This window comes from Grampus griseus (assembly GCF_964374135.1).
Source record: "Grampus griseus genome assembly, chromosome: 4".
NCBI lineage: Eukaryota > Metazoa > Chordata > Mammalia > Artiodactyla > Delphinidae > Grampus > Grampus griseus.
In genome coordinates, this window is record NC_138997.1 from 133,140,736 (window position 1) to 133,284,914 (window position 144,179).

A 144,179-nucleotide genomic window follows, 5' to 3' on the forward strand; every position below is an offset into this window, starting at 1 on the left:
GATGATTTGTTACACTAAATGATTCTGCTTTTGCTATTTGGTCTGTGTGATGCAGCATTAAATTTAGGCAATAGTGGCTAAAAAGTAACTTGATTATACTAGAAATGGTGTTTATTAAACTGTTGCTCTTTATTACAATAATGCTGCTTTTTGATTACAAACTATTAAGTTCTGATTTACCTTTTACCCTTTAAGCAGTAACACTTACTTTAAACAACATTTTTGCCCCCAGGGACTACATCAGTTTTTATTCTAATAATCGTGTTTATCATTTTTTACTTGAGTGAAACATTATTTCTAAATGTATCTGGAAGAACACAACTCATATTACACACTTAATGCCAGACAATATGTCTATATAAGTGAGCTGCTTAAAATGCATCCCCTTGCTTAACTCAACCATATAAAGTCTATGATAAGTTCTAGTCATGGTAGTAATATTTCAGGGAAAAACAAAACCTATTCAGCCTGTACTTGACTTTAGGGATTGTACACAAGCATTCGTGTTCTATTTCTTTTTTTTAAAAAATAACATTTCCACTTTATTCTTATTCTGTGTGCTCCATCTCTCTAAAGAGATGTAGCTCTGAAAGTCTCTGTATCATCTCTCCCAGTATTTGGGGTCAGAATTGGTTTTAAAAAAAGAAAAGAAAAGAAAACTATAGTACATCAAATTATTAAACAGGATATAGAGAAGCCATTGCTATCGGTACCGGAAACTGCCCAAATTTTATACAATCAAACAAAACAAAACCCAGCAGCTTCCTTCACTGCCACAAAGTTAAAGGGAAAGTGATATTGTGACATAAGACGTTAAGATGATACAGCGCATTGGTTTGACCCAATTCAGCCATGGAGCCTCTGAATTATTGAACCCTCAGTCCCCTGTCAAAATGTAAAAGGCATCACATTAACCTTATACAAAGGTTAGATTGGAGATTCTTGTGAATTACAGTCTTATGACTTGTGGGATCTTAACTACAAACTTTTCCATTTATTACCCTGCCCTTATCAAGGTTTTTAGATCTCTGTACAAATATAGTAGTGCTCAGCAGGGCTAGCATGACTCAGAAGGAAATCTATTTACCAAGAAAGTGCAGTGGCTAAGTTCTAGGAGTTCAAAACATGTGTCTTTCTAACTGGGGGTGGGGGATGGAGGGGTGGGAGGTTACTTCCTCCATCATTACTGCTTTGGTTAAAAGACTAAACAAAATAGATTTGTCTTAAGCAGAAAGGAACATGTTGGTATTCCAGGAGGTGTCGAACTATAGCAGGAAAAAAAAAGAAATGAACCAAATCAGGTTAGTCGTGTTCTACTTCTGAATACATGGTAATACTGTATTTTCCTACCCCTTTGAAGTTAGGTGTAGGCATGTGGTATTTTTGGATAATGAGGAACTTGCAGAATTGGTGATTGTTACTTCAGAGCAAAACTTTAAAAGCCATTGTGCTATTTGCTGTTATGCCTTCTCCCTGCCAAGGTGGTAATATTAGGATGCAGGGGGACAGAGCCTCTACCACCCTAGATCTCTGAAGGACAACCACAAGCATTCTTCCCAAATCCATACTGGCCACATCGCATGGATAAGAAATAAACTTTTATTCATTTTATGACACAGTGATTTTGGAGTTGTTTATAACTGCAGCAAAATCTAGTCTACCTTTAGTTACATAGTACCAAAAGCTCCCACCCTTCCACTCCTAAAAGCATATAGATATTGATGATATAGGTATAAATGTAGACGTAGATGCAGTTATAGATTGGGAACTTCTCAACAGCTTTGTTTCATCTGACCACAATTTTTAAGTGCTTAGTTTATTTTGGGGGCTTAATTTACTCAAAATATGTGAGTAGGTTATAGAGAACTGAAATAATTTTCTATAACTTTCTCTCATTAGTTCCAAGCCATCCTAAACACAATGATGACTACTTCAAATAAGGAAAATGTAAATAAATTCTGCCAAAACTTTATACTTAATGGAGGCAGAACAAAAACACTAGTAGCCCAAACACATAAATAGTAGATAAATTGGGAGGAAGAAAGCCCAGATGAGCTCAAGAGCAAGAAGAATGACACAGGTGTCCGAAACAAGGCGGTAGCCTGAATCCAGAATAAGGAATAGTTGCAAATGTTCAGATTGCAAGCCTGTGAATGGCTGGGGAGCAGGAAGTTATTCTCTACATAAAGTAAAGAAAACTGTCAGGGTAAAGCCCTATCACTGATAAATTAAGACTAGAAAACTTCTACTCACTAGCCTTGAGATGAATTTTAGAAATAGGTTGCCCATTTTTGGATATAGGTTGAGTAACACACAAGATTTATGAAGTCCATTCTGAAGAAGTGGGGTAACAAAATTTGCAGTGTGCGTGTATACTGAAACTCCAGTCAATAAATAGACACAAATGATGGTCTTGAATCAGCAAATAATACAGAGCACAGACTGAAATAAATGCAAAATTACTCCATAGCGTTTCATCCACAAATCTCTGTGAAGGACTCCTACAAGTCAGGCTGATGGTCTCTTAAACACACACATTCACACACAGACCTTAGAAAATCCTCTAATATGTGATTTAGTCAGTAGATGAAATCACAAAAGAGAGTTGTACCAAAGTAAATTCAAATTATAGAAAAACCTAGAGAGGGGATCATAAAACTAAACTTTTTTTCTTAAGGAACGAATAGAATGCATAAAATAAGAATACATCTTTAATAGTGATGAAAAGTAGAAAAGGAATACTTAGAAATCGTCCAGATAGATAATCTAGAAAATTTTTAAAAATCATCAAAATAAAATAAGCACTCAATAAATAGGCAAAAATTGACTAATATGCCTCATAAAAGAAGCGGGGGATTAAAAGTTAGCTGTAAATCTGAGGTCTGTGTCTCTTGGCCAAAACTTATGTTTGACTTTTCATGCCCAACCAGAGGCAATTTCAAAAGCCATACCTGTCAGGCCTCACAGGAGACAGCTGCTCTCTCCACACCAGACTTGGGGCACAGCCAGTGCATTACTGTCTCTGAGGGGAGTTGCAGTCAAGGACTAAGGCCATGCTTTTACATACATTTGCATTCCTAGCTGGACACCTTCATTCCTAGGTCTCTTTACCTGAGGTCTTTTGCGAGGTGGTGTTCCAGGGATTCGGCCAAGGCTTTCTTGTGGGTGGAGGGTTGGGGAATGAGGGGAAACCTTGAAGACATTTTTCCCCAATCTGACTTAGGGCTCAGTCCTTTCCACTCGTAGCCCTCCCCCTATTTTTCTTGGCCCCTTCCCCCTTCTTATCCCCTTGCAGGAGCTGTCTGTCAGGGCTGCCTTGGCAGCGAGATGACCCTCACATCTTTACTGATCCACCTGATCTTGGACTGGGCTGATATGCCATTCCGTGGGGAAGGTAGACAAGAGGGAACTGGCATTTTCTCTGGTTTAGCCTCTTGCTTGTACTGTCATAGTAAGCAAGTACAGGCTTCATTGTTACTTTCATTTGCGGCTTGTTTTAATCTATAATTCTGACACCTGGCAGCTCAGCTGTTGTCTCCAGGTTGGCTGAACTCCTGACAAAGTCAACGGTGCGAGGTGCGACAGGATGATGTATTAAAATGGGAAAGACCAAAAACAAGTTAAGAATGGGAAGAATGAAATGAAAAAACTGCAAAATGCACCTAATGAGTCTCAGTAGTGGGGACTAGAGTGATAAGCAACAAGAAACACTGGCTCTTTGAAAAGGCAAATAAATATATCACTGGCAAAACTGAACAAAATTTGAAAAAGCAAAGAAGAAATAAACGATGCTAGGAATGAGGACATCAGTAGATTAGATCAGTAGAATTCAACAAAAATTAAGAAAAAACTAAGAGTAATTGAAACTAAAAATAATTTATGTCAGTAATTTTGACAATATAAATAAAAGGGATAGAGAAGATTTAAACTATTCAGAATATTCCAGGTGATAGAAACAGATGAACGCCATAGGCAGAATTTTAAGATGACCCCACATCCCTTGCTGTAGAAGCCCTAGATAAGCCTTCTAATTTGACCTAATCAGGTGAGTCCTTTTAAAAATTGTCTAATGGGTTAGAAGCAGAAGTCACAGGATTTGAAGCTGCAGCAGCTATCACCTGTTGACCTTGAAGACACAAACTACCGTGTTGTGGAGAGGAAGGCAGGACAGGGATCTGTGGGCAGCTTCTAGCAGCTGAAAATAGTCCCTGATTGACAGCCATCCAAAATATTACGACTCAGTTCTATAACCCCAAGATACTAAGTTCTGCCAAGAGCTCTAATAAGCTTGGGAGAGGAACTCAAACCTCTGGCGAGATTGCAGATTTGGCCAACAGCAGAATTCTAGGCAGGTGAGTGACCAAACTAACTCAAACCTGGACTCCTGAATCACAGAAACCATGACATAATAAATGGGAATTGTTTTCCAGCAATAACTTGGTGGTAATTTATTACAAATCAACAGAAATCCAATAAACTAAAGGCACCGATTTATTCCGTAAGGTCAGTAAAACCTCATTGCTGAAAAACAGGTATATATTCAAATATAAGGAAAAGAAAGATCAATTATACTTATAACAATGATTCAGAATAAAATCTTAGGAAAGCAGCAATATATTTGGACTTTTCTCATGAAATAAATTTTTGATAGTATAAAAAATGAGTTGTATATACATGAAATGTACATTACTAAAGCTTAAAAATATTTGCCTTATATGTAATATTTGATCATTTTTATTTTATGGTAAATAAGTTCTCAAAGTATAAATTACATTGATGTAGAAGAAAGATAATTTTGCCAATTATTTTTAATGTTAATGACATTTAAAATTTTTGAGTCAAAACTTCCAATAATATTTTATAAAACTTCCTTGAGGGCTTCCCTGGTGGCACAGTGGTTGAGAGTCCACCTGCCGATGCAGGGGACGCGGGTTCGTGCCCCGGTCTGGGAAGATCCCACACGCCGCGGAGCGGCTGGGCCCCTGGGCCATGGCCGCTGAGCCTGCGCGTCCGGAGCCTGTGCTCTGCAACGGGAGAGGCCACAGCAGTGAGAGGCCCGCGTACCGCAAAACAAAAACAAAAACAAAAACAAAACAAAACAAAAACTTCCTTGATAGACACTTCCATCACAGCTATGATTTTAATAGTGATAAGCTAAAAGTATTTAAATACGTAATATGTTTTTGGTATTGATTTTTGGCAAATAAAGATAAAATATCTAAGATAATAATTGATAAGTTAAATAATGGCTAAGGCATATAAAGAATTTATTGTATGCCAGTCACTGTCCTACACTTCTTTAAACAACATATTTTATCTTCACAACTACTTCAAATCATAGGGAGTGTTATTATCTCTACAAAGAGATTAGTATCTTGCCCAATATTACAGAGTTGCTAAGAGGGAGAGCTGGGTCTGAACTGAGGCACTCAGATTCTAAATCCACATCATTAACAATCATACTATTGCTAAATATGAAAAATAAAAGGATCAAGATGAAGGTAAAATCTAATCTATACCTATATCTATATATTAGTGGTGGGGATACCAGTCACTATGATAAAATGAATACATTTTGCAGTGTTGAAATTTATTTTTTAAAATCTGTATGGCAACAGTATACAAAAAGAATTAACAAATTCAAAATATAGGTTACAGGCTTGGAGAATGTATTACCAAAATGTAATATAAAAATATGCACAGAGATCCTAATAATTCATAAGACCAAGACAAGTAAATCAGGAAAAATACATCAGGGTGCAGAAATATAATTAAGCACTTCCCAGAAAAGGAAGTTTAGTGAAGTAGTAAATGTATAAAATTATTCTTAACCTTGCTGGAAGTCAATAAAATCTTATAATCATCATATTGTCAATAAAACAAAATTTTATGATATTCAGCATTGTTGAAGGCATAAACAATTATATTTTGTATACATGGCAGTGAATTAAATCAGTCTGTTTTTCAAGCAGAATTTGGCATTTTTAAACAACAATTAAAAATTTGAGCATCTTTTTACTTAAAAATGGATGCCCATGAAAACTAATGTGTTATCTTTAAGGCTAGTATGTTATTATCCTAAAATTACAAACTTGAAAAAAACTTTTAGAAGATTACTGAATAAAATACAGAATAATATGCAGTTATTTGAATTAAATAATAAATGCTGCAGAGGGTGTGGAGAAAATGGAACCCTCCTACACTGGTGATGGGAATGTAAACTGGTGCGGTCACTATGGAAAACCACATGGAGGTTCCTTAAAAAACTTAACATAGAGTTACCTGATGATTCAGCAATTCCACTCCTGGGCATATATCTGGAGAAAACTCTAATTTGAAAAGATGCATGCACCCCAGTATTCTTAGCAGCACTATGTACAACAGTCAAGAAATGGAAGCAACCTAAATGTCCATCAATGGATCAATGGATAAAGAAGATGTGGTATATATATATATATATATATGTATACACACACACACACACTGGAATACTACTCAGCCATTAAAAACAACACCTAAAACAAATACAGTATTATAGGGCTTCCCTGGTGGCGCAGTGGTTGAGAGTCCGCCTGCCCATGCAGGGGAAATGGGTTCGTGCCCCGGTCCAGGAAGATCCCACATGCCGCGGAGCGGCTGGGCCCGTGAGCCATGGCCGCTGAGCCTGCGTGTCCGGAGCCTGTGCTCCGCAACGGAAGGGGCCACAACAGTGACAGGCCCGCGTACCGCAAAAAAAAATAAATAAATAAAATACAGTATTATATATCAATTATATCTCAATTTTTTAAAAATGTCAGGAGAGAAGGTAATAAAAGACTAGAAAGGGAGGAGAAGAAAGGGGGAAGGGAGTGGAGAAAAGAAAAGGAGGAAGGTAAAATAGTAGACAAAAAGGATGAAGAAAGCAATTAAGGGAGAATTGAAGAGTGAATTAAGGAAGAAACGCAGAAAAGTGAGTAAACATTAGAAGAACTTTAATTGTCAGATTGCTAAAAAGAAAACATTAAAAAAATTGAGTTTTTATTAGTCTCATTAAAATTAATAATAGAATAATTATATAGGAAAATGAAAATGGCTGTATACACTGATAATAAATCAGAGAAAGCTTAGTGCACAGCATGATTGTTTTTCTTTCCTTTTATTGGGATGTAGCTCTTATAGTTTCATCCATTCAAAATAAAGTATAAAAAAGTTTACACAGATGTTATCCTTTCCCTCAGCAAAATTTCAGAACTTATACGTACTTAATTATCCAGTTAGGCATGAAGTGAATATAAGATTTTGGTTACAGTAAAATAGATCCTTCCAAAGTTATAGGTATGTGGAACAATAAAAGAGTATGGTCTCTTTCTCTGTGTATATTCACAATTTTGCTTTGTAGACTTTAAGGTATTCTATACAGAATATAAAGAGATTAACAATTCACTGGGCATAAAATTAATTACTCAGATTATTATGTCTGTCAGAAAATCAGCTTGCATAATAGAGAGGGACAAAAGTCACTTAAAATTGTTAGCCTATGGTGTCTAGACAAAACTTCTGTTCACCATTAAAGCAAATTAACAACAAAAAAAGGGAGAGTTGGGTGGAGGCTGAAATTAGGACTTGAGATCCGCAGAGCTCCAGTTATTTTGGGTCAACCTCCTTCCTCAATCCATACCCACACCACTCACCCATCAGATCACTGTCTCCTTCACTACTCAAAACTTTGAAAGAAACCAATCCCCAGCATAGATTGTCAGAATTAAAGTTTCCCTGAACCAATTGGTCACTTGGGCACCACCCGTAGGTAAAGCTCTCCAGGTTGTACATCACCACCAGGATTCCCCTCCATTAGTCTGGTCTTACTCAATAACCACCACCCAGACAAATGTTTCTGTTGTATCATCTGGAATCTTCAGTCTGACCTAAGCAAGTTTCTACAGTTTTCAATTTATTTTTTCAGAATATTTTTGTTTCAGTTGCATCTGATTGCTTTTATCTGTAAAGAGTATATTCCTGTCAAGTGGCTTAACAAATATGAATATTTTTTTATGGACATAAACTGAAGCCCAGATATAGACAGTTACTAGTTTGGGTTCAATTTCTGTACTTCTGCCCTGCCATTCTCAGCATACTGGTTTCCCGTCCTCATGTTTTGCCTTGCCTCTTAGTTGGAGGATGACTGACATAGGTCAAAGCATCTGGCTCTATTTGAAGGTACTAATAAAGAAAAAGAGAGTACAAACACCTGTGTCTGCCTGTTTGACCAGGAAAAGGAGAGCTCTCCAATAATTCACCCTTATGTCTTACTCTTCAAAGTGAGGTTACATGGCCTCCAATAGGTGTAAGGGATGCTGTTTCAATTAAGGAAAAAGGGCAAATTCCCTGAAGACATCACTTATCTTTCTCAAGTAATAGGTGTATTTCTCTCTCTCTCTCTCACATACTCTACAGAAGTTCTGGAGGTGAGGAAATTGTCCTTTTGCTTTTCCTTGCTATTTTCAGTTTATTTCTACTGGCTCCTTTTTCAAGAAACTCCAGCTCCTCTGAAGCATATGGCATCAGACCATACTATCCCAAACATGCATTTTTGCATCAATATACAAACTTCCTTGCCATTCTCATTCTTTTGAAGAATTCATCCAGCTCATTCTGTTCCTCCTCACAATGACTTCAGTAATCTTATTAAGTGACATCCATTCGCACAGCACACGGAGAAAGAGAAAGGCAACCTGTGTCATCCAGGAGTTAGCCTGCTACTGTCAGCTATGCCTCGGTGTTGCCAGAAGCTAGCCTGTCCCTCACCTCTTGGTCTTTGTGTTCTCTTATTGAACATAAATATCAAATCAGACAAGACATATCTGTGATCACATGGGAACAAGGAAATAATCAAGTCCACCTCATAATCATGTCTGATCACAAAACAAAACACGAATATTTTCCAAACCACAAAAGTGACCAAATGTCCCCCTATCTTCACTAGTATTAATGACTGCTGCTTTTTTATCACTTGCTATTTCAGCCTCGGTCTACTAAGAAGGATTGAGATATTCAATCTTGGAATTATTCCTGATACATGATAGCATCCAATCCACAGCAAAGCTCTACTACCCAAAACCCTTCCCAAAGTCACCTAACCAAAACCCAGACATTTCATAAGACTTTTCTAACACCCTCTAACTGAAATGCCCTGTGTTTTCCCATGGTATGTGTTCATCTAATTTAGTCAACTACAAGTGTGTTCCTGGTAGTTTTGGGCTGGAAAGCATTGGCATCTTAGATTTGATGAAATATCGTATACATTGTTATTTTGAATATATGAAATATTTTGTAATAGAACGAGTAGTGGGGAGAGTCAGAAGTAAGATAGTGAGACAGTAAGTAAAAACAATGATTCCAAGGGTATTTGCTCTAAAGAAGCAGTGAATGTTGGAGAAACAAATAAATGGCGTGTGGGATCAGGAAAATGTTTTGTTCTTCTCCTTTAAGAATGAGAGCTATTACAACATTGTTTTAACCTAATGGGAATGAGTTAATAAAGAGAGGATAATTAATGATACCAGACAGAGGAAGTGATTGTAGGAAGAAAGTCTTTGTGTAAGGAAGAAAGAATGGGGATCCAGAATACAGTTTTAAAGGGCTGGTTTCAGAAAGAAATAACAGTTACTTTGTGGCAACAGGAGGGTAGTCAGAAAGTATTGGTCAAGATACAGTCATATTGCTAAATTTGATGACTAGAAAATTAAACTTTTCTAAGTGCTTAAATTTGTCTCACTAAAAGAGGAAGGGAATTTTCTGCTGAGAATAGGAAGGTAGAAGAAGATTGGATGTTTCAAAAGAGACAAGGGCATACAAAAAGGTTTTCTGGAGAGTAAGAAAGTAAGAATCGCTTAAACTTTGTAGACACATATTCAAGTGAGATCAGTTATTCTTTGCATGTATGGATTGGTTATCCTTTATATATGTGCACATTCAGTGGCTCAGGGGAAGGTGAGGAACAGAGAGCTTAGGTTTGACCGGTATTAAAGTTTTACCAAATGTGTTTAACAGAGAAACTGGGGCAAGGACAGTGCATAAACGGCCAAAGGCAGTGAATACAAAGTGGACAAGCAGGAACTCTACCTGGTAAAGGACAGTGCAAAAATGGGTTAAGAGATAGGAAAAAGTGGTAAAGTCAATTAATTAGAGATTCTGAGGAAGTCAAAACATTGTTGGGAGTGTAAGTACTGGAAAGAGATAAAGCGGAAAGTAATTGGAAAGATAAGCGATAATTACAGTGTGATGCTTGAAATTGAGATTTTTATGGTTTTACAGCTATTAATAATCACAAAGCCTAGAATATAACAATAGGAGTTTATAACTGAGTGACTTGGACGAATGAGCTTCTGCTCGTAAAGAAGTCAAACAAATCGTAGTGGTGGTTGCCAGTGCTCTCCAGCCAAATATAATCCTTGTACATATATAATAAAAAGAAAGATTCCATTTCTGATGTTTGACTGCCCACAGATTTCAAGGCCCTACTCCTCCTCTTTCTCTATACCTCACAGCTTGACAACCTGATACAGAAGCTGGAAGGCACTTGCTGAACTGAAACAAATAGACCGCCAGATAATTCTCTAGCAAAGATGGGGTTTTTCAGGATCAGCAGAGAACTGTAATTCAGAGTCTGCAACCATGGTGAGCCGTATGCAAGTCCCCCAAGGGCCAGGGAAGAGCACTTTTACAGAGAGGAAAAGTCAGTTGGGAGGCTATAGGAAACAAAGAGCCCATGACTTTTTATTGGCTGAGTCCTTGCCAGGGAAGAAGAGGCCTCTTCTTCCTGTTGGGCTCTGTGATGGTGGCAGGGCATGACACCTCCCCTTCTGGTCTCCAGACTTTTTTTTTTTTTTCCGTACGCAAGCCTCTCACTGTTGTGGCCTCTCCCGTTGCGGAGCACAGGCTCCGGACGCGCAGGCTCAGCGGCCATGGCTCACGGGCCTAGCCGCTTCGCGGCATGTGGCATCTTCCCGGACCAGGGCACGAACCTGCGTCCCCTGCATCGGCAGGCGGACTCTCAACCACTGCGCCACCAGGGAACCCCAGACTCTGTTTAATTGAGGTTTCTGTGTATTTATTTTTTACACACTCTTGGCCCCCTTCAAACCACAGGAACTCTGGTTGTAGGGAACTGTTCCATCATGGCATCCTGGCAGCCTCGCACATACCCACAGGCCATGTCGGCAAAGGCTTGAACAGCCCCTAGTCTGAGTCCTGACAGAGGACTGTGTGATCCTCCCAGGACAGGAGGAGTTGCTCTGAGGCCATCTCTCACCTGCCTCTCTCTCTTCCTTGGGAGGCTGTTTTGAGATGAATTCTCTGGACTTAACAGTTTCTGAAAGCTTTTCCCTGTCTTCCCCAGCTCACAATAAAGCTGCAAACTATAAAACGCTTAGCAGTGGTCTAGAATTGGCTCTCAGCAATGAGGTATCCCACTACTCACGTTGCAGGCATCTGATCACTCTCTCACTTTTTTCCCACCCCCCCTCAGGAAATTATATATATACACATATATAAAACAATATATATAAGAAATTATATATGTGTGTGTATACACACATCCCATTTATTTTTCCTGCCAAATATATCAATAGGTAAATGGTCTTATAATTCTTAGTATAGTATAGAAGTATAGAAGTCCCCCCTTATCTGCAGTTTTGCTTTCCATGGTATTAGTTACACACAATCAATTGCAGTCTGAAAATATTAAGTGGAAAATTCCAGAAATAAGCATTTCAGAAGTTTTACACTGAATGCTGTTTGTACAAGCATAATGAAACCTTGCTGCATCCCATTCTGTCCAGCCCATGATATGAATCAGCCCTTTGCCTAGTATATCCCCCCCCATTAGTCACTCAGGAGCCATCTAGGTCATCAGATTGACTGCAGTGGTCCATAGTGCTTGTGTTCAAATAACCCTTATTTTACTCAATAATGGTCCCACAGCACAAAAGTAGTCATGTTGGCAATTTGGATAATCTCTAACTGTGCTTAATTTATAATTAGACTTTATCATAGATAAACTTTATAATATCTAGGTATGCAGAGAAAAAACACAGTCTATACAGTGGTTTCAGGCATCCACTGAGGCCTGGCGTGTACCCCCACAGACATGGGGGGATTACTCTTCGTTATCAGAAACGTGCTGTACAATATACGCTAAAGTGACTCTCATCTTCGTGAGTTAGACATGGATGGGTACATCCATTTACCTGCTGCACATTTAAGTCTCTCTAGAGATAGTGAAGGCAGACAGGATTCTTATATGACTCTTACTTTTTAAAAATTATCCATCAAATTAGTGTTTTATAATCATTTTGATGTCTCTTGATGTGTACTGCATTCATGCTGAAAGAAATCTTTATATTTCACTTGAGATTGTGATACTTGTTTGTAGTTAAGATTTACCATTAATCTTGGGGGCGTTATTTTTTTGTTGTGGAAGGCAAACACAATTTATCTCTTCGTTGGTGTAGTATGGCTGGGGGCTGATCTATTTCTAGTCACAGTGTCCCTGGGGTTGGTGATACTTCCATCTATACCATTACAAAGACTTTAAATCTTCACATTCAAAGTTCTAGAATTATGTAACAGATGTCTTTACCTCATTACATGGGTACTGGGGGATTGTTTCATCTGGTGTACTCTGATACCATGTGTACCTTAACAAGCAATCTGGCATAAGCCTTCTGTTTATAGCACAAAGCATAGCATTGTTCTATATCATGGGTACTGTTAATTACACTGCTGCTCTAGGCATCATTAAACCTCAAAATGCTCAAAGGCATGTCAGGAGGATTTGTTTTTACTTAAGCTAAACTGCTTTTAAGACTCATATTTAAATAAACAATATATGAGACAACTGTGTACAGTACAATTTATCATTTCTTTCCCAGCTTTGGTTGAGACTAAATTGTTGGCAAGTGTAATTGTTGACCAAATTTAACCCTTTCTTTCTAAACCTTTCCTCATAGTTTAAAAGGAATAGTCATTTTCTCTACCTCCTTGGGTTGTTCTAAGGGCTAAAAGGAAGCAACATATCATGTTAAGTGTTTAGCAAAAGCTTGGCACATAAGTAAGCACTCAATTGCTGGTCATCATTATTCTAATTCAACCTGCAGTAGTTGAATAACTACAACAGAATGTGTAATCTGATCAAGCCCCAAATATTGTAACGTCAATAAAAGAATTTCTTGGTTACTGAATGTGGTAATTGTTTCAACAAAATCTGGTAAGTACATTCAGATGTATCTTTCTATTGGTATATAACTAAAAGTGCATTTTACCTTTTTAGAAAATACCTATCTATAACTGTAATAAATTTATATTTGAGAACACAACCAAATTTAAATTGGATGAATTTGAAAGAATAAGAAATTTTTGAATATTGATTAACAATTCTATCTGATTTTTTAGGTGATACTGATTGTAATCAATATGATTTCCAAATGAGAGTTTGAAAATAAAATAAAAATTTTCATATTAATAGAAATAGAATTGGTAGGGGTTTAGAGAGATTCCTAGAGATAGACTCACTGAGTTTGAAACCAAGTTCTATCACTTACTAATTTGATGATCATTGACAAGTTGTAAGCTCATTGTGCCTTATTTTCTCATGTAGAAATGGGGATAAAAAAATAGTACTTCTGGGCTTCCCTGGTGGCGCAGTGGTTGAGAGTCCGCCTGCTGATGCAGGGGACACGAGTTCATGCCCTGGTCTGGGAAGATCCCACATGCCGTGGAGAAGCTGGGCCCGTGAGCCATGGCCGCTGAGCCTGCGCGTCCGGAGCCTGTGCTCCGCAACGGGAGAGGCCACAACAGTGAGAGGCCCGCGTACCACAAAAAAAAAAAAAAAAAAATAGTACTTCCACTGAAGGTTATTGTGAGGAGAAAATAAGTTGATATATGTAAGAGACTCAATCAACATTCTTTAGCATTTAATAAGAATCATGGTTTTGGTTGTCTATTGTAATATGACAAAGCGGCACAAAATTTAATATCTTAAGTCAGTAACAGTTTATTATTTTTCATGATCTGTGATCTGGTTCTTTGCTTTCTCTTCTAGTTTCTTCTCATGCAGCTGATTGGGTGGGTCAGAAGATCTGAGATGGCCTCATTCATAAGTCTGGCAGTTGGAGCTAGCTATACACTAAGACACATCAGACCTCCAGGTAGCCTGCCTTTTATCCTTCTTAAGAACTCTGTCTATACTAATTCAATCCAGTGTTTTCCAATAATGTTAGATGGCAAAACATTGTTTTTTGAAGTTTTTGCATAATGCCCATTAACACCTCACAAAACTATATAGCACATTTTTTTTTAACATGTTGGGAAACAATGATTTAGTCCAATGTATTTTTTTGTTTGTTTTGCACAAATAAGAGAAAAAAAAATGCAAAACCAAAGAAGTAAATAGACCATGCCAAATCTCATAGACATTGTTTGAGTCTGGCTTAGAAACTGTACTCCTAACATGCAATCAGATACCCCTTGCCCAGTCTGTATGTCATTAATGGCAGGTGAGTAATATGGGAGTATAATGCCCTATTTTTAGAAAGAATATTGGTGCACAAATGCTATCTTAGACTAATAATAGAAAGAACGATTTAATCATCACAAAACATATATTGTGCACATGCTATGCAACTAGTACCTCACTAGAAGTAGCAGATTCACAAAGAAGGGATTCAAAGTCAAATAGACACAGGGACGACTACAGAATTATGATACTTTAGTTGAATCTTATGTGACAGATAAGGCATTCAGGACACAGGAAGCATTTTGTGCAAATAAGTGGAGCCTTAATATTGTGAAGAGATTTTCCCAAAATATGTGGCATCTGAGATTTATTTAATAACAGTTCAGAATACATGGACCATAAATTTAGAGTAAATTTTAAAAGCCATACAACCTACAAAAAGAGTAAAACAAAATAATGTTATGACATCATAATAGCTTTATATTAAAAGAAATGGATAATATTATAAGCACTTTTGCATCAAAGTCTGGACCATGACTTGAATCAAGTTCCACTTTACTTGAATTTTTAAATTTTATTTTTGCTTACACAAAATTAGAAAATTCTAACAATTATAGGATTAATAGAGCAACAAAGTGTTTACTGTCTGTGTCATAGAGTTTTGTAAATTTAGTTTGTATAAATTTCAGAAATTAGCCTTCTAACTGGAAAAGCAAAACGAAGCAACAAAACAGCAAAGTACTTTCAGCCTTCCATAAGAAAATGTCATATACCACAATCAAAAGGTGCATGTTCTTTCTATTTCTTATAGAATCTCAAGATCCCTAGATTTAATTTATCCAATGCCACTATCCTAGCCTGGGGTCCCCAAATTCCTAATCTTTACATTCCTCTATTCCAACAGCTGCTACTCAATGTCTCACTCTCAAACTGCAGTGTATTTTATACTCTATAGCATATGGGGTCATACAGTCAATATTTAAATAATTTATCTACAGAGAGGAAGTCATAAGGTGAATTGAATAAGAGTTTTGCTATTATAAACACCATGGAAAAGGGGAGAGGGGTAGAAAATATCCTTAGGTGTAACAGTGACCCGATCTAGAAGGTAAAAGGAAATCTTGGAAAACTTATAAATATGGAGAATCACTTTTTCAGTTATATCTTGATTAACTGTATGTCAACCTGCAACTCAGTTTACCATTCATTCATCTAGTAATGCAATATTCATTTGATTAATATGTTGTATGTGCAGGCATAGTGCTAAATACAGAGGTTATTATTATCGCAATAAAATAGTTATAGTCTACCAGAAATTCCAAGGGAAGTTTTTAAATGAGGATATTAAATTATCAAACATTTTAGAGAAGTTATAAATAAGTTGAAAGAAGAAGCTCTTTTAAAATAAGTTCAGTATTGTTATTAAATGTAAGACATATTAGATAATACCTTCTCACACATTAGTAAACTAGTCACTTCATTAATGTTAATGACTGAGTAAAAAATTAGAATATCCATGGGGGAAAATATATTCTTCTGATTTTCAATTTGAAAATAAAAAATTGCATTGATGCCATCAAATTGGTATTTTTCCTCTGATTTCTAAATATATCATTGAGGAAAAAATTGAACTTACTTCTTATATGTGTGCTAGAATCCATTTTACACTTGAGGTGAGATGACTATGAATTCTACACCTGAACACACTTGTCTTTATAGAAAAAAACACAAAGTAATTTTACTTTGATTTGTGAATTTAACATTGGCAAAGTAATATCTTCATTGTGTGAAAACAAAATTACTGATGTTCAAGGGAATAAACATAAAAATAATTATATGACATTTTCACACCTATGGTACCCAATCTTTTACAAGGAAATGATATTACTAGAAAATGTACATCATTATGTAAAAATGGATTGTAGTATATACAAGTAGTTTAGATAGAAATGATAAAGCAGCTATTGAGGCCTATATGAAAACGTGTTGATTTTTTTTTTTAACATCTTTATTGGAGTATAATTGCTTTACAATGGTGTGTTAGTTTCTGCTTTACAACAAAGTGAATCAGCTATGCATATACATATATCCCCATATCTCCTCCCTCTTGTGTCTCCCTCCCACCCTCCCTATCCACCCCTCTAGGTGGTGATAAAGCACTGAGCTGATCGCCCTGAGCTATGTGGCTGCTTCCCACTACCTATTGATTTTACATTTGGTAGTGTATATATGTCCATGCCACTCTCTCACTTCGTCCCAGCTAACCCTTCCACCTCCCTGTGTCCTCAAGTCCATTCTCTACGTCTGCGTCTTTATTCCTGTCCTGGCCCTAGGTTCTTCAGAACCATTGTTTTTGTTTTTAGATTCCATATATATGTTTTAGCATACAGTATTTGTTTTTCACTTTCTGACTTACTTCACTCTGTATGACAGACTCTAGGTCCATCCACCTCACTGCAAGTAACTCGATTTCATTTCTTTTTATGGCTGAGTAATATTCCATTGTATACATGTGCCACATCTTCTTTATCCATTTCTCTGTCGATGGACACTTAGGTTGCTTCCATGTCCTGGCTATTGTAAACAGAGCTGCAATGAACATTGTGGTACATGACACTTTTTGAATTATGGTTTTCTCCGGGTATATGCCCAGTAGTGGGATTCCTGGGTCATATGGTAGTTCTATGTTTAGTTTTATAAGGAACCTCCATACTTTTCTCCATAGTGGCTGTATCAATTTACATTCCCACCAACAGTGCAAGAGGGTTCCCTTTCCTCCACACCCTCTCCAGCATTTATTGTTTGTAGATTTTTTGATGATGGCTATTGTGACTTGTGTGAGGTGATACCTCATTGTAGTTTTGATTTGAATTTCTCTAATGATTAGTGATGTTGAGCATTCTTTCATGTGTTTGTTGGCAATCTGTATATCTTCTTTGGAGAAATGTCAATTTAGGTCTTCTGCCCATTTTTGGATTGGGTTGTTTGTTTTTTTGATATTGAGCTGTATGAGCTGCTTGTAAATTTTGGAGCTTAATCCTTTAACAGTTGCTTCATTTGCAAATATTTTCTCCCATTCTGAGGGCTGTCTTTTCATCTTGTTTATGGTTTCCTTTGCTGTGCAAAAGATTTTAAGTTTCATTAAGTCCCATTTGTTTATTTTTGTTTTTATTTCCATTACTCTAGGAGGTGGGTCGAAAAGGATCTTGCTGTGATTTATGTCATAGAGTGTTCTGCCTATGTTTTCCTCTAAGAGTTTGATAGTGTCTGGCCTTACATTTAGGTCTCAAATCCATTTTGAGTTTATTTTTGTGTATGGTGTTAAGGAGTGTTCTAATTTCATTCTTTTACATGGATCTGTCCAGTTTTCCCAGCATCACTTGTTGAAGAGGCTGTCTTTTCTCCATTGTATATTCTTGCTTCCTTTATCAAACATAAGGTGACCATATGTGCGTGGGTTTATCTCTGGGCTTTCTATCTTGTTCCATTGATCTATATTTCTGTTTGTGTGCCAGTACCATACTGTCTTGATTACTGTAGCTTTGTAGTATAGTCTGAAGTCAGGGAGCTTGATTCCTGCAGCTCCGTTTTTCTTTCTCAGGATTGCTTTGGCTCTTCGGGGTCTTTTGTGTTTCCATACAAATTGTGAAATATTTTGTTCTAGTTCTGTGAAAAATGCCATTGGTAGTTTGATAGGGATTGCACTGAACTTGTAGATTGCTTTGGGTAGTATAGTCATTTTCACAATGTTGATTCTTCCAATCCAAGAACATGGTATATCTCTCCATCTGTTTGTATCATCTTTAGTTGCTTTCATCATTGTCTTATAGTTTTCTGCATAAGGTCTTTTGTTTCCTTAGGTAGGTTAATTCCTAGTTATTTTACGTGTTGATTTTAAAATCTTTCTCAAGCCTCCTCACTGGAAGAAAATATCTGCTTGCTAAAGTGTTTAGTCTTAAAGGAACATAAGGTCACCAAAGAAAAATTGGAGTTTGACCAAACCCAGGGTTGATATTTAGGGCATCTGATATCAGAACAGGAGCTACACTGAGATCCAGATTGACTACATTGTGTCTTAAGTTTCCCCAAATCTCAAACCACAGCCAACTGCAAGATTTTCTTGGGCTAGTTGGTAATCATTGAAACTGAATTCCCAATTTCTCTCTTATGGCCAAATCTCTGTATGTTTACTTACAATAACAACACTGACCCAGTGTTATGGGAAGAATAGTCTTCAGGCCTCAGAGGAGCTTTGATGAACCCACTCACTTGGGACATCCCAATTATCAGATTTTGTTTTCCCCTCATGTATATGAAAAGGAAGGGAATGCCCTTAAGGTACTCATGCAGAAACATGGGGAACACCATCATCCATAGGGTAACATCGCCAGAAACTGGATCCTGTGGCACAGGGATACCCCTCTTCCTTTAGAGCTGTTATGGAGACTGCCCTTTGGTTAAGGGTACCAAAAAAATCATTGTGGGATCCCTTTTAACCATTTTTTACAACTCATGCAGTAGAAGCCCTCCTGAATTCTCATCACAGTCAACATTTCTCAGTCAGCCATCTCACTTCCTATGAAGTCCTTTTGTTAACTGCTCCTCATGACTCTTTTATATGTTGTAATAATCTTAACCCTGCTACTCGTCTCCCCTCTGTCTATGACAAAGTTTCTCATGCTGCTAACACTGATGGATCACTTTCTGACTCCTAGTGATAATCTGCAGATAATTCTTTTGGGTAACACTGACTTCTCACGGTTCACTGATGGTTTCTATTCAAAAGAGACAATGATAAATATTGTGCTGGGTTTGCTATTGCAACTCCTTTTGATGTTGTTGAGGCAGCATCTTTACCCATGGCTACTTCAACCCAACAGGCTGAATATATGCCCTTACATGGGCTTTTACTGTATCCAAGGACAAAACTGCCAATATTTATACTGACATAAATATGCTTTTGGACTAGCTCATGATTTTGCAATGTTGTGGAAGCAATGAGGCATCCTTATTTCCAGCAGAAATCAAATTAAAAATGACCCCTATGTTTAGGAAGTTTTCGATGCAATACGTTTACCTGGTGCTTTAGCTATGATTAAGACTCTAGGGCATCATAAACTTTTTTGTTGGTTTGATAAAAAGGGGAATCTCTGTCTGAAACCAAATAATAACTCAGTCCTACCAGAGATTAAAATTCCCACCCCTCACCACTATGCATGCATTAAGCCATTGGTCTACTGATAAAATGATAGTATTCATGAATCAGTAGTGGTGGGGAAACATTAACAAGACCACAAAAAGTGCCTACCTCATTTTCCCACTTGTCCAAAATACAATCCAGGGAGGCCTATTTGTACTGTTTCTGGACATTTTAATTGCATAATGGACCATTTGAGGTCTGGCAATTTGATTTCATACAACTTTCTTCATCTTATGGATATAAATATGTTTTAGTTTTCTTCTGAATGTTTTCACGCTGGACTGAAGCCTTTCTTGCAGACAAACTACTGCCTTTTCTACAGCTGAAGTCCTTTTGGAAAAGATTATCTCTACATTAAGAACTCCCATCAAACTTCACAGTGATTGAGGAACCCGTTTTACTGGTCAGGCACTTCAACAAGTCTGAATTGTTTGGCCGGTTTTACAGTTTCACTGCACTTGCCACCCTCTATCCTCTGATTTAGTGGAACACACAAGTGCATTATTAAGGCACAAGTGGCAAAATTTTGTAGAGGCCTTCCTAATACCTTCGGCAGAAGCACTGCCTTTGGTTCTTCTGAATTTCATATCCGCCCCACTTGAAACACATAAACTTTCACCCAGGATGATATTGCACTTGACTCCTGCTTCCTTTGACCCACAACAGACAGAAACAGAGATACCCCAATATTACAAAGGCCTAATGGCTTCTATTAAAAATAACCGTATTTTGGTACAGCAACCTTTTCACAGTACATTCTTGGGACATGAAGACCTTAAACATCACACCTGGCAACCTGAAGATTTTGTCAGTTGAAAGAGTTAACTCCAACTTATTCAACTTTACTGGAAAGGTCTCTATTAGCTACTACTAACCAACCTTTGTGCACCAACCTCCAAGGAATAGACTCTTGGATTCACATGACACACATAAAGAAAGAACCAAACGCTGACTGGACCTGCATATCATCTGCTGACCCAAAAGTAAAGATTTCCCAGAATTAAAGCCTATGACATTTGATGAGACAGCCTTTCCAAGATATCTGGACCAGGCCTGTTGGAAGTTTGTCTGCCAAACCTTTCATGCTGACATAATGCTTTACATGATCCCCAATGTCTGTGATCTTGATAATATTTGAACTTTAGATAAAAAGTGTCTGAGGGATTCCCCCCCTCCTTGTTATTCAGATGTTACCTTAATAGGTTTCCAATCTGTGCACTTTCCCTCTGATATGGGACACTACAACCAGGAAAAGTCCTTCCCGGCATTAAGGACCAGAAAGCCACTGAAATCTGAAAACCTAACTACTGATCAGTGATTCTTTCAGAGAAAGATCTTGATCAAAAGGGGAAAGTGTAAAAAATAATAAACAGAATTCTTAATTTAAATTGAGTCAGGAGGCCGGAAGTGAGAGCTTAGAGATTTTAGGCCTCATGACAACAGCAGAGACCAATAGGAAAGAAAAAGACTTCCTCTTTTTGCCTGGCAAGAACTCAGCCAATGGGAGACTAGCACAGCTCAGCCAATGAAGAGCCACTATTTATCAAACTCTCAATTCCTCTAGTGTATTTCTTTTTTTTTTTTAAACCATAGCCCTCCCAACTTCTTTTTCCTCTCTTCAAAAGAGTTCCCCTCTCCATGCCCGGTGGGGACTTGCATGTGGCTTGCCATGGTTGAAGACTCTGAATTGTAATTCTGTAATGATCCTGAATACAACCATTTTTGTTGGAGAAATAACTAGTAGTCTATTTGCTTACAGCCTAAAAATATAATATATCTTCTAAAAATTTCCAAACATACTCTCAAGATAGTGAAATAATGAAGGAGTATGAATAATATTTGCTTTTGGAAGTTGTTATAATTGAAAGCTACCTGTCTATTAATTTTGTATAACTATAATTATTGTTAATAAAATAATTTTCTAAAATTCCCCATGTGAATTCTGATTTTTTTTAGGTGCAACAAATCAGTGTTTTTAAACTCAGTGTGTCTTGGTGACATTTTGAATATAATTAGTCCCAAAGAACCTGATAGTTCTAAAAGAATCTAGAAGAACTATGCCACTTTAATCACTGCTTAGTAGCTACTACCCTAGGATTTGTTATTTTATGCAATGACAAGTGGTCATTTAGTAACAAAAGCATGCATTGAAAGGCTATTCATTATTATACTGGCAGAAAAGTAAGTTAGTGTGTGTCATCAAATAGCTTGGCTATTCACATTTATCTTCATGTTCTAAGTTAAACATGATTCCATCAACAAATATATTATTAAGTTGACATATAAACATGGCAAATTTGAGGAAAGAGCTAGAGAAAAGTAGCTGGTAAGACCCTATTTCTAAGTCCATATCAGAAAGCCCATGGGTATTGACCAAGAACATCTCAAACTTCCCCTCAGCTTAACTAAACTTTAGACAGTCCTCTTCCTGACCTTTAGCACATCTCTTGCCTTTTTCTAGAGCACTTGCTTCAAGAAAACTTTGATCCTTTGAGATGTAAATCTTCTTAAAATCCTTTTGCAAGTTTTTACAACCCAGGAATATCTTTCTGAAGCACACAGGAACCATCGCATTGTAATGTCATCAACAAGACAGATAATGCCCCATCTCTCAATTTCTTCAGGAGGATAGAAGCCTAACTTTGGAGGGTGCTATGCTCCAAATTTTAAACCACCTCTGGTCATGAGATACACACAAGTTAAATTTTCCTTTGGGTAAAGTCAATTAGCAAACACAGATGGCCTAAGATTCTCCTTGTCCAGCTTTTAAAAACTTCTATCTTTCGAGAATCTCTAAGTAAATAATTAAAACAATAAAAATCAACATATCAGATTCCAAGGAATGAAACAGATTTGTTAAGTAGCCAAAATAACTTTTATTCATAAGTCACGAACTGCCTTTAAGATGTTTTTGGTCTACCAGAAAGTCCAAAGGTATAATAAAAATATGATACTAGATCTAAGGGTGCTCCATTGACAATTTGGAATTGTATTTTTGATAGCAACAATTAAGGCACTTCTCCCTCACAGAATGAACAAATTGGTTTTGCAATCAATTGTTTCTTTTTTCTTCCCTTCTCATCTACTACAGTTCATACACAGTCTTATATCAGCACAAATAAGTAAATATTGCAGGTATAAACTGTTGTGATACCTATACAAATAAATATTAACTTTAAACCTGGAATATAAAGAAGCCAAAATTTTTAGAAAGGCATTGGACTTTAGACTCTATTTAACTCAATACTTTTAGTAATATATGTGGAAACAGTGTAAATAATGTAACAAAGGTCAAAAACCATTGATTAATGGCAAGTTTAGGATTCCAATCTAGAATCTAGTTTACAGTTCAGTTCTATTTTCACTTCTATATGCTTAATGTAGTACTTTATAAATTTTTAACAACCCTTTTTGAAATGAATATATATATATATATATATTTTTTTTTTTTTTTTTTGCGGTACACAGGCCTCTCACTGTTGTGGCCTCTTCCGTTGTGGAGCACAGGCTCCGGACGCGCAGGCTCAGCAGCCATGGCTCACGGGCCCAGCCGCTCCGCAGCATGTGGGATCTTCCCGGGCCGGGGCACGAACCCGTGTCCCCTGCATCAGCAGGCAGACTCTCAACCACTGTGCCACCAGGGAAGCCCTGAAATGAATATATTTTATCTAGTATTATATATATGTAGAGTTAAATGGAAATAAATAAAAAACAGCAGACAACACTGCTGATGTCAGAAATTTCTTCATAAGTCAAAAATAAGACAGAGTGAATCATCATGGAAATGGTTTGGCATGCAGATGAACAATCCTATATTAGGGCTTCCCTGGTGGCATGGTGGTTAAGAATCCACCTGCCAATGCAGGGGACACGGGTTCTAGCCCCGGTCCGGGAAAATCCCACATGCCACAGAGCAACTAAGCCCATGCGCCACAACTACTGAGCCTGCACTCTAGAGACCGTGTGCCACAACTACTGAAGCCCATACGCCTAGAGCCCATGCTGCACAACAAGAGAAGACTGTGCACCGCAACGAAGAGTAGCCCCCACTCTTCGTATATAAAGGTAGTTATATAAAATATTCCACGTTTTGGATTATGAACCTAATTCCAAATATTCTGCTGTGTGGTAGATATGGAGAGAGACTGAGGATCACATGCCCAGTGGGAGAGCTGTATGGCTAAGCTTGGCAAAGAAATTCCCTTTTGTCTAGCACTCCAAGTGCAGTCCCATTAATTAAACATACTTAGTCAAATGTGAAGTGAGGAGGATAACCATTATACCATTCCTGTTATTCCCATAATACTTTGTATAGTCGTCTTTGGGCTCTTCTCTATCTCACAAATATACTGCAATTTCCAAAGGTCTGTGAACTATTTCATTACTTTATATTTATCAGTATAATCCCCAAATCTAGCTCAATGCTTGATACATATAATGTATGAAAAATGTTGGTTAAAAATGCAAAAACTTCTCCAGACAATTATCTGTCCATTAGTCTACTCAGATGGAATAGTGTGACAAAAGAAACAGCAAACATTCCTGGATGTCTGTGTATATGAATAAGTGAATGGTGCATTAAATATGATACACATTAATATGTATCTAATTAATTAAGTTCTTATGCCTGATAAAAGAATAACGAGAAACTCTAAAAGATATTGCTTTGAGAGATTTCCCTCTATACTCATTTACAAGGGAACAGAAGGATATAAATCTGGCAATCGGTAAAACCTGCACTTGTGAAAGAAAGATCTATAAGATGATAGAGCTCTAGAAACTTTGTTCTATTGATATTTTATAACTTCATGTCATGGGATGGTGAATCCATTTGGGAGAAAAAGTCCTCCTAGAAAATTTGAGGCTAAGCACACGGAAATATAATAATATTCAATGTGATAGATACACTGAAGCTGCGTATAAACTCCTTATTGTGAAAGCATCTCTTGACTTCAGTGTTGCATTTTTCTTTGCACATCACAAAGAGGTCTGCATATAGAAGTTCATGAGTAAATGAATATGGCAGTAGTGTCAATAAAATGCAAGAATATTTGAAGATCTCTAAAAACTAAAAGGACTACTTACCCTTAGATTATATGAGTAGCATTTGTTATCATGTATGTTTTAAAACTAAATATTTCAAAAAACAAGGAAAATCTTAAAAACATTTTTTGCTTCAGTTGAATAAAAGGAATTTCTCACTTGGTGACTATGTCTGGCAGTCAGGGTCTTGACTACATCCCCTCCATACTATAAGGAGAATAATGCATAAATGAGCACATGGACACTCTACAGAGGAAAGGCCATGATAAAATAGGATTTGTAAAAGAATCTTTGATAAAAAAATGATTAAGAAGCATAGTTTTACATAAAAGAATCAAGAACCTTGATTTCTGACAAGGTTAAAAAGACTCATAGATGTGCCATTTAATATTAATATTGGTGATATTTTCTTTTAAAAACTATTTGTAATGTTGTTTTTCAAATAAGAATCAGGCCTCTGTGCTTGCTACATATTCTATCTAAAAGATCAATCTTTACTAAGTTTACCATCTTACCACTTAAATGTACTTATCTATTATTTCATATCTCTGCTCAAATGTGTTCTCTGATCACTTTATCTAAACTAACTACTTTAGCCATCCTTCACTATCTCTTTACTCTGCTTTTAATTCCTTTCTGCACCTTACACATACACATATCATGAGGTTAGTGATATCATGTTATGTTCACTACTGTGTCTTCAGTTATCAAAACACTTCCTAAGGGATCAACAAATAATTAGCAACTGTTTCATACTGAGTGAATGACATGGGGAAAAATTCCCTATCCAACCTAGTATTGATATTAGACCAATATAAATATTCAACTTAGTCCAACATCTTTCATGCTATAGGTTCATAATATTTAATGAATGAAACATCAATCAATACATATTTTAAACTGAATATATATATGTGTGTATATATATGTGATAAGATATTTCTATAGGAAGTTAAAATAATAAAAGAAAAATAACATAGTTGAATATAATGAGTAGAACTTGAGATGGACAGAGAAGAAAAAATTAAAAAATTACCAAGACTAAAATTATATTTCAAAAAAAATTCAAAGAAAAATGTAAACTACAACAGGAGTTAGTGTTTTATGGTCAATAGTAAAATAGTGCAAATATTTTAAAATAGAAGTACTAGGCTATTTTTTTCCTAATTTCATCGCATATTTTAATGTTGGTTTTGGTCCCCAAAACAGAACAGAATAAATTCCCAAAGAACATTTTTGGTAGCTATAGAGATAAGGCAATAGATAAACAGCATATTTATGTCCTTTTAGAAAATGTTATTCTTAATAACAATAATATAAAATATTAATAATATAATTATTAATGTATTTATTAATAATAGGCTGATTTCTTTCATTTCACTGTCAGGAACTGTGTAAATAATGTAAGAATTTAGATGGCACTCTATACTCAAGAAAAAAATTAGTGCTTGTTCAACAAAAAATAGAAATATTATAAAAATAAAAATAAACAACTCAGACAACATAACACTGAAAAACTAAAATAATCTCACACATATATACGATATTGATAAATGCTTTGAAAACCGTAATTATTTTCTGCACTATGACTTTTCTGTTTGTTTAATATTTTATTACTAAGGGATGAAAAATTCCCTTGAAATTAGGTCCAAAGTTATTTACTCTTTAGAGAGCTAGATATGTGAAAGGTTTGCTGCTCTGATAATTTTTTAAATATTCCACTTGCTTTTGCTCATGTATTTCAAATAAAATAATTTTCATAACACTATGTTTATCTTTTTTTAAAGAAATTGGTATTTCTTCTATTAACTCAAAAATTAACTAATTATCTTAGAAAGAAGTGCATTTAAGACTCATTGGTGTGCCAGTAAAGTAATAAGAATTGAGTCCATACTCTATATTACATATTTTGCTTGGTTTCCGAAATTATGGCATGAACAACACAAACATATTTGATGTTTTTTAAAAATTTGTGGTCTGTCTGGGTAGAGAGATATTTTAAAATTCAACTAATTATTAAAAAGTGATGTTTTATGATAAAGGAATTAAAAAGGCTGTGAGAGATGAGTTATATTTCATTATATACACATATAATACAAATCATCTTACTATCCAAAATATTGTGTTCAAAGTGCTATTATTATCTTTTGTGTTTTTTTTTTTTTGCTCTCGAAATTTCTGGAACTGTTCCCAAAGTAAAAACTCTATTTCTAAAAAGCATCTTATAAATCTCTTCTTTTTCACCCCATGTAGGTGCTACCCACAGAAAACAATTTCTCCAAAGGGCCAAATAGTTTATTTCTATTAGTTATTTTCAAAAACAAGAAAGAATTCCCCTGATAATTTAATTAATTTCACTCCATTTAAAAAAATCCTTAAATTCAACTAATGTAAGAAAATTAAGTTTACATTTAACCTTGAAATTTTCAACCATATATCTATGTGGCCTTAAATTCTACAACTTGGCTTTACATTTTTACAATATATTTACATTTAGGAGATGACAAGAAATAGCGAAATATTAGGTCTTAAGAACAGCTGCAATGCGAAAATCTTACTCTTCTTCGAAACACAATCTCCTCTCTATGCCCCTGGATATCAAAAGTATCGACAGCAATATTTTATGATCAAGTTACTGTGTTCTGTATTTTTTTCCAGGCTACACACATACCTACTAAATAATCATTTCACAACTGCTCTTTAAACCATACTGTGGTCAATAAAACACACCGCATCTGAGATTTGACATCAGGTGAAGCACTAGGATTTATGGAGCTCAGATAAGCCTTCAACAATGCTAAAATGTGTCCTTTTTTGTATCAGCATCAACTGACTTCTATCTAGGGATTATGTTACAAGAGAAAATGATTTCCAGCACATGATTTCAAAAGAGAAAGGTAGGGGGATTGGCATCTTCATATACAGCACCTTAAGATTTCAGTGTGAAATGTCATAGTCCTCTCTCAACACTGTAGTTATCACTTTAACAATTTCTTTGAAAGTGTTCCTTTATTATTTTAGTGCAAAATAGTATACCAGACTATAATTACTTTTTGGTGAGATACTAAATTATACACATTGGGATGCAAAAATATTTTGGCAAGTCACAAAATAAGCGATAGTTTCACTATAAGAGACATGCCATTCTACATTATGAAAAACAATGGGTGTCTTTGTCACTTTTTTTTTTTTGCTAAGATGATACATATTTATCAAATTCCTAAAATATATTATTGTAAATTCTTCTTCTGGTTATTTAATTTTATGGAACATACATACTTTGAAAAGTAAATCATAAAAATTTAAAAAGTGATGAAATAAACTTCTAAAATTGCCATTCTTAAAATGTAGTAATATATATATTTAATATTGTTTCCAATATATTTAAACAGAGAAATGCTTTGTGTTTCCATGTACTTATAAACAATCACAGAATATTTTTATATTAAAGTTTGAGTGATATTATAAATTCTGTTGTTGTGTGTGTTTGTGTGTGTATTCTTTTTTTAACCTTGGCGAATTTTAAGATTTTAAACAATGATTTTTTGAGTTTGTCTTTTCCATCTCTCTTATTTTACAAGTAGAGAAGCTTACATTCATATTTTCCTGAAGTAATTTTTCTATTTTTATGCCTTTTTATGGCATGTTTCTAAGAATATGTTTAATAGCAAAATTAATTTTTTCAATCAGTGGGGTTTATTGTTGAGGATTATGCCTGTACCATAATTTGGGAGAGCAGCAAGCTTTTATTTTATTTATAAACACAGATTTTTTTTTTTAAATCACCACTAACACCAATTCACTTCAGATTAATTGCGTAAAAACAAACAAATGTATAGGTCTTATATACAAGTAATAATTAAATACTGTTAAATCATCATAAGTACAATTATATCCAAGAAACTAGATTAATGGAATACAATGGGTGAGATTTTAATTACACACAAGTCAGCATATTCCAAACAAAAATTATTTAGCTACAACCTTTTTCTAACCCCTTCTATAACTCATTAGGTTATCTCTTTCTCTCTGAACATTAATTTCAACATACAATTCAAGACTTCATTATTTAAGAAGACAGAATATAAAAGTCTCAGTTGAATATTGTTTTTTTAAAAATAGAACCAAACCACCTTTTGAAAAATCTGCCAAGATTTTTTAAATAACATAAATTTATCCTCAATTGTATATAAAAATAATTATCTTCCTGGAGTATGCAAATTAGCATACTCCAGTTTGGTCATGTGGTGAATTGAATTATTTTGATCTGGCATCCTGAATCATTTTTGGCAAACTGATTAAATAACTTCACTTACATGAATATAGAATTATTATAAAATATGTAGCTCTCAGGTCTTGTTTCAGAAATTAGCTCATTTGTCTGTGTGGCTGACTAACCCAACAATGGTACAGCTTACTTCTCACTTCTAGGAAGACAAAAGGTCTGTCTGGAAGTATGTTGCGCCATCGAGTGGGATTCATGTTTTCATTGATTCTTTCTCGGTATTTCACAATTTGGAGAAATAGGTTAAGGACAAAGGCAAAGTGCTTCAACACTACACAGAGAAAATGGTGGCTCTAGTGGTTACTCTGTCTGACCCAATAACTAGGCTTTAAGCTCCTTCAGGAAAGAAAACGTGTCTAATTTTAGTAGTCTCCAGTATAGCACATTGTTACTTCTGTTGAATGAAATTCATAGTTGAAAGGAGCAACTTGATGTTATTAGTATGTGAAAATGATTGAAAATTACTATTTGTAAGCAGTAGAACTTTCTAATTAATGTATTTAATATTTTGTTTTACTTATGAAAATAGACAGTGAAATCTCTTTAAATTGTAGGTCAATAACACAGCTTATTTTAAATAACTATAATTACCATAGTAAAGGTAAGACATGACATGAGTATCAAGATTCAAAGATGGGAGAGATAATATCAAGTTTGATGGGGTTAAGAATTGCTATATGGAATGTGTATTAGGTTGCTAGGGATGCCATAACAAAGTACCACAGATTGAGTAGCTTAAACAGCAGAAAGTTATGTTACCCAATAGAATTTTCTGTAATTCAATATAATGAGTCAAGAGGTGGTCCATCACATTAAACAAACATGAGGGACTTTGTCGGTGATGAAGGGGAGAAGAGTGGTTGGGTTCAAATTATTACAACTTGAAAGAGTTATGTGTGGCACAGTTAACAACAGGATTTCATAGGAGGTGAGGTGGTTGGCTGAGAAATGTTGAGTGTGATAAGGATTCAGGAGAGCTTCTACTGCAAGAGAAGCAAACATGGCTAAAGGAGTTCCACAATGTTCTTTTTGGTGGTCTTAACCAAAAGGGCAGTGGTAGTAATGGCTCTAAGGCAAGGGGGCATATCCCCATGCGACAGTGTCCAGTTGCTGGCTGTAACAACCTATGGGTCCATGGTGGTCTCCGTGTTTTTAGGTGACGACACCAATGGCATTCCCTTCTTTTTTATATACAAAAGAGAATCTGATAATTGGGATATCCAAATGCAATTGGGTTTATCAAACTCTCCTTTAAAGCCTTGAAGGCTATGTCGTTGGGTCCTCCCCATAAAATTGGATCAAGGCTGTTATTATTGAGTAAAACATACACAGGTTTTGGCCATAAGAGAAAATACTGGAATCCAATTTCAGCAATAACCAACTGGCCCAACAAAACCTTGTGTTCGGCCCTTAGTTTGGGATTTTGAGAAACTTCGGACACCATGAAGTCTACCTGGATCTTGGTTTAGACCTTGTTCTGATACCAGATGCCCTAAATATCAAACCTGGTTTTGGCAAACTGCATTTTTTTTTTTTTTTTGTGAACTTACGTTCTATTAAGGTAAAAACTTTAGAAAGAGGATGCTGCCTTCCTGTGAGGAGGCTTGAGAAGGAGAACAAAGAAGCAAATTATCCACAAACGGCCACAAAGTAGACCACAAGAAAACTTTATGTCATCTAGATCAGCTTTCAGGATTTGTGAGAAATAAAAACGACTCTCAATAAAGCCCTGAGCCCTGAGGCATTATATCCAGGTGAATTATTTCTCTTCCTGAGTGAAGGCAAAAGGTATTGGCTAGCTTCATCAACTGGAATACTAAAGAATGCACTGCATAAATCAATTACAGTAAAGAATTTACTTCCAGTGTGAATGAGTGTTAGTAACATATGAGGGTTAGGAACAACAGAAGGTCGAGGGACAATAATGTTGTTTACTGCTGGAATGCCCTGGACAAACCTCCACTGTTGGCTATTAGGTTTTCTCACAGGTAAAATGAGAGTCTTACAGGGACTAGTACAGGGGCTAATGAGACCTCAAGCCTTATAATCTATTATGGGTTTTACACCTTGAAGGGCTTGTTTTACTTATAGGGTATTGATCAATTCTGATAAGAGGTTTTGAGGAGTCTATCTGAATTTTGATGTGAGATGCATTGAGAATTTTGCCAACATCACTTGGAGATTTTGTCCATAAAGAAAGTGGTAGCTGATTCAACAGGGACAAATGATCAGTGTTTCTGGAATCAGCTCTAGTACCATCAGAGACAGACAAATAAAAGATGTCAAGGGTCACACGCCAGTCTAAAGCAAAATGATGCCTCACTTGATCTAATGCGATTTGCTTCCTTATTGGTTTCTGTTCTTGCCTGCATGGGCTCCTTCAGTGTATTTTTCGTTGGTCAGATGGACAGATCTTACAAAAATGTGAATCAGATAATATCACTCCACTGCTTAAAAATGACCAGGGGATTCTCTGCTGTTTAACATGTGCTATAAGGAGAACAAAGTAGTTTGATGGACTGAGAAGATCATCTCCAAGTTCTCAAGTAATAAAATATCTATATCCATAACTGAATATATTATATACGTATACTTAAATAAAATTCAAACAGCTAGAGAAAGAAATGGAGTCACACTAAATGTCTGCAAAACTATTTTATCTTGTTAACAATTATTTTTCTAGGAAAAATTATGAGTATTTAATCCTTCATTCTTACATATTTTTTTCTTAAATTTTCTAAAATTATACATCTATAATTAGAATATCATTAAATATATAATTATAAAATAGTTTACAAGACAAAAAATATCTTAAATGTGTGATGATGAATGAGATAAAACAAATGTAGATACCTAAAAGACTAAATGAAGTCAAAAGTATTTAGAAAGCATTTGTAACTATTGTCATTAGTTAATGATTTCCAATTAAAATAGATATATTTATATGTCAATAAATATACATTAAAATTATGTTTAATTTTAAAGAGTTTTCTATTAATATTTTCACCTGGAAATATAATTTGTATTATTTCCTAAATCTACTTAAATGTTTATAGGTAATATTAAGTAATATTTCTTAGAAAGATAGCTGGACCAAAAGAAAAAATTAACAAAATAAGCTCCTTTTTTGTCTTTTTCCCTGTTGCTAAGTCTTCTCCCCTTCTCCTTATTTCCACACAATATACTATTTTGTTTGTCAAATCTTTCATATGCTACATTATATAATTATGAATACATTTAAATAGTTTTGTAACATTTATTCAGTTTGGTCCATCAGATCAAAACATATCCAAAAATTGAATTCTTGGACCCATTTGTGCTTATAAACCAGCTATAATAATCATTTAAGAGAAATTAAAGTCTGCCAAATTATTCAGATATTTTCTCAGCTCCTCTATCTATCTATATACCTATCTATCAATCTACCCTGGAGAACATGATCAAAAATATATTACATTTTTCTAAGGTTCTTTCTAGAAAGTTGAAGACATAATGTTATTTTCATATTTTTAAAAGGAGGTCACTTGCGTATTTCTTCAGGAAATGCATACGAGTAGAGATAATGTAGACAGGAAAGTTGCTGTGTAATTTAGGGTTTTATTTGGATCAGAAATTATGAAAGCTATTCATAACATGTTTTTAATTGCTTTTTTTCTCGTTAAAATATAATTGTAGGATAGCCTCATCCATCAGAGGGCAGACAGCAGAAGCAAGAAGAACTACAATCCTGCAGACTGTGGAACAAAAAACACATTCACAGAAAGATAGACAAGATGAAAAGGCAGAGGGCTATGTAACACATGAAGGAACGAGATAAAACCCCAGAAAAACAACTAAATGAAGTGGAGATAGGCAACCTTCCAGAAAAACAATTCAGAATAATGATAGTGAAGATGACCCAGGACCTCGGAAAAATAATGGAGGCAAAGATCAAGAAGATGCAAGAAATGTTTAACAAAGACCTAGAAAAATTAAAGAACAAACAAACAGAGATGAACAATACAATAACTGAAATGAAAACTACACTAGAAGGAATCAATAGCAGAATAACTGAGGCAGAAGAATGGATAAGTGACCCAGAAGACAGAATGACAGGAATCCCCTGTTGCAGAACAGAATAAAGAAAAAAGAATGAGAAGAAATGAAGACAGCTTAAGAGACCTCTGGGACAACATTAAACGCAACAACATTCACATTATAGGGGTCCCATAAGGATAAGAGAGAGAGAAAGGACCCGAGAAAATATTTGAAGAGATTATAGTCGAAAACGTTTGTAACATGGGAAAGGAAATAGCCACCCAAGTCCAGGAAGCGCAGCAAGTCCCATACAGGATAAACCCAAGGAGAAACACATTGAGACATGTAGTAATCAAATTGGCAAAAATTAAAGACAAAGAAAAATTACTGAAAGCAGCAAGGGAAAAACGACAAATAACATACAAGGGAACTCCCATAAGGTTAACAGCTGATTTCTCAGCAGAAACTCTGCAAGCCAGAAGGGAGTGGCATGACATACTTAAGTGATGAAAGGAAAGAACCTACAACCAAGATTACTCTACCCAGCAAGGATCTCATTCAGATTTGATGGAGAAATCAAAAGCTTTACAGACAAGCAAAAGCTAAGAGAATTCAGCACCACTAAACCAGCTCTACAACAAATGCTAAAAGGACTTCTCTAACTGGGAAACACAAGAGAAGAAAAGGATCTACAAAAACAAACCCAAAACAATTAAGAAAATGGTCATAGGAACATACATATCGATAATTACCTTAAACGTGAATGGATTAAATGCTCCAACCAAAAGACACAGGCTTGCTGAATGGATAAAACAACAAGACCCATATATATGCTGTCTGCAAGAGACCCACTTCAGACCTAGGGACACATACAGATTGAAAGTGAGGGGATGGAAAAAAGATATTCCATGCAAATGGAAATCAAAAGAAAGCTGGAGTAGCAATACTCATAACAGATAAAATAGCTTTTAAAATAAAGAATGTTATAAGGGACAAGAAAGGACACCACATAATGATCAAGGGATCAATCCAAGAAGAAGATATAACAATTATAAATATATATGCACCCAACATAGGAGCACCTCAACACATAAGGTAACTGCTAACAGCTATAAAAGAGGAAATTGACAGTAACACAATAATAGTGGGGGAATTTAACACCTCACTTACAACAATAGACAGATCATCCAAAATGAAAATAAATAAGGAAACAGAAGCTTTAAATGACACAATAGACCAAATAGATTTAATTGATATTTATAGGACACTCCATCCAAAAACAGCAGATTACACTTTCTTCTCAAGTGCGCACGGAACATTCTCCAGGATAGATCACATCTTGGGTCACAAAGCAAGCCTCAGTGAATTTAAGAAAATTGAAATCATATCAAGCATCTTTTCTGACCACAATGCTATGAGATTAGAAATGAATTACAGGGGAAAAAATGTAAAAAACAGAAACACATGGACGCTAAACAATATGTTACTACATAACCAAGAGATCACTGAAGAAAACAGAAAATACCTAGAGACAAATGACAATGAAAACATGACGATCTAAAACCTATGGGATGCAGCAAAAGCAGTTCTAAGAGGGAAGCTTATAGCTATACAAGCCTACCTCAAGAAACAAGAAACATCTCAGATAAACAATCTAACCTTACACCTAAAGGAACTAGAGAAAGAACAAACAAAACCCAAAGTTAGCAGAAGGAAAGAAATGATAAAGATCAGAGCAGAAATAAATGAAATAGAAACAAAGAAAACAACAGCAAAGATCAATAAAACTAAAAGCTGTTTTTTTCAGGAGATAAACAAAATTGATAAACCTTTAGCTACACTCATCAAGAAAAAGAGGGAGAGGACTGAAATCAATAAAATTAGAAATGAAAAGGGAGTAGTTACAACAGACAACACAGAAATACAGAGCATCCTAAGAGACTACTACAAGCAACTCTATGCCAATAAATTGGACAACGTGGAAGAAATGGACAAATTCTTAGAAAAGTATAACCTTCCAAGACTGAACCAGGAAGAAATAGAAAATATGAACAGACCAATCACAAGTAATGAAATTGAAACTGTGATTAAAAATCTTCCAACAAACAAAAGTCCAGGACCAGCAGGCTTCACAGGTGAATTCTATCAAACATTAAGAAAAGAGCTAATACCCATTCTTCTCAAACTCTTCCAAAAAATTGCAGAGGAAGGAACACTCCCAAACTCATTCTATGAGGCCACAATCACCCTGATACCAAAACCAGACAAGATACTACAAAAAAAGAAAATTACAGACCAATATCACTCATGAATATAGATGCAAAAATCCTCAACAAAATACTAGCAAACAGAATCCAACAACACATTAAAAGGATCATACACCACGATCAAGTGGGATTTATCCCAGGGATGCAAGGATTCTTCAATATATGCAAATCAATCAGTGTGATATACCATATAACAAATTGAAGAATAAAAACCATATAATCATCTCAAGAGATGCAGAAAAAGCTTTTGATAAAATTCAACACCCGTTTATGATAAAAACTCTCCAGAAAGTGGGCATAGAGGGAATCTACCTCAACATAATAAAGGTCATATATGACAAACCCACAGCAAACATCATTCTCAATGGTGAAAAATTGAAAGCATTTCCTCTAAGATCAGGAACAAGACAAGGATGTCCACTCTCACCACTATTATTCAACATAGTTTTGGAAGTTCTAGCCATGGCAATCAGAGAAGAAAAGAAATAAAAGGAATACAAATTGGAAAAGAAGAAGTCACATTGTCACTCTTTGCAGATGACATGATAGTATACATAGAGAATCCTAAAAATGCCACCAGAAAACTACTAGAGCTAATCAATGAATTTGGTAAAGTTGCAGGATACAAAATTAATGCACAGAAATCTCGTGCATTCCTATACAGTAATGATGAAAAATCTGAAAGGGAAATTAAGGAAATAGTCCCATTTACCATTGCAACAAAAAGAATAAAATAGCTAGGAATAAAACTACCTAGAGAGACAAAAGACCTGTATGCAGAAAGCTATAAGACACTGATGAAAGTAATTAAAGATGATACGAACAGATGGAGAGATATACCATGTTCTTGGATTGGAAGAATCAATATTGTGAAAATGACTATACTACCCAAAGCAATCTACAGATTCAATGCAATCCCTATCAAATTACCAATGGTATTTTTTACAGAACTAGAACAAAAAAGCTTAAAATTTGTACGGAGACACAAAAGACACCAAATAGTCAAAGCAGTCTTGAGGGAAAAAAACGGAGCTGGAGGAATCAGACTCCCTAACTTCAGACTATACTACAAAGCTACAGTAATCAAGACAATATGGTACTGGCACAAAAACAGAAACATAGATCAATGGAACAAGATAGAAAGCCCAGAGATAAACCCATGCACCTAGTGTCAACTAATCTATGACAAAGGAGGCAAGGATATACAAGGGAGAAAAGACAGTTTCTTCAATAAGTGGTGCTTGGAAAACTGGACAGCTACATTTAAAGGAATGAAATTAGAACATTCCCTAACACCATACCCAAAAATAAACTCAAAATGGATTCGAGACCTAAATGTAAGACTGGACAGTATAAAACTCTTAGAGGAAAACATAAGAAGAACACTCTTTGACATAAATCACAGCAAAATCTATTTGATCTACCTCCTAGAAAAATGGAAATAAAAACAAAAATAAACAAATGGAACTTAATGAAACTTAAAAGCTTTTGCACAGCAAAAGAAACCATAAACAAGATGAAAAGACAACCCTCAGAATGGGAGAAAATATTTGCAAATGAATCAATGGACAAAGGATTAATCTCCAAAATATATAAATAGCTCATACACTTCAATATTAAAGAAACAAACAACCCAATCCAAAAACGGGCAGAAGACCTAAATATACATTTCTCCCAAGAAGATATACAGATGGCCAAGAAGCACATGAAAAGCTGCTCAACATCAGTAATTATTAGAGAAATGCAAATCAAAAGTACAATGAGGTATCACCTCACACCAGTTAGAATGGGCATCATCAGAAAATCTACAAACAACAACTGTTGGAGAGGGTGTGGAGAAAAGGGAGCCCTCTTGCACTGTTGGTGGGAATGTAAATTGATACAGCCACTATGGAGAACAGTATGGAGGTTCCTTAAAAAAACTAAAAATAGAATTACCATATGATCCAGCAATCCCACTGCTGGGCATATACCCAGAGAAAACCATAATTCAAAAAGACACATGCACTCCAATGTTCATTGTAGCACTATTTACAGTAGCCAGGTCATGGAAGCAACCTAAATGCCCATCGACAGATAAATGGATAAAGAAGATGTGGTACATATATACAATGGAATATTTCTCAGCCATAAAAAGGAACAAAATTGATTCATTTGTTGAGACGTGGATGGATCTAGAGACTGTCATACAGAGTGAAGTAAGTCAGAAAGAGAAAAACAAATATCGTATATTAATGCATGTATGTGGAACCTAGAAAAATGGTACAGCTGAACCGGTTTAAAGGGCAGAAGTTAAGACACAGATGTAGAGAACAAACGTATGGACACCAAGGGGGGAAAGCTGTGGGGGTGTGGGGATGGTGGTGTGTTGACTTGGCCGATTGGGATTGACATGTATACACTGATGTGTATAAAGTTGATGACTAATAAGAATATGCTGTGTAAAAAAATAACTAAAATTCAAAAAATATATATATAATTGTAAAATATATTTCTATGGAATTATTTATTTTCAATTTCCCACAAGTAGTTTGAAATCTTTTAGGTGTTTATATGATGTCATCAGTAATCAAAGTAATTGCATCAAAAGCAAAAGTATTATTTATGTCAGAAAGGTATATGTATATCAATAAATTAAAGGGGACTTTATTGCAGTTTTCATTTCAAAACAGGTGGATCTTTACCTTGCATTATTCTTCCTGTCAACTACATATAGAATTCTTAATTAATTGTTACAAAAAGAAGAAAACAGATTTTCAGCAATGGTCTAAAAATCATCAGTCTCTCCTTCTATACAGAACCTTATCTATGAATAAAAATAGTGCCTTGGCCAAATGGGAATGCTGAAATTTTCTATAAAATGCATTTACACATAAGCATGGGGTACAGTGCTTTTGTAATTTACAAAGACGTAAATGGTGTTCAGAGAGGTTAGTGGAATTGTTCCAACTCTGTGTCTAATAATTAGACACGTGGGCATTTTACTCAAGTCAGCCTTGAACAATAGCTTGAATTTCTTTCACTACTCCATATTTTGTACACTTCATTTGTTTTATGTCTTCTTTTCTTAGATGGAAAAGAAACACTATCCCATGTTTCATGAGGAAGAACTATAGGGATTGCTCAGAAATATAAGAATGTGTTGGTATTCTTTAATACCTTCTTCTAGCTGAAAGGAACAGAAGTGAGCCCTATTTCACTCCCAAACTTCTAAAAAGCGGTGACATTTTCTGCTACTTATAACATGATTATGAAAATTAGGAAAAGAAACATTATTATAATAAAGATCATTACTATTAGAGAAATGATTAATTGATTATAAATTTAATTTAGAAGTGATTACATATTAGAAATGCAGGTTCTTAGAAAAGTTTTAATTACTAAGTAGTCTGAGATTTAAGTGCATGATTAAATGCCTAAGTATAAACTCTATGGATGTGAGAAGCTGTCTATGTAATTTGAAGAAATAATTAGAGAAAAATATGATTGAAAAGCAAGCATTCATTATTTTGAGGTCATGTTTAAAGCAGAATAATTGTACATTTACCAGGAAGTCCATATTTTTAACAAATGTATTTACCCAGGTTACAAAAGAATTTGCAGAGTACATGAAAATAGTAGTTACTTACTTCAAGTGGGACCATTTGCTAAAATGTTTGGTATTAAATATATACACCAGGGGAGAAAGGAATTGGAGGAAAATAATAAGTGACACTTACATCTCATTGAGGTTTTATTCATCATTATTCCACTCTCTCTCCTCTAACAGCCTGTACAAAAGTCAAAATTTCACACTAAATTTAACAATAGGCACTAACTATAAGTTTTAAATATAAAAATATCTACAACTATAACTAGGTCTGTATGCTTTTGTTATTCTAATATAGATCGAAGATAGCCAGAATATTGTTACTTGAGTGGATTAACATTTAGTCAATTATTCAATAAATGTATATTAAGTACCTACATTATCTCAGTCAGTGTTCAATGTATTGGTGATGCATCAGTTTGCAAAATAGTTAAATATACTTGTTTTCAGCCATCCTATACTCTAAAGTGGGGAGACACACCGTACAGAAATAAACACATACAATTAAAGACTGTGATAGGTGTTATGAGGGAAGATAAACCTGAGGGTAGATGGTTTTAAATACATTGGTGAAGGAATGCCTTAAGGTGAAGGTATAATTTGGACACAGTGGGGAAGCCAGTAATAAAAGCATCCTAGATAACATAGGGCAGAGAGAATAAATGGAAAGATCCTGAAGGAGGAATGTGCATAGGCAAATTCCAAGAATAGTACAGAAATCATTCACTGAGATGTAACTCAAGGTAGCAACAGGAGAGGTAGAGGTAGAATGTTGAAAACGTGAGTGACAAGATTGTACTCATGCCTGGGAAGGATCTACTATTGCTAACGTTTTGACAGTGGAGTGTGAGAAGGTAAGAACAAAATAGGGAAGCCAGTTATGAGGCTCTTGCAATAATCCATGTTATCATGACAAATACCTGGACCAAGGTGGTGGTGGTAAAGGTAACAACGGAGGTGATAAAATCAGCAAGGTCTTCTCATGGAATGTATATGGGTTATGACAGAGAGGAATAAAAGAAGGTTTCCAGGACTCAGAGCCTGATCATACGTAAGGATGGAGATGCCATTTCAGGATGTGGGAAAGACTTAGGAGAAAAGCAGGTTGAAGTGAGGTGGGTAAAGATCAGACAATGTTTGGACAGTTGATTTTGAGAAGTTATTTAGAATTTTAAGCGGACTTGCTGAATAAATTGTTGATATAGGACTTCGGTTGCAGATGCAAAATGTAAAGAGGTTGGAAGTCATCACTCCAGTCCTTACTATAAAAAAAAAGTTGACTGAACTAAAAATAAATGACTTTTCTTGGATTCATCAGAGAATCGAGGTCACAGGGCAAAACCCCACCTCCAAATCTGGAAACACAGGCAAAGCCACACGGTCACAGCTAAGATCTGCTTACCTGGAGCAGAAGCTTTTGGAGCTATAAACTAATAGGAACACAAATGGTAATTTAATGGATCACTGAAGACTGAGTGGAATCCAGGGTGACAGTGAGAAATTCCTCTGGTCATATAGTTCCAGGCTATACACAAATTTGATGACTTTTACCTCCGGATACCCCACCAGATTCTCACAAGGGCCAAGAAAGGTCCCCCTCTGGCTTTAGCAGAGGGAGGAGAAAAGTAACCATTGTGAAATATGCCCAGAGCTTTCTCCACAACAAAAGCCTACTCTCCAGGAGAAAAGACTTTAGCAGAGTTTTCTTCCACTTGGGAGAAGGACGTTTATCCCCCTCTCTCCTTCCTGTCTTACATAGATGATGGTGAGAAATACTTATGAAGGTCACAAACCAGACACACAGGGACATTAAAGACTGAGACCTGGGAATAGGACTATAGAAAGCTTCTCCTCCCTGAAACCTCACTACCACATCATTAGGATTCCAGTATCCAGTATATTAACAGTGGATTGTGGCTCAAAGAGGTGCAAAGCATAAATTCTATTTAAGAAGGAATCCTTGGGGAAGTCAAAATACAACAAGGGGGAAGAAAACAAGACAAGAACATTAGAAGAAATTGAAGCCTCTGGCACTTACAGCTGCAGCAAGCATTAAGCACCGCCCGACCACCAGCCAGAATAACATAAAATCTCACATTAAAGGACTATATATCTCAGTTCCTATTACTGTACATATCATGCCTAGCTTTCAACAAATTTTTTAAGAAATTCTAAAAGTCAAGAAAAAAGTCTGATGAAATAACAACAAAAAAAAGCACCAGACCCAGACTCATATATGACATAGATTTTGGAATTATCAGACAGAGAATTTATATTGTGGGTACATTAATCTGGAGTTCAAGAAGAAGATTTCATTGAAGATGTTAATTTGTTTTCAGTGTATTTGGTGTTTTAGATTCATAAGACTGGAGTAGAACATTTAGAGAGTAAATGATAAAGAAGAGGTGTGAGAATTGAGCTCTGAGGCCCTCTAATGCTTAGAAATGCTCGAAGAACCACCAGTGGAGAGTGCAATTGATGTACGAGAAAACCAAGAGACCACAGGTTTTGGAATATAATAAGATGAAGTGTTTTAAGGAGAAAAAAAGGATCTCCTGTGGTAATTCATGAAGACAGATCAAGTAAGAGGAGAACTAATCAGTCATTGGATCATATTAAAGCACCAATGGGATCAAGGATGGATCAACAAGAGAAGATTTAGTAGATAATGGTGGTTAGGCAAATTTAAGTCTATAGAAGAATCGAGGAGAAGAATTAGAGACAGATAATACAGACCATTTGTTTTTACTAGTTTTATTGTAAAGAGAAAAAGAAAAATAAAGTTGTTATCAGTTGAGGAATGTGGGTTGCGAAGGCTTTATTTTTAACATAATATATAATATAACATAATATGATAAATATAATATATTTACTTTTTTGTGCATGATAAAATAGATGGGATGATTAATAATGCAAAAATTAAAGGAGATATTTTCTACAATATTATCCCTGAGAAGGCCAGGTGAGATGGGATGAAGTACACAGGAGGAGGGTTTGACAATAGAGAGATGCACAGAGTTTATTACTAACATCCATCAAGGTTTTGCAACAAGTCAACACATGTATTTTCATCTTCCTCTCTAATCCTTCCTTGAATTCCACATTAGACTATACTTTGTCCTTGGTTGCTTTGCTGGGTTCAGGGCATATGCTACCAGATTGAAGCTATAGATTGTTGGAAAGGTCTGTCTCCTCCTGTCTCCACAGAATGGTGAGGATCTATCCTGAGTGGGAATCTTCCTAGGACAAATGCAATCTATGCATTTGATTACACATTCCACATCATGAAAATATATAAGCAAAAAAGCAAGCCTACTAAAAAATGAATCACCATGAACACAACCTCAATTACAATGTTTAAATTTTAGATCTATGCTGTTTCCTGCAAACATTGTATTTTCTGTGTGTGTTTGTTTTTTGTTTCTGACTGCAGCTCTGACAATCTGTATTAGATATGCCAGGCCTGTTGAACTGATATCCCTTAAACAGGCCAAAGATTGCTGTGAGTAATGAAACACGGCAGTAACTAGGTTCTGTAACTATGGCACAGCAATTATCATATACCAGTATTCCAAATGTTAACTCCAATTGTACACCCAAAAAATCATCTCTGTTTCCATCTCATTGGAATTTAAAGTGTTATAAAGGGTGAGATCCTAAGATCCTGGGTTCTACAGGCAGGTCTCTCACTCCAAATAGAGACATTCAAAACACTGGATCAGGATTTGCCTCTGTGGAGAATTAGAGGAGCACCGTGGTGCTGCAGTCACGCACACCATGCTGTATCTTTGTAAACAGTCAAACTGGGTCTAGCATGTATGATTCTGGCCCTAGAATGAAGAAAATATTAGAAAGAGGAATGGTAATATTTTTAGAGAAATGTGTATAAATGGAACGTAAACATGAAATGAATTTTTTTGTCTTTAGATGGTCTTGCTCTAGAATATCTTTTCCCAAAGCTTCCTCCCCTGTTTCATCTACAGAGCATATATTTAGAAAGATGCACCATAAAAATAATTTTTTAAAAAACTTGCTCAAATAAAATGAGGAACTTCTGTATTCTCAAAGATTTACGATACACCTGAGAAACATGAAAGCTCCGAAAACCCCAATAATAGGGCTTATGAGAGTAGTAAGTAACCTCAAATTTGTTTTCCCAACAAATGTCTTTTTGGTAAAAAGTATAAGTATACCATAGAATTACTTTCCAGCTAAACATGGAGGAAAACACTGCCTTAATGTTTTTCTTTACAGGGTGAGCAGAAGACATTTTACTAATCTCCATGTATCTAGAAACTAATGGGGAAAATCTTAGACCTAGGACTATGGAGGAGCTGTTTGGGCCAGTTAAGAAGTTTTTTCCTGATTGGAAGATTACTTGTTATTGGATATGACTGAAATGTAGATTTCAGTTTAAATCAAATCTGTTTTATATTAAGAAAGGAAAGAATCAAAGGCAAAAAAGAAAAATTTGTGACTAAACAAAATTGTAAACGGATCTTGACATTTTGTTATTTTTTACTCTGTGTTCAGTGTGATATATTATACAATTCAACATTCTGGTTCAGAGAGCTATGGCAAATGATCGAATACATTTTGTAAATTTTAAAATGATAAATGTTTAAGAAACATAACTGAGAGTGTTGTATTTATACAAACTAGTGATTAGACCATTATGGATTTCAATCATGCAAGCTTTCACATTACCTACTTTGCCGAGTGACTGTGATTTTATGATGACTTGAACATGAGTAACAATAAAAGAAAACAGAATTGATTGATGGTGATGGTGCTATGAAATCATTAGGTATTTGAAAGACTTCAAATTGAGACTTAAATTCAAAATTCAGCCATCAGAGTCAATGGACTCTGGAACCCATGAAATGACAATAAAATGAATATACACTTTTAGATGAAACTATTTCTGAACTACATATAAAGATAAATGAATTATATGACTTTCATTCATCAGATAAAGAAGCCATTGTCCCCAAAGCTTGTTACTCTGATGCTAGTAAAATAAGAATACATATTTTGGGGTATAAAAAAGCACATATCCTACATTATAAAAGTAAAAAAGTAGTATGTGATTTTATGAAATGATTTCTAAATGTTAGTCTTCCAGAGAAATTGAACACTATAAAATAAAGTTTTAAATATTCTGTAACCATGATCCTTACTGAATGAATGTAAAGTTCTAAATATTCTGTAATCATGATCCTTACTGAATGAATACGTTCCTGTGACTTTATTTAAAATCAACTTAATGGAAACAGAAAATCTCTCTTTAAAATAAAATTTTAAAATGGCTTGCGTATTTATAGTAACATTAACCAAATTTTACTACATTTTCTCCTGAAAAATTCTTATGAAGTCTATAAAGATAAAAGGAAATTTTTAATCTTTGGGTTTATGAGTGTGGAATTATAATAATAGTTGTAAAATGCAAAAATCATTGCGAGGAACTCACGTTAGGAACTTAGAAGAGATTTTTTTCACTAGAATTCTGACGTCTCCAAAGAATGACCTTCTGCAAGCCATTTAAATCATAACAAAATCCCTGAATAGCAACAAAATCACAAATCATACTAATAAATACAGTAAAGCAATTTTATACAAATGCGCAAACCTGATAATCTATGCTGATGGGTTGGAAAATAATTACTTCCTTCTCTAAAGAAAGGCAGCTGTAAATTATTCAGGGGTTACTCCATCACTGATAGAAATATTTCCTTTGTTTTGTATTTCTAGCTTAAATAATTCTCTCTCAGTACTTAGGCAGTCTTATTATTTCTCTGTAATTATGGATTGCCTGGTTATCCTTTAGTTTTCACATCCACATTTATTTTCTTTCATGAATGTTCTTTTATTCCAAAGGTTTTTTTCCCTTTCTTTTTTTTTTTTAATTTATATTACTTAGGAAGACTGTTAAGCCTTTCCTTGAATAAAATGACCAATTTTTGAATAGTGAAAGAACTGATTGCTAGAGTGCTAGAGACCTAAACAGATGCACAGCGTGCGCGCGCACACACACACACACACACACCTTCTTTATCTATCATCCAGCTAGCTAGCTAGTTAAGCTGATGAAACATGACCTGGGCATATATACTGAAAACAGAGCGCTGGCAAAAAAAAACAACTGAGAGTGCTGAGGATGCTAGAGAATCCTGACCAAGGCATAGGCCAGTTAATACTTCAATACAAGAGTATTACTCCCCTGGAAGGTTCCATTGCTTAGTTCTCATAAAGCATTACTTTTTATGTACCTTCCATGTGCCAAATACTGTGGTAGACATTTTTCACATTTTCATTACCTCATATGTTGTTCTAAGTGTACAAACCAGTCAATAATCATCTCTATGGGTTTCTTTCCTTCTATCCTTCTTTCCTCCTTCCTTCCTTCCTTCCTTCCTTTCCCTCTTTCTCTTTCTTTCTTTTTCTCTCTCCCTTCCTTCCTTCCTTCCTTTCTCTCTCTCTCTCTCTCTCTCTCTCTCTTTCTTTCTCTTAAGACTTCTTCCTGTAATGTTACTTGGTACTTTGGTTTTATGGTTGCTAGTGAGAATAATGAAAACAAATATTTATTTAACATTTACTCTATGCCTATGAAGGTTTAAATATTTTATATACAGTTTCTCATTTCATTATGTCAATGTTGCCGTGAAATAGACAATACTCTAATTTTATAGATAAAGATGGTTAAACTTAGAGATAATTCACTTTCATATTATCCACATTATTTTATGCTCTTCTTTCAGACCTGCTACTCAAATCCTTTCATATTAAAAATAATTTCTTTTTTTTGTTTTGAGGTACGCGGGCCTCTCACTGTTGCGGCCTCTCCCGCTGCGGAGCACAGGCTCCGGACGCGCAGGCTCAGCGGCCATGGCTCATGGGCCCAGCCGCTCCACGGCACATGGGATCTTCCCGGACTGGGGCACGAACCCGTGTCCCCTGCATCAGCAGGCGGACTCTCAACCACTGCGCCACCAGGGAAGCCCCCAAAATAATTTCTGTTGAAGAATGACAAAAAGCTGTGATGTCACACTGATTATGGCTCTGTTAATTGTTTATTAGGTGAATCTGAGCAAGTAAAAATTCTGTTTGGAACTCACATATCTGTACAATGGGGATAACAATACATAATGAAAGCTTTGACTATGAGGACAGAATAAAAATGCATTTAAACCCTTAGCATAATGCTTGGCAGATTCTAAACCATCAGTAATGTCAGGTACTAAGATTATGACTGAAGTAGGCAGAGATTGATTATGTAAAAACAAGTTTACAATTTAGAGGTAGATTGAGTTTGGTCACATGTATTAACTATTCTCTCACTATGGCAAGTATTAGATTGCTCAACTGTTACATGAGTATGATGATATCACCTACACTGTGATTATTTTGAAGATAAATTTAGATAACCCATATAAAACTTTTAGAGTGCCAGACACAGAATAAGTATTCTATAACTCTTAGTTCTTTCCATTTTTGTTATTCTTAATTTGCTACTTTTCACTTTCCTTGAAGAAAATTACACTTATCTTTCTGACCCCTTTACTCCTAGAAATTCTATTTGCTTATATACATTGTTTTTATTTTCTACTCTCTTAACTTGCATACAAACATACAGATTTTCTTTCTGATCCACAGGAATTTGACCCCATTGGTTGGCATTCTCTTCCAAATTTTGCTTAGCCCACCTAAATTACATTGCTGTTTTATTTCCTTATAATCTAATGAAATTCTTTTATTTGATTTTCACCATCTGATTGCCAATCCAGCTAAGTCATAGATAACACAATTTGAGAACTGAAAGAAACCTGATTAACTGCCTCATTTTACATATGTGCTAAGCGAACATCAAACAGAATGGAATGTCTTAAAAAAACTCATATAATTGGTGTATTATTTATCTACATAAAATTCTTAACAGCTGCTTTAGTTAAGGAAGATAGTCTACACTATTAAATGTGCTCTAATATTTAAGTTACAATAGTAGTATTCTTGAAAAAAATAAAAAGTCAAAGAAGTTTAAAAATATGTAAATGTTTTGGACAACTATTCTTGGCAGTTATTTCCCATTTTTAGACACTTACTAGTAAATTGCACCAAGAAAGTCACTAAGTAAAGAGAATACTTTTGGGGCAGTAACGAAGTAAAAAAACTGTATTTTTTTCAGTGTAATTCACAAATGGCATGATTTTAATATCAGCACTTTAATATGATTTTACTGTGCTCTGTCACACCAAAGCGTTTCAAAGGAGATAATGTGTGAAGAAATGGCATTTTATTTCAGAGTGATAATTATCAGCTATATTCCACAACAGACAGATCACTACAAAGCAATAATAGTGCCTATTATGATCAAGAAAACTTTTATGTGAAGTTATTCTTATTTGAAGGATGATTGTATTGATGACAATGATAAAATAACAGCACTCAGTAATAATAGCATGTTCCATTTTTTATTTTCTCCTGAAAGATCCTAAGGTTATATATTTGAAAGTTTCTATTTGTGCAATGTTGGAAGGCAAGTAAAATATCAAATTATTTCTAGGAAAAGAAAATCATATCCTCTTAACAGCAAGACAGTGTGATTTGAAAAATGAGATGCTTTCTTTGAACATTTAGTCATGACTTTGAAACATACTCTAAGAGAAAAACAAGATCAATGATGATGGCAACAACAGAAATTAGTGCTTTTTAGCATCTCATAGTTTTCCAAATTGAAAATCTTTTTATGGTTCATTCTTCAGTGATTCAATTAACACCAGGAATTAAGTAGTACTGAATATTTTCATGATTATCATTTATTAATTGTTCCAAGGGTAAATAATTATTCTCAGGGTAAAAAAATAATACAGAATGAACTGAAGATACTTTTAAAGCTAGAGGTCATGGATGACCCAAAACAAAGATACAATTTACTAAAAGTGATCCAGAAGGAGTGGAAATTTTGATAGAAAAATTATCTCAGAACCAATTAGAAAGGTAATTAAAGATCTATAGTTGAAATGTCATTAAGGTCAGATGAAAAGATATCTACATTCTAAAGAACTGGTAAGTCTAATATTATGTAAATTGTCCTAGAAAATAAATGAAATTATTTCTCAATCAATGTAAGAAATTAGCATAAATTTAATGTCAAAATCTGATATACAGTCTAAAGAAAATTATAGAATAATCTTATTCTGATTATTGTATTATTATTGTAAAAGTTATTTTAAACATAAGCTAAGAGAATGTAGCAATGAATCAAAATAAAATATAGTACTACAAAAAATGTTGAGCTCAAAGAAGGAGCTACATAAATATCTATTGAAGGTATACATATATCTGACAGTTTCTTTTTTTTTCTTCAAATTTTTGGATTCTTTTCTAAAATTTTATTTTATTGTGGTAAGAACACTTAATATTAGATCTACCCTCTCAACAAAATTTTAAGTGTACATTATTGTTTACTATAGGTACAATGTTGCACAGCAGATCTCAAGAGCTTATTCATCTGGCTAAACTGAAACTCTGTGTCTGTTGATGAGTAACTCTCCATTTTCCTTTCCACCCAGACCCTGGTAACCACCATCCTACATGCTGCCTCCTTGAGTTTGACTATTTTAGATACCTCATATAAGTGGAATCATACAGTATTTGTTTTTGATAACTGGCTTATTTCACTTAGCATACTGTTTTATAGGTTCATCCATGTTGTTGAAAATTAAAAAATTTTCGTATTTTTAAAGGCTGAATAGTATTCCATTGTTTGTATATACATAACATACATACCATGTTTTGTTTTGTTTTGTTTTCCTTTTTAGTCCATTCATCTGTTGATGGACATTTGTTTCCACATCTTGGCTATTGTGAATAGTGATGCAATTATCATGAGAGTGCTAATATCTCTTTGAGATACTGATTTCTATTCATTGGGATAAATACCCAGAAGTGAGACTGCTGGATAATATTATAGTTCTATTTTAAATTTTTTGAGGAACTTCCATATTTTTTCCCATAGCAACTGCACCATTTTGCATTCCTACCAACAGTATGCAAGTGTTCCAATTAATCCACATCCTCAACTATACTTGTTACCTTTTGTGGGTTTTTTTGATGATAGTAATCCTGAAAGGTGTGAGGTGATATCTCTTTGTGGCTTTATTTGCATTTTCATGATGACATCAAACATTTTTTAATGTACATGTTAGCCATTTATCCTTTGGAGAAATACCTATTTCAGGTCCTTAGGGTTATTAGTTTTTTCTGTTTGTTTGTTTGTTTACTATTGAGTTGTAGGAATTCTTTATATATTCAAAATATTAACCTCTATCAGACATATATGGTTTGCAAATATCTTCTCCCATTCCATAGGTTTCCTTTTCACTCTGGTGATTGTTTCCTTTGTTGTGCAGAATTTTTTTAGCTTTATGTAATTGTACTTTTTCTTTTTGTTGCCTGTGTTTTGGGTGTCATATCAATTAAATCATTGTCAAGACCAATGTCATGAAGTTTTTTCTGCAATGTTTTCTTCTAGGAGTTTTACAGCTTCATCTCCTACACTTAGATCTTTTTACTAATTAACAATTTATTTAAATTGATCAGAAAAAGATAAATAGAAAATCAATTAGCTAACAATATATGAGCAGATGTCATTAAAGAGAAAAATCCAAATGATTAATATTAAAACATATAAATGAAACTTGTAAATGAGAGAATAGTGATATATTTTTACTGATCATACAGGCAAAATCTAAAAATACAGGGCCACGTGGTCCTAATAGCATCACTGACAACATTAGTGGGTATAGGAGATATTTCATACATTGCTGTCAGTGCTTTGCTATAAATTTTTGGAAAGGAATCTTAAGTAATACTATACATGGGAACTCCTTTGTAGAAATCATATCACACTATGTAAATATATACGTTGAAAAACTTTAAAAGTAGGTGGAAATAATGTGAATAACTTAGATACTCATTCATAGGGAAATAGCTGTACCAGAGTTTTAGGGAACTCAAATCCATTTTTTGGTGATCAATGCTACAATATCCTTCTTCTTTGTCTAGAATATCACAGAAATTTTCACTGCACTCAGTCACTCCCAGATCGTGGTTCTGAAGCCTGTGATAGTAATCACAGAGTTTTTTTTTTTTATTACCCTTTCTGAGGTATTGAGTTGTTTAGGGTCTCTGGCTCTGCCATAATGAGAACTTATCAAGGGGGTTGCCATTTCCATAAATTCTTCCTATAAGACTTTACTTATTCCCTTTTCTAAAAGTGAAATTCTGCCTTTTCATCTCACAGCTTTGTAGGGGTGCTCTTACCCACTGTTTTCGTGGGATGATGACGTTTACAGAGTTAAATCTGTTTGGCTCCTAACAAACTTAGAAAATCGCATTCTTTGCAGATGAGGTCTAGGTTTCATAGTTTTCAGCTGCAATCAGAGCCAAAATACATGTGGTCCACAGTGAATCCAGCACTTTGGCAATATGGCCTTTTGTCAGCCAATTGGATAGAAAAATGAAATTGATGTCAAGAAACATCATCACTCGTCAAGTTCTGAAGATTATAAGATGTTTGTGAGAATACATATCCAGACTAGTAGATTTTGTTAGTCTGGCTACCTTCCATTGTAATCAAGAACATCAATATTCAGATGGTAGAAAAAAATTCAAGATTAAGTCTTGCTGAATATCTTAACAAATCATTCTTAGATATTCTTTATTTTTTGTGTCAAATATATCTTCTTAATGTTCTTAATTCCTGAGATTTCTACCCCAAATCTCAAGAATTTGTTGAGATACAGATATACAGTTGTTATATTTTTTTCCTTCTTCCTAGGTAGTGGTTAAGTGGGCATCATAATGAGGGGGTGACTAATGCAACTAGTCTTATCTAAAATATGAAAAAACATATAAGGTAAAGCAATGTAGCTTTCTAAAAATTTTTTCTTGTCTTTTTAGATTTCTCCATAATGACACCGTAGGGATTTACACTGCTATAGAATCTATTTGTCATTACATGCAAAGAAGAAAAACAACATTTATGTACTCTTCTCTGCTTTCCACAACCTTGATATACACTTTACCATACACAGACTCTTTCCATTAGGTTCCTTATACTTTCTTAATTATACCATTCTCCTAGAAATTATCACGTAGCCTATAGTTGGATAGTCATAAATTATTTGCATGATTGACATACTTCCATATTCAAAACACTTAAAATACTTCTCTACAGAGTAAAGGTCAAATTCTTAGGTCTGTCTTTTAATGGCCGTAGTAGATTGGCCCCAATTTATTGATAACTTTCCAGATTAATTTATTTAGTCAATTCATTCAACACATATTTATTTTCCTATACTCCTAGACATTGATCTAACTCTGTTGATCTGAGTTAACACTGCCTTGAACACGAATCACAGTTTTGTACAACCATAGTTGGCATTTACTTTACCTGAAATACTGTTTTATTTTTTGTTGTTCTTGTTTTTTTATCTTAAAAGCCACCTTAAAGATTAATTTCTCTTAATAGTTTTCTGATTACCTTAGTTGCAAGACATCTCTCTCACCTCCAAACTCTTATAATAGGACCAATTTTATGGCTGGTATTACTTTGCATTCTAATGATTGATTTTTATGCCTTAGCTTTCTAGTATGTTTGCTATTGGTAATCAAGAAGGGTGTGATACATCTGTACCACATACAGCAAAAACTTATTAAGCATTTGTTCAAAGAATCAATGAATAAATTGTTTATCTGGATTGATAAAAGTTTAGTCTCTTTTACGATTGAGGGAGGAACAATATATTCAGTTCCTTTGGTTTTACATTCTCTTTTTCTCTCATTCCTACTTTATTCAGAATAGATCTGGTATCCAATCATATCTTTGTATAAACGGTGTTTCATTATGTTACAACAGGAAACCATAATCATGATGTATAAAGCTATGATGGATTTAGAAGTTTGCACAGGTCCTAATAAACAATTTCTACCACTTTAGTATTTCTTTTATGTACTTGGTGGATAGTATTGCATATCATATTGTATGCATTAGGTATTGCGTGCTTTTGCTTAGAGAGTTCTTTTCATTAACTTCTTTTTTCTTCTGTGAAACACTGAATATTTTCATATTAAAATGAAATCTTTAACATGTCTTCTAGCTTCCTAACATAGGAGAATATTTCTTAAATACATATTAATATTTAAATTATAACGAGCTCTTCATTAATTAAAAAATTTAAAATGAGACACACAGCTGACAGGTGAGGGCTAGGACTACACTAAGGTAAAATCAAATTTACTCAATTGCCAGAAACATCGTCTTCACTAACATGTAAAATCACATAAATCCTACATATCAATTGAAACCAAAGTGAGGAGAAGTACTCTAATAGGAAAGAAATTGGAGTTTATTTTAGGCACAGTACCTTGAAAATTATGAAGATAAAGACTGGCTTGACTTAAAAGAAAACAGATTTTATGTGTTAAGTGATTCACAATAGCATCAACAAAAAAAAGATATAGGCCGTCTCTAATTCAAATGAGCACTTTAAAGAAAACAAAAGAATCCTTATTATGGTTCAAAAATTTCTTATTTTACAGCAATATTTTGCAATCCTATGTTCCCTCCCTCTAACTACTTAATTTGAAAATATCAAAAGAATCAACATGGTCTCTCTTCCTTCCATTAGATTTGTCTACAGTGGCCTCACCTTTTCTTCAAACAGGTCATTTGTTTTCATGTTCTCATATTCTGGCTAAAAAAACCTGAGTGAGTTTTCATAAAGTACCAATGCAGACAGAGGCTAAATCCCTAAATCCTAGCTAATTTTATCAGAATCTCTGAACTAAATCATAAACATCATTATTATTTTTTTAATTTCTCAAGTGATTATCATATAGTTGCCAGGATTGTGGGGCAAAATTATAAATATTCTGAAATAGTGAGGCAGATGATACCCAAGAACAAATAGCAAATTATTTTCAGTTGGATCTTTGTATTTTGTCATTCTTGGCAATACACAAGTTCTCCATAATATCAGGCATCAGTAGATTAAAAAATAAACCTCACCAAATCAAATAAATTTCCACACATTAAGTAAGGCAAGGTGAAGGAGAAATATTCTAAGAGAGCAGAAACCACAGTTTTTCAACAAGTAGTTTCAATTAATGGGTGAAGAAATTCACACTGAGCGCTGAATGTTGCATATCTAATTCTGGCATCAACATGGAAGGACACATTAATCGAAACCAGATTTTTTGCAGTGCTTAGACAACAGACACACACACACACACACACACACACTCACACACACACACACACCTCTCAGACATATTTCTATCTAGAACAAAGCTGTGAATATTAGAAAAAATTCCTTGTGAGCTGAAATTCTTATGGACGGAGACCGAAAAAAAATTTAAAAAGCAAAAAAAGGCCGAATAAAGACAAAGTATGAAAACAACAAATCTAGTTAATGTTATAGTGCTTCTTCTGATATGATGGTCAGCTAAGATCTTTCTGAATAATCAGAACCTCAATAATAAACAGTGATCAGCCACTTTAAGCTCTGGGAGATAATGCCCCATTACAAAAATTTGGCAAAGTCCTTAGCAAACTTTGTGATGTGATGTTTTCTAGGAGTAGAAAGAAAGTAAAGGTGAGAGTAGAAGAATGATACGTGGTTTAAGTTCACAGGGTGAACCAGGGACCAGGAGAGAAAAGGCTTCTCATGTAACAGGAAGTTATTTTAATATTTATTCTACTTGCAAAGAACAGTCAGTGCAGGGTTGGAGAAAAGGGTAGCATAAAGTGATTTATACTGCATAAATATATTTCTGATTGTTGTGAAAAAATTTGGGGTGAACAAGAAAGAAAGGATTAAGAAACATTAGCCCAGAGAAGACATGATAACAGCTTGGATAAGATTTTAACATCACAGAATGGGAAAAAATAGTGGACTTGCTATATACTGGAAAGTAATGTTAGATATCTGTAATTTTTTTTTCCTTTGTCAATTTACTTTATTGGTTTTTTTTTGTTTTCCTAGCCCAACTGAAGCCTCATTTGAAGAGAATTTTAGCATTAAATGTTCCCATATAATTCCATTAACCGGTAATTATAAATCTACAGACTAATGATTATAAACTGTCCACTTGAAGATATATCTAGTGTTTTGTTTAATGGACAACATTACTGAAATATATCTTCCATAGATTTAAATTCTTGGAAATATTTAGAAAAAATCCAATCTGTAAATATACAGATTTCTGGTTGACTCTGAAAAACTGGGACTATCTAGAGACACTGAATTTTTTAATTTCTACCAGAAATCATTGTTGGAACTAAATAACAGAAGTTCCATTGAACTAGTGCTTTAATTATCCAATTTACCATGCCCTTTTTCTTTATTCATTTATATTTCCTACTTGTCTAATAATGTTGGCATTATTTTCATATATCTTGTATGTTAAATGCTATAAGAAAAAGACCAGATATAACCATTCCTGGAAGAAATCTGAACTGAAATCTGCTAGGTTATTACCATTGTTTGATAAAACAGTATATTTCTCCTTTCTTTTCAAGAAGAAAGTTTTGTTCTTAAAATTTTATTTTGCATTGTTCCATTTTAAATTTACTGCTATTTCACTTAATGTTGATGAGTGCCAGTGGGGCTGTCACCATAACTAAATTTAATCAGCCTTTCTATCCCTTGTCCTAGGATTCTGCTGTGAGAAGCCAATAACTTGTGTGATGTCACAGTTACAATACTGTGCAAATAACAGCCAGGACTTTTTAGTACACGTCATCCCTTTCATAAAGTATATAGGACAGGGAATATGAAGTAAAGATGAAAAAAATCTGTCTACCATATTCTAGCTGAACTGGCACACAACAGACTAGACCTCTCCTGTATGAAATTTCTAATAGCTAAAATAATTGTGCAATTACATTTTAAAATGAATAAAGCTGGGGCTGGGCATGAAACCAATTTTTCTGCTCAAACCACTGACATATTTGTTATCATAAATTTTACTCAGATACAAAATCTGAGGCTCACAGGATAAAATGATTTGTACAAGACCAAATAAGTTTCAAAAAATGGAGTCAGGATTTAAATACAAGTTTGTTTGTTTTTTCTGCTACATCACCCTGCCTGCCAAAGAAACTCCCCAGACTCTGTTAACTCTAAAATAGTGAGTCCTGTTTCAGACACAATAGACTACATTATACTGAAGTATGGAACAACTCTAAATTTCATTGCTTTACAATAAAGATTTATTCTTATCCACTCTACATGTCCATAGTGATTTCGGTTTACTCTTCATTGTGTTTTTTTCAGGACTCAGGTTGATGGAGATGTTCTCTATAGAGCATTTTCTTAAAGCAGAAAGAAAACTTGTCAACAATGTACTGGCTCTTAAGGTGTCTGTTCAGTAGTGAGAAGTGTCACATTTCACTGGCCAGAGCAAGTCATCTGATGATGCTTGAGATGAATGATTGGTATGTATTATCCTCTCAGAGAAAGTGATGCTGAATACCTGGAACAATGCAGTCTGCCAGGAAACCATTACAGAAATTACATGCTTAGAAAATATGCATTGGAAGAAATCATAAAATAATAGATAATGACTGAATCAATGAATATCACATAGTGAAATCTGAGACGACTTTTAGAGTTGAGTCGTAATTGCAGACTGTAATCAGAACTTAAATTGGCAAGTCTGACGAGTTTGGGGACAATTCTGTGACTAGAAAATTTGAACAACGTTAAAAAATTGAGAACCTTCAAGATAGGCTTTAAAAATGTTGAGTAAATAACAAAATAAATTTAAAGACATAAAATATATGGGCGATAATAGGGGAAAGATTGCAAAGCACTGTTATTAGTCATATTTCAGAGCTCTTCAGATGTCAACATTTAAGAGAGAACAAGAGAGCCGGTACTCATTAACGAGTGCATCAAAACTATCAACACTTTCTCTTAAGGTGTGCCCTTTTTATGCTTAAAAATAAGATCTTTGCCCCCCTGCAGTTTAGACACAAAAGAAAGTCACTGAACTCAAGTCTCCATGAATGTTTCTCTTTTCCAAATGAGGTTTTCTATTGCTAATCATTTTGAATGCCTGCCAGACCACTTGGACTCTCAGTCGGCAGGACAACACAGATGTCTGTGTGCCGCTGAACAGCTTTCAGGTGAAATAATGGACCACGCAAAAAGTAGAATTGACATCCAGCATGCTGATGAAAAATATTGGGCTTTTTATTCATCAAGTGAATAAATTTGAAGAAAGCAACCTTTTCAAAATATATATATTTTCTTGAATAGGTCACTATATATCATGTTAGAAAATTGTAAACTTCCTTTTGAGAGAATTTAGCATTTTGTCTCTTTCTATATACCAAAGATGTGTCTTTGAATATTTGGAATGCTTAGTGAATTTTATGAAGGATTTTGCCATATTTTGTGTTTTTATCTTCCTTATGATCCTTGAAAACCTTGTTGTTAGTTTTTCCATTGCATTTAATAAAACTTAGCAGCAAGCAAAAAATCACATTTCCATATCACTGTTGATTGCATTAAAAAAGACAGCACATTCATTTTACCACTCTTAGCACATGTGTAGAGATCCCATGTACCAGGTGGGCATAATTAGACGGGAATGTGGTTTGGCTGACAAATAATTTCTTATTGGCTGCATTATGCCTCTGCAGCATCCCCATAGAAAAGGAAATAAAAGGCAATATTACTGAGAAGCTTTTGGAAAATATTTAATAGGTAACCATGGTTAGGTTTATGCAAATATAGCTTTAAAACTCTAACAGTCTGGGGCCATATAATTAAGTAGAGCACAGATTGTTTTAATGAGATAATTTTCTAAAATCAGCCATTAAAACAAAAGAATCTGATCAATTTAATCTTGATAGTTGATTTACTGAATTGTTCTCTTTCATTGACAAGTTTGTAAATCATAAATCACACAGCAAAGCAGTTACATGGTAACAAAGTTTTAAAGCATATATATTTAACTATACTTTAAAAAGTATATGTATTTCACTATAATTTTTATGTGAGATAAGTAAATTTATGGGCCATACTAATAACAGATAAAATAAAATGAAAATTCAATACCGACAATGTTATCAACTTAATATTTATATCACTAAAGTGCTTACATAAGGAATATTCCAGATAACTAACTGTGTTTTAAATTTCTCAGTCACCAAATTAACAAATGTCTTTGTTTCATATTATTAATCCTAATTTTTCTGAAACAAGGACATTGTGAAAATGTGACTATCGTTAATGTTTAAAAGGCAAACGTGGGCTTCCCCGGTGGCGCAGTGGTTAAGAGTCCGCCTGCCGATGCAGGGGACGCGGGTTCGTGCCCCGGTCTGGGAAGATCCCACATGCCGCGGAGCGGCTGGGCCCGTGAGCCATGGCCGCTGAGCCTGCGCGTCCGGAGCGTGTGCTCCACAACGGGAGAGGCCACAGCAGTGAGAGGCCTGCATACCGAAAAAAAAAAAAAAAAAAAAAAGGCAAACATGAGAAGCAATTCCAAATATGGTGAAAAATAATCTTAAAAGGTAAGTGTATTATACTATGACAAGTCACTGAATAAACTGATTTTCTACTCTAAATCAAATAATTTTTCTAGAGTTCTGTGAATTTATTTTAATCATGTATTTTGCACTGGTAATAACTTTTATATCTTGTTTCCATGCTTATCAAGGAACTTATAATAACATCAATGACAATTGATACTGGTCTTCATTTGGAATTTCTTCCCAATAAGCTCTAAGAAAAGGTCTTGGGTGCAGGTAATTTAGTTGGTTGATGATGCCAGGAAGCAAAAGTGAGGCATTAGAGAAGTGAGACGAGACTGGGGAAAAGCTAATAAAGGATATATTGATGAGGGAGTTATTGCTATGGGTTAATTGATCTCAATCCTGCTGAGATGTTTCTGAGAACAAGCATTATATCAGCTCATTTGGGGACCTGAATGACATTAACTTCCCAGTTTAGATGAAGTAGGCCAGGGCAAGAAAGCAGAATTTGGTGGGGAGCCACTAACCAGAGCTGAATGCATCATTCATTCAGGTGAAATACAGCTAAGAGGTTTTCAGCAGTGGACAGTTCCTAAAAAGCCATTAAAGCACCCACAAAGGTAGAGATTTAAACACTTCTGGGCCCATGTACTGCAAGAGGATGTATTGATAGAAATAGTGCTTGCTAAATGTAATTTCTGTGTTTCTCTTAACTCTCCAATGTGTTCAAAAACCACACTTAGAAAGAGAACAGAGGAGACCGCATCCCTGTCCACCGTAGGTGACTCATGAGGGACAGGTTGACACTGTTGTATGGGAGTGGGCAGTCTAATGATCAAATTAAAGATCATTTAATGACTTACAGTGAATATAGACTCTTGTTTACATAAAAGTAACCTGAAAAGTCATGAGGCTTGCCTGAGTTTCCCTCTGGAAACAGAATAAAACCTTTTCTCCTGAATACATTGTAAACAACTTGGGTATACAAATTATACAACTTGGGTATCATAATTATGTGGCATGAACCTTGTTTGTCAGACACAAACAAATGTATCATTTTCATACAGAATTTTTTTAAAAGTTATAAATTATTATGATCTGTAAAATAATTACCTTTATCAGATCACTGATGCTATTTAATCTTGTTTTGTTATCTTCAATTATTTGTCATTATTTTAAAGTGTGAGTTACCAACTCAGACTTTCTGAGTTTGAATCCTGACTTCTTGTTTTATTAGATATGTGGTTATTAGAAACATAAATTTTATGATCTGTGATTTCATTATATCTAAAATGGAGATACTACAGTCCTTATTTCATTATGGAATTTTGGGGGTGATTAAATGACTCAGAATGTGATATACCTAGTATAGTAACCTCTCAATTAATGTTGCTATTATTATTTATGTTCTACTGGTATTACCACCTAAAGGTTCAGCTCTTTGTTAATGCTTTTCTTTGAGCTCCTATCAAAAGAAATTTCAATCATCTCGCCCTAAATAAATCAATGACCAACTTGCAATATCATATAGACATCAGTGGTCTTATGTCAGGAAATTATAACACTAGTTAAATGTATAGTGTAGCAATTTTTAGACATACTAAAGAGGTCCAAAGACATAATGAACACAGTGTTTCCATACGAATCATCTTGTTTCAGAATTCTTTCCTTGTTGATAACCTGTACAAGGATGTGGCCAACAGTCAATGCCTTACACTTGAATCTTAAAGTGACATATCAATATAAGTATAAAACCCCTGTATTATGCTAGAGAGCTGAGGATATTATGATGGGATTGTCTGATTAATTCCTTCAGTGCTGCTGGGACGGGCCTTACTCTTAGGTTTCCCTCCCAAGGAAGATCTATGGGATCTTCACTAAAGATCAGACATTCAAAAGCAGATCTAAAAATGTATATTCCCTAGACCCCACTATTTCTTGATTGAGGAGGGAGAATAAGTTTATAAAGCTGTGTCTCTGGGCCTGAGCCTTGTAAGTAGGGAACGAATCATGAGATGTCTTGTGTTTTTAGTCTTAGAATTTCTGTTTTAAAGCCTGAATATAAACGTAGTGATCGATCTAAGTAACACTAAGTAGGTTAGAGAGTGTAAAAAGCTGATAAATTGTTTCTGTAATGTTGTTTTTTATCTGCAACTTAGTCCTCATCTGGGATATTCAGAAATACATAAAAATGGATGCCTATTATAACATCTCCTATAAAATGTATCATTTCAACACTTCAAATATGTCATTACAAATATTTTTTTCTTTTCTATGCTTTACATCTTGTCATATGCTATTTTCTAAAATTATTAAGAATGTTTGTAACCATAAACAAAACTAGGAATAAAATCTTTGAAACAAGATAATATGAGTAATTTTGTTATGAATGGTTAGAAAGGAACTCTTTAAGACAAATTTTCACAATAATGATTTCTTAATGGAGAACAAAAATCTATTTTAAATACATAACATAGCATCTCAAAGTCTGTAAGTATTTATGATATATACACATTTACACATACATATGAACTTTAAACCAATGAGCATGATACTTTTTTCCCCTTTAAATGAAAAGGCATCTTCTTCATGTGCTTTACACCTAAAAACATTTCCAAAAAGTTAAGTGCATCTATGATACATCAGATTTAATAGAGCCAGATGCCCATACCCACTGCCATAAATGATGCTTTTTTTGTGCACAGCTAACAGGCACAAAAAGTGATTTAGAGGCTGCTGCTAGGCTAAGATGTAAGTGGGAGCTCCACACAATGCAAAATTCACCTAATCTAACACAAATTAAAGCAAAAAATTATTTTATCTATTTAAAAAGTAATTCTGTATGCTATGTCAGAGCCTCTGAACGAGTATTGTTAATAAAAATCATCTTTAAAAAATGAATTTTTTGTGCCACATTTGTGTGTGTCTTGAATGTTCTGAGACTTGGATTTTACTCATATTCATGCTAAAAAACGTGCAATAAAAACTGCATAGCTGATTATCATAAAAAATAATCATAATAAAACAAATCAACTAATTTTTAAAAGAGAAAAATTTAGAAAATATTTAAATATAATTTTGCCTTACTTTTATGAGCAAACACTCTCTCGTCATCAGGATTATGAGTTACAGTGTTAATAAGATTAAGATCATTATTTTACTGACTTTATTTTAACTACCAAAATGCCTTTGAGAAAATGTTTCCTTTTCTGGATCTTGACCTAATTGGACAGTTTTATGTGAGCTAATATATGTGGTCTGATAAGGCTTTCAAGGAGACAATTATGTGCTTTCCCACTATCAATACTGCAGTATGATAGCTTTTTCTGGGGCCTTTTGTACCTTTTATTGGTTGTTGTTATTAATACTAAGTTTTGCTCTTTGGGACAAACCTTTCCTTCTAAGACTGTTATTGCTGCTGATAGCTAGTGAGGATTACCAATACAGCCTCTGTTTTGAAAAAAAAGGAAATTATTTTTCCAAGAAATAACTGTATTTTATTTCATAATCCATTAAACTGAGTTTAACTAATACAAGAAAATTGCAGGTAGCTTACTACAAAAGAAATGGAAAAATTCTTTCTATCACAAATGAAAACTTCTGCAAACCATTACTATACGTCCTAAATAGAGATACTAGCTGATAAGGGAAACCAATACTTCTAAACTTTTTCTGGTTTGTATATTAGTGTGTCTGATGAAAACAGAACAAATAACCACCTGAGAAAATTCCCATCTTCAGTATAATCCTTTAGAATATTCAAACTACCAGAAAAACTGCAGAGCTGCTGTCCAAGAGAAGACAAGAATGAGCTTTCTGTGCTCACATTTCATTCTCAGTAGGACCTGGGGCCTTGTGGCTGGAATGTAGACCTGACCTCTGTCAAAAGTGAGATGTGCAAAATCTTTGCATTCGTTCACATCTCTTGTGAATAATAGAAAGAAGTAATGGAAACTTTTGATTTTGTAAAAATAAGGGAATTCTCCATATTTAGATAATTGTGCATTATGTTTCAAATTCTTTTTTATTATTATTATTTTGTCTTATTAAACATTCTGGGAGGAGACTTTCAGGTGCCTTTTCTTCAAATTGCTATTTAATATAATTTTCAAGGCTAATAAAAAAATGATTCTTACATGGGAAGTGGTTTCTTTAAAAATAGTAAGAATATAACTAGTAATTTTTTTAAAATGATAGCAATTGCCAATTAATTCCTTTCACACGTAAGAAGTTATCAAACAATTTTTGAAAAAATATGGCAAAAAATTCCAAATAATTGTGAAGAGTTTCATGTAAGCGTCTTGGTCTGACAAATAAATGGATACAAAATGTTCCTTACACTGTGTGAAGTTTTGGAAGTTTCTATTACATTAGGTTTACCATCTATAACATGATTTAAGGTACCTCTGCACTAAAGCACAAAACACTGACTGACAGGGAACAGAAGTGGAAGTGGTTTAGATCATGTTGTTTAGTACAAAGTTAGAGTGCTCTGGGATTCTTCAAATCCCTAGATTTAACATCTTTGTATTTTTGGTGATTATGTAGTAAGGATGATAGGTAAGTTCTGAATATTATTCAAAATTTTGTATACATTTAGTTAAATGAATTTGACTTTTTCCTCCATAAATCTCCTTCCTTAGAATGTGCACTTTGCTATCTGTGAGGGGAGAGTGTTACTTCATTCATTTACCATTTTCCTCTGGATTTAGCTTCTGCTCAAGAACACACAAATGGAGCTTTCTGATAAAATAAAGCTGCTGAACTTGGGCACCTTATTAAAGGTTTCTAGAAATATAGAACATGTGTTACACAAAACATCCCTTTCCTTGGTTAGAAACTAATCCTGAATTTATTTTTGAACAGTCTGTCAAAGGTGCGTGGAATTAGTGCATGGGTGCTATCTGAAATACACTATTTAATGATTCTATCCCTTATGGGAAGTACATTAATTTTTGTAAATATTAGTCCCATCATTTGAAAGTGTGAGTTATAATCATATGTATCTTAAAGGAATGATATGAAAAATAATTAAAATAATACCAAAAGAAGAATATTCACAGTGCCTGGAACTTTATAGATATCAATAATTCACACCAGTCAGAATGGCCATCATCAAAAAATCTAGAAACAATAAATGTTGGAGAGGGTGTGGAGAAAAGGGAACCCTCCTGCACTGCTGGTGGGAATGTGAATTGGTACAGCCACTATGGAGAACAGTATGGAGGTTCTTTAAAAAACTACAAATAGAACTACCACATGACCCAGCAATCCCACTACTGGGCATATACCCTGAGAAAACCATAATTCAAAAAGAGTCATGTACCAAAATGTTCATTGCAGCTCTATTTACAATAGCCCGGAGATGGAAACAACCTAAGTGTCCATCATTGGAAGAATGGATAAAGAAGATGTGGCACATATATACAATGGAATATTACTCAGCCATAAAAAGAAACAAAATTGAGCTATCTGTAATGAGGTGGATAGACCTAGAGTCTGTCATACAGAGTGAAGTAAGTCAGAAAGAGAAAGACAAATACCGTATGCTAACACATATATATGGAATTTAAGAAAAAAAAATGTCATGAAGATCTTAGGGGTAAGACAGGAATAAAGACACAGACCTACTAGAGATTGGACTTGAGGATATGGGGAGGGGGAAGGGTAAACTGTGACAAAGCGAGAGAGAGGCATGGACATATATACACTACCAAATGTAAGGTAGATAGCTAGTGGGAAGCAGCCGCATAGCACAGGGAGATCAGCTCGGTGCTTTGTGACTGCCTGGAGGGGTGGGATAGGGAGGGTGGGAGGGAGGGAGATGCAAGAGGGAAGAGATATGGGAACATATGTATATGTATAACTGATTCACTTTGTTATAAAGCAGAAACTAACACACCATTGTAAAGCAATTATACTCTAATAAAGATGTAAAAATAATTTATCATTAATACAATCATCACCATCTTCATTAGTATTATATTTTCTCCACACCAGCTGTACATTACAGTCATACTACAGAATTTTCCTAATTAGAAATCCTCCATTCTAAATTAAATTTGCAATATTCAGTAAAAATTATTCTGTGATCATATTTAAGAATATATTCATGTGTCTGAGATACTTAGAGCCAAAAAACAAAGAACAGTACAAATAAAGAAAAAACTCCCTGTATTACACTACTCTGAGCTCTTGCCTTTAATCAGAAGCTGAAGAGTGTAGGTGAGAATCCCTCAGATTAGTAGCAAATAGTGGGATAGCAACTACCCTTCACTAATTAGAGTCTGTCATATAGTCAGTACTTAATAAAAAATATCACATACATTTTGCTTCTCATTGGGATGGAATATCTGTCCACAGATGAATGTTCCCACCTGGAAAAACTAAAAAAGCCAGATAACATATAGAAAGCATCTATTCAAACACAACAGAGAGCTGCTTAACAAGATCTAGTGTGGCTCAGATTCTAGAGGAGGAAGAAGCTCAGAGAAAGAAGCTGACTTTCTGGAGCTGTTTTTACTCCCAGGTATATGTGCCATTTCCAAACACGGCCAAGTGACTGATGATTCTTTCCAAAGCACAGTTCAAAACAGGCAGAGGGCTGTTGAGCAGCATAAAGGTATACAGAGAGCTTCTGATGGAGACTTGAGTGGCTCAAGCACATGATCACTTTCCCCTCTGAATTTCTGACATACGCTGGGACTCCATGGGATGGGAGGAAAAATCTACAGAAAAAGCTTCTGAAAAGCAGAGAAAAAGTTTCTGCAGTAGTATAAAATAACAATAAAATGATGACCCATCAGATAAAGGGGCCCTAGTAACTATACCAGACTCATTTTTTAAAATGCTGGAATCCAGGGTGAGTAGAAGGCAGAATGAGCCTCAATGGGGGCTTTTATCCAGTTTTTTATCCAATACAGCCTGTTCGAATGGATTATATCTATCATCTTGCACCCAAGAATAGGGCATGATGAGCCCTCTGGTGTACCACATTTTAAAAAATATCTAATGCCTGGCAATGGATAGAATATGTATATGAATACCAAAGGACTGTATATCCAATAATCAAGAAAAAAAGAAAGAACAGACCCACAGGTAATCCAGATATTGGAATTATCTGAAAAAGGATTTTAAAATTTCTGAATATTAAGTATAAGAAAATAAAAACAAAGATAGAAAAAGAGAAGGATGAAGAATTTCAAAGGATTGAAACTTAAAAGGACCCTATTCAAATAGTAATGATAGGACTGAATTTATTTATGTGTATACACACACACACACACACACACAATTAAACCTCATTAGCAGGTTTTAACAGAAGATGACAATAGCACAATACAGTACTAGTGAATGGGAAAGTACACTGATACCTTCAATTACCAAATTAAAGCACACACCCAGAAGAGAATGAAAAAATAAAAAGTTAGACACTAATGGGAAAAGACCGAAGATATGTATAATTGGTGGCCTAGAAAGAAAAAAAGGAGAGATTGTTACAAAAGCAATAAACAGATGGTGGTTAAGAAAATTTCCAAATGTATTAGAAATCCATTCATAGACCCAGTAAATTCTGTGAAAACCTAAGAAAAAGTATAAAGAAAAAAAACACAAAAACTTGAGGTATACCTTAATATGCCTTTCATTTGCTAAAAAAAAAAAAAAGACAAAGAAATTCTTAAAACCAAATTAGAGGGCGAAGGATGGGAGACTGGGTAGAAATGAAGATATGCAAACTTAAAAGGATTTACAAATATACTGAGGTCTAATTTTTAAATGAAAATAAAAAAAAGTTTAAATATGTGAAATGTTTAAAAGTGCTGAATGGAAATAATTGATCTTACAGAGCTTAGTATTTGGCAATATCCCCATTCAAAACCTTTTTAGTTTGGTGTAGTTCCACTTGTTTATTTTTGCTTATATTTCTCTTGTCTGAGGAGATATATCCAATACATATATAACATCTTCTTTATTCAAGCACTTAGCTTGCTTCCATATCTTTACTACTGTAATAATGCTGCAATGAACCTAGGGGTGTATATATCTTTTCTAACTAGGGTTTTTATTTTTTTTGGATACATACCAAGGAGTGGAACTGCTGGATCAAATGGTAGTTAAATACACTGGAAAATTAAAATTATTTGGTCCATATAGGTTTAAAATTTCGATATCTTTCTAGCTAAAGCAGAAATTACAAACAAATTTGTGGCATTAAATGTACATATTAGGAAATAAAGAAAATCTAAAAATAAATTATCTATTCTTCCATCTGATAAAGCAGGGAAAAAACAATAAATCTAACCCAAAGTAATGAGAATAATAATAAAATAAAGACAAGAAAAAAAGAATAAAAAAATAAATGTACAATAAAGAAAACAAGCAGAGCCAATTTAAAAAGTGTTAACAAAAAAAAAAATAAATAAATAAAAAGTGTTAACAAAATCAATTTATTCATAGCATGGCTTATCTAGAAAAACAGAGACAAAAACTAATTACTAAAATATGTAATGAAAATAGACACCACTACAGACCCTGCAATATTAAACATATATAGAATATTATAGACATCATCACACCAACAATTTAACACTAATAATAATACAAACAAATCCCTGGGAAATATTATTAAAGCAAAGAAAAAACAGATAAAGAGACAATCTTATATAAAGTAGAAATCAATGTATGATATAAAACATTCCCACAAAATAAACCAGAAAAAACAGTAGATTCACTTTTGAATGCTTTCACATTTTATGGACATGTAAGTAAATATAAACTTACATGAATTGTTTAATAGGATAAAATATAGGGGATGGTCTGCAACTTATTCTGTAAAGCCAATAAGAACTTGCTTTTGACACTGGACAAGGATATTATTATGAGAAAACCAATTACCATCCAAAAATTCTCATGAAAATAAATGGTAATAAAAAACATATTAGCAAATGAAATGCAGTGATGTATACAAAAGAATAATACATCATGAACAAATAGGATATATTCCAGGAATGCACATGTATCACTGAAAAAAGTGAGAAAGAAGCGTAGCCCCTGACAGCCAGAAACTATCCTGACACTATTGGTGGGGCCTGGGTTTGTTAGAACCTGGTCAGGTGGACACGGCTAAGCTTTTATGTTCTGTTTAACATAAACATTTTCACAGAACACTAATGTCAGACAAGGCCACTGTGTGGCCATGAAGATCAAATGAAATATCAGATTGTTTTACAATCAATGCTGAACCCAGACAAAATCATAAACATTGTCTTAATATCAAAAATGACTGTATATTCCTATATGCTGGTTAATATGAATGACAGTTGTTACTTTTCCAATCATGCGTCATTACTCTTAGATGTCCTGTCATCTTAATCCTCAAGTTGCTGAAAAACCCTAAGATACCCATTGTCATAGAAAGGTTGTTGTTATGTTTACAGGGATCTTTCATCCAGGATAATGTGTCATAAAAAATGTCTTGTGATGTTCATTATTCAAACAGCAAACTATCTTCCAAGGATACTTTATAGTGCATTTTAATATCTCTAAATAAAATTATTTTCTGGGTTTCCTTTTTCGTAAGGCAGAATGATTTGGTTCATGGCACTACCTGGTGTTAGATGCTGTTATATCTGTTTCTGCTAAAGATGCTGATAAACTTAGTCTTTTTGACATGTATTCTCCAGTTTAAATGCAGCTCTAATAACAACTGTTCCTTACCAAGTTGCTAGGGGTAATATGAAGAATAATTAAATTTTAAAATGTGGTTATCTTACCTGAAAGTCAATACAGTAGTGTAATATTGGGCATCATTAGTATTTTAGTGCTAGGGAGAGGAGCTCTTAGGTGCAGTTACTTTAAATGATTTATCTGTATGTGCCCATTTGTGATTCTGATATGACTTGGACAGCAGGACTGATAATATAAGACATTAACACATCTGGAAGTAGACCAAACTGTAAGTAAAGGAAATTGCCTATTCTTACGGATGATATTTTATGCTAGTTTTTAATATAAGCAAAGCACTCAAGAGACACTGCCATGGTCCTAAAATATTTTTAAAGTATAGATTAATCTACAAAATACCACTCCTGGATTAAAAATCCCAGGCCAAATGAAACTACACTTTAGGTTTCCAATTTTAACCTATAATAGAAAAGAAGACAGACTTTAAAATAATGGACACAAATAAAACTGTGCTTTTAAGTACTTATCCTCTTAAGCATGCAACACATATCATCATTCCCAGGAAGAGGAAAAAGCCATTTTAAACCAAGGATGAGTCATTCACTCAGCATTCCCTCCACTGTTATGAGCCTGGAGGTATAAAACAATATCCATTTTTCCTAAAGATTTGTGTTAAGCACAGGCTATTTTACATTCTTTCCACAACCAAGAAGAGGAAAAACAGATATTGCTGTTAAGAGAATAAATAAAAGAACACTGTGGAATTCTAATTATTTTCTGTTGAAAGTAATTTTTTTCTTACATTATATTAATCAGTAAGTATGAGTATATATTTTGTAAGGACTAAATATGAGAAAAATAAAACACAGTTAGTTGCATATTTTTGCTTTTGTCCCTAATTTTAAAAGTTTGAGAATATTCATTGGGAGTGAGGGTTTGTGTGTACATGTGTGTGTGTACACACACGTGCACATACACAAAAACACAAATCTAAATGTTTAATCAAAAGTTTAGTATCTCAATCAAAAATATCATTTAAAAGTCTGTGGCAACTTATATTTGCTTCAGTTGTGTTATTCTTTTGTTTTTCCTGACAGTTTTCCTCTCACATTTTTTGCTAGCTTTAATTAACTTTTCTCCTTAGACCCCAAAGAAAACAAAAAAAATGCAGGCTCAGTATATTTTCTCAGAGCGTACACAATCTGATCAGTTACTGCCTAATGTCTATGCTGGTAATAGATGTTTCAGTGTTTTTAAAGCAATTTTGCCTGATTAGTAATTAGTAGGTCAAATATATGGATTACATACCCTAGTACTATGATTTCCAAACTTCTTGGGACTGTAAGAATTTCCTGAAACACTTATAAAAAATGCAGGCTCAGTGCTTTCACGACAGACAATGAAATAGACACTAAAGAGGCAAACCCTGATAATCTGTATTTTAAACAGAATTCTCAGCATAACCTAGGAGTTTGATAGAAATGCAGACTCTCAGAGCCACACTCTACACTTACTAACTCAAAATCTGTTTATTAAGCTATCAGGATAAATCACATACCCATTAAAGACTGAGAAATACTCTCAATCATATTCTTTCACTAATATTAGATAAGTGAAACCTTTTAATTAGTTCCATGCCCAAAGGGCCTTCATTATCTTTCTACTTTATATGAAATAATGCCATACAGAACAACTAGTTCCATCTTCTCAGTTCACAAATCAGAAAACTAAGACTCAGATATGTGATTTTGATAAGTAAATGGGTCTTGCTATCTAGTGTCCTACTTTCATTGTCTTCGAAGTTGTCTGTGCTTTACAGTGCACTCTGTAGTCTAATATTCAAAGACCTCCACTATATATGGTACTGATTCCCATTCTCAAGGTACTTCTATTAGTTTATGACAAGACTCTTACGTGTTCATTCATTACTGCACTGATTCTTTCAGGTGACATACTGAATTCCTACCGATAGCCAATTTATATCACTCATCATTCAAAAACTAGTATTGCACATATCAGTCTTTGATTATTAAGGTCTTAGGAACAGAAGAATACAAACCCATCAATATACTTCAAATAAAATCCTTTAAACCATTCAAAGTACTATTCTAATTTTCTTTCCAGTTCACTCTCCAACCATTGAGCCAAGAAAGAAATCCTGTCTCCCTGACTCTCCTTTGGCAACACTTGTATTCATTTTCTGTCCCTGTTGTAACAAATAACCACCAGTTCTGAGGCTTAAACCTATACACATTTTTTTCTCACTGCACTGAAGGTCAAAAGTCTAAAATCAAAGTGCTAGCCTGGCACTTCCTTCTCGAGGCTTCAGAAGATGTTTCCCTGTCTTTCCCAGCTTCTAGAGACCGTCTGCATTCCCTGGCTCATGGCCCATTTCTGGCATCTTCCAACTCTTTCTTTTATGCTCACAACTCTTACTGTTGACTGACCCCTTCTGTCTCCCTCTGATAAAAACCCAGATGATTACACTGGGCTCATCTGGATAATCTCCTCATCTCAAGATCCTTAACTCAATCACCTCTGTAACATTCCTTTTGCCATATACGGTAATAAACATATGCATAGGTCTCAGGGATTAGGATGTGGATATCTTTGGAAGGTCATTACTCAGCCTACCACAGGGCTCTATACCTGTCATGATATTTATCACCAAAGCCATATGAGAAATAATTGTTGACTATCAGAAAGAAGGGAAAGAAAGACTAGAAAAAGAAAGACACATAAATAGAGACAAAGTTGGAAAATCGAAGTCAGTATTAATGAAGAGAATATTACTTTAAGTGAGTAGGTTTTGATAGTTAAATTTTTTTTTTTTTTTTTTTTTTTTTGCGGTACGCGGGCCTCTCACTGTTGTGGCCTCTCCCGTTGCGGAGCACAGGGTCCAGACGCGCAGGCTCAGCGGCCATGGCTCACGGGCCCAGCCGCTCCGCGGCATGTGGTATCTTCCCGGACCGGGGCACGAACCCGTGTCTCCTGTATCGGCAGGCGGACTCTCAACTACTGCGCTGCCAGGGAAGCCCCCGTTGATAGTTAAATATTAATTAAGGGTTTTGGTTTTCTGAAGTGTGGATTTCCTATTAGGTTAACATACCTCTAATAGGAATAAATTATTTTTATACCCAGCACCATTTTATTCTTCTGGAAAGTAGTAGCACCACCACCCCCAATTTTTTTTTGGGGGGGGTGTCAAATTGCTTCCTTCTGAATCCAATATTTTATTCCGAAATGAAGCTGTGCTGTTGATTGCCTCCTAATCATAGTAACTGGTTGAAGGTAGAAACCATGATCCAAACCTGGCTGACTATAATTGTCTTGAACAGTAGCTGAGAGAAAGAGACATTTCATTTCTGTTGGCTAAGCTCAAAGTTCACGAGATCCAAACTGCCGGCATCCTTCAGTCTAGTCTTGTGGGAAAAGCCAGGGCAGATGGCCTAATTCCTTTCCTTTTTCTTTCATATTGAAGGAAAATACTGAGGTCTGTCTATCCATCATTTACGTATCTATCTATCTATCTATCTATCTATCACCTATCATCTACTCTGTCATTTATACATAAGTAGCAGTATATGTACAAGAGTTCAGCATCTAGACATCTCTCCTGAACTTCTTATTGAAAATATTTTTCCTTGCTTATTCTCTATTCATCCATATTTCCATATTTAAAGAATTAGCCCTGGTTAAAATTTATTATTTTTCTTGTATTCTAAATTATGCAATAGGCTAGCATAAAACATTTGAATGGTATTCTAATCCTGGTTACACCATTACTTAGAACATCAAACTGTTTATAGCACTTAATCAGGAGTTCACAATATCTTGGAAACCTTAACATGCATTCATCCATTTATACATATGTGTGTATACACACAAAATAAGAAATATATACATATGTTTCTTCAGCTTCATCCAAACATACTTCTGCAGTAGAATGTTCTAGCTCTTGGTGAGAAGAATTGTGGAGCAGTATTCTATTATTCTCCTAACTGAAATCACATTATTTTCTTTTTAGACTATTACTGAGGCAGTCTGACTGCCTCTCTCTTCCCCCACCAGCATTCTACTTAGGATGGCTTCTATCATAACATTTGTGTTCTGTAGTATGCATGGGCTAGAAAGAAATGAGACGTTAGCTGTCTATATTGATCTTTTGGAGGACATTGCTGCCATGAATACATAATTTAAACAGTGCAGCATCAGGGTAGGTCAACCCTCAATGAAAAGCCAGTAAATGGCTCAAATAAAAGTACACAGCCTAATATGGAGTTTACTTTCAACTATGTTTAATTTTCATTTTGTGTAAAATATTGCTTTTTTATAAAAAGGTGGGCCAGAGCACAAGAACCATAAATATTTAAAAACTACCAGAGAAAAAAAAATTAATTACTAGCATTGCCTCGTGAACTATTTAACCAGGTTATAAATAAAATTAGCATTGCAATTTAAATCTTGGGGAGCACAATGTGTTTATTTACCAAAGTAAATAAAATGTCATAAGTAAAGTGTCTGACGCATTGAACCAAAAAAACAACGTTTTGGCCCATTTCAGAGAAATGGCATTTTAGGTATGGAATGGAAGGGGGAATCGCTGGGGAAGGGAAGAATGGCCCAGGACCTGGTTAAGGGAAAAATGAAACCTAACCCTTTACTGAGCAGTAAGATGCAAAATGCCTGATGCATAGTTGCATAGGAACTCATTCCTGAGCAAGGAGTAGCTTTCTAAAACGAGATTTTGCCGTCTAGGTCTTCCATCTCACAGAACTGGAAATGATTTATTTTTGATAGTTTACCTTAAATTCTCAGATTAAATGAAGAGCTTCAGTTTTTTGAAAATAACAGAAACGGATTAAGAAGTTTGCAAATTTGAAATAGGAAGTTTCAGAGTTCCAATTTTAGTATGATGCAATTATATATTACTTGGGGAGACAATATGTCCTTTAACTCAGGCGACCATAATTGTAGATAGATTAGCTAACCACTTTAGGTTGAGATTCAGATTCACAGAATGCTTTGTAAGATTTGTTAAAGGATGTAATTTTAAGACAGTAATTTGTAATGCCCAGGGAGCCCACAAAACACAAAAATATGAGTATGAACACATACCCAATATTATAAACATTGTTATATTCACAATTGTTTTGCCTGACTCATTGGTTGAGAGCACTAAAAATTATTTTAAAAACTTGAGTATCTAGAGAAAAGAGAAATTAAGCCTGACACAGAGAAATTTTCTAACAACCTCCAATGATGAACTTGTACTTTCACTGACAATAAACACTATGTGCTTTTCAGCTAGCAGTATTTTGGCATAAGCTTTCTTTCTGTATTTGACTCTAATTTACCCAGGTAGTATCTCCAAGACTCCATGTTTCAGTGTCAGGTTTGAATGTCACTCTTATCAGCTCATACAGGTCTGAGTAAAGAAAGTATAAGAAGTTTTTTTTTAGATAAGAAGGCTTTGTGTGTCTTTTTAGTGTACTTATTTGTCTAACGTTTGAAAGATATATTTATAAATTACTCTGCTTTCTACTGATTTCCACAGTCTAAAGTCACATAATCTTTGTCACTGCAGTAATAGTACTAAATTTTTTTGCATAACATTTTCTCATTCTATTTTAAAAATACATCTTTGTTTCAACACTTCTTTCAGGAATCAATGAATGTTCCTCGTCACCAACTTTTGAGACATTTTTTTCACCAAATATCCATTGCATGTTAATATATTCTATCAAATTGACCTGCGCATTCTCTATAGATTTATGCAATTGATATTAGAGCTAGTTAGAAATCTAGCTTGTAATTACATGACATCTTTCACTTATAAAATAGACATTAAGTAATGTAGTTATATTGTTATACTGTATTATGTATGCAATTTGTTCTCCCTTTTCAGTTGTGAGCATCTTGACGTCGGCATCTATGACATATAAATTATTCTCTATTTCCTAATCCAAGGAACAAAATGATTGCCAACACAACGTAGATAAGCAGCATAAATATGTTAAATATGACTCACAAATGTTCTTGGAGAGTAAACTTTTGAAAACATATTCCAAGACAAATGCTCAAGATTGAAGTGATACAAATATTTTTAAAATATTTTAAATATTTCTATAAAGTATACTTTCACTCACAATCCATTTGCTTTGTTTAGTCTCTTGCTGCCAAGTTTCATGTAGAAGCTTAGCACTCTATTTCAGTTCTGGGATCTTCTTAAATTTATATTCCATTCAAGAATCAATCCATACTAATATCCTACATATATAAACAGCTCACACAACTCAACATCAAAAAAACAAACAACCTGATTAAAAAATGGGCAGAAGAACTGAACAGACACTGTCCCAAAAAGGAAATGCAGATGAACAACTGGAACATGAAAAGATGCTCAACATCACTAATCCTCAGGGAAATGCAAATCAAAACCACAGTGAGATATCGCCTCACACCTGTAAGAATGGGTATCCTTAAAAAATAACAAATGTTTGTGAGGAAGTGGAGAAAAGGGAACCCTTATACACTGTTGATGGAAATGTAAATTGGTGCACCACTGTAGAAAACAGTATGGAGGTTTCTCAAAAAACTAAAAATAGAACTACCATATGACCCAGCATTTCCATTCCTGGGTATATATCTGAAAAAAACAAAGACAGTAATTTGAAAAGATACATGCAGCCCAATGTTCAGAGCAGCATTATTTACAATTGCCAAGATACAGAAGCAACCTAAGCGTCCATCAACAGATGAATGGATAAAGAAGACGCATGGTATATACATATATACACAATGGAATACCACTCAGCCATAAAAAAGAACAAAATTCCATCATTTGCAGCAACATGGATGGACTTGGAGGGCATTATGCTAAGTGAAATAAGTCAGACAGAGAAAGACAAATACTGTATGATATCACTCATACGTGGAGTCTAAAAAATACAACAAACTTATTTTGTTGTAAAAATACAACAAAATTAGTGAATATGACAAAAAGGAAGCAGACTCACAGATATAAAGAACAAACTAATGGTTACCAGTGGGGAGGGGGAGAAGGGACAACACAGGAGTGAGGAGATGGTGGAAGGCACAAACTGTTGGGTATAAGATAGGCTCAAAGATGTATTGTACAATATGGGGAATCCAGACAACATTTTGTAATAACGGTAAATGGAAAGTAACCTTTAAAAATTGTATAAAAAATCAATCCATAAACAGCAGTCTATTTTTGATTTTGTTTAATTTCAGAATTAGATTTTCATATCTGTTATTGCAAGAATACTAAAATCTGGTATTAAATCTGAATATAACATATTTTAATACAAAATTTAGAATTCAGGATTCAAACTCAAATTTATTACCCTTCCAAACTCTTTAGTAAGCTATTTCTTTTCACACTACTCTTGCTCTAACCATCCATCTTATTTTAACGCTACCTTATTTTAATTTATATTTCTTTCTACTCCACACCCATTTTCTTTCCTATATCTCATGTTATCAAGACCACTCTCAAATTTGAAAATGTCATTATAAAATCTGAAATAAGATCTAAGAGAAGCAGTGCTTTTAAGTTCCATAAACATTTTCACTGTGCAGAATAACATAAATTATATTAAAAGTCACACAACAAGCTGAGCACACTTCTTTGGCAGAAAGCTTAATTCAACAATGCACAAACGATGCAAACTTCTGATGGCAATGCTCTTTGATAAAAGATTCAAACACAAGTTCAGACACTACTTTGGACAACCTTGAATCCAGTAATTCAGTGATAATTAGTTCTTGTCTTGTAAAATGTTATCCCCATGAAAAAATACATTACATAACAAGTTCCCTGGGATGTATAATTCTCAAGTTAAGCTCAAAAAACATGTTTTACATTTTCTCTGATATAAATAGTTATTTTCTTTCATTAGTAGACAAGTGGATATACAGTAATAAATTCATGGCCCTAAGCTCTGTGTTCTGTGCTTATTAATGCTTTTGTTTTTCATGTTATTTAATAGTATATTTGAAACATTGAAAAATGAATGAAATATTAGCAGTATGGTCAGTAATAAAAGTGTTCATAAAATTTATCATTAGAATGTATACAAAAATAACATACTGCTGGACTTAAACAGTATAATATACAGATATTCCATGTTATTTTACACTCATTTTTCTTTCTCTTTCGACTTTCTGTTAGGTGCATGTGTCATCAAGAGTGAATCTGACACTAGGACAATGACCTGCCATACATTTTACTTTGTTTTTTCTTCCTCACTGAGAGGAAATCATTTCAATGGAACATTTACTTGCAGTTGGGTACCTTCTCTACTAAAGTTTTTAAAAAAAACTCTCATTGGGGTTTTACATCCAATGTAAATCACTGGATTTAAATGGTATTTAAAAAATAATGATTCTTTTCATATAATGAAGTTTATGAAAAGAGGAAATGTTGGCTCATGAAAAGAGATGAATGAATACAATAAGACTTCTGTTGGAGGGATTTATGATGTATATTTAGTACCTTAGACAACATAATAAATCACTGCCACAGTCAATGTGAAAAATACATTAGATGCCATTTGTTTTTCATCAGCCTATCTGGGTTCTTTTCAGATGTCATTTTCAAGATTTATACACCAGTTTTATTTCATATTATAAAAAGTCTATTACTGATTACAGAGGAACTCTCAAACATGACTTTTTTTTTTTTTTTAATTTTGGGACTGCTCACATGCATACTACCAGCTTCATTGAGAATCAGCGAAAAAAGAATGCAATGCCAATGAATCCAAAGAGAGCACAAATAATGATAAATGCAAGTCATCACAAATCCCTCTGTAGCTGAATATCACATATTGACAGTTTCTCTTTAGATAGCACTGGCAGATCAAGCTCAAACATTCTGTTTAACTCTGGAGACCCTTGTCCATTACATATTATGTATATTGTGAAATCCCCTGATAGTTTTCTATATCCAGCATAGCTGTGCACGCATCAGTGCTGCATAGGATTATAAACTCCTAAAGGTTTTTTTATGTCAACATAGTACTATTCTGTATATAACAATATATATCAAGACATGTTAAAATTAGTTTTGATGATGGAGATGAAGAAAGAGAAGATCAAAACTAAGAATACATTTATAGTTTAAAATTATTCAGTCCAGGAAAATCTCCTGATATCCAAACTACACACCAAAATATATAAAATTCTTCTTGATGAATGGCTATAAAAACTCAAATGTCTGGGCCAAAGTTGGCTGGATAGAACATAGTACAAAGAAACAGATACAAGTAAGTATTTTCACCTGTCTTTCTACGTTAAACAATTAATATTTTACTAACTTACTGCTTGCTCTATTTATTTTAGAGATAGAGGATTTTCATGAAATCAATTCAAGAATTAAAGATAATTTCCTAAACTCAAGTTTTTTTTTTTTTTTTTTTTTAATTAATTTATTTGTATTTGGCTGCATTGGGTCTTTGTTGATGCGCGTGGGCTTTCTCTAGTTGCAGCGACCGGGGCTACTCTTTGTTGTGGTGTGTGGGCTTCTCATTGTGGTGGCTTCTCTTGTTGTGGAGCACGGGCTCTAGGCATGCAGGCTTCAGTAGTTGTGGCTCGCAGGCTTCAGTAATTGTGGCACGTGGGCTCTAGAGTGCACTTTCAGTGGTTGTGGCGCTTGGGCTTAGCCACTCCGCGGCATGTGGGATCTTCCTAGACCAGGGCTCGAACCCATGTCCACTGCATTGGCAGGTGGATTCTTAACCACTGCACCACCAGGGAAGCCCTAAACTCAAGTTTTTCATTCATCCTCATTACTATTGAGTTGCTCTTAATGCTCTGCTGATAAAAATATTTTAGAGCAGCTATTGCAGGGTTAATCATGTTAGTCTTGCTTAATAATTTATATATATATATATATATATATATATATTTCAAATAAGCCAATGTCAAATTTATTTAAAATTAGGGGAGTTTGATATACCATGTAGATCATTAAAATACTAACAATTTTTGAGTATGCTTTGTTTTTAACACAGTTATTGTTTAAAATGTTTTAAGATGCACATTTTAAAACCTATACTAAATAAGGCTTTTTCCCCATGGGTAATCAAAGAGGTATTTAGAATTTGAAATTTGCCCATTCTAATTGATTTAAAGTGTGGATCAGCCTTTGGTCCTCAGGGTGCATTTACATTAACACAAAAATTACATTTAAAAATGTTGTGTCCTCTTCTACCAAGTTAAATCCATGTGCCTGCATTTTCCCTGAAGGCCAAGATAAATGCAAGAATGCAATTTTAGGAGTGAAGGACCTCTATAAACAATATTCTGTTTCCAATTTCGGGAAGGTGAAACCAAAAGATTGAACACGGTAACCTTCGGAGCATCTTAATTACTGTTATGTAAAAGAAGGGACCATTTCTATAGTAAACTTATATAACCCATGAAGTTTAACACATGAAATAAAACAATAGCCCAAAATCTGTGCACAAGTACTGATGACAAAAGACAAATATTTGTATGTAAACATATGTATACTTAATATTTATATTTTACCAAATGTCTCATATAACCTGTTACATCTACATGCATTTTTCTAAAGGTGAATATACCACAGTCCGATAGGAAAATCACACCTGAGAGCTTAAACACAAATCTTGTCACAAGATTGTCACTACAATATTTAATTGCAGCACTCAAATTCTAGACCAATTTGGTAACTGAAAAGGCACAATCATTTAGAGCTTGAAAAGGACTTAACAGTTACTGTGACCCAACTGGGTTGTTTTATATACATTTAACTTATTTTCTTCTTAGAACGTTCATCTCATGTGTTAGCCAATTTAAAGATGAAGAAAATGAATCTCAGAAAAGTAAAGTAACTTGCACAAGGGGACACATGTAGTTAATAGGCAAGTTATTTAAAGTCAGCTCTGTTGTAATTTGAAAGTCTTTTTGCCACTGTAGCTACTGCTCTATATCCAAAGCCTATGCAAATTATTGCCTGAATCATCTTACTTATACATATGTCAACATCTTTGTTACACAGTGATAAAATTATAAAATGGTAGAGCTAGAAGGAGCTTTTAAGATCAATTAACTGATCTCTGTTGTTTTACAGATGAAAAATTAAGGTCAAATAAAATCATAGGGTATTTCTAAAACAAAACATCTTTTAATAGCAGAGGCAGACCTAAGAAGCAGACCAATTAATGAAGTTCTATATACAGCAAAAATGTTCTTCAAAGACCATTGTCGTCATATGGATAAATAATTTAAGTAGAAATTAAGTAAAACACCTATACACTATGCCTTATGAGGTAACTTTTGCTCAAAGATTAGTTCACATGCTATAAACAGACTTGATTTCCATTCTCACTTACCAGGTCTGACGTTTTTTTTCATCAGATTTATAGCTTTTGTTCTCAAAGCAGATGCATAGATAATGTATCCAAAAGATCACTGGCAACATTTTCTTAAAAAGGGAGAAAATATTTTCTTTTAGATATTAAGTTTATTCTATTCTTGAGCTTACTTTCTCAGTAAATTATTTCAAAAAATGCCGGGCTTCCCTGGTGGCGCAGTGGTTGAGAATCCGCCTGCCGATGCAGGGGACACGGGTTCGTGCCCCGGTCCGGGAGGATCCCACATGCAAGCGGAGCAGCTGGGCCCGTGAGCCATGGCCGCTGAGCCTGCGCGTCCGGAGCCTGTGCTCCACAACGGGAGGGGCCACAACAGTGAGAGGCCCGCGTACCGCAAAAGAAAAGAAAAAAAAAAAAAAGCCAAAAAACCTGTATAGAAGTGCATGAGGAGGGATGGCAACTCAAAATGGTACTTCGTGAGTAATTGAGGGTTAAGCTGTGTGTTGGTTATGGAGAACCTTCTAAGGAAGGTGCAGTGAAGACAGGGCTCTGGCTACCTGCATGGGGGAACTTCTAGAAGCTGCAGGCAGTTAATTGCTAGGTCATTGTGAGGATGGGCCATGGGAAAGATATGGTTGGTAGTGCTACGAAGACAGAAAAGGTTGATGAATGCAGGATACTGCAGAGAAAGTTGTTGTGCTTTACAGGTCTACATGGCACCCGTGGTCGGGATGAAGTATTATTGATATTTATACCCCTACTGTCTTAATAAGGAGCAGATGATATTGAAGGATATTTGGGGATGCTGCTATTCTGGAATTGTTGGCCACAGGTAATATATGACAATGCATTTGGAGAGACTGAGTGCTTTCTCAGAACGTAGGCAGTTGTAATCCCTTGAGGAAGCATAGCAGCTTATAAGGCCCTGACATTTGTACACAAAGATCATGCCTTGCATAACTCAGGGAGTGTTCTTCCATAAAGACCACGGATTATGCAACTCTGATCTCCCTGGGAGTTCACATATAAAGAAGAGCACAGTGTCAGTGTGATTTATAAGCCATCAATATTATCCTAGAATCACAAGAAAAATACAAAGCTGAATAAATATGTTTTTTTAATACTCTCCATTATAAAAATATAAATAATAATATAATTGGTTATTAAATTTAATGTTATTATGCTTCGGTCACTATAACAAGTATTAGAAGGAAAATGTGTATTTCTGTATTACAAATATGAATTATATAAATTATATTCTACACACAGTAGAAATTAAAGTATAAATGCAAGCTTCAGTACCTCTGAAAATAGGAAAACAAACAAAAAACTATAATGAAAGCTTAAGTGTCCTGGGCACTATTAAGAGACATAAACTAAATTTCCTGTATCATTCTGTGTTCTGATAAGTAACTTAGGCTCCAAACAACTGGAAGAAATTGTTACTAAAATGAAATTTATTATTTTTATTACACATTTTATAGAAAACACTGAGTTTTGAATTTAGTTAAAAAACATAGCTTTTTGACAACAATCATAATGTATTCTGTGTAATAAACTTTCCTTTTTTGGGATTTTTTAATCTTAGCTCTACTCTACTAAATATTTTAGCCCAAATAGCTGCAATAGTTCTATTTGCTTTGATTTTGAAAACATTTCTCCACTTCAACATCACTTATGATGTATTTGAATGTCCTCTTAAAAATCCAAAAGGAAATGAAAAATATTATTTACACACTTTGCTAAAAATTTTAACTGCAAAACTATTATTAGCCTTTAAGTTTATTTTGCTTTGATATTTATATAATATCTAATAACACAGAATTAAATATTTTATGCTTTCAGATCACAAAGTACACATCTTTAGAGGACTGTAGATTAGTCCTTGAGAAATTTAAATGTTCCTACAAATCACCTGTGGATCTTGTTAAAACGCAGAATCTGATTTAGTCAGTGTGGATAGTGCCTCAATTCTGATGCTTATCTTTGGTCAATGATTTCAGTTACAAGATGTTAGAGGCCAGTGAAGTAGTTACAACTTAAGCTTTCTCTGTGAAGCATACGTGAGATCAATATTACTGTAGGCCAATGATTTCAGGTGAGAAGTTCAGTTTCAATCAGTTCATTCTAACTTGCTTTAGTCATGTCAGACAAGGGACTCTGGAGAAGTCATTTCTGTGACAAATGTGTGAAAATTACCTCCTTCTCACTGTGCCCATTTCTTAAAGATTTATCAGATCCTTACTCAGCCCGTCGGAAGTATTCATAAGTGCTATTTGTTACCATAATTATTAACAGTCATACTGTTATTATAAATATCTAATTTTAATACTGTGATTTTTAACCAATACTTCTCAAATCAGTACCCACTTTTTACACCTTTCTGAATTTTAAAATCAGGAAAAAGAAAGAAGAAAGATAAAAATAAAGATATTTTATTAAATCATGGCATTAAGTACCCCACTGTAACTTTAATACAACATTCCCCCAAATCTTTATGTTATGAAGTTATGGATAAGAAATTGATGAGAACACAGCTATATTTTGATCATGGCCTCTTAGTTAATTCCTTCTCTCCCATTTGATATTTTCATGCATTGTTACAAATTTATCTTTTGTAATAAGATTAGAGAATGAGACATATGGATTTTTACTTGGATGTGTCAATGTTAGAATTTTATTGTACACTGTAATTTTCTGCTTTCTATTCTCCTCAACAAAATTCCACAGTTTGGGATAATCCACAATAACAAGTCTGAGGAATAAATTTTCACCATGTAATTATAAGTTATTATTATTATGGTTGTTATTACTTGCTTTTACAAGAATCTTATCATACATTCTCACTTAATAAATAATGAACATCCCTTTAATTATCTATTAAAGGGAACATCTAATTCCTTTTAATAGATAATTACTCTTTTCTTTTATGGATAAAATAATTTGGTTTTGCAACTAAAAATATTGTTGCAACAAATTCCCTCATGCATATTTCCCTATACTCTCCTCTATTACTAGAAAGTAGATAACAAAGAGTGAAACATATGGGATAAGGAATTGATTAATTTTAATTGCCTTTTTTTCTGATTACTCTATTGAGAGGTAAAATGCATATTCTCTTTCCCCAACAATGGATATGAAAGGCTTTTACATTCACTAGCACTGCTGTAAAAACAATCTTAAAATGAGGGATTTGTTTATTCATTTATTTCTTGACTTCCTGTAACTGAATCCCATGTTAAATGCATACTTGTCACTGGGAAAGGTCCGTTTTGTGAACTATCTGTTAAAATTTGGCCACTATTTGCACTGAATTTTCTTTTTCTATATTAAATTGTGTAAGCTCAGTGCTTATTAAGGGTTTTCAATATTTCATCAGCTATTTTGTAACCCTCCACACTCCAATGAGACTTTTGTTTGTTGTTCCTTTGCATATGTTTGTTGTTTGCTTTTTAAATTTTTATTGCATGTAACAAAATACATCTACATTTTCATTTTGATTGTTGTAATTCACGTCTTTCTTTAGAAAACATTTCTCACCCTAAATTTATAAAAATACGCTCACATTTAGTTTTATATTTTTGGTTGAATTATTTGATTTTAATTCATAATCTTTCCCAGATTAGTATTAAAATGTAGATCAGTGTGGGAAACACCTATTTTTTTCCCAGATCATTTCAAAGTATATCAAAATGTCATTTTTATCATACATGTATTTTTCATACAAATCTGTTCATTATGGTAAGTATCATATAATATTGTAATTAAAATGATTTTATAGAAGGTTTAAACTCTGGTAGCTATATCCTTTTATTGATGGCCTTATTTTTAGTTTTTTTTCAGTACTTCTGCTTCTACTTTCCATTAAATAAAGAACTGATAACTCAGTAATAGTCATTGAATGCCTGTTATATGCCAGGTGCTTTTCTGCATACTGTGGATATGCCAATGATTAAGACCAACAATGGTAATGAAAAAGAAGCTGAAGAATAGATACAGTCAGTATCAATAGCACCACTTGCACTGCATCACATAGATGTTGATAGTCTTCATCTTTAACATGGTCTCATAGAAATTATGAAATTTCATTTTGCATTTCCACTTTGAACAAGGTATCTTTAATGGTAATTTTCACTAACATCTATTTTTATTCTATTGTATTCAGAAAGGCTTTCGTTTTTTTAACATATTGAAGCTTTATTTGTGACTTCATATATGGCCAAGTTTGCTAAATGTCCGTAGCACTTGAAAAGAAGGTATATTTTCATTACTGTAGTTTTAGGATTTCACATATATTTACTAATTAAGTTTTTTAGGTCTTCTGTAATCTTCCTAAGTTTTGTCGACTTGATCACTTGGATCACTTGATATGACAGGTGTATGAATTTTGGCTAGCTATACCAATTGTAATATTTTCTACTCATGTTAAGTGCTTTCTTCTGGATGATTTTGAAATATTAAGCTATTGTTTCCATGTTTTGTATGTTCATTTTCTGATAGCTTTTCATTTTCTGTCAAGATGTTATTTGGCTTATTTTTATATTTTTAAAATATCAATTTGAAGGGGTTTTGGCTGTATTTTCTGCTTCCCATAGATAAATGTGAAGGATTTTTTTAGACTCGTTAATGGGTACGCTTATAGTGGAATATGTGCTATCTCCACTTCTGGCTTCACAGATTGACGACTCTCTTCAATCTGGTTACCAGAAAAGACTTAAAATATGGCCTCAGTATATAACATCTATTCCTCAATGTCAAGTCTGGTCAAGAACACTTGATAGTTTCAAGATGGAAACTAAGTCTTTTGAGTCCCTTTTTCTTAGCCATCTGAAACTTTTATTAATCTGAGTGCTCTTGCGTAGTATAATTTAATTTCTGTAGCTGTATTTTCCCATGAGGGTGAAATTCTGGAAAGAAGTATTTGCTGGATATGTTTGAGATTTGTTAAGCCTTACAGCCACATTCCTTTTGGAATCTTATACCCACCCACAGTTTCCCACATTCACCCACAATTCAGAGACAGTAAGAAATTGTTCCAATATCTTTATTCTCAGATCTATGTTTCCTAAACAACCACAGTCCTCTCCTTTTAGGGGTATGTAGTTGGCAGCGAGTTTGGGTTACTATAGAGTTAACTGACATGCCTTAGTAAATTTATTTAACTTACATTTATTTAGACTTTTTTTTTTTTTTGGCGTCTTTAGCTTCAACAGAGAGACAATATCTCCAAGGTAGAAAACCAGCATAAGTGTCCTGTATTAGATTTACAGCTACTCTACTGTACTATTTCCTTAGTGTCAATACCAAAGTAATATCCCAAAGTAGAATAAAAACACTGCAATGGCTTTGGCTCAGTGAGCTGAAGCTTTCTATACTTTGAAAAGTGTATAAGCCTGTATTTATGCAGTTGTATGTAGTAAAGATGTCGAAAACTGGATTATAGTGATGATTTACTTCTGTTACCTTTTAATGAATGCAAACACACATAACTAAATCTATACATTCTTGAAAATAAGGGAAACGCATATTTCATGTGCAATAAATTCATAGTTTTGAATGCCTGGCATCCACAAACACCATTTGTCTATTATTGAATAGTCTAACGGCACTTTGAAGTCAAAGAGCGACAAAAATTAAATACTAATCCAAGTTGGGGAAATTTCTATGTGTAAATGAAAAGAGAATGATGATATATATAGGTTCCAAAATTAATTATTATGAAAGTTATTAAGATTTTAGTCATTTTAGATTCTGCTGTATGAGAATAAAGGAAAGTGATATGTTATAATTATAATAAAAAGAAAAAAATTTGAAATTTGTAATTAAACCAAAACATATAGTGTCAGTCATTTTCTAATCAGCTGTATAATACATCAAAATGTTTCATAATTATTTGTTCTTCCCTGAATCAGACCAGTTGCCAATAGTTTTATTTAGGTAGATGATTATAATCACAGCAAAACATGTTAATTCTGTTTCTTATGGTAAAATACTTTGATTAAAAATCAATAAACACACATGAATCTTCTTCACAATAAACCTATGAAGAGACAAGTATAATTTGAGAAACTCATCTTGGCAAGATTGATTTTGTTCAATCCAGTCACTCAGCAAGCATAGACAGAAGCCTGTGCAGGATCCCATGAAGGACACAAACATTAGTAATTCGCCACCCATTTCTTCAAAGTAAGGATAATCAAAGAATAATGTAAACAACTCTAAAATAATTAGAATATGAGACAGGCTTCAAAATGAAGAAAGAAATGGAAAAAAGCAATAGAAATTCATGAAATCAAAAGAGCACAAAAACAAAACACTCTTGCTCTTGTGAACTTACATTTTAACAACAAACCTACAAAGAAGCAAACTTCCCAAAACACTTCAAAAGAGCTTATATAGCTATTATTATTTTTGTCTTTATTGAACTTGTTATAATATTGCTTCTGTTTTATGTTTTGGTGTTTTGGTCACAAGGCATGTGGGAATCTTAGCTTCCCAACCAGGGATTGAACCAGCACCCACTGTATTGGAAGGTGAAGTCTTAACCACTGGACCACTAGGGAAGTCCCAGCTTAAAGCTATTATGACTTTAGAACCTTGTCCTTTTGAAGCATAAGGCTAGAACTCTAAAGCCAAAATTTTCTGAATAGTGATAAAACCAAGCAAGACCCTATGGGGCCTTCCAGGGACAGAACCCCACCCCATGTTGTCCACCTGCCTCTTTTCTGTAAAAAAACTTTAGTCAAAGAATAAATTTAGTCAGAGAAGTGAGAAAATGCAGAAGCAAAGGAAAGCAGTCAAACAAGACCAAATAATTACATAAACAAAGTCAAGGACCTTTAGTTCCTCCTCAAGGGCTATAGACGATATTCTGAGCCACATCCTTTGAGCTGTTTTGAGTATACGGACACCCCCGCCAGGTGGATGAAGTTAACTAAATGACCACACTGTAGCCATGACATAAGCTGCTCCACCTTACACAATTCTAAGAACTGGCCTCACGGTAACTGGAACAAACCAACCCTGGAGCTGATTAACTGTACGTCAAACAATCAAGATGATGCTAATCAGACCACTGCATAATCAATTTCAAGATGATTGTCAGAATTGATTGTGCTGTTCTACACGTAGCCCCCTCCCTCTGCCTATAGATCCCTGAAACACCCATTTCAAAGCTCTTGCCCCCTGATCAGCCGTGGGGAATTGGCTTTTGGACATGAGTCCACCTTCTCACCAGGTTACTGGCCTCCTGAATAAAGCAACGTTTCCTTTCCAACCAACACTTGTATTGGCTTTCGAGCAGCAAGCAGCCAGACCTGAGTTCGGCAACAGTGAAAATACATATATAACATTTCCGCAAAATTATCAAGAACTTGAATCCATTTTGTGGTTACATTATTAACCCTATAATCTGAATAATGTAACCTGATTTAGATGTAAATACCCTCCATATAAAAATCCCTGTCCAGTTATTGTGAACCGATATTGCTCTTATTGGAACAGATGTCATCAGTGGAGAGGAGAAGACAGAGGAAGATGAGATGATGGCAATCGATAATTGTCTTAGTTAGCCTGGACTGCCATAACAAAATACCATAAAAAGGATAGTATAGAAATGATAAAAATTTATTTCTCACAGTTCTGAAGTCCAAGTTCAAGGTGCCAGCAAAGTAGCTTTCATTCAAAGCTTCTCTTGGCTTAGAAGGTGGTCATCATCACAGTGTGTGCTCACATGAGCTCTTCTTTCTGCCTGCAACAAGTGAGAGTGAGAGCTCTGATCTCTCTTCCTCTTCTTATAAGGGCATTAATCCCACCATGGGGCCCTACTCTCATGATCTCATCTAAACCTAATTTATCTCCCCCAAACCCCACCTCCAAACACCATCATGTTGGGGGAAGGGCTTGTCAACAAAAAGAACAAAAAGCATCACTCTTCATCCAGTTACACAGGGATTGAATAGCAACCTACTGCCGTCACCCATGGACAGTGCACCCTGAGGGGAATTCAGGATGTAGAAAAACATAATGAAACATTCAGTGTTTTGGATATATGGCCCCTAAACAGTTAAGATGCATATTAAAGAAGAATGTCAAGGACCTCAGATGTTTGAATCTTCTCATACATAGAAAAACACTAAAATCATTAACTTAAGATGTCTGTTTTTGTGATTAGCAGTTATCTTTTACCAAGATGTATGCTTGACTACATGTATTTCCCAGCCAAAAAAATCACATATATATATATACTGCATCCTCTCCTACCTCTTTGGAGAAGTTCCTCAGAGTATCTGAGAGCCTGTCTCCTGGGCTATAGTCCTCAGTAAGATCCTTGAATAAAACTGGAAATCACTGCTCTTACACTGTGCATTTTTCTCCAATCTACAGGCTTCAACATGTGAATGGCAGGGGCGGGGAGGTGCGTGAACATTCAATCCATAATCATGGTGAATAAAAACAATGGCAGGTCAATTGCCTATTGATATAGACAACATGTTATATAAGAGAAAGAAGAAAAGAAACAATTTTTTTTTTTTTTTAGGTTTTGGGGGTAGGAGTTTATTAATTAATTTATTTATTTTTGCTGTGTTGGGTCTTCGTTTCTGTGCGAGGGCTTTCTCTAGTTGTGGCAAGTGGGGGCCACTGTTCATCGCGGTACGCGGGCCTCTCACTGTCGCGGCCTCTCTTGCTGCGGAGCACAGGCTCCAGACGCGCAGGCTCAGTAGTTGTGGCTCATGGGCCTAATTGCTCCACGGCATGTGGGATCCTCCCAGACCAGGGCTCGAACCCGTGTCCCCTGCATTGGCAGGCAGATTCTCAACCACTGCGCCACCAGGGAAGCCCAAGGAACAACTTTTTATGTAAAGGTTTAGTTTTAGTATGTTTGATCAACATTACTAATGCAAAATAGCAATTTCTGGTGATAAATTTAGATAGGATAAGGTGGCTCTCAAAGGATTTTGTTAGTATTTATTCGTCTTCAAACAAGATGATACATGGACTTTAATCAATGTGATCATTTTTCCTTGATTTTGAGTCTATGAATTTAGTTAATGTGCCAGGAGAGGTTAGGGGCACACTTCATGCAATATGTGCAATATGGCCTACCCAACCTAGAGATAAAGGGGGTATCGGGTAGAAGTCGTTAAGTCTGACTTGAAGTTATTGCCCCTCCCTCAGAAACAAAGTGACCCTATCAGTACCTAAATTTCAGTTCGTCTCATCAGAAAACAGACCCTCGCCGAGTGCATCTACATAACTGACCCAGACAGTTCAACCCACACTCACGATCCATTTCCATGGCCATGTCCCCCCCAAAAGAGTGTTCTTGATCAGCCCAAGTCTCAGAGTGTGAGTTCTGTACCCTGAGTAGAATGACCAGGTCTGCTTTCAGTTTGGAATATGTGGTACTGAGGCTAAAATAACTGTAGCTTTCACGATTGGTTTTCAGCTTAGCTAAGTATCAGTCATTCAGGCCCTGCCATTTAATGGAAATTCTGTGAGTCAAGGATTCCAAAACAGCCAGCAGCGTTGGCTTTATATCAGGCAGTAGAAAAAGAGATAATTCCTTCCTCCCTGCCATGTCACCTTCTCCCCTCAAAGGGACTGCTGTCACTTTCTCATGTAAAGCCAAGAAGCTGGTGGGGATAGGTTGGCCACAATCGTCTCTAGACCACGTGTTTTGGGGGTCTTTTCTAGCTTCTTAGCCATAGACTTCAACTTGACTCAAAAACCCAGAGTCACCAGGCTTCTATGGCTGAGGCTTCCAACTTAACAGGAGCTCATTCGCAAGGTGCATGTCATCAAAGGATGTGTTTAGTAGCCCTTTAACCCCAAGTCCAAATCACCCAAAGTTACCTGCCAATAAGTGCTTCATCCCTGTGGATGAATACTGTTTTTGCAGAAGTTTCCAATTGGCAAAAATTACCACCACAAAAACCTGTTCTACTCCCAGCACCCAAAGGGTCCAACAAATTGACTGAAGCTCATGCTAAATTCTAACAAAGCTATTGGCAGGTGAGTTTGTTCCATTGACTCACTTATCTATCTCCAGCTTTCCACCTGTCAGAATGTTCCCTTTGTTACTTATGAGATGGGAAATTACAGGCATATAACAACCAATATCGATTCTTATGATACATTCATATGTAGAAGCACCAAAACAATACCAAGTCATTTAAACCTCTTTTATGTTTCTTCACTGCAAGTTTTGCTCTACCCTATTGGTTAAGTTCAGCATTCCTAAGGTTACATTCAGAGTTCCCAGGAGATGCTTTTATCTCCCAGATAGGGGCTGGAAAGTACTGGAGCTTGGGGGAGAAGGTTTGGAGGCAAATTATGGACATGGCTGTAGCAGCCTCAGAGACTTTTTTCTTCTTTGCCTATGCACCTGTTCACTTTCCAGTACCTAGGTAGTGCCTGGGCTCAAGGACTCTTTCCATCTTCCTCTCACCATGATTTCTATCCTATCAGGATTTCACCCTACATTCCACGGCACCATCATCTATTTCTGTGCCCACAGGTGGGCAGAGCCATGTGTTGGCTGTCTGTTTCCAACAGAACTATAAACTTTTGAATCCCTCCTATCCCTGAAGTTCCAACATATTTGGATGATTGTGTAGGACATTCAGTCTTCCTTGGGTGCAGATTTTGGTCTCAGCCCCAATCCTTAAATCTCCTGGGATCAGGGTAGAAGCAAAACAAGGAATAAAGGGACACATGGAAAATGTCTCTACTTCTGAAAGTGAGTTGGTTCACCAAAGCTCCACTGGCTCTCAGGACTCCTGGATTTGTTTCCTGCTGCTTGGAGGAAAGAGCAAAAAACAAATGCACTATTCAGGCTTCTTGTTTCAACCCTACCTTCTGTTAATTGGCCTTCAACCACCTTCCCAATTCTTCCTTATAGACAACAGAGTGGAGAAAAATGTATTTCCCAATTGATCAAACACTTTTCAACGTATCAACTACCTATTTACATTGACCCACAGGGCACTAATCTTTTCTTTTTGAGAAGGTCATGTTTTTGCAACTATATCTCATTTTTGCCTCTAAAAGTGTTAACTAATTAATTAATGTATTTATCCTGACAGGAAACACAAGGTTTCTGGATCATGGGACAAAACGATTATTTACTTACTGGGCATCTTAGTGCCTGTTCCCCATGACGCAGTTCTCTAAAGGACAATGTGATGAGGGTGTGACGTCTATGCATATGTAAGGGGACTTGTACTATAAGACAAGAACCTGGAATAGATGCATGCATAAGATCAGGAATGAGGTATTAGTCAAAATTTAAGGGGAATAAAGTATTCTCAGTTCTAGGTAGGTGAGAAGGGGATAAGAAAAGGCTTTTCGAGGAAATCTCAGTTTGAGCTTATTTTAGTGAACCATATACTTGTTTTCAACGTACATTCCTCCTTTCCCTTGCCTTCATTACATAAAAATGTTGGGCAGATAATCACTCTTCCTCTAAGCAGCCCACAGGGCTCAGAGCTGGCAACCTCAGTTCCAGGTGCAGAATTAGATAAGCCTGTGATAACCATGTTAATGCCTTTTTGAAAATATTTGGTTAAGGAACCAAGGTTTAATTCAAACACAATGTATGACTGCTTTTAAGGATTGTTGTCGCTTTAAGAGTTTGCATGTAACCTAAGTAGACTCAATCAGACTCAAAGACTTCTATTAGTATGTGAGGCTACTCTCTTTTATATACTGCTCATGAAATAAAGAAAAATATAGTCTATTTTACTATTGATAACCATATTATAATGACAAGATGACACGGCCTTAGCATATAGCTGTCATTGTGGACAGCAGAGACAAGAGGCAGCAAGAATCAGATTTCTTGATGACACATTGAGTAACTGCCTTCCAACTTATGATAGATAAAAATATCCTTATTGTTTAATCCAGGGTGAATTGGATTTGCTGTTATTTGAAGTTGGTATGACACCACAAATACAAAACTTGGTACAAGGAATTGGGAAACTAAAACATTAAATCTGCTGCTTGGAGACAGTAGGGTGATGAGCGTCTGTAAGGATATTCCATTATGCCACTTCAAGGAGCACCACTTTTATGAAATATTATGTCAATCCTGCACTTGGAGTTGTGCACCGAGGTGAACATTTTAACTACCGCTTATTGTATCAGCAAGAACTATTAGTTTTAATAGTATTTAGTATTAGTTAATAATATACAGTTATCAGAAACATTTCACATATGTTATGCCATTGGTTGCATCTGAAGACAGATTAAATGTGTTTGATTAGTAAATTTCCAAATAGATATAAAATTGTACCTATTGCTGTAGTAGTCTTCTATTGCTGCTGTACCAAATCACATTCCAAACTTAATGGTTTAAAATAACCCGAATTTATTACACTACAGTTCTGGAAGTCAGAAGTCCAAAATGAGTCCCAAGGGGCTAAACTCAAGATGTCGGCAAGCTGGTTCCTTCTGGAGGTTCCTTGCCTCTTCCAGCTTCTAGGGACTGCTAGCTTCTTTGACTCCTGGCCACATCATTCTAATCTTTGTTTTTGTTGGCAAATTGCTTTCTCTTTCATTGACTTTTTTGCCTTCTTGTTATAAGGTCACTCATGATTACATGTAGGACACATCAGGAGGATAATCTCCCCATTTCAAGACCTTTAACTTATTCACCTCTGCAAGGTCCCTCTTTCCATATTAGGTAACATATTCATAGGTTCTGGGGATGAGGACACGGGCCTCTTTGGAGGGCCGATATTCAGTCTATCCTATTGTGTTAGGATATTTTATCAATGATAGAGCTTTTTTATTTTATTTCCTAATGATCTGTGATTTGAAGGAGATAACATACTTAAGTAAAGCAATAGTTAAAGCTTGTTTATTCTACCCGAGTGATCACCGCTGTGTTCTTCTCCCTTGAGAATGAACTGTGAGAATAAAAATGACACTTGTATTACAGAATCATGTCTTTCTAACTATGTTAATAATGTTCAGATATATTTTCGAAACTCATCCTCTATCTAAATTTTAAGAAAAAAAATTAAGTTATAGTGGTATATTTATAAGCCTTAGTCAGAGAGAATACGTACTGTAATACTTTGTTTCAAATGTATCATGAACCTGGCCAAGAAAATTTAAATGTACAATTTTTTTTAAAGTTGGATATCTACTTTCTGTTCTTTTTAAACCTATACTATTTTCTTATTTTAGTTTCTAAACATACAATTTTAACACCCTATGAACTGATAAGGCAGTTAAGTGATATATATAGTCAGTACTCTATCTCTAAGGTTGCTTTCTCTTAACTGGTATGGAAATTCAGAAAACATTTTCATATGCATGTTGCAATCCTCATGTAACTTGAAGGATATTAAATATATAATATTCACTAAATCAGTTTTGGTTTTCAATTAGAAAATTATAATAGTTGAGGGAAATGGTTTAGCAACATTTCTTCCGGTTAATTGGAGTCCATGGTGATTCAAATTTTAAAATAGATTCCACTTCAAGAAGTGCTTTTCTATATGTAATGGTTTTAATTTTCATATTATAACACTTTTTTCTCATTGGCTCAAATACCTTGCTTGATTACAAATATAGTACATAATTGGAATAGGCTTTCGGAATTACTAATTGTGATGTTATTGCCAGTACTGTGGCTTCCATTCATCTTCATTTATACAACTTTAATTTGTGCTCAAAAATCATAATGCCATTTCATTCATTCCATTTTTAATCAGCAAGTTGTATTATAATTCTCCATTATATGTGATGTTCACAATAAAAATTGTTTTTTGTTTCTTAATTGATGTTTTTATAGTAAGAAATAGAACAAGCTAAGATCCAAATTAGATGTGAAGGCATGCTTTCCCTTCTGCTGGCATTAAGATGGGGTGACTATCACTACATACAGAATGATTCTCAACCACAAAGTAATTCAATGTTAAGTTTAGTTGCAAATTTTCAAAGTCTAACAATATGCTTGTTCTCCATACATTCAGTCAGATTGAAACAATTTTTCTCTTTCCTTTGGAATTGAGTAAGATTAAACAACATCACTATGAACAACCTGCTATTTGTAAATTCAGTAGTCATAGCTTATACTCTAAGCATTGTGAGGTACCAATTTCAACTTAAAAAGTTGTTTTTTTGTAACATATTGAACAGGTAGGCTCTTACAAAGATTTTACAAAAATCAGTAACCCCAATGTCACCTCTATTGTGTTATACTTGATTATTTGTTTCTATACCTTGTCCTCTGGCTATGGCTTTATGCCAATTTAGCCTCCCAGTCCTATAGGATCTTTCTCTTTCCTTGTATTTGGAAATTGAAGACGTGGCATACTTTGTGCATTGTAATGGTGATTATTGCTTATCTTTAAATGTAAAAGCAAAATCTAAAAAGAACAATAGACATTTCTCCAAAGACATACAGATGATCAAGAGGCACATGAAAAGCTGCTCAACATCACTAATTATTAGAGAAATGCAAATCAAAACTGCAATGAGGTATCACCTCACACCAGTTAGAATGGGCATCATCAGAAAATCTACAAACAACCAATGCTGGAGAGGGTGTGGAAAAAGGGAACCCTCTTGCACTGTTGGTGGGAATGTAAATTGATACAACCACTATGGAGAACAGTATGGAAGTTCCTTAAAAAATTAAAAGTAGAATTACCATATGACCTAGCAATCCCACTACTGGGCATATACCCAGAGAAAACTATAATTCAAAAAGACACATGCACCCCAGTGTTCATTGAAGCACTATTTACAATAGGCAGGTCATGGAAGCAACGTAAATGCCCATCAACAGATGAATGGATAAAGATGTGGTACATGTATACAATGGAATATTAGCCATAAAAAGGACTGAAATTGGGTCATTTGTAGCGATGTGGATGGACCTACAGACTGTCACACAGAATGAAGTAAGTCAGAAAGAGAAAAACAAATATCATATATTAATACATATATGTGGAATCTAGAAAAATGGTACAGATGAACCGGTTTGCAAGGCAGAAATAGAGACACAGATGTAGAGAACAAATGTATGGACACCAAGGGGGATAAGCTGGGGTAGGGGGGTCGTGGTAGTGGGATGAATTGGGAGATTGGGATTGACAGATATACACTAATATGTATAAAATAGATAACTAATAAGAACCTGCTGTATAAAAAAATAAAATTTAAAATATAAAAAATAAAAGACTTAAAAATTTAAAAATAAATTTTTAAAAAGAACAATTCAAATGCCTATATACTGATAGAAAAGTACATCAGTGGGTTGATAGCCACTGAGTATATTTTGAACTTCAGAAGAACAGTAGCAACTTAAATATTTCTTAAAAGCACTATGAACCTGACAAAGACACTCAGAATTCAAAGAAGGAAATTCTCTGAAATGCAGATCTTCATTGGGTAGGTGGGCTTTTTCATCTCTCTGTTCTTTAGACTTGGTCATTAAATATTGTCCACAAGTTAGTGAATAAAATTCAAAAAGAGTGACATAATGGTTTCCAAGAGCCACTCAAAAGGAACAAAAATGGGAGAAACACTGCAAAGTAGACTTCTGGAAGGAAATAGCATTATATGCTCTAAATGTATCACCTAAATCATTTTAATGCAACATATACAGATATATTCTAGCATTTATATTTTATAACAATGGTCACTGTATCTGTAAAGAAAGTTTAACTTTATTTGAAATCCTCACAGAAGCAATCATTATTATATTTTATTATGTTACTAATTACAATAAATCTACAATTGAAATTTTATTTTCAGTCAGTTATCTTGACTCACTGACATTTAAATGTACCATAAATCTTAATATGAGGTGTGAGCAAATCTTCAGAGCAGTTGATTCTGAGTGAAATAGTATTAGGCAATATTTTATTTTTTCAGAATTTACTTTTAAAATCTTGGGAGTATTCTTACGGACTGAATTCTGATCTTCCTCACCTCAATTTGTATGTTGAAGCCCTAACTCCCAATGGGATTGCATTTGGAGATTCGATCTTTAGGGAGACAGGGAAGGTTAAATAAGCTCATGCGGTGGGGTCCGAATACTATATAAATTGGTGTCTTTATAAGAAGATGAAGAGATACCAAAGATCTCTTTCTCCATGCATGCACAGAGAAACGGCCATATAAGGACACAGAAAGAAGGTGGCCATCTACAAGCCAGGCTAACAGCACCTTGATCTTGAACTTCTAGCGTCCAGAACTGTGAGAAAATAATTTTCTGTTGTGTGAGCCACCAAACCTGTGGTATTTTGTTATGTCAGCTAAAGCAGACTAATACAGAGTATAAGTTATTAAAGATAATAATTTAAAAGTTAACTGCATGAACTAGTAAGCAAAAGTCTTGCAGTTACATGAACTTGGGGATAAAGAACTGTAATAATCTCTATTTCTCTGAAATTTACCTTATTGTAGCAAAAACTCCCATTTTCATATCTTAAATTATAAGTTAGCCATTTTAAGGTAAAGTCAGTTGTTTTTTTTCCAGTTCTTAATGTGTTCACTTAGCTTGTCCTAATTCTTCCTTAGCTGACATAGAATTTTTGGAGGGAGAACAGTCTATAACATAACATTAAGTCATAGAGTCCTTTGGTACAAACACATTCTCCATCTCCCACAATGGGAACAAACTCATCCTATCTTTTCATTTATTACTGCTTTATATTTTCACTACCTTTCTGACATGTCAGTGGCTCTAAAACAGGATGTGCTATGGAAAATGTGGATGCTCCATTTGGAAGTAGGGGAAATGCAAGGCATTTGAGGTAAAGGTTTTGAAAGGAGATGGTCCTCAAGACTCTGGTTAGACTCACTTTGCCTCTATTTATGTGCAATGTTGGCATGGAAAATCCCTCTCAAAACTCAACACATCCACAAGACTTCATATAGAAATTGAGGCAAGGTTTTTACTTTCAGTTCCTCCAAACCCATCTGGGTTTTGTTTTGTTTTGCGGTACGTGGCCCTCTCACTGTTGTGGCCTCTCCCGTTGTGGAGCACAGGCTCTGGACGCGCAGGCTCAGCGGCCATGGCTCACGGGCCCAGCCACTCCGCGGCATGTGGGATCTTCCCGGACCGGGGCACGAACCCGCGTCCCCTGCATCGGCAGGCGGACTCTCAACCACTGTGCCACCAGGGAAGCCCCCATTTGGGGTTTTTATCTTCAATTCTCCCCTCTCAGGAATCAGCTCACGGTAGGCGGAACCAGAGCATTTATTTATGTTCTCATTAAGCAACTAAACATATCTCTTTTTCTAATAATGCTTCTACTCATTCCTCCAAAACAACTTATTATAAGTCAACTGGGTCATCTGGTTCTTTAGCTATTGTATTCCTTATTTATAAGAAAATAAACTTTTAAGGTCTGTTTTGTGAAATTGAACAGCGCAAGTTCTTACATCTCATAATTTTCCTATCAAGTTAGCCCCCTAAACCCAATTTTTCTCTCATTTTGAAACTCAGTTAATTTAGTTTATTAACTTAAAAAAAATTCTTTTCACTTTGATTTCTGCTACACTTACTTTCCCTTGTCAGTAGAGAATAGAAAACATCCTTGATGATGACTGAACCAAAAAAAGGACTTCAGGCAATCTTTATAAATTTGTGTGTGCGGCAGAGGTATGGACTTGGGTTAATATCTCAGAATTTTACTATGTTTATTTAGTCTATATATTTATCATCATGATTTTTGTGTGTTTGTTTTTGCACACTCAGCAGACATATAATGAACGTGGGCAGAAGTGAGGCACATCACCTCTATGTTCTCCAGGAGGATAAACAATCCTGTGTGTTTAGGTCATCCCTTGAATGAGAACCCTCCAACAAACCTACATTGGACTTTTAATAAATAAAACATTTACTTGTACCATGTTTCAGCCATGATGTATTTTTTGATAGCTCACTACAGCAGCCAACAAAACTTTAAGAAATGTGCTAAGAATGGGGCAACAGAAAGAGAAGCTTTGATCCCTTATGAATTATAAAACCATCACACCTTCAAACAAAAAAAATCAAAAAACAAACAAACAAAAAACCATAACCTTCTCTATCCAAATAACTTTTTCTGTTCTGTGCAACTCACAGGTAAATGGGATTTCTATTTTTATAAAGTCTACACACTCATAATAAAGCAGTCAAATAAAAATTGGTCTATAACCATTAGCTTCCTTCTACATACATTATGGTCTTTGGATAATAGAAAAGTAAAGCAGCTACATCTCCATGTACAAAGTGACTTATCATTGCAAATTCATTAAAAATTCCAACTGTTTGGACGCATTTGCCTGAAAAAGGAAAATTTAGTGCCTATACACCTAAATCTGATTTTTTTCCTTTTTCTTATTTATTTTCATGCTCTAATTTGAGGGGTTGGAAACAAGGCAGTCCCAATAAAATTTAAATGAATATTTTCATGTATCTGGAAATATTTATTTTTAAATACACAGATAATCCTAGGTCAAAAGCCGTAAAAGGAAGTGCATTCCTACCTGCATGTGGAAGCCCTGTCTCAGTGTACTATGATATATCCAACCTCCCCTTGCCACCTGACTTATTTGAAAAACCTGATTTATTTGAACAACCAAGAAGTGCAATCTTTGGGTAACTATGTATTTGTTATTCTGTATTTTAGTTTCGGGGGTGATGACTTTGAAACAACCCAAAATGCAAGTATCTCTTAGCTTCCTCTCTATTCATAACCTTTTCTTACATACAGAAGTGAGTTATTGGGGTGTTAAAAATGCTGCCGATGGATAGCTCAATAAAATTAAAACTAACATAAAAGTAGACCAAGTGGTAAAAGGAATATTGACTTTCTCTTTATTGCACATTTAACAATATGAATTGTAGTAAAATATAATTTTATGTTAGATAATAAGAAGAATGTGTTCTACAGCACCGTGTATTTATGGCATGCTTTCCAGTCCTCTGCTTAATGTCTGCATATGAGAACTAAAAATGCATTTTCTCCATTGGTTGTGTATATCCTAGTGAAGGTGACATTTATTCACCACTGAAGTATTAGCAATTTTCTTTTGCCAAATTATTACTTGTAACCAAGTATGTATATATACATAATACATTGTGATCACTAAATAAGAAGCTGGGATGAAATCAGGGTCTAGAAATAGTCACATATGTTACTAAAGGCTGTGTTTAGATGTACAGGTAAACGACAAGCAGGTAAGGTTATGCCCAGCTCTAAAAAAAGTAACAGATTATTATGATTTTATTTAAACTTTTAAAAAATTTAACTTCTATTAGATAATTCATTTTATATGTAGTTTTAGATATTACTTCTAGGTATTTTCTTTATGGCTGAAGGGAAAAATCATTTCTTGATTATTTCATTTTCTTCCAGTTAAACTGCACCATATATATATATAACACATTATTATTGTGGTGAGTCACAACTGCAACATTTAATATGGAAAATATTCTTAGTTAAATATCAGTTAGCTTTTCCTAGAAATTACTGATCTTTCTTTTAATTTTGTCAAAGCAATTTGGTTTTAGAATGAGGAAACAGGCTTATAAAACAAAGATGCTGATAGCACCATAAAGTCTGTATAGTGCATATTCTCAAATTAGAAGTGTGTTTTAAAAATGATTGCCCTAGGTGTATAATAAATACGATTAATGATATCATCATAACAAAAAAACTAATCTCATTTTATACATCTGCAGTTTGGTTCTATTACTCACACTGTTTGCTATAAATCTTGTGTCATAATCCAAATAGCTTTAGCGTTAAGCAATTGAAAATATTAGTATTTTATATATTTTTCCTGTTTGTCAATTTTGTTTTAATAATAGGCTAGATTTCTCAGAAGTGAGGGCCAGTTTTAAATTAAATACACACATAAATATTTGTCTTTCTATAGCTAGCCCAGTGACTTTAATATGAGACCGTGTTTAACAAATAGCTCATTATCCAGTGACTTTTCAGCAGCCTCTAAAATTGCTGTCAACCAGGTTTAACATTCCATATTAATGTCTGGAGTTTCCCTGAGCAGTGGTTGAGGAAATCCCGCCATATTATATTTAAACCATGTGGTGCCTTTTTCTTCTCTATTAAACAAATTCAGAATCTATTTTCAAGAAATTTCTTAAAGTTAATTTTTGTCAAAATGTGATTATTGATTTATACTTGATTAAAGCTGAGAATAAGATGAAAGATCATTCCATTTAACTCTGAAACCAAATTTAGAGACTGCATAAATGCAAAGTAGTTTTAGAGTTGCTAACCTGTATTCCTGTAAGAAAGAAATTTACTAACTAGAGTACAGTGTGTACATACAATTTTTCTGTCTTTAATATTAGAGTTTCTAATAAAAAATAGTTGCTAAAGTACTTAAGTCAGCTCTTTTATTGCAACTTTCTAAGATAGCTTGAATTCTCTGTATCAATCTATCTATATGTCTCCTACCTATCTATCATCTAACTATTCATCCATCTATCATCATCTCTCATCTTTCTATCATATAGTTAAACTCCTCTGCTACAGTCTGCATTTGTTCCTGTTGAGACTGAATTTATGTATTCGAGCATGTACATGTGTGTGTGTGTGTGTGTGTGTGTGTGTGTGTGTGTGTGTGTATTTATGAAAGATATTGGTCTATAGTTTTTTCCTTGTAATACCTTTGTCTACTTTTGGTATTAGTGTAATGCTGGCATCACAGAATGTATTGGGAAGTGTTCCACCTTTGTCTATTTTTCTGGATCAGATTGTGAAGCATTCATATTACTACTCTCTTAAGAGTTTTTTAGAATTTATCAGTGAAACTTTCTGGCCCTGGTGTTTTCTTTTTTGGAAGGTTTTTAAACAACAACAAAAAAATCAGTTTCTTTAATTAATGCAGGACTAATAAAGTTATCCATATCTATTTCTTCTTGACTGAGTTTTGGCAGTTTAGGTCTTTTAAGGAATTGGTCCATTTCATCTACATTGCCAAATTTATTGGTATAGGGTTTTTTTTTACATATAATTAACATTATCAGTAATGATGTTACTTCTTTCACTCTTCATATTGACAAATTTTTTTATTTTATCTTTTTCTGTTTCTTTCTTGGTCAGCATCACTAGAGGTGTAACGATTATTTTGATATTTTCAAAAAGTTATCTTTTGTTTTTTCCAATTTTATTGATTTCATTCTAATTTTTTACTATCATTTCTTTATTCAACATGTTTTGTATTTCTTTGCTTTCCTTTCCCAAATTTCTTATGGTGGAGTTCTAAATTACTTGATTTTAGACCTTGCTTTTCTAATGGAAGCATTTAATGATATAAATTTCCCTCTAAGCACTGTTTTATGCTTCCTCTATCTTTATTTCATTTTTTTCTTTCTATGAATTCAATTGTGCACTTATATACTTGTATTTTATCTCCTTTATTGGTTCTATATAGTAGCTTTCCTAGACTTACAAAGTCCATTTAAAAATAATATAATTGCCTTTAAGAAATATTCAACTGTTTCATGTGTAGTGTAACAGTATATGCTGTATTACTCCCTCCCGTTCTTGTTTTCTTTGTCATTCATTTCACTTTTATTTTTTTTATTTTTTAAAGAGTTAACTTTTAGAGTAATTAAGAATAAAAATACAATTGTTAATGTACTATCAATTATTCCACTTCCAATGCTCTTCACTTTTTTGTGTGTAGAACCAAGTCTCTGAATATATAATTTTCTTTCCACAGAAAGAACTTTCTTTAACATTCCTTGTAGTTCTGCCATACATTAATTTCCTCAACTTTTATATGTCCATTTCTTTTTTTATTTGAATTTTATTTTTTTTATACAGCATGTTCTTATTAGTTATCTATTTTATACATATTAGTACATATATGTCACTTCCAATCTCCCAATTCATCCCGCCACCACCCCTACGCCCCTGCTTTCCCCCCTTGGTGTCCAACGTTTGCACTGTTGGTAGGAATGTAAATTGATACAGCCACTATGGAGAACAGTATGGTGGTTCCTTAAAAAACTAAAAATAGAATTACTATATGACCCAGCAATACCACTACAGGGCATATACCCAGAGAAAACCATAATTCAGAAAGACACATGCACCACAATGTTCACTGAAGCACTATTTACAATAGGTCATGAAAGCAAGCTAAATGCCCATCGACAGATGACTGGATAAAGAAGATGTGGCACGTATATACAATGGACTACTACTCAGCCATAAAAAAAAATGAAATTGGGTCATTTGTAGAGACGTGGATGGACTTAGAGACTGTCATACAGAGTGAAGTAAGTCAAAAAGAGAAAAACAGATATATGTCCATTTCTTTTTCATATTTCAAAATGTTTTACTGAGTTATAATTCAATGTTTCAGCTTACTCTTTTAAAGTATTTAAAGAAATGATTTTCAGTATACCCACACTGTTATGCAACTATCATGTTAGTTCACTTTTAGAACATTTTTGTCACCCCAAAATGAAGCTCCATGTCCATTAGCAGTCATTCTCCACTCTCCAACTCCCCAAGTCCTAGACAACCACCAAGCTACTTTCTGTCTCTAGACATTTTCCTATTCTGGACATTTCATACAGAGAGACTCATACATCATGTGTGTGTTTTTTTTTTTTTGGTAACTTACTGTATGGTAATATGTATAAATATACATATATACACACACATATACATATATATGTACACACACATATATAAAACATTGTATATATGTGTATGTGTGTGTGTATATATATACACACATATATATGTTATGATACACTAGAGACTTATAACAACACCATGTTTTTATCTTACAATTTTTATTGGTCATTGCTCCAGGCACAGCTTCATTAGGTTCTGTGCTCACCATCTCACCAAACTATAATCGAAGTGTTGTACAGGCTTCATTCTCATCTTTAGATTTGTTTAAGGAATTGTCCACTTTTAAGCTCCTTTAGGTTCTCTGCAGAATTAATTGTGGTCACAGAATGCATATCAACTTAGTTACTTGAAGCCAGTAATGGAGAAAGAGAGGGAGTCTATTGCTTCAGGTCTCTTGCCTCTGATCCTCTTTTTACAAGTCTCACTTAACTAGGACAGACCACCCCAGATGTTATTCCTTTTTATTAGTATTAAGTCAACTGAATGGGACCATAATTACATCTGCAAAATCTCTTCAATTTACTGTATTCTTCTACTGGCTAGATGAAAGTTACGGGTCCTTCTCACAATCAAGGGATGGTTACTATAGAAATTTATGAATACCAGGAGACAAGAAACATGAGGCCATCTTAGAATTCTGATTGCCATATGTCGCTAAATTTAGATGTATCTATTTTAATATGCATTTTCTTATTTAACTTTTATTTTTCCTAGCCACACCCATCAGCCTGGAAGTGTGGACTCAACCAAAGAAAGGATAGTTAGGGAGTTTGAGATTGACAGTACACACTGCTATATTTAAAATGGATAACCAACAAGGATCTACAGTATAGCACAGGGAACTCTGCTCAATATTATATAACAACCCAAATGGGAAAATAATTTGAAAAAGAATAGATACATGTATATGTACAGTAACTGAATCACTTTGCTGTACACCTGAAACTAACACAACATTGTTAATCAACTATACTCCAATATAAAATAAAAACTTAAAAAAGTATTTCAAATGTTCAGCCTTGCTCACCAGAGAGTAATGGCCTCAATTAAATGTTCACAACGTTTAAAAGTTTGCTTTATAACTTTGCTTCAAATATAAATAAACTGATTCATTAGACTTACAGAATATCTAAAACAGATTAGATATCAAGTATATATACTTGTGCATTTTGTATATTATGGACTTTGAAAGACTGCTTTGGATCTGGCTATATTTTGAATTATATAAACCAATAGTAAGTTCTGACATGAGATAGTTTTAATCAGTTCAAATGTCAACTACACAGATTATCTGACTATTAGCACTTGTCTCTTTAAATCTGATATATGTTAAAGACATGACTTTCTCTTCTACCCTTATGCACCGTCTTATCACCTAGGAAAGTTTGTCAGTTATTCAAGATTATATTACCTTCCCCTATGACCTTTTACATAAAGATGCCACAAAGTTTCCTTCCTTTTTGTTTCATGTTAGTCATACCTACTTCTTTTATATTCGTCTCCATTTCTTTGTTTTTTTTTTGTTTGTTTGTTTTGTGGTACACGGGCCTCTCTCTGTTGTGGCCTCTCCCGTTGCGGAGCACAGGCTCCGGACGCACAGGCTCAGCGGCCACGGCTCACGGGCGCAGCCGCTCCGCGGCATGTGGGATCTTCCCAGACCGGGACACGAACCCGTGTCCCCTGCATCGGCAGGCAGACTCTCAACCACCGCGCCACCAGGGAAGCCCACCCGTTTCTTGTTATAAGAGATATAGCCAAATAAAAGGTTATTTTGGATACACCTTGTTAGGTAGAAAAGACAACTGGACATTAAAGCATACCTTTCCTGCATGTATTTGAACCTTCAAAAAAGTTTCCAGAAGCCAGGCAGCCCAATTTATTTAAATAGGCATATCTATGTTACATTTTCCTGCCCTTTTGTACGCCTGGCTTCAAAAATAAATCTATCAGGAATTTGAATTAAAAGGAATAGTCCTAATTTTACTTAAACTGCCACGCTTGTGAATATTACGTGTCTGAATGATTTATTCTGCTTTGCATGAAAACTTTAAGGATTGTAGCCAATGTGCAGCAGAAAACAAAATGATATGGTATTTCTCATTTCAAAGTGAGGGGGAAGATGCACTTCCAGAATGAAAACCTCAGTTGTATTTTTAAAAGATAGACTGCTATTAGGGTCTTACTGTGTCAATAAAATATCCTTTGCTCTATATTTACCCAGTAGTTTTTAGTGAATTCAGAGAGAGAATCTTAATATTATGATCAATCGGGTCAATTACACTGATTCACTGTTACAAACCTGCACCTGCTTATGAAGCTGCAGGAAAAAAAAACCCAGCAAAAGTCAGAGTTTTAGAAGTATTATGGTGAATTAGAACAAGATGGGGTTAAACAGAGAAAGATTCGAGGTTATGAAGTGCATTACACCAACTAGCTATTAAGCTATGTTTGCTTCTGCTCAACTTCTTTTCTGTTAGACATGTATGGAGGGTGTGTGATAACAAATACAAAAACAGGTGCTCTATAATACAATAACATGGAGCCATTACAAAAACTGTGTCCGGAAAAGTATCATAAGCACATCTCCATGCAGATGAGTAGAACAAATATCAACAAACCAACAGTAATGCATTTCTCAAACTGATATGTTTTCTATGAGAAAGCTTTTATTCTTCACAAAAGGTACTGGTGATTTATTGCTCAAAATATTTCAAACTACAACACCCTTTTAAAATATCAGACATTTACTAAAATGGAGATTACATATATAGTCTGTGTAAAAAGAATATGTTGTCACATATAAAAGATAACATTCTTAATTATGGTCTGTAATAATTCTTAGTTGTACCATCTTTAAACAATTACATGGTTAAAAAAAATCATTAAACTTTTTGAAAAGTGCTGCCATCACTTTTCTGATACACATGATAGAAAATTTTACTTTTTGTATTTTAGATATGTGTGTGTTTCAGATATTATATATTTATATACAAGTTAAATAAGAATGAAATAGTTTTCTAATGATAAAATAATTTTAAATGTATTAATGATCAATTTTCTTTGCCTCAAAAATAAAGCTATTATATAGATATGGATACCTATATCTACATGTACATCTGTATCTATCTATCTACACAATATACATTTCCAGCTAAGATAAAGGAGTAACTGGAATCAAACTTGTGTTCCCATCATAAACATCTGTAAACTGAATAAAAAGAAGTGGATTTTAGACATTGACAACAACAGCACAGGACTATAATCCCTGAGAAAACGGATAAAAAATAGGAGAGCTAAGAGATGCCCCTGGCTTCTGCTTAGAGCTTCTATCTGGACTGAGGTGTACCAATCAGAGCACTAGAACTTGCTGAGTTAAGAAGATAGAGATTTAAGATCAAGAAGGAAACAATGGCTAGAATTTGCAAGCAGAGTAGCAAAGAGAAGGGATCTACACAGAGAAACAGCTGCAGAAATCTGCAAAGGGGGTCGTCTTGATATATGTGCTGAATGATGAGGTACGCATGCGCAGAGTGAAGAATAATGACAAGGGTGTTACAAACTCAAAAATGCACAGAACCCACAGAAAATTGAGCCATAATTTGAGTTCCAGCTAGGCACAGTAACAATCTTCCTGGAATATTCAGTACAGACCTGAGTAGGGTCACAATTTAGTAGTAGGACTAAAGTGTTCTTGGATTATAGGCTACTCTAGACCAGTCCTAATAAATCTTAAAAACAAGCCTCAAATTGTTGAAGTTCATGTCTCAAACCTCTTTAAAGGAAGACAGTAAAACTCAACATTCAACAATACCAAATACTCAGTGTCCTATATCTCATCAAAATTAAGAACCACATATAACTTCTTGTTTAAAAGAGGTAAAAAGAACAATATTTGGAATTAAAAAAAAAAATCCTGGCTGGAATTAACAGTTACCATAGAAGACAGGATCAGTCAACTTGATGACAAAGCAATAGAAATTAGCCAAACTCACACACACACACACACACACACACACACACACACACACACACACGCAGTACTAGGAAAAAAAAAAAAAGAACAGAGATTCTGATTCCATGACTAGTGGTAAAATAGAGAGCAGTCTAATTAACAGATGTGTAATTGTGGACCACGAAGGCAATAAAGAACTATAGCAGGATAAGAACAAAGATAACACACTAAGAACCATTTTAATCACATTGCTGAAAATCAATAATAAAGAGAAAAATCTTAAAGGCAGATAAAACATATAGACATATATAAAGAGAAAAATTATAAAAATTTTACTGAATGTAATTTTTCATCAGACATATGCAAGCTATAAGACAATGGAACAATATCTTTAAAGTGCTAAAATTTTCTTACAAAGCAAAAAAAAATCCACATTAAAATTTATACTCGAATATTCATGGAAGCTTTATTCATAATCACTCCAAACTAAAAATAACTCAAAATTATATTCACAGGTAAATGGATAAACAAATTGTTGTATGCCCACAATTAGATTATACTCTGTAGTAATAAATAATAAATTACTGCTACATTCAAACATACAGATTTATCTAAAAACAGTGTGATGCTCAAAATGATATGGACACACAAGTGAACATAATGTAACATTTCATTTCTATGAAAATCTAAAAAAGGAAAAACTAATTTATAGTGACAGATATAACATCAGTGATTGCCTTGGTCTGGGGATTGACAAAAAAGTTGATAGAGGAACTTTTTGGGGTGACAGAAACAATTTTAATGCTGGTCACTCAGGAATATGCATTTGTCAAAACTCATCAAACTTATACATTTCATTTCAATAAATTCAGGTAAAAATCTATAGTCAGAAAAATAAACAATTAGAGGAAGTATTTTTGGGTCTGTTTAATGCTTCTAGTGTAAAAGCAGGGTACTGTAATTAGTCTGTTGAATCTGGCCTTAGTGATGGGAACTGGTGGCCTACAAAATGCGAACTAATATTTTAGTATATTTTTATTCCCATTTTATAATCAATGCTATGAATCAAGGGTAAAATTTATTGAATTTGTAAATAATTCTCATAACTTTTCATGAAACTAATTCATAAGATATTCTAATGTGAGTGATTAACGCTTGTGTTAGTTAGTGAGTTGCACTAACGAAGTGCCATAGACCAGGTGGGTGGCTAGTAATGAAGAGCAATTTATTTCTCACAGTTCTGGAGGCTGAGAAGTCAAATATCAAGGCCATGGCCTATTCAGTGTTTGGTGAGAGCTTGTTTCCTGATTCATAGACAACCATTTTATTTGTGTCCTCACATGGCAGAAGGGGTGAGGAAGCTCTTTGGGGTCTCTTTTATTAGGGCATTAATCCCATTTATAACTGCACCACGCTTAGGACTTAATCACCTCCCCAAGTCCCCACCTCCAAATAACTTCACATTGGGGATTTGTTGCAACATATGAATGGTGGGGGGGTGTGTGCTAAAAATGCAGTCTATATCAATTCTTTAATATTGCCATTAATTATATTAATTTTCACATATTCTCTTGTTCTGATTTTTTGTTGTGTTGAACAGATCAATCCATTTGTTTAATTTTATTTGGTCTGCTCTTCCCTAGCTCTTTCCTAGCAGAAGCATGTGTTAGCAATGCATCAGTCCCAATTCTTCATAGTCCACCAGTTAAGCCTGCTTTAACTTGAGAACTGCAAGGAAACTTTGGCACGTAGGACCCCGTCCGAACCCCTGCACTACGAGACTTGACCAAACTCTAGCATAGCTTCTAACAGCTTAAGACCCTGTCACCAGGAGGAATCCAGCTCCCTTTAAAATGCCTGCTCGAGAAAGCACGAGGCTGCCCAAAGAATCTGACATTTGTTCCAGCCAACATCTCCCTTTCCTAGAACATTTATTTAAAAAAAGCTTACAGTTTTTTAAATTCTACCACTGTTTCTTTGAGAAATATATGTATGTATCTCCTACCACACAGGATTGTCTTTCTCAAGGACCTGAGAGCCATTCCTTTGAAATATCTATCAGGGAGGATAAGGTCTCCGTCTCTCAGACTCTCTGGCAGGATAAACTCCTAACTTCATAACTGCCAGCAACAGATACAGCTGGGCTAAGTGCATGTATTCTGGCCAACCCTGACTGATCATACTGAGACCTGCCTTGCTACCTCCTCACTCCCTTTCTCTCCTGTAAAGCACCAATCAACTCTGCACAAATTGGAGTGAAGCTCAACTCTTTCCCCTACTATCATTAGTTGCAGAATAGAATCTACTTTTACCACTTTAACTAATGTCTAGCTTTATCTATTTTTGACCAAATGGAGTTAAATTGATGATGTTTCATAATAAGTTAAGCGTACAAATAATTCTTCAAAATGGACAAATGAGATATCATCTTCAAAATTACTTCCATTTCTAACCTTAAATTATATTTATGAGTACTTTACTCAAATTAATGAACAAAATAAAATCAAGCTTTCATTAAAGTTGCTAACCTTCACAATCCACTTTAATAGTTATTGAACTTTCAAAAACTTTGAGTTAACCTGTACAATACGTTCTTTCTGATTGTAAGCATTTAAGAATATCTGTTAACTCTACACCATTTTTTATTTTATTTTATTGAATCTAGTGAAGGCAAACATAACTTCACTAGATACAGAGGAGGAAAATAATAAATGAAGCACTTCTGACAATTATGAAAAGCAATGCATTGCATATTATTTAAGAAACACATTTTAAGAATATTACTGTTCTTAGAAATTGAATCAGGTACATGAATTACTTGTTTCACATTATTCAGGAAATAGTAATTAAAAATAGGAATAAAATAAAGGCAGTTGTTTTTCCAAATTTTGATGAAGATTCTTTAGGAATTTTTAGATCTATTAAAAATTATCCCAAGGTTGCAAACCAATCAGAGGTAAATAACTAGACTCTTCCTTTGTGCTAGTTTTACATTTAATTCTAGATCTTAACCATGTCTTATATTTACTATTTTTAAAATATTTTCTACTTTTGCATATATTTCATTTAAAAATGAGTTTACTCAGGTTAGTTTGTAGTTTTAGAGTCTCTGCAGTAAATGGTAACCTAGATTTACTTTTTTATCTCAAGTGACAACATCTTTTACATTTATGAGTTAAAATACAGGGAGATGGACAGACAGATAGATAGATAATGGATAGCAAGCAATTATTATAAGAGAAAAATAACCTGACGGTACGATTAAAATAAAACATTTCTGCAAGATAGAAATTATAATTGCTTTGCTGAACTTAAGCTGCACTTTATACTCTGAATAAATTAGGCCATTATTATTCTATGTTCAAATTCCTAAGGGTACCTTGCCTTTGGTTTGTATCTATTTAATTCAGATCAGTTAGTGAACACCTTTGGTTAATGTCATGATATTTCCATTATAGAATTCAAACTCTGCTGAAAGAAGTGTGTCAAGTTGCTACCCTTCGGTGAAGGTGCATTCCATTAAGGACTCTTTGATTTTGGAAATTCTTTAGAACATGTTTCAAGAGAAGAAATTATTAAGAAACACTATACAAAGGTACAATTGATTCATAGAATCTCTTTCTTGCTAACATGTGCTATTTTTGTACATTTATCTTTTCTAATAAAGTCTTTCATAATTTTTCTTTTTCTTCATTTCAATTGTCCTGTTCCAGTCCATTTTCTTGCACTCCCCTATCCAATATATTTACCTGTCACATTTTTATTATTTTCCAATGAATCCTATGAAGAAGAGCTATTTCAGTTGAGTAGAGCTCACAGTTTTCATATAGCTAATCAATTGTGTGAGTAGTGGTAATGAATAATCAGAATATGTGAAAAATTATCAAAATAGAAAAGAGTAATAAATATAAATGAGACAGGACTAATCATTCCCTGAATGTTGCCAGCATAATATTGCTCTTGATTTCATATGAAATGAAAATTACAAAACATTTATCAATTTGTTTTATCCTGAATACAAATGTCAGATCATATAGGATGTTCCTGTGGATACAGAAAATAGAAAATACTAGGTAAAGATGGTCCATATACAGTTTAAGTCATAAATTTAAAGTGTTTGTAGTCATAAGTAATTTTGGCCACAGACATTTCAGAAATCACATTTAGAAGCTTGCAAACACCTGACGTGCTTGAGAGCTTATTTTTTCCTAGTTTACTAAACTCATAGGCAAGAATCCCACTGAGAACAAAAGTATTATTATTCATTAGTTCATTTTGTTGACCTTGAGATGTCAGCACCATGTGTACAGCTAGCAATATCGTAGGTAAATAAAAAAAAAAAGAGGAACTCAGCAAAATGCATAAGTAGGAAGAAATGTTAAGAAAAATGTTCTTTTCTTAAGGCTTGAGGTAAAAGATTAGATTATAGTTTGCAGAAACAAGGGCACACAGGAATTGCACACAATGATCATGATTTATGGAAGTATTTTGGAAGGTAGAAAATCAATATATATTCTAAAAGGTTTGTTTTGTTCAGATTAATCTGAACTGCTCCCTCTCCACTCACATCACACTGGCTTAAATGTGATAGTGATTTAAAATATACACACACATACACACATTTAACGTTGGAATACTTTATTCTAATTAAAATAAAGATTTATGCATGCATTTAGCTTCAAGGCTTAAATATAAAAATAATTTCTAGAATACTTCATTTAGAGTTCTGAAATTTGAATACCTTAATAGTGTTTGGTTCTGGAAATTTTAAGAATTAAAACTGATGAATCAATGGTCTAAGTTTAAAATGCTCTGGATTGTTAGGCAGAATATAATTTCAGTTCTAACCTCCTGTTGTTTCCTTTTCTCCCAGATTGTATGAAATCATTAACTGAATAATGATTTTAAAAAAGTACTGGTTTATGAGGTCATAGGAGCAAAGACATGATAACATGAAGCATTTCATGAATTTTGTAAGACAAAGTCTGAGTATATTTCATGGCAGAGTGTAGCTTACATAATGTCATATGCTATATATCAGTATTTTATGCTCTTCAAAAATATTTAAATGGCTTAATTGCCTTTCTGTTAGTAAGGCATTTGCCCTGGAAATGTTTTGAATTCATTGCTTTTGTGTGTTTCATTCTCCATGGATCCACACCCAAACATTTAAATAAGTCGCATCACTTGCAGTTGACCATTCAGAAGTCTCTATCTCCTAACAAAAAACATTAACTCAAATTTATATAGCTATTTCTTTACGTATTTCCAAACGGCAGTTGTCTCTTTAACAAAGATGAATTCTTAACATGTAGCAACTATACAATTTAGTTGGTTGGATGACAACACTGGTTATCCACAATCAGGCACCTTTCCTAAATAGAATAGGAATTTTTAAAAAGTCACCAGAAAAGAGAAGGTTAAAAATAGAAGATTGAGATTGAAATATCGGCATGGGCGTCACTTAAATTCATTCTCTACTGCAGACTCCATCAATGACAATACATATGGGATACACCATAGGTACAGACTAAAATCTTGCAAATCAGTAAATAACACTTTTTCATCTTGATTTGTGATTTGTGATTTCACCTTGATTTCATCTTGATTTGTAATATCTTACCTGACTAGAAAATTCCTTGGTGGCTGCCTTTCTTCCCCTCCCCCATCCCATCTTCTTATGTGTGTTGTTGCACAAGAAGTATAATGTCAAACTAATTCTCTTGCTTTTGACGTTAACATTTGTTTTACCTGTCTGGAAGTTTTTATGGTTTTCCGCTTCCATTTTAGAGTTCAACATTTTTACCAGTATTTCTGCTCAACCCTGCTAAAACTGAATTAGCCTTTTAAATCTTTTGACTCAAAATCTTTTTAAGTTAAATAAAATTGCTTCTACTATTTCTGAAAAGTCCCCTGTTTTCCACCATATCTTTTTATACTTCTAAATGTCCATCCCTTGTATTTTTTTGCATAGGTTTTTCGCATTGCTTTAATTTCCTTATCCTTTTTGTCATTATTTTTATTTCTTTATATTTTGTATTATTATTGCACTTGATCTTTCTGAATACTAATGTGGATCATAATAGTAACATCTACTGGCATAATTGCATGTGGACACATTACATTGTAAAAATATGTTTTTATTCCACAAATATTGGTTCTAATGTAGTAATGGAAATGCTCAATCTTCTTCCCCCTTTTTCTCTTCCTCTTCTTTCTCTTTTTCCTCCTTCTATTATTCAGTTTGTTACCCGTCTCTTCCAAAGCTTATTCTACTAGCAACAACTTTTCTACTGTTTTGTTTAATTTTCCTCTGTGAGCCTGATAGGTCACCTTAGGTTTAATGCTATTTTCTTTTCAGATATTCATGATACAATTTATGCTTGCTGCCAGATACAGCTCTGGTTTTTAAGTAGTAGCAGTCTCTGTTCTCCAAGCCAGCAATGGCCAGTTTGAGTATTCTTTAGAACCAGTTTCACTGCTATTCACTTTTTCAACTGTCAAGATTAGAGCTCTGTTCCATCTGACTCTGTTGGGTCCCTCAAAACCCAAAGTCAAGCTTACATTCACTAGGTGTATCCTGCCTAGAAACAACTGCCGGTGATGGAATGCAGAGGTGAGAACAAGAAGCATTTGTTCAAAATAGATGAAAGCAGCTTTCTGACAGTATAATTTTAGAATTATGCTGTGCCTTATATATGCAAGCACTTTAATACTATAAATAGTATCAATTGTAGGAATATTTATTAAGCTCTTAGTATATGTTAGTCACAGAGAACATGTTAGCCTTAAGGCTTTGGTTGTTAGAAACAAGGAGCAAATGCAAGTAGTGCTTTATGCAAACTTCTCATACCTGCACACAAAGTATTAAAAAGATATTTTATTAAAGGCAGTGATTTTAAAATATTTAAAATATTACTGATTTTTTAATAGAGGTTAAACTTTTTTTCTTGTGTGTGTGGAGGTAAAAAGTACAATAATTATTGGTATAGTCCTGTGCCTGTTTTAATTCATGCTAAGGTGCTCTTCATTGCTTTGTACCATCAGTGAAAAATCCAATATAGTAAAAAAGGTGAAATGTGCCTTGGTAGTGTTATAAAAATAGTTTTGACTTGGTGAAATCCCAACACTGGCCCCTATAAAAGAAGGAGCTTCAAGGATCCAAGGAGCACACTTTAGGAATCAATGCCGTCAGAAATCTTAGGTATCAACAGGTACTGGCACCAGCTTAAGGGGAGAGGCGGTTTGTCCAAAGAAAGGAAAACCAAACCAAACAAAAAACAACCAAAAAAAAGGAAGCTGAAAGCTGCTAACACATTTCTCTGATTCTCAATTTTGTTCTGAATTAGTAGTGGCCATCTAATTAATGCTGGATAATTTATAACACATCGCGAATACGAATACTTATCACAGCCATGCTCTAGTCATTAACTGTACTTTAGTAGATTCATTTCTAAAATGCATAATTCCTAGAGTTTAACTTTTATTGAAATACATAATTTTCTTTGATTTTACTGGTGTCCTTAAAGACAACTATTTTCACAAATCATTTATGCTGTACAAATAACAACAAAGAAGAGTTAATCCATAAGAGCTTCCTTTCCAAACCACAAAATAAAGCAAATACAGTATGTACTATGTTAGCTTTACACTCCCGACCCGGGGAGGACCTCCAAATATATCTTTTCATTTACATTGTTTTTCAAAATAGTTTCATTATACTTCAGCTTATCAGTAGAAAAAGAAAATTTCCATCATACATTGTAGAGCTTGTGGTGCTCTCAATTTTCTTCACCATGTTAGTGACCCACCCAGAAAGGAAGGGTTTATATATGCAGACCACCTCTGATGTAGTACAAATGATAATTTCTCAATGTCCAAAATCCACTTCTCTGAACTAGTATATGTGCTCTATTGTCTTCTATTTCAGTATTCATTAAATGTTATTCCACTGTCCTCTAACGTGCTGTTGCATGAGAGGTATAATGTCAAACAAATTCTTTTTCTTTTGGTGTTAATCTTTGTTTTTCCTATCTAAAAATTTTTATGTTTTTTTTGTTTCCACTTTAGAATTTAATATTTTTTTACGCATATTTCTGCTCAACCTGGATAAACCAAATTAGCTAATTTGTTAATTTTTTAATGGTGTTAAATCTTTCTTCTGCCTACTCAAATCCACTTTTGAAACCCTCTACTGAAATTTTCATTTTAGTTATTTTAGTTACTTTTCAGCTCCAAATTTTTTCTTTTAGGTTCTCTACCTTTTTATTGATATTATCACTTTGTTCATATATTGTTTTCTTGACTTCAGCGATGTCTTCCTCTAGTTCTTTGAGCATCTTTAGGATAGTTGTTTCAAGTCTTTGTCTGGTAGATCTGGCATGTCTTTCTTAGAGAAAGTTTCTGTTGTTTTATTTTTCGTCTTTGAACTGGACATACTTTTCTGTTTCTTTGCACGCTGCACCAGGAAAACTGGTTCTGCTGCTTGTGTGGGGGTGAGGCATTGGGCATGGGTAGCCATTGCTGAACTAAGAGCTAAAGCTGACCAAAATTAACCGCAGTTCACCAACTAAGCCTTCTTGTGGAAGTTACAAGCATTCAAAAGACTACAGAGTTCTAAAACAGTTAACATCAGACAGATTCTGCCAATGTAATTGAGTGGACCGATGGATTTCTGGTGCTTCCTACTCTGTCAGCTTCCTAGAATCCACTGACAATGAGTTGTTCTTTTAAAAAATAAAATTATATCAAAAACCTTCACACAAAGAAAACTGCAGGCCTGGATGGTTTCACTGGTAAATTCTACCAAACATCTAAAGAATTAATATAAATAATACACAAAATCTTTGTAACAACAGAAAAGGAAACACTTTCCAATTAATTCTAGTGGGCAGCCATAACCCTGATAGCAAGAGCAGATTAGGATATTACAAGAAAAGAAAATCATAGACCATTATCCTTCAGGAATCTGTATGCAAAAATAAACAAAATCACCCCCAAATATTAACATACTATTGGTAATTAAATACAGAAATAGATAAAGTAATATATTATAATCGAGATGAGTGATTCTTAGAAATAATGAGTGGGTTCACATTTGAAATCAGACAATGCAATTCACCATATTAATAGACTTAAAAACAACAGCTGCAGAAAAAGCATTGACATAATATAGCAGCTATTCATTATGAAACCTCACAGCAAACAGAAACAGAAGCAAGCATATCCAATCTGATGAAAAAGATCCATGGAAAGCCGAAACTAATATCATATTTATTGGCAAAATACTAATGTTTTTTCTGTAAGATTAGGAATAAGTTGAAGATTCCTCTTCTCATTACTTTTATTTAATAGGTATTGCATGTCTTAGCCATGATAAAGGAAAGAACAATCCAAATATTTAATGATTTAGAAGGAGGAAAGCAACTCTATTATAGATGGTGCAGTTTTGCACAGAAAAAATCCTGAGTCTAACCCAAACTATTAGAACTAATAATAAATTAACAATGTCACTGCATATAAAGGAATTATACAAAAATAAAATAAAGTTCTATATGCTAACCAAAACAAAGATTAAAAAATAAGACTGATTCAAATTACAAAAGCATTCAATACTATAAAATGCTTCAGAAGCTTAATAGTATATGTCTAAGGTCTCTAAACTATTGAAATTAAAAAACTACAAAAATGAAAAGCTATTCAATATATATTGGAATATTCAATATGGTTAACATGCTAACCATACAATCATAAGTTCCCCAAACGATCCATAAGTTCAACTCATTTTTTATAAAAACTGACAGATTCTAAAATATGTATGAATATGCAAAAGATCTAAAATAGCCAAAATAATGCTGAAATAAACAAAATGGAAGAAATCAGACTTTTCAATTTCAAAGTGTATATACAGCTGGATTAATCAATAGACAAAATTGAAAAACTAAAATCCATTAAGATTAAAATATCTGCTTATTCAAAAGATACTATCAAAGAAATAAATATGCAAGTCAGACTAGGAGAAAGGATTTTTGCCAAATATGTACTGGATAAAGGACTTATATCCAGAACATACAAATAATTTCTACAGAAAATAGAATGACCAAATTACTTGAGTTCCCTCTCTCTATCTGACACATACACAAACACACAGAAACACATACATGCAAGGGCACACACACTCCCCTACACATAGAAAAATTTCCAGGAACATGAATAACTGCTAAATATTATTTTCCAATAAAATGCAAATCAAGCCATAGTAAGATTACTTTACATACCATTAAGAATAACTAATATGAAAAGGTGACTACACTACCTATTGATGAGAAGATGAAGAAACTGGAATATTGTTGGTATTTTTGTCCATGAGTAAACACATAGCTACAATGAGACATAGCAAATGCTATGTCCTGGGTATTTATTCAAGAAAAATGAAAACGTATCTCCACAAAAGTCTTGCACAAGAATCTTCATAGCAGATTTGTTCAAAATAGCAAGAAAATAGAAACTTATAAAACACCCATCAAGAAGAACAGAATAAAGTGTGATAGTCATTCAACAGAATATTACTCAGTATTTAAAATGATGAACTAGCAATACTCACGTGGACATGCATGAACCTCAAAAGCATTACACTGAGAAAATGATTGAGTGGATAAAGTCAGACATAAACTGTATATAATGTATAATTACATTTATATGAAATTCTAGAAGAGGCAGAACTCATTTATGGTAATAAAAATCAGTGCAGTGATTGATTAGGTATTGGGAAAAGGGTGTTTTACTGGAAAGAAGCATGAGGGGACTTCTGGTATAAATATACCATTTCTTGATAGAGGTATTGATTACATGGATGTTATACATTCTCCAAAATTTAAATTATATCTCATAAATAATAAAGAGGAAATAGTATCAATCTCTTCATTTATCCATCCATTTATTTATCTTTTTATCTATCAAACAGTGTTAAAAAAAGGACATTACTTAGGTCTGAAATGTTAGAGACCACACTCAATATATTACACATTGATTAAATTAAATCAGTGCCTAATGTACATGGAGTCAGAAATCAATCTTTCAAATTTAATTTGGAAATTGTAAACAGATTTTCCTTTTCTTCAGTGTTTCTTATTATACTGAGATCTTACCTCCCATTTCTCAGGGAAAGCTGCTTAGGACAAATAAGCTAACTGCATCATTTAAAATGTGTTTTGTTTTTTTTTAAACCTTAGCAAAAGTGAACTTCTTAGAGTAAAAAAATTTAAGATTAATCAAGGTAAATGTTATGTATTTGAGGAGAAAAGTTATTGTTTTACTAAAGTAGATGAGGTTCCCAATTAAAAAGAAAAAAAAAAGAACAAAAAGTCCAGGCAAAAAAGTATGAGACTTAATCATAAACAACAAACTTGAGACAATTATCCATGAACCAGTCCTCAAGTTAAAAGAAATAATTCAGCAAATTTGCAGGAGCAAGAGATTTGGCGTTGATATAACTTGATTCCTGAGTCAAATGCTCTTCTGGCTCAAAGTCTAGGGCAGAAGAAAAGGTTCAAGCAGTAGATTCTACTACAGAGTTAATCTGAGAGCTATAAGAAAAATTTTGTTATTCCTTGAGTGTTTCGTAAGTAAAATTTTGTTATTCCTTGAGTGTTTCATAAGTGGATGTTAATGACATTTTGTGGAGGACTATTTTTAGTTTCAGGGGTCCATCTTTAACATTCACCCCAGTCATTGTGACAAACAGAAAGCATTCCCCACACATTTCCAAATGATCCCCTGGTAACATATGCTGCCTCCTCTCTTTTTTTCCTCCCCACCACCTTGGAAGCTACTAACCTAGAACTTTTAGGAGACCACATTACTTTCAGGGAAACTCTACATTGGGTCTGTGACCAGTGTGATAGTGAAAGCCTTAAGGGAGCTGTGTTGGAAAAGAGACTATGAATGGACTTAGAGAACACTGAAATACACAATGTGGTGAGAAGCATTCAAACATTAACCAGCCTACTAAGAGTGCAAAAGATAGGCTGAGTGCAGTCTACTGTACCTAAAAGATCCTTGAGAAAAGTAGTAGGCAATCAAAGAACTTTTGAAACTGGTGGTCAGAGGCCATGTTGTAATGAAGGGCTTCAACAGTAGAGGCACATAGACAATGGCTAGAAACATACTAAGTGATTTGAGGGCTCTGTGGATATCAGGATGAACAAAGAATGTTTATGAATTAAGCAGCCCACAAGCTCTGAGCAAGGATGATTTATAATTCCAAACTTGATCACTAGTCCTGAACTCAGATCACTTCCAGAGTTCTCAGAGGAGGACAGAAGAGATTCATGAAATTATTTTAGAATGGTTAAAAATATCAGAATTTTAAAGGAGAGACTTTTTTTGTTTTACCCTTACTTAGCAATACTGAGTTCATTCCAACAAGAAGAAATAAGTTTCAGCTAAATTGAGCTCAGTCATAAATAAGTTACTTTGGGGCACTGAAATCTTGCTTCAATTGAGTTAAGGGTATATAGTAAGGATTTTTAAGAATACTTGCATAGTGTATATCTTTATCTGTAGATGAGTAAACATCCCAGATATAAGCTGAAAAATAAAAGATAGCTTGTAAGAGCATTAAGTAATGCTGTGCAGAAAAGATGCATACTCTCAGAGTTATTATCAATTTTACAGTATTGTGTAAGTTTCAAAGTATATTCAAAAATTTGTCAAATTCTTAGGCAGAAAGAAAAGGGTGAGTAGCAAGAGAAAATTAAGAAGCATAGAAATATATATTTAAGGGTCAAATATTGGACTCTGTATTTTTGAAATAACAAAATCTCTTCTCAGAGTTTTGGTAATAAAATTGGAGCCTGAAGCAGTGGCCTGGGGCATCAGGTAGAGTAGCCTGGGCTACACAGAGATCATTTTATCTTATATCTATAAAGGACAGCTGTCTATGAAAGCAAGACGGAAAGGATGGTAATCTTAACCATTAACATTTAAGGAGTACTTGTTCGGCTCTCTTCTAAGAACTTTATGGGAATTAAATCATTTTCTCCTCAGAGGACTCCTCAATAGTAGATAATAAAGTTAAATTACTTTATGGTTAGTAGCTGAGATACAGAGAAGCTGAGAAACTTGCCCAAGTAATAGAGCTAGCAAATGGTATACAGCCGGGGGATCTGCCTCTAGAAACTTCAGTAGCAAGTACCACAAAATATTATTCATAATTAAATATATTACTCCTCAGAAAAAGGAGATGTAGACTTTACTCAGTGCACAGACTAACATGTGGAATATGGAGGAATGTTTAAGACAAAGATTCACATCCCAATATATTAGTATAAGGGAACAGCCGAGTCAAAATCACCTAAACATTATTTACTGGAGACGCATTGATATATTAGACTGAATCACATGGCAGACAGACGTTGGCTATATGATTCCTCTTACGTTTAAGTCTAAATATTGCATGTATATATCATATTAAAATAATATACTCTATAAAAATGTGTCTTCTATAAGAATAAAAATGCCTATTTTTCCAGGTCTTTGGAACAATTTTATAATATGTTCATACAGGACACAAAAAATGTCAATCCTTTCTATACAGAAATGTATACAACATTAACTATACAAGTGACATTCTATGATATGTCCAAGATTTATTTAAAAGAAAAGTAAAATATAGGAATATATCTAAAGAAAATTCAAGAAAAAATTTATAAAATTTAAATAATATTAGTAATAAGGTAAGACATAATTTTTAAAATATAAAATAAAAAAATAAAACTTATGCATGAATTAACTCGTAGTTTTTCTGTGTTCTCAATCAAGAAAATTAATATTCAGAGAGGAAAAGGGAAACAAAAATAAATAAAAGACAATTGTTGCCAGAGTGAAATAGGTAAAGGCAGAACATATTTAGCTTCCCCAAATGATTCACGTGTCTAAAGTCAAAGTAATTACAAAATCTCAAGGTCAGAATCATTCTGAAGGGTTAAAGTATCTTTCTAACCTTTTAATACATTTCTTATTTACCTAAACCTTTAATGGCTAGATATAATCTTTTATCTGTTGTTGCTGATGAGTAATGCATTTCTGTCTTTATATTAAACTGGGTTAAGTTTTCCTGGGATATCTTTCTTCCATATGATAGTAATTCAAATACTGGAATACAGCTAGCATTCGAATTGTTCTCTACTTTAAAGCGAAAAAAAAAACGACATTAAAATCCTTTAACTCTTTCTAATTCAATGTAATTTCTCATCTAATTTCCAGATTCATTCATTTCAAAAACAAATTTTGTGCTGATAAATGTTAAACAGTATTCAAAGAATTCCAATTGTAGCTACTTATTTACACAAAGCCTCTTTTCTTGTTAAGAGGGTTTCCTTGCTCACATGCGTTAGTCCTTATATGAACCCCTTCTCAATCTGTTTTCATTGCCTGGCATGATAAACGTCCTTTAGAGTCTATACCTATTCAATATTTAATCATTTTCAAGGTTATGAATTTTCTCCCAAACTTCACCCTGTATTGATTTTTTTTCCTTTTTCTGGACACTTATGATTTATAATATTTTGGAATATTCTATCATGCTTTACATTATTTACTCTCATAACAATCTAGACTAGGAAGTATTTTTCTCTTTCACCTGTTCTTATATATATGTGTTTAGATCAAAATGGAAAATACGTGGCTAAATCAATATAAATAATGTTAATAAAGAAATACTCATTACCAATTAACTAATACAATTCTCATTGTAATTAATTTTGCCTGAGTATCGATGCCAAATTATAATAACTAATTATCAATTTTTAAAATTTATCCATTAATGAATTGGAGTTCTTTAGTCTAAGTTGATTCTCTCTCATTGTAATTTGAAATGCTTCTTAAGCAAAGTCAAGTTTAATTCTTAGTATATTGAAATAAGGAGATATAAGACACTGGGATAAAGATCTCACCAATTTTATGAGCCTCTTATTTTAAACCATCCTTAAAAGCCTACAAACGATGTGTGTTTGGCAATGATATCCATAGAACGAGAAACTTTCTTCCATGGCTTAATGAGGGTTTTTTTTGTTTTTTTTTTCCCTTCAAGGTAAGTATTTACACACATTTGCTACCCACAGTTCTCCTCCCAATAGACTAGCCTCGACTCAGCCAACTGCATGTGGTTGGCATCAATTCTACACTAGCAATAAGACTGGAAGGTTTCAGAAGAGGAAAAGGGTTCTTTCTCATTAGAGCAATACTATATTGTGAGATCTTTAAACATATAAATTGTAATTTAAAGTAATATTCCTGCATGGCTGCTAACAAAACAGCCTTTACCCTCCTGCTACTTCCTCACTAAAAGAATAATTATTTTATTTGTGCTTTGGGTAACTGGTAGATGCTAATTAGTATAGGGCAACAATGGCATTTCTGTTCCCTTGGCAATGATTGGATTGACACGATTATGCCACAGGTCTAGCCAATAACACTGAAGGATAAATCCAGTGGAGTTTCTGAGGAAACAGTTCAAGTAGGACATAGTACAGAAGCTATTATTGTACTGCCTCTGAATATTGTCATGTGAGGATGTGATGCTTAGAACTCATTGTAAAAGTAGCAGTGTAAAGTCAAAAGAATTGCTTAGAAGCCAAAATAGAAACATTAAGACATTAAATCAACAAATATTTCTTATAATTTATGAAACACATTATCCTGTTTATTTCATTCCCACTTTCTGTTTCTTGAATCCAAAGACATCTTAACTGATGCACTATAAATGCTTGTGATACTGTTTTACTATTAAACAACCAGAACATAGAAAAGTAACTGAATATTTCAACCATGTAATGTAATTAAAAACAATTAAATAACTATTGTACAAACAAAATTTCTGTGGTTCAGAGCTCCTCTTCATTGTTCAACACAACAATATAAAATAAGTCTATCCAACACGTCCCTTATTCACTGGGAAGCAATAACTTTGGCTCTATGGTAGTACCAAATCAGATCATTTTCACGAGCAATACTGAGATTATCTTTTGCTTAATATAGCTGAATAGTTTTGGTTTAAAATTTCATGCTGCTGTCTGAGGAGAAGAGCCTGCAAGTCTGTGCAAACCCATTTTTTTTTCTTTAATCTGTGGCTTCCAGATATTTTATACACTTTAGTTAACAGTAGGCTTTGAGCAATTCATTACATTTTTTATCTGCTTTTATAGAGCTCCCATATTTTTCTGGTGCTCTGCTCCAAGTAAGGCAGTACTTGTATTCATATGTCTCCTTGAAAGTGTGTGTTTATTCTTAGATTTCAGGCTAGTTGCTTGCCTTCCAGTCTCGGCTCTCTAATGCATTCAAGATGTCTTAGATTATCTTTCTTTTCCACTTACTTTTAATGTCAGAGTGACACTAGCTTTTTACATTCTAAGTAGAAGCCAGAAAGTGCCTACTCCTTTTAATTAGGCCAGCATAAACTCGATACTGAAAGAACATTAAACAGAAAAAAAATCACACTTCCAACTCTGTTATAAACAGATGCAAAATTACCTCAAAAAATTCTTGCAAATGGAATCCAGCAACAAATAAGGAAAAAGTCATTTTTAATGACAAAAAAGAAAAAAAGTCTAAAAAATATATTATGTGAAAGAGCTTTGTCTTGCAAATTCCAACTAAATGTTGAGATAAGTAAATAAATTCTAAATAAATGAAGGCTATATCCTATTCACTGGTTGTGAGATCCTATGTTGGAAATGTATGAATTTTCCTCAATCTGATCTAGAGATTAGGTAGGTGTACGTGTGTGTCTAAATTGACGTATTTCTAAAATTTTTATGGAAATACGAAAAATCAAAAATAAACAAGGACCCATAAAGCTATAGTGATTAAGACAGTGTGGTATTAGTGTGAATTTAGAAATTCTCTAATTTCTATCAGAGAAATAGAACAATGAAATAGAATCCAATAAAAGGCCACATACATATGGTCACCTGATTTGTGATAAATGTGACACTACAGTGCAAAGAGGATAGGATGGACATTTTAATAAAAGAAGCTTGTTAACTTAATCTTCATTTCAAAAAATATATAAAACTTCTATCTATCACAGTACACAAAAGGACATTTCAAATTTTTCACGTATCTTCATATGAAAGGTAAAATTATAAAACTTCGAAAAGAAATATATGAGACTACCATCATGACCCTAGAATAGACAGGCATTTCTTAGACACAAAAATTACTTAAGGATTACTAAAATATTGATTTGGATATATTGAAATGAATAATTTATTTGTTATCAAAAGAAAACCCTGAGATTAAATGTAACCCATAGAGCAAGAAAAGATCAAGGCAGTAGATATTTCTGACAATGGACTAAAAACTATAATACATAAAAAACATCCATATATCAATTTTTTTAAGTCATAAAAGAAAGTCAATCCAAATTGATAATCAGCAAAATACACAAACAGACCATATTAAGGGATGCCCAGCTTAGTAATAAGAATAAGAAAAAGGTGCTCAATATTATTATTAAATAAGTGCACACTGAAACCATAATACAATACCATTGCACCTATAACAGAATGCCTAAAGTGAAAAAAAAAAAGAAAATATGAAGTATAGACAAGGATATGAAATAACTGGAAATCTCATTTCCTTGTGGTAGTGGTGACTCTGGCGCGCACACTTTGGAAAATTAAGTGGCAATACTTATTAAAGGTGAAAGTATGCACAGCTGTGATGCAGTGATTCTATTTCTAGGTTTATACATCCTGTAGTTTTGAGGAAATTGATTACTGAAAGTGAGTAGAAGGGGCTTTTGTTTCATTCTGGTGATGTTTTATGCCTCGATTTGGGAGTTGGTTATATTAGTGCATTTATTTTGTAAAAATGCACTGAACTATACACACTTTTATTGTACTTCTTTCTAAACATTTTATTATAAAGATTTTTCAGACACCCAAAGTAGGTGAAGTAATTTTATAGCAAACACCAATATGCCCATTGCCTCTGTTATACCATTAACAGTTTAATTTTATCTTTTTCATAATAAAGTATCTTCCAAATAGCAATTTACATGATATTTTATATTGTCTTTTATAAATCATGCATGCAATAAATTCTTCTTTAAAATTTAGTATCATTTATTACTGAATATTCTTAGGAATCTTTGATACCTGGAGTGTTTTTTTCTTTTGAGGAATATAATGTGTCTATATATTTGTGTATATGTTTATGTAGATAATATATATATTAAGAATATATAATGTGTGCATGCATATATATATAAGAATATATATTTGAGAATGGATACATACTCAAACACACACACGAACACAACATACGCCCATAGCTTATAAATGTATTTTGCAAGCTACCTAACTTATATAGAGATAGGTATTCATAGAGTTTTGAGTCCCAGAACTGTTCTTCATATGACATCCTATATTGGAAGTGAAATAAAAATTATTTCTTGATGATCTAATTTATCAGAATGATACAAAGCTTTGGATAAATAATTCAATTTTTACAGGTATATTAAAAATGCACTTATGATATGATTTTTGCAAAGTGAAAGAAAATGAATGTCTGAAATAATGGAATATGACTAATCGAAAGCATTCACCCTCAGTGATGCCTTATTAAGGCTATTGCAGAATGAGAATTACAATACTATTATGTGACTGAAGGACAAATGGTTTAAATTTCTGTTTCTATTTCCTCGTTCAGTGGAGAAAAGATGTACAAAGGAAGAGTATCGGAAAGCTTAATACTTAACAACAGTCAAAGGTTTTTAACATGATATGCATGACAGTGTTATTCCCTCTCCAGGACTATTGTGGATTTTTCTAAATTGTTTGTAGTAGGATCATAAGGAATTTACAAATAACCCATGTAAATAATATAAATAACAAATTCCCACTTAGTGAATTGTGTATCATAGACAAGCATTTGCTATATGTATTGTCTTTCTTTTTAATCCTCTCCATTACCCTGTCAGTTTATGTGAACAAGATGCTTTAGTTCAAAGCTTCACGGTGTGATTTCCCCTGCTTCAATTGTTACAGACACCCAGCTGTCACAAACTCTTCAATTATTTATTTATCCTTTATTTATCTGTATCTCAGCAGAACAATGGCTTACTACCACACATCTTTCCTAAGTTTGAATGATCACAAAGCTCATAATATAACTTCTTGAGGAATCTGGCTAGTCTAGTTGAAAGGAGTGAAAATTTGCAATCCAATCAGAACATGCTACTGCTTCTTTCAGGAAACTTTTCAAAAAATATTTTAACTTGAAACTATCATGAATAATTCTGATGATTTACTTGGGGATAAAAAAGCAAGTTGTAAATTAGACCCAATGTTTTATTTGTTTAGTTCATAGCTGTTTTTTCTCTTTTACATATGTTCCAGTCAAATGACAATAATCACTGAAAATCAATAATGTCCCTTCATTACACATACTAATATGTTTGCTGGTCTGTGAGATATTATCTGTAAAATATCACTTAAACTAATATATTACAGACAAAAATAAAGCTGTGACAATACAAAAATATCTATTCTTTGTGATTTTAACATTACATTTATGTTTTCTGTATTTAATATTTCTTATAGACAAAATATTTTAAAACTTTAAACTGATGTTTGGTTGTTTCTAAAAGATGAAAACCTGTGAGTTTATAGAACCTCTTTACAGATGGTGCCTTGGACTGTACAGTATCAATGATATTCCCAAATGTAGATGTTTGAAGGATATAACATATCCAAAGTATGGCCATAGTGGTCCTTTTAAAATTAATCAAAATTTCGTAACCCTAACATTCTTGAAATCAACTGAATAAGTCATCATTTTCAGCTACCATGCTTCGGGACACGATTATAAAGAAATAAATGTGAATAGATAGTTGTTACAATAGACTGTTTCAAAAGAGTCAGTATGAATATAGGAATTTCATTTCACTGTCACAATACATGTATTGTCTCAACCTTATTTCTATTATTTCACTAGTTTTATTGTAACTGTGAGGATATTGGAGGCCAATACTCTCATAAGGAAAATGAAAAGTTTGTACAGTTTATTGCTAAAATCCTTTCAAGCTCTTACATTGATAGATTTATCTCAGTAGCTCAATCAGCTATTCTGTTGCTGAATAACATATTAGGTACTTGCTCAAGTTATTATACTTTTTGAGGTCTGGGTAAATATTAAATTTATCTTAAGAATTTAGCTAAAGTTTTTGATTCAGCATCAATTTTCTGACCCTGAGTATTATATTGCATTAGCAGCATAGTAAACACCATAGAGGATTGTACAAACCGTTCTTTTAGAGAACTGCATTTAATTCTAAATTCATCTAGTTATGAAACAAAAATAAGCTAATTGAGATATCATAAAAATTGATTACCAACTAAAAGCCTGTGATATACAACTCAGCACTCTATATTTAAAAAATCAGTTAAAGTATATTCTCATAAAATTTACTTATTTAATTACAGTTTTATTACTTATATAAGGTAGTTTATTCAGTAACAGGCTTCTGATCCTCTTCACACCCAAACTCCAAATTAATATTCTTTAACTTGAGCAACTTCCTTGGAAAAACTGACACAATTTAGCATATAGTACATTTCAATGCAGAGGAGGATAGAAAACATTTTTTTTTCAAATTATGAAAGGTTATTATAGCACCATATTAAGACATAAAGAGAATATTTTAACCAGTATGAGTTTACTCATTTAAAAATAAAATCCTTTGTACTTCTTTGATTGAAATGTCATTAAGTTTCTATTTACGGTAATGGCCAACAAATGCCATGGTATATCACCATGGGCAAGATGTACGTGCTTCTTTCCCTGTATGCCTAATCCCACCAACGTTGTTGCAATATTATCCTCTCCAAACTCTTCAGAGCCCTGCATACATCAGTTATGCCATTCATTCATCTGTCTTCAAACTCTCCCTTTTAGAATTCTTCTATCATCATGTAAAGTTTACTCAATTCTGTACTCTTACAACACATACGTGCATGCACACACACATGCTTACACACCTTCACACACACACACACACACACACACACACACACACACACACACACACACACACACACTACTTTCCTCATCCCCATACCTTAAGCTAATAACTGGCTTCCAATAGAATGTCCTTCCCTAGGTCACCAATGGCACCATTATTATTGATCCCAGAGGTAACATTTCATTCCCTATCCCAGCCATCTTTGTTGAAATGACTGAAGTATCTTCTCTTTCCCTTCATTTCTGAAGACCCTCTTCCTTTGCCTTCAGTGACACCACTCTCCACTCAGGCATTTTCTCCATTTCTGGAGTCAGATTAACTGGAGGTGAATCCAGGCTTCATCACTTCCTTGCTGTTAAGACACTGGAAAATTCCTTAACCTCTCTTTACCTCAGTTTTCTTATTTGCAAATTAAGGATAAGAACAGCATTTACATCACTGGCTATCTCTGTGGAGTAAATCTTGCCTTGGTGTTTCTGAATAGAGAGAAGACGCTTGGGCATAGCAGAGAAGAAGAGCACTTTTCCCAGCTGTTGTTATTGGTGGGTATCTTGGTTAAGTGGCTCCTAATTGATACAGGGAAGAAGGAGCCAACTTAGGCTGCTTTCTCTTGCTAGGTTGGGGGGATCAGAAAACAATAGGTCTGGGAGCCTTCTTATCAGATGGGGTCACACCAGATGCTTTGCTAATGTGCTATTCCTCCAGCTCCTGGTATCCCAAAGCAGTTCACGTTTTTTACCACCTTTCAGGGTTTTCCTTTGTTTATGTCTTGTGTCATTTCCAGAATTTATAGTTCTGCATACTAGGAAGGAACAAGAAAAAAAATGGCTCTGTGGCATATTGTCTGAACCAGGAGTCCATTACATATTTTATACTGAAACATGCTTCATCTGGGAGCCATGGTGACTGGTATTCTCTTTGCTTATAATTACTTCAGGTGTCATATTTGAGAACTGGTTCAATCATGATGCTCAAATATTGCAGAATAACAATATTCTACAAATAATGCTCTCAATGTTCTAATTAAAATTATTTTTTATAAACATCAAGAAAAGTAAAATCTAATGATATAATGGCATAAACAATTGCAGCATAGTAGCTTTTTATTCACAGCATCTTGAAGTGAGTGACAAATTGAAAGGAGATAAACAGGATTTTATTTATTCTAATCAAATATTAAAATATGAAATAATACTTCCATTGTTTATTCTAACTAGATAGTAAATTATGTAATAATGGTGAAATACCATGGGTTTTTTATTAATGTGGATTAGTACAAATATTTGGGTTGTTTTTTAACCTTATTTATTGAGGTATAATTGGCTTGTGCAAAATTTACTGATTTTTCTCCAATTTGATGAATTTGACGAATGTATATAGTTTTGTATTCACTGCCAAAGTCCAGATATAGAATATTTTCATTATTGTGTAAATTCAGATGTGCTTTATTTTAATGTAATTATAAAGATAACATTAATCCCATTTACTTCTATATTTAATATGATTATACAATTCAATTACTCTTTAGTAAGTTTAAAATTGTGTTTCAAATAACACTGTTTAATTATGCATTATAAATATTTGACTAAACAAAAGAACTATATTCCATACGCAATTTCACTCTATAAAGCTGGAATGTTTATAGAGCTGCTTCCTTCTTCTAATTGCATTATATTTTCACTTTTGTATATTTGTGCTTAAGGTTTCAAGAAATGAACTTATCATTAAGAGGGAACAATTTATTTAAAGAAATTCAACTTATTTCATCAATATACTTAATGTATCAGTCAATTTTTAGTTCTAGAGATAATAATAAGTCTACCGGTAATATAAGCAAACAAAAACATGATATATGGAATTAGGTTCTCACCCATTATTGGAAGGGCTGGTTTGAGCAGTTTCTGAGAAGAGCTTCTAAAGAATTCCTGGAGCTCATCACAACAATGGCATAGCCAGAAGGTTGCTCCTTTTGCCATGACAGAGATGCTGGAGATTCAGAATACTGCCTTCATAACTGCTGGCTCTAATGTCATGCTAACTTTGTTAATTATTTTTCCACAGTTTCAAATTTTATCACAATGTAAAATCTAAGCAAAATGGTTAGTTCAAATAATAATAAACTTCTGTAAGTTAAGCATGTATTTTCATAGAAAATAATATGCAATTTCATGTAACTTACGGTACATTGTCCATCAAAAATAGGCTTCCATGAAAACTGCATTAAAAGGCAATGTTTCTCTATCTTTCACACTTCATAAAAGCTAGATAAAAATTTCTGACGCAAATTTCTTTGTTTCTCAACTTTGAAGCTGAAGCTGGAAGGTTTAAATGTTTGCATTTCAATTTAACGACACAAACAAAAATTTCTTCTGTTTCTCTCTTTTCTGTTGGTCTTGAATGTCCTCTGGGAGCCTCCATTCATGTCTCTTATAGAAAAACGACATAGTCCATTCTCATACCAGCGCATTTCTTTTTCCCTTTGCTTTTGCGGTCTTCCTCTTCTTCCCTCCTCTTTAGACTTTGGTGATCATTGACTATTTTTTGTGTACTTATTTTTAGTTGACGTATAATCTCTGCTCCATACATTACTGATTTACATGGCAGGAAATGTATGAGACACCATCTGCCATCTTCCTGATAGATCTGGACCCTAATTTTGCCTCTGTATTGAAAATCGCAATTGCATTCTCTAGAGTACATTTATTTTTCTCAAGAAATGTGTTAAATCCAGCTACCAAAAAAATGCAGTATGTCCAACTACTAAACATGTATCTTGGATCTCTGTAGCTATATGATTTTCAAGAGCCTTATCTATGGGATCCATCTGCTTCTGATATGGTTGTATTGTTATTTAAATAGGGCAGATAGACGTAAATGAAGCTGCTATGGTCAGTGAGGGATCACCCAGCTGGTGCAAGTCACCTCCATCCAGGTATCCACAGACTCACCTCAAACTTGCACAAGTTGCTTGTTTTGGTTTTTCTCTAACCGTCAAGAAACTTCTGCCTCAACTGCTGGCTCAATGATCATAGCATCTCTGCCTTGAACAATCTCTGAACAACACTGAATGGCATCAGCCACAAAGCTAGGGACGAGAAACTGGCTCCCTTGTTACTGTTACCATAGAAAAGTAAATGGCCCTGCTACCTTGTTTGTCAGGAAAAAGAATAAAAAGGCATCTTCCCCTCTTACAGAAAGTAGGTCATATGAAAATCTGAGCTGTAAGGGAGTACAATGAGAACACAGTCTTTAGCTTTTCCAAATTGAGTAGGTACTTAGCCAGACTGCAAGAGATTTGGAATGTGTCTGAATAAGCCAATCTGAAATATCTGAACAGTCCCCTCCAAGACTATTCAATATTCATGCACCTGCATTTTCCGAATTTTAACTTCAAAAGAGTAACAGTACATGATTAGTCTAACATAATTCAACTAATAGCTTGTACATGATTAGATACATGTACTAATCATGTATCTAGTACATGATTAGTCTAACATAGTTCAATTATATTTTGCACAGATTAAAATGCACTGGTCCTCCCCAAAACAGGTCACTGTGATGGTCACTCCTCTTCTGATCCATTCCCAAATATGTCTTAATTTGTTGAAATCAGATAATAAATTATAAAGTTATCCAAACCAACATACACTAAAAATGATAGGGAAAAATTAGACAGAAAAGTCTGGTAAAAAAATGCATACATGACATTGCAGGAAGGAAGAAAAAGCAGTGTACAAATAATAAATGCTGGAGGATGTGGAAAAAAGAGAACCCTCCTACACTGTTGGAGGGTTGGGAAAACAGACTGGAGGTTCCTTAAAAAACTAAAAACAGAGTTACCATATGATTCAGCAATCCCACTCCTGGGTATACACCCAGAAAAGATGAAAGCCCTAATTTGAAAGATACATGCACCACAATGTTCACAGCAGCACTATTTACAATAGCCAAGACATGCAAGCAACCTAAATGCCCACTGATAGATGAATGGATAAAGTAGAGATGAACGGATAAAGTAGAGGTGGCATATATATATTACTGAGCTGTAAAAAAGAATTAAATGCCATTTGAAGCAACATGGATGGACCTAGAGATTATCATACTAAGTGATGTAAGTTAAACAGAGGAAGACAAATACCATGTGATATCACTTATATGTGGAATCTAAAATATAGTACAAATGAAGTGATTTACAAAACAGAAACAGACTCACAGACATAGAAAACAAGCTTATGGTTACCGAAGGGAAAGTGGGAGAGGGATAAATTGGGAGTACTGGAATAACAGGTGCACACTACCGTATATAAAATAAACAACAAGGTTTTACCCCATAGCACAAGGAGCCATATTCAATATCTTATAATAAATTGTAAGGGAAAAGAATTTTTTTAAAAAATATATATGTATGTATAACAGTCACTTTGCTGTTTACCTGAAACTAACACAATATTATAAATCAACTATACTTCAATAAAAAATAAAACAATAAAACAAACTTATAGGGCATAATCAGAGGGAAAATTATGGTAAATAAATGCAGACATGACATTGCAGGAAAGAAGAAAAGGCAGGAATCCTTTACATACTTGATTTTATATCTGATCATGGAAATTTCAATGGTATTCATGCCATTCTTTCTACATTACTCATCCTGCATTTCTCTATGTGGTACTAAATTATCCAGGTTTCCATAACAAAACTTCATTCCTCATGATCTGACTCTTAGTTGTCTTGTCAAAACGGAATTCTAATCCTTCATTAACTTTTACCACTTGACAGAAAATCTAGGAGGCATTTGAAGAGTTCAACTCCAGGCCAAAATCCACTGTGTGATATTTCAGGCCTGATCATAATAAATTATAGAGGCCTTACCTAGCAGGCCTCAAAGGGGAAAGATATTCCCCTAACATCAGACTGGATGCACAGCTAATGCATTGCAGTCTCCGGAAGGGGCTGCAGTCAAGGACTCAGACCCCGCCCATGGATGGCCAGCTTTCCTTTTGTGCAAATCGGCCACTCCTGGCCCAAGCCCCTGCATCTGAGACCTCCTGACTGGAGTCCCTTAGCAGAAGTCTTTTCCAAGTGCCCCTCCTCAGACTTCCTTACTGGCATCGGGGGAGGAGGGGAAGGGAAAACCTGAGGACATTTTTCTGCACTCTGACTTGGTGCTCCGTACATTTCCACTCCTAGAGTCCTTCCTCTTCTTCTGCCCGCCCCGCTCCCCAGTCCCCAGGTCTATAAAATAGGGGGAGCATTTCATCCATCACTCCTGGGTGAGGAGAAGATCCCCACACCTGTGCTGATCCCACCTGACCTCTGCCCAGAGCTGTTCCATGGGGAAAAATGGAACATAGTGGGGACCAGAGATTTTTTTTCGTTTAGCCTCTTATACTCTCAGTTAGCGATTACAGTAACATTACTACTTCCACTTTAGCTTGCTGGGTTTTTTTCTTTTTTTGCGGTACACGGGCCTCTCACTGTTGTGGCCTCTCCGGTTGCGGAGCACAGGCTCCGGACGCGCAGGCTCAGCGGCCATGACTCACGGGCCCAGCCGCTCCGCGGCATGTGGGATCTTCCAGGACAGGGGCATGAACCCGTGTCCCCTGCATCAGCACGTGGACTCTCAACCACTACGCCACTAGGGAAGCCCTTTAGCTTACTGTTTTAACTGACCACCTCTTGATGGGGTTGGTAACCTCTTGACAGCAGTCAAGAGAGTACATTGGGGTTTAGCTTTTTTCACTGATTTTATTGTATAATATGAATTTTATTTCTTGATAATAAAGGATTTAACATCTAAGCCACGTGGCAACATATTTAATTTTCCATTCAGTGGCATGAAAAAATAACATGTATAAATGAACCCATATTATTACTGTAGTTCAGGTCACCCTGCATTTTCTCTTGCACTATCAAATGTACTATCCAATTAAGCTCTCTGCCTACAGTCTTGTCTATGGTGTATTCCCAAACTATGCATCTGAGGTGAGACTTACAAAAATATAAATCTGATATTTTTTAATTAATTAATTAATTAATTTAGTTTTGGCTGTGTTGGGTCTTCGTTTCTGTGCGAGGGCTTTCTCCAGTTGCGGCGAGCGGAGGCCACTCTTCATCGTGGTGCGCCGGCCTCTCACTGTCGCGGCCTGTCTTGTTGCGGAGCACAGGATCCAGACACACAGGCTCAGTAGTTGTGGCTCACGGCCCTGCATTGGCAGGCAGACTCTCAACCACTGTGCCACCAGGGAAGCCCAAATCTGATTCTTTTATTCCCTATTTTAAATCCCAGTAAAGTCTTGTCAGTTCCATTAGAATAAATTATAAGCACTTTGGATGATCTAAAGGCATTTGTAATTTAGCCCAAACTGAATTCTCTATTCTCATCTCTTGACATCTGCCCTCTTCCCACACACAAAATTACTTGCCATTCTCCCAAATTATGTACTCTTTCTCACAAACATACCCTGCAAAACCCACTCTATCTTGCTAGAAAGACTTTTCACTTAACTCTCTTAGCCATAATTGATACTCTAATTTCAAACTGTTTCCCATGGAAAGGTTTTACTGATAACATAATTTTGTTTCTTTAATGCAGGCATTAGCAGTCTACGGCCTACGGTATTTATACAACCAGCAAGGTAATAATGCTTGCAGAGTTTGAAGTAATTTTTAAAATTTTTAAATAGTTTGTGACATAAATTACATAACATTTCAAATTTCAGTTTGTTTATAAATAAAATTCTATTGGGGCACAGATCATTCATTTACATAATGTCTATGGATGTTTTTATGCTATAATGCAGAGTTGAATAATTGAATAGTTGTAACAGAAACTACATGACTGTTAAAGCCTAAAATATTTACTATCTGGCCCTTAACAGAAAAAGTTTGCTGAAACTCACTCTAAAGTATTCCATTAAGATGTATATTTATGGTATTTTATTACAATTTTTATGTTTATTTATCTGCCTGTCAGTTATAGTTTTTATAAAACTGTAGTCTTCTGAGATAATGACATTCATAATTAGTTTTCAAGAACTGGCATGCAGTAAACAAAAAAATATTATGAAAAATGTGGTCTCAGTTTTTAAGCAAGTGGGTAAGAATGATTTTCTGTTTTATTAAATCTCTGCTTCCAACCCAGGAAGTGACTGCCATTCACTTTTATCTTACTGCTCTTGTCATATTAACTTGATGAACAGCAATGAACTAATCTTTGAGTTTCTTAATAGAGTGTGTTTATAAACATGAGCTTTCTTTTTTTCTAGCCACTAAGAAAATTCAAAGGCTCTCTACCTAATAATAAGTCATCTAATTAATGAGACTGAATTATCCAATAAATGGACTCTCTGGCTTAAATATCTTCATTAACTTTCTCCCTATTTTTCAAAATAACATTTTCACATTCATGCAAATAGATTCATGATGTGTCTTTAATCAGTTATTCAGTGTAGGCGTAGAGTTAATAATGCCAATAATTGTTCAAACTGGAGAAAATCTAGGACTCAAAGAAAAAGAACATTATGAATTAATGTTTTGACAAAATATGTAAAATACTTGTTTTTCAAAAAAATTTTTTTTGCCATATTTAAAATTCTGACAACCCCAATGAATGGTAAGTATGTGAGCAATGGACGTGTTAGCTAGCCTTATTGAGGCAATCATTTTACAACACAGAATTGTATAAAAACATCACATTGTACACTTTAAGCTTACACAATGTTATATGTTAATTATATCTCAATAAAACTGAGGTGGGGGAAGGTAATGGTAAGCTAGAATTTATTAGAGATATTTGAATCCTGGAATCAGTATTTACAAGATGAATATGTTCCAGTTTCACACACACCAGTTGAGTAATTTAGAGGATGTTGCCCAGTTAGGTTATAAACGTCTTCAAACTAGAAAAATATGGGGAAAAAATTAGGTGTGCTGTGTTTAAATTTTCTATTACAATTTGTAATTACGTTGTTTTTCACTGCATCTTTACTCTTACTTTTATAAATTAGTCATAAAATGACTTAAGTATGAATGGATATAAAGGATTCAGTCATGATACCTATTTTTTTCTAGGAATCTAAATGTGATATTTTCCTTGTTTCAACTTGTCTAGGTAGGCTATAGTTCCCAGTTATTCAAACACTAATCTAGGTGTTGCTTTGAAAGTGTTTCTTAAATTTGATTAAAGTCAATAATCAGTTGACTTTAAGTAAAAGACATCATCTTAGATAATCTGGGTGAGTCTGATTTAATTACACGAACGACCTTAAAAAGACAGCCAGCTTCCCCTGGAGGAAGAAATACCCCCTGTGGACAGCAGCTTCAGTGTCTGCACCAGCGTTCCAACTTCCCCTTCCTCACAGTCTGCAATAAGGATAATGTTCTTGTCTATCTGGACTATTCCTTAACAATAAGCCTCATAATGTGTCTTCTACTAGTTCTACCTCTCTGGTTCAACCCTGACTGATAAACAGAATGGTAAAAGATTTTGACATGGTATTCCCCCAACTAAATAACTGAACCAGATCACTGAACCTTGTAAAAGTAAGCTTCAATCCAGGTTTTTACTGTTACACTCTTACAGAAGCAGACAAGCATGGAGCACCAAATGGTGAAGACAGACCTAACACAAAGAGAGTCCAAAACAAACAGACAACAAACAATTTAGAGGAGAAAGAATGCTTAAAATATTCATTTCAGAGTGTTACTAGAAACTTATATCCAAAACACAAGAACAATAAAGGTGCACGTCAATTATACTTTTTTTAAAAAAGAAAAAGATGCTTGGAGAAAACTATAAAGAAATATTGGGAATTAATATGATGACAAATTAAAATGACCTATAAGAAATTTGAAACTTGATATTGAAGAAATTTTCCAGATAATAGGACAAAAATAATTATATTTCTGTGGTTATGAGTCATCATTTCTCTTGAATAAGTACCTAGGAGTAATTATTGATCTAGGGCAATAGAGTAGGTGAATAATTAATTTTATAGAAAACTAACAAATAGATTTCCAAATGGTTGCAAATTTATTTCATTTAAATCAGCATTTTGTAAGAGTGTTTTTTAAAACATATTTTCCTATGGTAGGATATATGTTATAAATCCTTGAATACATGCTAGTATCTTTATTTTTATCGAAGTAAATTCTACCTCATTAAAAAAACACTAATATGAGCTAGGAAAGTTTTCTCAAGCTTCTTTCTAGGCAATACCTTTCATCAGAGAAGCAATCACTTTCTTATCATACATTAGTTTTACCTGTTTTTGAACTTTAGACAGTACATATTCATTTATGCCTGGTTTCATTGTGTCACTGTGTTTATTAGAAGCTCATAATTTTTCATTGCTGAAAGGTAATCTCTTATATGACTATATCACACTTTGATTACCTGTCTTCCCTTGGATGGACGTTTAGAAATTTTCAAAAATGGGGCTATTTTAAATTAAAAATTCATGTATGTTATTATACAGATTATTTTCTAAACATATTGTTTTAATTTATTTTGTTGGAAGGGGTATAAATACCTAACAGTGAAGTTGTTGGTCATAGTTTACATGTGTGTTTAACATTATGAGAAACTGCCAAAGAGTTCTGAGAAGTTGTTAAAAGCGTTTTACATTCCTACCATCAAGCTGTGAGAGTTCTTGTTGCTCCAAATCCTTACAGAACAATGGTGTCAATCTCTTTAGGAATCTGTTAGAGAAATTTTAGTTTGTCTGTAGTTTTGTTACTTTTATCTTTGTAGATGCTGTTTTTTTGTATTGATATATATATTTTTTCAGCTTTTTTCTGGAACACAGATAATTTAGTTGGAAACAGTTTGATCCTTTCAGATTTTAAATTTATAATTTTTTGATGGGTGCAGATCAATGCTCAGTCTAAAGGCAATTAATTCCTACTCCAGAGGCAAGACTTTCTTGATTACTTTACCAAATGCCCTCTGAATTAGGAGTTGTGTTTTTATTGATCAGCAGACACCAGAGATTTCTCTCTTTGAATACCTGTCCTCTCAGACCTGCCAACTTTGGCCACCGTGGTCTCCCCAGAACTTTGGCTTTGTCTGTTCAGTGTCAGGAGTCCACTTCCCCTGTCCCACTGCATGGAAACTCTCTAGGCAGTAAGTAAGCAAGGGCAGTCTTAGGGCTCCCTCTTTGGTTTTCTTTCTCAAAGATCACTGCCCTTCTTTAAGCAGATCCAGTGTCGTATCTCTGGTGTGTGTGGTTTTTTTTTTATTGTTTGATTGTTTCAAGCACAGGGATGAATCTGGTCTTAGGGTAATCTTTCTTTAATAATTAATGAAAGCACTGAGATACTTCATTATATTATAATATATTATTTTTCTTTATCAAAAATATTTGTTTGGGAGTATTTTGAATTAAAAAAAAAATTGCAGAGTGGAGCAGTGGGAGTGTTGACAATATTCTACAGCCTAATCTCTTCCATTCTCTAGTGTCAAAACACAAATTCCTCTGAAGGGAGAATCCCTTGACAGCAAAACAAATGTATCGGAGAGGTGGGCAATGAATATTAAATGTTTAATCTTGCTCTCTCCACATGTTTAAACATAAGCAATGCTTTCAGCTACTTTTAATTCTCTTCTCAGAAGTTATTAGCTGGAAAGAAAAATACCTTTGAAGAAGTGAAGCAGTATAAGTTAGTGTATCTATTATGTTGTCTATATCATATTAACCGGCACAAATTTTCAGCAGACTCCAGTAAAACTATGCATAGAAAATATTATGTAGTATCTTTCAGATTTAGAATGTTCTTTCAGTAAACACTTTTATCCAAACATATCATGAAGTATTTATTATAACTAAAATTGATATTTTTGGTTTTATTTAATAGAAAAATTAACAATCCTACTTCATATTTCAAAATAAATAAGTAAAATTATATGCCAGCTGAGAGGACAACTATTTTAGCACTATATACATTTTCCTTTATCAAGTACATTGAGATAGTTTGATAATGATGTCTAATAAAACTAATGACTACTTTGGAAAAATATGTCTTCGGGTCCATTGCCCATTTTTGAAACAGGTGCTTTGGGTTTTCTTAAATTTTGTTTTTGTTTTTGCTGTTAAGTTGGATGTGTTCCTAGTATCAATATATTTTGGATATTAACCCCACATAGATGGTTTGCAAGTATCTTCTCCCATTCTGTAGGTTGAAATTTTGTTTTGTTTTGTTTCCTTTGCTGTGCAGATTTTGTTTTTGTTTTACTTCGATGTAGACCCACTTGTTTATTTTTGCATTTGTTGCTTGAGCTTTTGGTGTCATATCCAAAATATCATTGCCAAGACCAACGTCAAGGAGCTTTTGCTCTATGTTTTCTTCTAGGAGTTTTATGGTTTCAAGTATTGCATTCAAATCTTTAACCCATTTTTAGTTGATTTTTGTGTATGGTGTAAGATAAGGGTCAATTCCATTCTTTTACATGTGGGGATCCAGTTTTCCCAACACCACTTATGGCCATCAGGTATATGAAATAAGGTGCTCAACATTACTAATATCATCAGGGAAATGCAAATAAAAGCCTCAATGAGGTATCACTTTGGACTAGTTAGAATAGCTATTATCAAAAACCAAGAGGTAAGAAGTTCTGGCAATGATTTGGAGAAAAAGAAACCCTTGTACACTGTTGGTGGAAATGTGACTTCGTGTAGCCATTATGGAAAAGAGTATGGAGGTTCCTCCAAAAATTAAAAATAGAAATACCATATAATCCAGCAATCCCACTTCTGGGTTCACTAACTCTTCCCTCTCCACTTCCAGAGAAATGTGGAGTGTTATTTACAAATGAATAAAGCAGGTTAAAAATTAGAAAGAGGAAAAGCTGTGACTTTGAGGAGGAATCCACAGGCTGTATGTCACAGGGATTTTTAGGATTTATTTGCTTTTCTTTGGAGGTCCAGGAAGCTATTAATTTATCCTGCTCTGGATGATCTCTCCGGAGATGTCTGGTAGAAATAAAGGGAATTATTCTATGTGAGAAGTCTTCAGTCCAGGAATTGGGGAACTGTCTAAAATAATTTTGGCACAGGCAATGAACATCACACTTTCAAAGCTAATAAAGCACATGAGGAAACAACACACAATGAGCAATATGCCACTGACAGTTTCTATACAATGATGTGAGGAGCATTATGAGGTTCCATTGCATGAAATACAGTTTAACACATTCGTTCTCCATCCCCCTCAAACCACCAAGAATTCCTACTATTCATGTATTTTGCTTTGTCAATAAGGCATTATTTCCCAAAATGCCAAATATCAAAAACTAATGGCTAATACCTAGTATGGACAACAACCTAACACTAATTTCTCCTATTTACCGAGAATATTGAGACAATCATAACAGAACTACATTTTCCCATCATAATAGTTCCTAATCCACCTGAATCTACATAATCTACCTTCTCTCCTGCATGAATTGTTAATCAATGTCATCTTATTTCAAACTCTTGTACTTCATCAGTTATTCTCTCTTCCTCCTACAAAATCAATTTTCTTTCTGTCCTAAGTCATCACCATCAGTATAAAAACTTGCCATATCTCCCATTATAAAAACAAGAATTAATTTAAAAAATCCTTCAAATATCCCATCCTTTTCCAACTACAGCTGCATTTCTTTACTACCTTTATTAACTCCACAATCTCTCATAATGTTTTGAGCACATTTGCGGTAAACATTAATCTTCATAACTTCAATGAAACATATCTCTACTTTGGCAGATACCATACTGAATTCTCAGGTTGTGTCTAAATCAATCTATCAAGCCACATCTTATTTATTTATTTATAATATTTATTTATTTATTTGGCTGTGCCGGGACTTAGTCTGCAGCAAACAGGATCTTCATTGCCGTTACAGTGTGCAAGATCTTTTTTAGTTGCGGCATGTGGGATCTTTTTTTTTTTTTTTTAGTTGCAGCATGTGAGATCTAGTTCCATGATCAGGGACTGAACCCGGATCCCCTGCATTGGGAGCGCGGAGTCTCAACCGCTGGACCACCAGGGAAGTTCCAAGCCACATTTTAAATGGATGATCTTTGCTTATTTCTTAAAATACTTTCTTCTGAAACCTCACTCTGCTATTTCATCATCAGTTCCTTCCCCTTTAAACATCAGGGCATGTTAGTTTCAATATTTAGATATTTTATCTTCTCTGTATGCATTCACTCGATACGTGGTCTCATTCAGTTACATGTCTTTAAAAATGATTCCTCTACACTGGATAATCACAAATTGTTTTATACACCCTGGACTTACACACTGAACAACAAACAGATACTAACTATCAACAACCAATTGTTACTCTCAGGTGTCAAAATACATCTCCAACACCACAAATCCAAAACCAAACTTGTGATCTCCACAAAAGCCCCCCACCTTAAAATCATCTTAACATAACCCACGACTGTTGCTATCTCAATAAATGGAAACCTCATCCTTCTTGTTGCTCTATTAAAAAATCATGGAGTCAATCTTGTCTTTTCTTATTTACTCACACTGCATAGCAATCCATTAGATTATCTGCTTAGCTCACCCTTAAAATATATCAAGATAATGGTTCAATTCTCACCTGGGACAATATGTCAGCTTTACTACTGGTCCAAAGCAGTATTATTCTTTTCTGGATAATTTCAATAGCCTCCGTATCTGCTTCCATATTTATAGCCTATGCTAAATGCAGCTCTCAAAGTGCTATTTTCAACACATAAGCCAAATTGTTCCTTTGGTCCAAATCTTCCTTTTTCTTCACATTTCACTTAAACTAAAATAGAATCCTATAATAAGGGTTACAAGTTCCTAAATTATCAGGTCCTCTGTCCTTTCTCTCTTAAGATGCCCCATCTTGATCATGCCACTCTAGCCATACGTATCTACTGTTTGTTTCATACATAAAGAACATTTCTCCCCATAGCATAAGCATTTACTGTTTCCTATGATAGATCATTCTTTTCAGATATGGCTTTGAGCTCATTTATATTCTTCAGATCTCTATTAGAATGTCACCTAATCTTAAAAACCTTCTCTGCCTTCCTTATATAGAATAGTAACCCCTCTTCTCAGTTCCTCCCCACTTCCAGTGCAGCCCCTAGCCACTATTCTGGTTTTAGTTTTCTCACAGCGTATTTTAGTACTTGACAAAGGAGTTATCTATTGTCTGCTCCATGAAGACAAGGACTTGTCTGTTTTTTACCTTGCTCTATCCTCAGGGCCTGGAAGAATATCCAGCATGTGATATGCATCCAATAAATGGGCAATGAATTAATATTTAAATGAGTACATACTTAGTTGTGAATAAATAGCATCAAAATTTGTCTTTTAAATGCTTAAAATATAAGAAATATAGCCCTCAAAAATATGATACTGTGCAGAAATAATTTGAAGGTGATAAAGAGGCAATCTGACATCAGGAAATGATTCCAGATCCTAGCAGGCATTTAGCGGAGACCACAGACCAGCCAGATGTTATAAGATAAGGATATCAACTCCTAGAAGCATGGCAGACAGAGAAATACCTATCATACACTTTGCTTCGAAATTTTGCATTGGGTATATTAGAAAAACGATTAATATAAAATGTTACCCCAGGAGAATCTCTCCAAAAGAGAAACCCTTCCTCATAATTTTAGCTTAGACCAAAGCCAGGATAGCTCTTGACATGAAATTGGCCTTTTATACATGGTGATGGTTTTTTCAAATCCAAGATAAGTACTTTATTAAAAAGATTTTTTTATCCTGTTCTATCTGCTATTTGATCAGTAAAGATTAGTTTTACTGTGATTTCACTTTATCATTCTTTTTCTAAGAATCTCTATCTCTACCAACTTTAAATAGCAGAAAATCTACTATTATTTTAAGAGAAATGTCCTTTTATCTTCTAATTCTATTTCCAGTGTAGGGCTTTAGGTATCCATCTAATTATGAAAATCTTAAAATTTTTACATATTTTATAATGCTTTATTCTGTGTCAGTTTTGTTTTAATTTTTACAAGAGATATCTTGAGAGAAGTGATGCATAATATATTATGCAAAACCTGAAAAAAAAAAAGCCTCAGTGATTTCCAGCATCAAAGTTCATTTATTCTACTGAGAGCCTAGTGACCTTTAAGTTAATTTCCTATTTTATGGATTTTTATAAATTACTTAGTAGTGTGGAGTATGTGTATAGAAAGCAGACCACATAACTTTAAATTTTTCTCAAATCATTTTGTGAATCATCAGATAAACAGCCACTTAAGTAATCCATATATCTGTAATAAATGTTCATGTAGAAATAAGGGAATGAGGGAAGTCCTTCTTTTAATGTTGAATCAAACAGTGTTTCCACGATTAACCTGCAGGGCAAATAAAACTTTTAAAAAGGTAACAGAGGAGTTCAGCAAGAACACAAAATCTGTATTAAGTAAATGTTACAGAGGGTAAATGGAAGTGAAATATCTGGGTTATTCACACTAAAAATTCAATGTCTATATATGAATTATAGGAACAATCACCACTATCACAAACCTTGTTCAATCTCAGGTACACAGAAAAGTTTTGGAATCGTAGCACCCTCAAAGTCATAATAACAATCAAAAGACACTTATCGAGTGCCTGCTGTTTGCCAAACAGCATGTTATGGGCTGCCATGGTGTGCCTTAAAAGGTAGTTAAGATCACTTTAGTGCCTGAAAATGTGCCTTGGTGGATATTACCAGTCCTTACTGGAAAATTGTTCCTTTTTTCTCTCTTGGGGAATTTAACTGCTTGATTTAATGTATGTAGACTCATCACACTAACATACACGCACACACACTACAAATATATACATATCTGGTGATATCAAAACACTGCCTATTCAGAGAAAACCGACACATTTTTTTTCCTTAAAATATCATTATTAGCAATGACTGAGGGATCTGGAGTCTGAGTGCCTTAATTTCCAATCCCAGTTCAGTCCTTAAAAAGCTGTAGGATCTTCACAAGTTATTTTACCTCTCTGGGTTTAAATATTCTACATTGTAAAATGACAATGGAAGGCAAAAGCAGAAGACCCAGAGCAGGGACAGGTGAGGAGGTGGGCCGATTCTCCTGTGTTTTTGCTTTGTTTGTTTGTTTGTTTTTCTTTGCTTTTGATGATATCTCTGCCAGAGATTAAGCTTTCTCCCTGATCCCACCTCTCACTAGGCAGCTTTTCTATCACAAAATGATTCTTCATTTTGACCACTGTCTCTCCATCCCCTAAAGAAGGTTGGTGCTAATTATGGGGTTTTCTCACTATTTCCTGTTTTTTGTTTCTCAGCTCCTTTAACGACCTGCATGACTTTTTTCTCTGCATTAAAATCAGATTGTTGTAAGACCTACACTTGTTTCTGTTTTACTGGACATGCCCTGAACGATACAGTGACTATCTGTCTACTTCACAAGATAAATAGAGATAATGGATTTAAAAGCTCAGCAGTTTGCAGGGCACAGATGAAATTGGCAATAAATATTTGCTCTGAGTAAAGAAGTAAAAGATAGAAGTACAACTGTTTTATTCTGTCATTGACTTCAGAGCAAAATGAATCAGCAGTTTAAAAACTAAGGGTGAATTTATGCAAGATTATTCAACAAATGTTTATTAATCATCTACTCTATAGGCCAGAAATGTCTTTGTCCTGAAGTGAGACAGTGAGTGCAGAGAAAAATACAGGCTCTTGACTAAAGAACCTATATTCTTTCTTCTGCGGATGAAGGTATTTTAAAAAGAGACAGAAAAATGCAGTATTTAAGATGCTGATAAGTTCTAGAGAGAAATTTGAAGGCAGGTTAAGAGTGCTGGTGAGCAAGTGGTCAGGGAGATTTCCTCTGAAAAGGTGTCAGCTGGACAGGCCCAGAGACAAGTGAGGGTGCATGGCAGTATCTACAGGCCTTGGGTCAAGTGAAGCTTCTAACCTGGGAGAAGCTTGGCGTTTTTAAGGAGTACTGAGGAGAAGGATACTGAGGAGAGAATGACCAGAGCAAAAGAGAAAGACTGAGGGACCGGATTTATGGGGGACCTGACAATGCGAAGATTCACAGGCAGTTGCAGGTTTTTAGGTTTAACTCTGAGAAGGCGAGCTCTCAGAAAGCTATCCGCGAAAGTGTGACGTAATCTGATCTATGCTCTAATAAGATCTCTACTGGATGGAAAATGGCTTCTAGTTAACAGGTTGAGAAACAAGGAGAATGTTCTAATGATCCAAGTGCCCTGATGGTGGCCCGAAGGTGGCTGGTAGTGACAGTCATGTGATAGATCTCAAAGGTAAGTGTTGGTGGACAGACGCAGTGTGTGAGAGGAATCACTGAGGGCTGTACTCCTTGAGTCAAAATTGGGGAGTAAAATAAAGTAACGGGCCTATATATGTGGTTAATTCTGTTCAAAACTGAAGGAGAAAATAGTTGCTGTGCTCTGAGCCATCAACTGGCTAAAATGTTCCTTCTCAATGGAATGAATAAGGGAGGGGGTGAATGTCCCTTCACTCAGAATTAGAAAGCCAGCAGAAATGAGGTACCTCCCGACACTGAAGCCAACAATAACATGAACAAGATTAAAGTCATTGGATAGTGGTGCTGAGATATGACCCTATACTATAGCTTAAAATGTTATCATCCTTCTAAACTCCTAACCTTTCCCAGGATCTCTGTGAGCTACCAGTTTGAATTTGGAAAACCGGGCTTTCAGACATAAAACTGTTATGTTTGTGGGTATTATTATTCCCATTATCACTAATTTTTGCATCATGTTTTATCATTCAATGTTAATATGCAGAATTTTTTCATTAACTCATTTATATTTGTCACCATTTGTTTTCTTCAATACTCAACAAATACAACAACAAACTGTTTCACTTTTTTTCTGGGATTTAATACAGGAGTAGAAAATTTTGTTCCCACCTTTTCTTTTACTTGAATTTATACTGTTTTCATCTTTTATTTTGATTTTTCTAAAACGTTAGATTTCCCCCCTTTCCACACTATCAGTCACTAAAAAATGTATCTAAGTATGCCAAGGTATATCAACGGTTAATGAATATATCTTC